The sequence below is a fragment of the Mustela lutreola genome, chromosome 9 (genome assembly GCF_030435805.1).
Source record: "Mustela lutreola isolate mMusLut2 chromosome 9, mMusLut2.pri, whole genome shotgun sequence".
NCBI classification, from domain to species: domain Eukaryota; kingdom Metazoa; phylum Chordata; class Mammalia; order Carnivora; family Mustelidae; genus Mustela; species Mustela lutreola.
Window position 1 is genome coordinate 133,284,903 of NC_081298.1, and position 119,150 is coordinate 133,404,052.

The window sequence follows — 119,150 nt, forward strand, 5'->3', positions numbered from 1 at the left end:
CTTTTTCTGAAAACAACTCTCCCATCCTCACATGACTCCCTACTAGAATATTATGACGTCCACTTTTTTTTACCCAAAGGGCTGGGCTTGGCTACATTCAGCTTAAATCCAAGTCTGAAAGTTTGCTCTCTTTCCAAATGACTGTAGCTGACACAGATACCATTAACTGGGAGTCTATAAGGTCTCAGTGGTGGCAGCCACTTTACAGATATTAAAACAACCTTATCGAATACCATTTACCACTGTGTCTCCAGGACCCAGCATAGTGTTTATCACATAGTAGATGTTACATAAGTATTTGAATAAATGAGTCTCAAAAAAAAAGTCAGAAAATGTCCCCAAGTTCACATAGAAAATCTGCAAAAAAGAATTTGAAAATAAGAATGTCCAAGAACATCGCCCATGCTACCTCCCAGTCATGCACAAAGGTAGGGTCTTCCTTATTATAAAATCTGGAAGAAAACCTCAAACTTTAAGACTGATCATACAAAGCTCAGAGGAGTTAGGACAGAAAAGGGCCTTTGTCTGAAGCCAACAGGGAGAAACCAGTTCTGGGATTCTGGTAGCTTAGAGGGAGATCTTTGAAGAGCATTTTGGAGTAAAGCAAGCCAGTCAATGACATGATAAGCATGTACATAAGCAGTATTGTAGGATAGAAGTCTGTATTACTTGTAAAGTGACATCATAGACCAAATCAGCAAGGAATAGGAACAACATAGGAGGCTTAAAAAAAAAAAAGTATAATCTGGACAATGAAAGAAGAGAAATCCTTTAGGAGGAGAAACCGAATATTGACATCAGAATTCATCTATTCATGCCTATATTCAATATGGAGTAAAATGAACCCAGTTCAGTCACTCCCAACTCATTTTGTTTCCATCTCATAAAATCCGTAGTTAAGAACACCTGTAGATGTCCAGAGTGAACAGTCAAGATAAGCAGATCCCTGGAGGAATATGGGGGTTTTGTTTGTTTTGTTTTGCTTTTGAGGAATGTTTTAATACGGATTACTTTTGCTTCTGAAGATTCAACACACTGCAATATAGCCCTTACAGAGTTGTTGAGAGGGTTAAGCAGCTTGTGAAGAGCCTAATTTGTACATAGTAGGTACTCACGGCATGTTCCTTTCCCTTCTCGCCCAGCAATTTTAAATCCAGTATCTTCCTCCTCCTCTATGAGCAGTTTGGGTGTGTGAATTGATGAGCTCACATACAAACTATTACATGTGGCTTATTCGGTCAGAATCCTTTAGCACCCTGGTCAGGTTTTCTGCTACATTTTGTCCTATTTTCTCCTTTGCCCTAAGATACCTTAGCTCGCCTTCTGCTCCGGATTTGTCATCACATCTCCATCCTTGGCATTTTCTTTGCCTGCAGAGGCATTTGTTCCCTGGAGACTGGTGCCAAGTAAGACTCTACGGTTGAAACTGATTGTTTACTATTCCACAAGCATGCCCAACCTCGTCCTGGGTTCCATGTCCTTTCATCAAACAATTAATTCAGTGCTAGCCAATATAATTTATTCCTGTGTGTAAATATGCCACACTTCCCTATCTTGCTCTAGACTGTCAATTCCTTGCAAATAAAAGTTGGGTTTTACACTACTTTGCACTTCCTGGCAGTCCTTGGCATTTGATGCATGTAATACTTACTCAGTTGACCGTCAATACATAGCTCTGGCATCTATCAATGCGCACCATCCAAATGACTTTGCTTGGAACCAGGAACCAGGTACAGCAAGGCTTGGAACAACATCAAAGGTTAAATGTGTCAGGCACCTTGGAGCCTCTACCATCTTATTGCCATACTTGTATCCCCAGGGATGTCAGGAATTGGTTAAATAAGCAAATCTATAGATTAGGAGGGACATTTTAGCTAAAGATCTGTATCTGAGTCAGAAATGCATATATAGCTGAAGTCATGAGAGTAGAAAATATCTAGACTGTATAGAGAGTAAGAGAAAAGAGGATACCAATATTTAAGAAGCACGCATATTTAAGCCTATGAGTTTAAAAATTATAGCCAAGTGATGCCTGGGTGGCTCAGTCATTAAGCCTCTGCCTTTGGGTCAGGTCATTATCCCAGGGTCCTGGCATCGAATCCCAAATCAGGTTCCTTGCTTCAGGGGAGGCTGCTGGGTCATTTCCCCTGCTTGTGCTGTCTCCCTCTCTGAAAAAATAAAATCTTTTAAAAAATAAATAATAAATAAAAAATAATAAAATAAAATTATAGCCAAGAAGGGGTACATACACCATAAAGAGCCAGTGTTGTTATGGAAAACAAGAGAACAGAAATTTTCAAGAATGAGGGAAGTTTCGTAGAAACTTTTCTGCAGATAAGTAAATTTAAGACTAGAAGTTATTAGCTTTAGTAACATGGAGGCCAAATTGTTGACTTTGACAGGAAAATATAAACAATGAACAAAGATAAACTAATTTCAAGATTTCAATATTTACTCTAAAGCTATAGTAATATATTGCAATGATAGCTTAGTAGAAAGAAGAGAGATTGACAATAGACCTACATGATTGACTTTCAACAAAGGCACCAAGGAAATTCATGAGGGAAAAGATAATATTTTTGTAACAAATTGTGGTGGCACACCTGGTTATCTGTATGGGGGAAAAATGTTCCTCAATCATTACCTCATATCATATGCAAAAGTTAACTTGAGATGAATCACAGACCAAAATAGAAGAGGTAAAAAACAAAACAAAACAAAAAAAACATTAAACTTGTAGAAGAAAACAGGAAAATTATTTGGATCACTAGGTTAGACAAAGATATCTTAAATATGCCACTGGAAACAAAAATTAATAAAATAAACATCAAAATTTAAAACATTACACTCTTTGAAACACACAGTTCAAATGAAAAAATAAGTCAGAGTCAGGCAAAGATTTGTAAAACACATCTAACAAGGAGCTTATAGCTGGAAAAAAATAAAGAACACTTTTAATAACATGAATACAAACAACCCAATTAAATTTGGCCAGAAAAAAACAGAATTTCACAAGAGGATATATGAATGGCCCATTTGCATATAAGATTCTTCACGTTTTCAGGAAAATGCAAATAAAACCATAAGGAGATATCACTGCATGCCTACTAGAATGGCTAAAATGAAAAAGACTGACAATATTATGTTTTGGTGATGATGTAAGGTAATTGGAACCTCCACATATTGCTGGTGGGAACACAAAATGATTCTATGCCTTTGGAAAAGAGTGTGGCAGTATGTGAAAAAATTAAACATATGGTGACTATATGGACCGGCAACCTTGGATAAACATCTCTCCAAGAAAAATGAGAATGAATGTCCACCTGAAGGCCTGTGTCTAAGTATTCATGGTTCTATTTTCATATAACCAAAATGTAAAAACAATCTTATTTTTCATCAACTGATCAAAAAAGAATTACAGTATATTAATACTATGTCATACTATGCTGCAATGAAAAGGAACAGAGTATTAATATACACAACATAAATAAGTCCTAAAAACATGTGCTAGGTAGAAAGTCAACACAAAGACTCCATACTGAATGGTCCCATTTATAGAAATTCTAGAAAAGGCAAAGACATCGTGAAGGGAGATCTGTCAGCTGTTGTCTGGAATCAAGGTCATCTGAGAGGGTTAATCGCAAAGGAACACAAGGAAACTTGAGGGTGAAGGGACTTTTCTGTATCTTGATTATGGTAGAGTTTATACAGCTATACACAATTACTGAAATTCACCTTTTACACTTACAATGAGTGGATTTTATTGTATGTAAACCTTACTTCAATAAAGGAAAAAAAAAGTCAGTGAAGTTAAAAAGGAATTGAGTCCTTAGCTATATTTCTGAGGACATAATCAAGATATTTAGCATGGAGTGTGGGATCAAGTGAGCAGTCCAGAATAAAACCTATTACCCCAGAGTAAAATTTTACCCTCATCTACAGTGTGTAGTACCAGGTTGTGCAACTGTTAACAGAACTTAGAGCTGTACACGCATCAGTGCCGTAAGGTCAAAATGTAGTTCCTTGAAAAAAAATTTAAAAGTTCATTGTAGGGGCATATGGGGCACCTGGCTGGTTCAGAGGAGCATGTGACTCTTGATTTGGGGGTCGTGAGTTCAAGCTCCTGTGGTGCATTAAATAAATAAAACTTTAAAAAATGTACATTTTATGAGCACTTAAAAATTGAGATTACTGAACTATGTGAGTGCTAGCTTAAACTTGAAACTTTTTTTTTCCCCAAAGAAATGCCATTCTTGGGGTGCCTAGGTGGCTCAGTGGGTTAAAGCCTTAGGTCATGATCCCAGTGTCCTGGGATTGAGCCCCACATCGGGCTCTCTGCTCAGCCAGGAGCTTGCTTCCTCCTCTCTCTGCCTGCCTCTCTGCTTACTTGTGATCTCTGTCAAATAAATAAATAAAATCTTAAAAAAAGAAAAAAAATGCCATTCTTGGTAGACATATTGTCAAGTTTTTCTAATGTAAGATCTTCGAAGGAAATGTACTATTTTCATATGTAAATTCGTGTCATATATAATCATTCTAAGCTATTTAAGGACATTTAGGAGATTCTTAAAAGGAAGCTTACACCAAAATCAAATGTGTTTAAGAGACACTCAAATGATTTAGCTCACATTCCATAGTTTAGGTGGCCTTAGGGAATCAAAAATGTCTCAACAGTCAAAATCTACCATGATGTTCATATCCATTACACACCACTAGGCGACTGTGCAAAGATATACATGAGGGGACACCGGAGTCATTAAAGAGTAAAACAGACCGTATTTATTGATATGGAGTAATTTCTAAAATACATTAATATTTTGGTACAGAACACCTCTGGAAGGATCTACAGGAAATTAGACACTGTGCTTGCCTCTAGATGCAAGAATTGTGCTTGGTCATTAGAAATAGAAAGGACATTGACTTTTTCATTCTCTATGTTACTAGTTTACCTTTTTTATTAACTACACGAAAATCCTACCTTAAAAAATAAGTAACTTAAGAATAACCACTGATTTAAACATATCAAATATATGTGAGATAGATGTATCATTTAATTAGGGTAAGTGGGATCCTTGAGAGGACTGATTACATTTATTTAGGGTTCCCGTTGCCTAGAAATTTATATATAATAAGTGTTCTACAAACATGACACTTTTCTAAAAGTTCAACTTGATTCAAAGCGTTTTGTTTTTAGTGAAATGTTGAAAAACCAAAATTATAACTTCAGAAAGATCAAAAAAATTCCAAAATATTTCAAATTTAAATCTAATTATACAATATGGCATAACGCTGGGGGCACCTGGGTGGCTCAGTGGGTTAAAGCCTCTGCCTTCAGCTCAGGTCATGATCCCAGGGTCCTGGGATCAAGCCCCACATCTGGCTCTCTGCTCCGTGGGGAGCTGCTCCCTCCTCCTCTCTCTCTGCCTGCTTGTGATCTCTGTCTGCCAAATAAATAAATAAAATCTTTAAAATATGGCATAATGTAATAAATGCTAGACTAATAAACCAAAGTTTCAGAGCCAGTCTTGGAAAAATCTCTTCACTACTCTGGACTTGTTTTCTGTAAAACAATAAAATAGTAATAGCACTGCATATGTGGGAGAAGAGGGAGTATAAACATTTTAGATACTAAGGGGTTTGGACAGATAAAATTCTCTGTAATTTTTTTTTATTTTTAAAAGTTTTATTGTGATATAGTTCACATACCATAGAATTTATCTATTTAAATTGCACAATTCAACAGTTTTAGTAAATTGCAGTTCTGCAACCATCAACAAAATCAACTTGAGAACATTTTCCTCATCCACCCACTCCCCCCAAAAAACCATCCCATTAGCAGTCATTTTCCCTTCTCCCTCCTCAACCTCCCCTCCTCCAACCCTGAGTCTACTTCCTGCTTCTATATAAATTTACTTATTTGGAACTTTTTACATAAATTGAATCATATATGTAATATTTTCCAACTGGCCTCTCACTTAGCATGCTTTCAAGGTTCATCATATTGTAACAGGTTATCAGGACTTCTTTTTCTTTTTATTGCCAATATTCCATTGTATTGATATATCACATTTTGCTTATTCATTCACCAGTTGATGGACATTTGGATTGTTTCCACTTCGGGGTTATGAATATTTGTGTAAAGTTTTTGGATGGATATATGTCTTCATTTCTCTTGGGTATATTTTTGGGAGTGGATCTGCTGGATCATATGGTAACTATGTTTAACTAGTGGAGGAACCACCTATTTCCAAAATGGGTGCCCCATTTTACATTCCAATCAGTAGGTTATTTCTGGTAGGAATGCAAATTTCTCCAGACCCTCACCAACACTTGTCTTTATGACTCTGTCTGGCTGTCCTATTGGGTGTAAAGTAGTATCTCATTGTGATTTTGATTTGTATTTTTCTGATAAATAATGAATTTTTTTCATGTGTTTATTGGCCCTTTGTACATCTTCTCTGGAGAAATGTTTACTCAGATATTTTACTCACTTTTGTCTTTTATTGTGTTTTAAGAGCTTTTTAGACATGTGTCTCTATTCAAGAGTCCATTATCACATTCATCATTTAAAAATATTTTCTACTCTTTAATGGCTGTCTCTTCATTCTGACAGTATCCTCTGAAACACAAAAGTTGTTAGTTTTGATGAAGTACCATGTATTTAGTTTTGGTGTCTAAGCTTTCGGTGTCTTACCTAAGAAATTATTGCTTAATCCAAAGTTGCAGAGATTTATGCCCATGTTTTCTTCTAAGAATTTATAGTTTGCAACCAGATCTTTGATCCATTTTGAGTTAACTCTGCATATTGTACAAGGTAGTATTCAAAATTCATCCTTTTGCATATAGATATCCAGTAGTGCCAGTAGAATTTGATGGAAGAATACTGTTTCCCCATTGAGGGGAAAATGTATAATGTGTTGGTACTCTGGCTGAAAATCAATTGTACATAAATATTAGAGGATACATCTTTTCCCTCAAGTCTATCCCATTGATCTATATGTGTACCTTGATGCCACTACAACATATTCTTCTTTACTGAAAACTTGTAGTAAGTTTTGAAATCAGAATCAGGAGAGGCAAGTCCTCCCATAATTTTTTTAAATTGTTTTGCCTATTTTCTGTCCCTTAAATTTCCATAATCATTTTAGAATCAGCTTGTCCATTTGTGCAAAGAAATCAGCTAAAATTGATGTAGACAGCCTTGACTCTATAAATTAGTTTGGGAAATATCTTAATATCAAGTTGTTTGATCCAGGAACATGGGATGTCTTTTCATTTATTTAGGTTTTCTTTCTTTCAACAATATTTTGTAGTTTTCAGAGTGTACATTTTGCATTTCTTTCGTTAAACTCGTTCCAAAGTATTTTATCCTTTTTGATGCTATTGTGAACAGAATTTTCTTAATTTCATTTAGTATTATTCATTGTAGATGTAAGAAATATAATTGATGTTTGTATATTGATCTCGTAACCTGCAATCTTGCTGGATCATTTATTAGTTCTCAGTTTCTAGTGGTTTGTTAGAATTTTGTATATAAATACTTTGTCATCTGCAAATAGCAAGTTTTACTTTTTACTTTCCAGTCCGGTTACCCTAGACTTTTTGAATGTCAAATAAACTAATGCGCAATTTAATATTTAGAGTTATTGAAGTCCACATAATACAAAAATCTTTTAAAAAGAAAAAAAGTGCTATGAAAAAAAGGAAAACAGAAAAGCCAATAAATTAGGGGGCAAGAATTCTGGTTCCCACACCATTATTAATTAGTTGTGTGATCCTGAGCAAATTTCTAAGTCTCTTATCATTCTATATTCTATATTGAAAATCTTCCATTTGGCATATCTGTGATTCCTGGGGTTATGTAAGAAATAGCTTTCCTCAAGTTTTTCAGCCATTACAATTATAATTTTTACTGATTATACTGAGAATCTTCCTCCTTTTCCATTTTTGCCCTTCACAAAGAGAGTAAGGTAACCAACACTGTAAGAGCACACTAACTGTTCCTTCATATTGAGAGAAAATAAAACTCTCAGGAAAGGCACAACAGAAGACACTGAGGGAGTGTAGGCAATTACAAAGAATTATCCTCATGGTAACAAGCTTAACTATAAATGAAAACTTTAGAGGTTTGTGGAAGAAATGAACAAAAGTGAGCAAGTGGATGAAACATTTACTCTAGTACTGTACTAACATTTTAAAACTTTAAAGAAAAATTAATAAAGATATAAAAAATGGCAAAAGTATGTTTTACAAATATACATTATCCTAAGTTTTAAACACAAGGATCACCTTTTAAAACCAAAGTTTTAGACAATATTTTTAATTATAAATTTAATTAAAATGGAAAAGGTGTCTCAGGATACACAGAACCACATTACATTTTTATGCCAAATGTAGAGATTCTGCCTCTGCTAGTGCTGACGATCCTAAAATACTAAGTTATACTTAAATATTTTTAATTCTATTTCAAGAATTTTGGAACCTTAGTTTTAATCTTTCCCTTAAAGGAAGAAGACTATCCAGAGAAGTTCCAGAGTCACCTCTGTCCTTATGACACTGTAGAAAATTCAGAGAACCTTTAGTGGCATCTGGGAAACAGTCCTCTTCATTTCCAGCTGCTTTATAAGCCTGGACACACTGTTCAGTTTCTTTAATATATATTTTAGAGTTATTCAACTTGTTGGCACCATCCTTCTTGAATGCGGCTGGGTTATGCTGCTGAGAACTGGGCTTCATTTTCTGAGTTGTGTTTTTAGCTTTCTCAAACACTGGGACACTCTCTTCATCAGAGGAATGTCTGTCAAGGCAAACGCTTTTCTTCATTACACTTTTCTGAGTGGTTTGCACATCACCTTTTCTACTATGATCTAAAGCAGTATTTGATGGTCCAACTCTAACACTGGAGGTCTTTACTACTGGGTTGTTGACAGAGTAAGATTTAGAAGTATTCACTTTATAGTTTTCTTGAAATAGCTGATCTCCTTTTATAACTTTAGATTGTCTAGATTCATTTTGCAAATGAATTCCTAGAAGATCCTTTGAAGGATGTGATGGACAATCAGAACCACTCTTAGCAATAAAAGATTCTTTTGTGGTACTTAGGGACGGAGTTTTCAGGTCAACATTTGGTTGTGCATTATCCTGAGGATAGGATGATTTTATACGTATTCGTTCCTTTAAAGGCAAATCCTGAAGATGTAAATGAGTAATGCCAGAAAGTAGATGCTCTTCAGGATTAACCTTTTGAAGATCCTGATCCAAGACTTTATTAATGTTTGTGGTACCCCATTCTGATTTACATGATAATTCTTCTGGGAAACTTTTAAAATTTTCAGGGATGGCTGTTTCAAGTTCTGATTTTAAACCACAAGGGGAAGTGTTCCTTGGAATAGCTGGTGAATTAGTAAAAGAAGTACCTTCCCAGTCAATAGTGCTTAATTGTAGATCAGCAATCGCTGATATGTTATGGGATGAAGTCCTAGGTTGACTAGCTTCTGGAAGTAGAGACTTACTGACAGTTGTAACTTGCTGCATAGCCAAAGGTCTTGGAGAAGACATTAAATGCTCTTGTGTATTCAAACAGGGAGTATCTTCAGGTAAAATCAAGCTATTCAATGATGCAGAAATAGATTTCTGGGGTAATGCACAATCAGGGATAATTTCCAAATTTAAGTTGGAATTCGGCATAGAAAAGACTTCACATGTGGGGTTTAAAGTCATCTGTGATTGGAAACCCATCACATTATCTGATTCTGGCCAACTGTTTTCTTTAGACTTAATTTTCATGCCTGAAAAGAAAAAACGACATTACTATTAAAATCTACTTTATTTTCCTTAACTTGTGTAAACAAATAAAAAAGAGTCCAGATCAGAAATCTTCTGTATGAGTAATTTTTTTTTTTTTGTCTTTCTTGTCTCAGTGCATTCCTGGCAACTGTTATAATAACAACATAATTCTTAATAAAATATTATAAAATATTTTCTGTTGGAAACAATATTATAATTGAATTTGTTTTCCTCATCAAGTTCTAGGAAATAAAGAAAATGTGTTTATAATTCAAAACATGTCATGCATACTAGTTGCTCAACAAGCAATAGTAAAGTTACTATTAACACTTGGTTAAGTGAGCAGACACAGAGCAGAACGGTTTTCTTGTGGCTTTAAAAAGACAAAGACGCAAGAGGAAATTCCTAACTCTTATTCTTACAGAACTTTCAGCAAAATTTGGGCAAGATAAGATTCCAATAGAATAGGTAACTCTTCTTTGACATTTGGGTGTAGTATAAATAGCTATCAAATGCGACACTTACTTTTTTGTTTCTTCCCTTTCAGTGCTAAGTTTTGTTTTTGATAAACAGCAACAATCTCAGGATAAGCTGCTTCAAACAATGATTCTTCTTCTATTGTTTGTAGAACCAATTCTCCATGTTTATCCTCCACAGCATAATGCTCTAAAAGATCAAAAATACAGCAAAAACAGCATTAATTGCAGATTTGTAAATTTCAATTTTTCTAGGTAAAATTAAGTTTACCAGGTAATCAAAGTCATGTGCAAATTGATAATTCATTACAGATCTTGCTTTACAACATCTCTGTTTTAATACTAGTTGATACTAGTTGCTAATGCTAGATAATACCAGTTGATACTAGTTCACTGTTTTAATACTAGTTGATACTAGTATAGAATTGATTTTCTTCTGCCTGGCAAGACCTGGAAAAAGATTCCTTTCAAAATGAGAATTTTAAATTCTCTTGATCTAAAGATGGTACTTACAGGATAGAACACTTTGCTTAGATAAGGTTGGTTGCTTTTAATTTAGTATAATGAGTGTTAAAATTCCAGATAAAGATTGGGAATAAACAGTTTCTTAGAGCTCCAACATTAACTTTCTTTATTGATGGTTCCTCAAAAGAACAGAATTGAGGATACATCCAGGCTCACTGGATTCAAAAGCAGCTACTAAATGAAAATGAGAATGCTTGCATGTAAATTTATAATGTGATATATAAATAGACTAGATCCTTACGTTTATCCTACACATGGGAAAAATCGCATGAGAAGCTACACTATAATGAAATATTGGTGAATGAGTTTAAAGTACAAAAAATGGAAACAGATTAATTTACAGTCTTTCGTAGTTAAACTGGCTAGGAGTACATTTTCTTCCTTAAGAAAGAGCACCCACAAAGGACAATGCTCTCTTCTTTTCTTTTTCTAATAGATTGTATTTTTTAATTTGACACAGAGAGAGAAAGAAAGCAGAAGTAGGGGGAGTGGCAGAGGGAGAGGGGGAAGGAGGCTCCCCACTGAGGAGGAAGCCTGACACAGGGCTTGGTCCTAGGACCCCAGGGAATCATGACCTGACCCAAAGGCAGATGCTTACCCGACTGAGCCACCCTGGCGCCCCTGACAATGCTCAGTTCTGAACAGAGATGCACTACCAAACTGGGTTAATGCGATTTTCTTTCCTGAAAATATACTACAGTTGGTGGAACTGTTGCTAAACATCCTCAAAATTCTTCAGCTTTTTGTTTTCTTAGTATTGCTTAGAATGGTTTATCTAATTCCATATAATTTCATTCTTCAAAATTACCTATAACTTAAACTTTGACAAATCTACAGCCTCACTCATTCATATATAATCACACAATCTAATTTCAAAGGCAAATAAAAATGAATTTGGAATTACTTTCCATTTTAAATGATCTGTGCTTTCCTTGCCTTCAGTTTGGGAGCTAATTCAGAGTTCACTGCATTTTTGCCTGCAGCAAAATAAGAGTAATTTGACAACTATAAATTCTCATGAAAATGAAACAAAGTAAAGAAAGGAGAACATTTGCAGCAGCATTTTCTTCAGAAATATGGACCAAAAACTACTTCCATATTACATTCTTTAAACATTAATTACAATAGAAATGTCAATGTAAGATATTAAGATAAAATTAAGGTTTTTAATATTTACTATTAGTCAAACCTTATTTAAATATCACAGGTAAACTACAAAATCAATCCTCAGTGCATGTGATATGTCTCTTTCCCTCCTTCACGAAGAGAATAAGGTTACCAACATGTTTCACAATGTATATCATATTTGCTAAACATATATGGTTAAATGTTACAAACTTTGCTTAGAGTAAAAACATACCAGGCCTTTCCCATTCTATTTCAAAGCAATGAATTCCATTTCTTTTCCGCGTTTTAACGATTCTGAAAAACAAATTCTTCCAATGAGGTCTAACTGCAGGAGTTATTTTGAAATTTTCAATTTGTAGACTGAATTATTAAATTTTCATTGACTTTTGTTATATTTTCATAATATTCTAAAGATACTTAAAGAATTATGGTACAGTTATTCTTCTGAATAGTTTATTCAAAAGATAATTTTATTGTTAGGTGCACAGAGTTGATAATGGTAATATCCTATCAGTAGATTTCATTATTAATCAGCGTTCCTTTCCTCCATAATAGTAATTTTTCTTCTAAAGTCTATTTTGTTTCTGTTAATTTTGCTATACCACTTTGGTAAATATTTACATGGTAATCTTTTAAATCTTTTTATTTTCAAATTTTGTGTAGTTTTATTCTGCACATTCCCTATAAATAGCAGAATATTGATATATTGTTTGTTTGTCCTATATAATGCCTTTTAATAGATGAGTTTAATCCACTTATATTTATTTTTGATCACTGACCTTGCTGGATGCTTTTATACAATTTATTTTGTGTTTTCTGTCACCCAATTTTTTCTTTGCTATTTCCTCCTTCCTGTATTTTTTTAGTTTGACAGTCTTACTTTCTACTTTATGTATTGGTTTCAAAGATAGAAATTGTACTTCTGGTGTTTTAGTGGTTACCGTTCATTGTTTACATACATACTCTGGAAGTTTTAGTTTATTATCATCATTGTATATTAATCACCAAGCATTATGGAGCTATTTATGTATGTATTTTTCCAGTTAGTTTATTAAATGAGCTAAATACATTTATTCATTTCTCTTTATTGGTTGACTACTGTTTTTTGTTATCTACATCATCCCTCTGGGTTCATTTTTCTTCTGGCTTAGGTACCCCCTTTAAGAGTGCTTTTAATGAGGATCCATGATTTATTCACCAACCAGTAAATAAGGCTTAAATGATGTTTAGGCTGCCAATTATTTTTACTCAAAGCTTTGAAACGTGACTCTAGCATTCTGTCATGAAAAAGTAGGCTATCAGATTGTCATTCCTTTGTAGTTTATCATTTTTCTTTGATACTTCCTCCCCAACTTTTAGTTTGTAAGTTTTTAAGTCTTTAGAGAAGTTTCAAGAATGGCACAATGAATACTCATATACCTTTTGCTGAGTTTTACAAATTCCCAGTTCCTGTGCCTTTAGATTTTTGTTCCCTTTCTGATTCATTGAAATAGTTCTATGGTTAAGCTTAGCTATATCATTTTATAGTTATTTCTTTTAATAATCTGTTATTATTACTATTTGAAGCAGAAAAGTATGTGAAGACACGAACTTACTGTTATCTTGAATGTAAACCATGAATAAACTTTGAATATTTCATACTAGACCTTTACTCCATTTTTATATAACAAAGAGCTATATATCCCACTACTAAGAGTATTAAGATTATTAAAGGTATTAATTAGATTATTATATAGATCATAAGATACCCAAATGGAAACACAGAGACTTCTTTGTACAATTCTTCATATTACCGAATTGGCTGTAGTTGATTAGAATTCCTTCTACCAAGCTTTCTTTCTATCATGTCATAGTGGGTCAAAAGCACTAACAATTTCTCACATGCATAGTGATTGGGCCATTCCATTTTTTCAAGAGTAAATCTCTGAAAATATAAAACAAATAAAACAAGATTTTGTTATCTCTTAGAGGCAAACAGCCCTCTCAGGTAATATCATTTTTTTTCTTACAGAATTAACATTAGTTAAAATAGTATCAATGAGCGTATTCCCAGAAAGAATAATAAGCCTCCTAAGGAGGCAACGTTGCATAAGGAGTAAGTGTGAGACTTGTCAGTTTGAACCCCAGTATGATTATTTCCAAGATGTTGGGTAAATTACTTAATTTCTTTTGGCCTCAGATTTCCATCGTAACATATATCTCAACGCAGATTATAAAGATTAAGTGAGGTTACATTTAATGTGTTAAAATATGATAGCTAATTTTAATGTTCAATAAATGCTAGTTGCATTAGTATTACTGTTGTTGGTAGGGATAGGCAACAAGTACTTACAATTTATTGAACTATTATTGGCTTCCCTAGCCACTATATTAGGGGTTAATATAAATAATCTCATTTAATCTTTATAGTGACTTCAGAAAGTAGTAGTATTTCTCTTTTGAGGATAACACATATACAAGGTCACATAGTAAGTGATAGATGGTCCAAACTTATTAGTTCACGGATTAAAAATCCCAATGCCGACATAGCATAATGTATAAACTTATCAAATCACCAAGTTGTACACCTGAGACTAATGTAATCTTGTGTGTCAACTATACCAAAAAAAAAAAAAAAATTTTTTTTCCATTGTCCTTGTAAACTTTTATAACAACAAATTTATTTCTCACATTCTCTGGGTATTATGTCCTGCCCCCAATATGTTCCTAAATACAATGAATCTGTACATGGTACATAAGGTGTCTTCTAAAGGGCATAACTATGGTTTGTCTTGTGGTCTGCGAAGTATGGTTCTTATGTGGCAAAGGAATGAAGATTAGAAATAAATGCTGAAAAAAATGCAGTCAAAGAGTCAAAGCTGTTATTCTCCTCTCAGACCAAAGTGATTATCCCTTCTTATCTTCCTAGTACACAACTACATAGCATAAAGTAATATTTATTTTCCCATACCTGAAACAACAATAAATCAGGTCTTCGGTACCTGATTACTTTCACCAATTTATCCTTGTTCAGAAGGAATTCTTGAATAACCTAGCAAGAGAAAATAAAATAGAAATTCAGACTTCAAATTTTTTAAAAGAACTTCTGAAATAAGACATACATTTGAATTATTAACTATTACCTCATGGAATGGGAATCCCTCACAACTGCAAGCTTTTCTGAAAATAAATTATATACATGTTGTAAATACCATCAGGCAATTTTAGATTATAAATTCATTTCATCCAATCTCTGCTGATTTAATGAAAAATACCCTTGGATAATATCCCAGTCATCAAACTTCTCTTTGAATAACTACTAAATCAGTCTTCTGAGACTGCCTAAAGTCTGAACTGAATCAAAAAACAGATTTTGTGAAATGTTACTAATCTAGACATGGGGGAAGGGTATGTGGAAATAATTCAACTAGAGGTGTATAAATAGGTCAGGACAGAAAAAAAGGAGTCAGAAGAACTTACTTCTTAATGCTGTTCTCTATGGCGCTCAGTTGTCTGCCATGCCCTGTGCTGTGCCACTCACAAGGACAGCAGTATTCATGATCATGCGGCTTACAATACTGATTAGTTTTACAGAGTCTGCATCCATTACGTACATGATCCTTAGATGAACCTTTAAGGAAACACAAAGAAGTATGATTTTCACTGCTTTTTGATTTACCTTCTATATAATTTTATTTTTTTGCCCTATCCAGATTTTTAAAAATGAACATGGTGTTGTGAAGTCCTTAGCCTATAGAAAGGTTCCAATACATTTAGGTTAAATAGAAGAATAATGCATACTGTAATAATTCTTAAGACAACGTAGATCCTGAGCTCTTACATGACACTTTTTTGTTGTTTCTATAGTATATTCTTCTATCTGAAACTGTTAATTTGTAACTAGAAATTATAATTTTACGATAATCAACAATGGAAAACTTTGTGGTGTATTTGGTAACTACATGCAAGAAAAGTAGGATGTAATCACTAACATTAAAAAGGATTATTTATGGGATGCCTGGGTGGCTCAGTTGGTTGAGTATCTGCCTTCAGCTCAGGTCATAGCCCCAGGGTCCTGAGATCGAGCTCCACATTGGGTTTTCTGCTCAGCAGGGCGTCCGCTTGTCCCCCTAACTCTCCCTCTGTGCTTATCCTCACCTCTCTCAAATAAATAAATAAATACATACATACATACATACAATCATAAAAGAAAAAGATTCTTTACTTAACAGAATTCATGAAATGGTTTCTTTAATGGGAATATTAAAAGAATGTAACAGTTAATTACCTCTGCTAGTATCTAGCCCTCAGTAAACTTCACAGCTACTTTTAAACTGTGGTTGGAACATGAATGAATTATGACTATGGCAGAGGTGTATGGCCCTAGTTCCCTTTTGAAGGAATGACCACCTTTAACACTGTTTTGAGAATACAGAAGAGCACACATAATTGATAGGAACTAAAACTCATTTATAAAGTGTCAAAAAACTACAGAATTGAATTCTATAAAGTATCCTATAAAAACATTTATATCGTCCATGATTTTACCTGTAATTTAATAATGCTTACGAACTGAGACAAACAGACAAAGAATTTCTTCTCTTTTTAATTTTTATTGTTATTTTTTAAAGGTCTTATTTATTTGAGAGTTAGAGAGAAAGAGCATGAACTGAGGGGAGAGGAGGTAGAGGAGAGAGAGAAGCGGACTCCCCGTGGGTGGGAAGCCTGACCCAGAGCTCAGTTCCAGGACCCTGAGATCATGACCTAAGCCAAAGGCAGATAGATGCTTAACCATCTGAGCCACCCACAAACCCCAAGAATTTCTTTTAAAGGATGAGCTGACAAGATCTCCTACTTTCTCCTGGGAGCGAAATGTGCTTCTGATCTAATACACGCTAATGACATTTTTTTTTTTTTTTTTTTAACCAAGTGAAGAGGAACCAAGTTATTTTCAATAATAATAAACATATATTAGAAATTAGTAGTGTTATTTTTAAAGATTTCATTTATTCACAGAGGAGAGAGATCACGAGCAGTGGGGAGGGTAGAGGGAGAAGCAGACTCCCTGCTGAGTAGAATGCCTGACTTAAGACTCATTCTGGGACTCCAGGATCATGACCTGTGCTGAAGGCAAGGTGCTTAACCAACTGAGCCACCCAGATACCCTAGAAATTAGTTTTAAGTCACTTTTTTATGCAAATAAAAATAAATGGTTTTAGTTTGATTTCCCCCTAAGATTTAGCATTATGACATTTCTTTTTTTGTTTAAATGGATTTCTATATTGAAAACATAATTTTAACATCTACATAATTTGGTAACATAGTTTGAAATTGCACTTGCCCTGTGCTTATTGTTTACATCATATTATTTCATTCAAATAACATCTATTGTGCATATGAGACACAACTCCTGATACTGAGGATTTTCAATCTACTGAGGAAGAGATTATGTAACCAGTATTATAAGAATAGGATGACAATGGGGCGCCTGGGTGGCTCAGTGGGTTAAAGCCTCTGCCTTCGGCTCAGGTCATGATCCTAGGGTCCTGGGATCGAGCCCCGCATCGGGCTCTCTGCTCGGCAGGGAGCCTGCTTCCTCCTTCTCTCTCTCTGCCTGCCTCTCAGCCTACTTGTAATCTCTGCCTGTCAAATAAATAAATAAAATCTTTAAAAAAAAAAAAAAAAAAAAAAAAAAAGAATAGGATGACAATGTGGGTATCACACAGTAATGTTCTAGAGATTTCATTCCCTATGTCTGCTTACCTGGATGGGAACACACAGAACAATGGGCCGGTGTTTTAATAGCTAGTGGTTGTGGATCAGAGGGTGATTCTTCATTCCACTGAGTAAACCTGCAAAAAAAAAAAAAAAAAGTTAAAAGGAAAAATGACACAAAACAAAAACAAGGTCACCAAAATGCCATGCTCTCAAATGCCAGGCTATTCTCTTCCCTTCCTTACCTGCCCATTTGTTTTCTCTTTGATGATAAAGTCACTGGCCCAGCCTGGGAAAACCCTCAATCTATGTACCTCAATTTAAAAATGTGGCCCCAAGGATAATAGAGTTGCAACAGGAGGAAGAGAGAATCAGACGGTTACAGAGGAGAAGAGAAGGAAGTTGGAGGAGTGGAAGGGAAGGGAGGAGGAAAGAGAAGGAGGGAAGGAGAGGGAGGGATAAAGAGAAGAAGAGAAAAAGAATATGTACTCATATCTTCATGTACTCATATGTATATACTCATATCTTCATGTACTCATATGTATGTACTCATATCTTCATGTACTCATGTGTATGTACTCGTATCTTCATGTACTCATGTGTATGTACTCGTATCTTCATGTACTCATATGTATGTACTCGTATCTTCATGTACTCATATGTATGTACTCGTATCTTCATGTACTCATATGTATGTACTCGTATCTTCATGTACTCATATGTATGTACTCGTATCTTCATGTACTCATATGTATGTACTCGTATCTTCATGTACTCATATGTATGTACTCGTATCTTCATGTACTCATATGTATGTACTCGTATCTTCATGTACTCATATGTATGTACTCGTATCTTCATGTACTCATGTCTATATACTCATATCTTCATGTACTCATGTGTATATACTCGTATCTTCATGTACTCGTATGTATATACTCGTATCTTCATGTACTCGTATGTATATACTCGTATCTTCATGTACTCGTATGTATATACTCGTATCTTCATGTACTCGTATGTATATACTCATATATTCATGTACCCATATGTATATATTCATATATTCATTCAGTTTGGGGGTGTTTTCTTTTTAGAGAATCTTAAGTTAGGCAGCAAGATGTAAGGAGAATGACTTGTATTTATGTCTTTTTGATCTCTTTTCTGTGTGAGTACGAAACAAATAGAATGATGTACGTGAACATTTTCCCATATCAGGAATAGAGGTGAAGGGTAAACTATACAACTAAATAGAACATTAAGTTTCTAAGTAAAAACTTAAAAAAATCTAGATCACCTGAAATGATCATTTCCTTAATCTCTTATGCAAACTGTAAAACACTGCCTGTTTAACGAATGATTTTAAGGAAAATGTGTATCTGTTAAGGTTTCTACTAAATAAACGTTAATTTTATTTTTGGCTAAAGTTCAAGGCAACATAAAGCCACCAAGGGAATAATTAAGGGGATAATTAAGTATTCCCCATAAAAACAAATGGCTCTGAATTATGTTTCTCCGCTTACAGAAGTTAAAGGTCTAACAAAAAAGTAAATTACCTCTTGAGTTCATTGTGCAGTGTCTGGTACTAGGAGTTATTATTTGGCTTTTGGAATTTCTGTCCCATTTACTATAAAGATCAAGTATGAGCTTGCTAAAAATGAAGCATTAATAGATGCTGGATAAATAAATAGAACTTTAAATGTGGGAGAAAAAGGGGGAAAGTCAGTCTATATTAAAATTAGAATGATATATAATGATAATAAGAAAGGTAATTTTATTCTTTTCAAATGTTCAAACATTTCATAAAATGTTGCCAAAAGCACATATTTGCTGACACTACGTCGGTAAGGATGATTTGTAGTCAGCCAAGTCGCATACCTTCTTTTCATTCTTCACATTATTCTTCACAATTCCCAAATGATTCCATGACAAAGTATAGCTTTTTTTCCGGCTTTGGCACAGTGCTCACTAATACCAGCAACATATTCATTAAAGTCTTAGATCTATCAGTAGCTTTATATCTGAAAGAGCTCCTTCTTATTCACTCCATACTTTATTATCATTAATATTAATTCATAATTAACATTAACACAAACCATTGCTTTCATTAAGTAAATATATTCACATTCTTTCAAAACTAAATAGCACAGTTGGTAAACTACCATATATTCCATACCTTACCTTTTTTGAATCCTTAAATTGCACAGTCTAAATTAATTAGAATGTATTACTAAATACGTGGCTCCAGAACAAAGGGCATTCAAGTAAAAATTGTGATCAAGTGTTATATGTATTTAAATACTTACAATATGTCAGGCATTTCACTTACAGAGAATAAATATGATATCAAAATATTTTATATCAAAAATAATTTTAAATATAAAGTTTTAAATGTAAAATTATTTTATGGTTATATTTATCTTGGTGGTAAAACAGTCTAAAATAGCCTGTGGTAAAAGCACATGGTTATAAAAAACACATTTGGCGTCTTACTACTTCTGTATGTAGTGACCTAATAGTGAAAAAAAATACAGTATGGTTTAGGATGTATATTCTTATCTTTTCTTTGGAAATCTCATAATTAAAAAAAAAGTTTTTATTTTATTGTTATTATTTTAAAGATTTCATTTGGGGGGGTGGCCTGGGTAGCTTAGTTGGCTAAACCTCCAACTCTTGACTTCGGCTCAGGACATGATCTCAGGGTTGTGAGATTGAGCCCCACGTGGAACACCACGCTCAGTGGGGAGTCTGCTTGAGATTCTCTCCCTCTCTCCCTCTGACCCCTCCCCACTTCCACACACACTCTCTCTAAAATATATAAAAAATAAAAAATCTTTAAAAAAGCCATTTTATAAAGATTTTAAGTAATCTCTACACCCAACATGAGGCTTGAGCCCACAACTCCAAAATCAAAGCATGCTCCACTGACTGAGCCAGTCAGCCATCCTCAAAATCAGTGATTTTAGGGGCGCCTGAATGGCTTAGTCAGTTGAGCAATAGCTTCCAGTTTTGGCTTAGGCCATGATCTCAGGGTAGTGAGATGAAGCCCCATGTCAGCCTCTGTGCTCAGAGTGGAGTCTGCTTGATACTCTGTTTCTCTCTCTCTTTCTGCCCCTCCCACCACTCATGCTGACACATGTCCTCTCTCTCAAATAAATAAATAAATAAACAAATAAATAAATAACATCTTAAAAAAAAATCAGCGACTTTAAATGAAAATATAGAGAAGTTTAAAAATCTAAAACCTAGGATGTGCCTGGGGGCTCAACTGGTTAAGCGCCCGACTCTTGATGTGGGCTCAGGTCATGATCTTGGGGTTGTGAGATCAAGTCCCACGTGGGGCTCTGCGCTGGGCATGGAGCCTGCTTAGGATTCTCTCTCCCTCTTACCCCCACAAAAAATATAAATAAAAATAAAAAATTATATAATACAACTGAGTTGAATATATATGCTTTTTGTAATATAATACGTTTTGTATAATACTTTTTGTAATAGTCACTATTCAGTTCAACAAAAATAAATGTCTAATGTCACGAGAGTCATTTTTAGTTACCTTTGAAGTAGACTTTGCCCTTTCAAAGTCTGTATAAGCTTTAATGCTCGCTCTTTGCCAACTCCAGGGACTCCCTTTCAGAAAGCGGAAAAGAAATGCAAATTTTAGTCACTGGGGAACGGAGAAATAGAGCATGACATGTCCATTCGATGGGAGGTTGTGCAGCTGACAGAATAAGGCAACTATGTAGTCACAGAAAAAAGATGTGTAAGATACCTTGCCACACGTAAAATAATAATTGCAGAATAGCCCACCAAATAGATTTGTAAGTAAAATGACTATGATATTGTTAATCTGTGCAAATCCCAAAGTCACAGGATTATATACTAAATCACTGACAGTGTTTATTTTAAGGGAGGGAGGAACAGAACTTTAAAGCGCTTTCACTTTTTACATTAATTATTTTGATAGTCTTTTAATTTGACCTAACTTCAGGTTATATCTGTAATCAGAAAAAGCATGTCCACTCACTTAGATGAACACTTAATATACAGCCAGACATCAAAAGAGAACAAAGAAGAGTTCCAAGTTAACTCTTGAAATTAATAATTTAATAAAAATGAAAACAAGTGTTAAGTTGCCAACACACACACACAAATGTTAATGTATGTGTATTTGCATGACAATTTCTGGTTTGAGTCTTCTGGTTTATGAATATATCCGTAGAAGCAGGGCTGTTACTTAGCCAATATGTACTGGGACAGACATACCAGTTGCTAAAGTATTTCCAAATTGGTTAGGAAAGTCACTAAACAAGCATCCTAAGGGCTTGCTGGCAAAGGGATCTCCCTCCAGCCTGAATCCCCTTCCCAATCCCCGTACACTCAGGATCAGCTACCAACAGGGTAGCACCTGGCATGACAGCGGACCCGGAAGTCTTGTTTCATGGCTACAGCCCACGTTTTAGGCATACACATTGCTAGACATTTTGTATAACACCCTTCTTCTATTAGCATTTAGCTACATGTTAAGTTTTTAAAGGTAAATCATGTTAGTCCATAAGTGGTAAAAATCTTTAAGTAGAACAAAATAAACAGATACCAGTTTCGTTACAAAGGATAGAAAATGTCAAAACAGCTAAGGTTAATACATAATGTAACACCCCTGTAGCTAAAATTGGTTTCTGTGAGTTTAATTTTGCAAGTTTTTTCTTACATTTAACATTTGGCTGTTTCTAAACTTTAATTATGATATAATTACATGTGGGAAATAAGAATCTTCTATTTCAGAATAAGCATTATAATAAAATAATTACTTTTGCTTTATTTAAAGGTTTCCCTCCTCCTGTGTTTCCTTTTCTTATTAGCTAAATAAAGTCATTTTCTCTCTCTGGTCACTGATGACATAAGTTAGAAATGATGGCTAATAATTTTACTATCCTGCTATTTTTTTCCTCTCTCCTAAACTCCGATGAAAAAACATAGAGATGTCATCCTTGTTAGACTTCTCCTGGGGATAGAATAATAGTATAATGAAGGATTTAATAAGAACATAGAGATGATCAGTAGGGACCTAATGAAGGGACGACATAATAAGAACTACAATTCAAGGCATTCCATACTTTTAAATATATTTAAGAATGGGGTTTGCCTTGTAATTTTTTTTTTAACATACAATATACTATTTGCTTCAGGGGTACAGGTCTGTGATTCATCAGTCTTACACATTTCATAGCACTCACTATAGCACATACCCTTCCCAATGTCCATCACCCAGTCACCCCATCCCTCCCGCCCCTTCTCCTTATAATTCTTAATTTATCACTCACCTATTAGCAGACCTATTTGTTACAGGGTACTTTACTTTGCATCTTAAATAAAATGTTTTCATGAACAAAACTCAATTTAATGCTAAGAGGCAAGGAAGGATGAATGGCTTATCCCAATAATCATGTTGCCTAGCAACAGTAAGAATACTGAGCATGTGCACAGCTGGAAAGCTGCAAGGAAGATTGAAAACCAAAAAACAGACAAAACAGTGATAGAAATTAATACTGGCATGACACAAGAAAAGAATAATTCCTGTATTTTTTTAAATGGTAGTAAAACTTGAATGTCATTCTCTTACTTTAGAGTAATGGTTTACTGACATGTAAGTTGTGGGCCTAGTTATTATTCCATTTTAATTTATACATTCAGTGTCACAATGAGCCAGTTTTTTAAATGTCACTTGAAATGCTGATTATTTTCTTTAGCAAATTGTTTATTATGCCTAAAATTATACTCTAAATTAGGTTCTTAATCAGATAGCTATATTATTTTTATATTTATACAGCATGTAAGGTATCAAAAAAGACACATTATGACTAGTAAGTAAATACAACAATCTAAGCATACCTTTGGAAGATAATCACAGCCCAGTAGTATAGCTAGTCCAACCAGAGCATCTCTATCTAAACCTAGTTTACTCTCAATAGACGACATTGTATAACAATCAACATGTGGATCCTAGAAAAAAGTAAACATTTGTAGATTAAACATTATAAAAAAGAATTTGTCTCTAAATGCTTAATTATTCCTAAAAGCTAAAATAGGGGGAAAAAAATTATCCTGATCACCAGAATCTTCACAGAATATAATACTTCAATATCTGGAAATAAAGTCATAGTTTCAAAAACTGGCTTGAAAAACAATCTATAATAGTCAAAATTTTCCTCTTCATTATTTTTTGATGTCTACAAAAAATTTTCATCCTACAGAATTAGACCCTGTAAAGTGAATATTGTAAAAAGTAAATATTCTCTGTAATTGCAACATCTAAAGTTAACCATTATACTCTTATTAACACTATAGTGCATATTCTTTTTTTTATTAGTTCAGAGGTAGAATTTAGTGATCCATTAGTTACATATAACACCTAGTGCTCATTCCATCAAGTGCCCACCGTAATGCCCATCACCCAACTAACCCTTCCCTCCAACCCACCTCCCCTCCAGCAAATCTGTTTGTTTCCTAGAGTTCAGTGTCTCTTATGGTTTGCCTCCCTCTCATGAATATTCTTCCAAAAAACACTTTGACATATATATGCAAATATTTATTATTATTGGCTGAATTTAGAATTATATAAAAGTACTATTTTGTAACATTTTTTGGTCACTAATACATCTTTAATATCAATAATACATATCTTTTTTTTTAATGATCAAGACCTGAGCTGGGATCAAGAGTCAGCTGCTTAACCAACTCAGTCACTCAGGTGCTCCAATATTATCTTTTTAATGACTGCTTGCTACTAATAAAATGGACTCTGAGGCAATGTGTCTCAGTGGGAACACTATTAGCATTTTCAGAGAGATAAGAGAATCATCTGGCAAGAGGTTTAGCTTTCCTGGCTCCAGTCTACCAAATGTCAATATAATCTTCCTTGCCCAGCTTTGAATAGTTACAACCAAAATTTCTGCTGGCAATACCTCTCTAACTGAGAACCACGGCTGTGTTTAATCATTCCCTAGAAATGGGCATTTGAGAAGTGCCTGAGTGGCTCAGTCAGGTAAGCAACTGACCTCAGCTTAGGCCATGATCTCAGGGTCCTAGGATCAAGCCCAGTATCAGGTTCTGGGCTCAGCTCTTCCCCCTGCTCATGCACGTGCTCTCTCTCTCAAATAAATAAATAAAATCTTAAAAAAAAAAAAAAGGGCACTCAGGCTGTTTGCCTCATTTTCTTTACTTACTAACAATGCTGCAATTAACATCCTTGTACATCTCTTCTTGCATATTTACAGGTGTTTTTGAGGATAAATTACTAAAAATGGAAATTCTGGGTCAAAGCAAGACATTTCATATGCATTTTTATAATACATTATCAAAACTGACTTAGAATTAAATCATGTGAAACAAATCAAGCTCTTAAAAGAGAAATCCACTTTTCAGAGAAAATGGACTATGTGTCATATTTGTAACCACATTTCATTTCATTTTGCAATTGTTATGTGCCAGGCATTATGGTAAGTATTTTACACCATTTAATAATCGCTTTTCAAAAGGTACTCTGTGGGACAAATGCTGAAAATGAGAAAGAAAAGTACCTTGGTATTCATAGTGAAATTCCTATAAACAGTCTGGGCGCCATAGAGGAAAGCATCCCCATCATCAGTGAGGCAGCCGTCTACGTAACCACTGGCATTAAGATAAGCACACATGGCTTCCGCTTCCCCAGCAGCTTGGACCCAGGGAATTCCTAAGCAATCCAGCATATCAAGGCACTGAAAAGAAAAGACAGATGCAAGAAATCTAAGAACACCATTTTACTGCTATTTTTTCCAGTGTTAGTAAATGACTTCTGTGTTATAAATATTAATTGTTAACTATTTAGGTGTTTTACAAATTGTGATATTTAAGAAATGATTGGAAATCTGAATACTGAATACTTTATGGCATTAAAGAGTGATAATAAGAAATGTAGTTTGGTTATGTTTATATTTATTTTTAAAGAGTCCTTATTTTTTGACATAGATATTGAAATACTGAAACTGAGGCAATATTATGTGTGGGATTTGCTTCAGAATGACATGGGAGTAGGGAGTGAGTGGGGACACAGATAAAACAAGATTGGCTAAGAGCTGTTAATTGGTCAAGATTGATGATGGGTTACTTTTATATTGATTTAAAAATTTCCATAACGAAAGCTTTAAAAATGGCAATTGAAAAGCAATCCACATTCAATTAAAAATTAATTTAAAAATTACATTTTGGGGACACCCGGGAGATTCAGTTGGTTAACTATTTGCCTTCAGCTCAGGTCAGGATCTCAGGGCCCTGAAATTGAGCCCCAAGTTGGGTTTCCTGCTTAGCAGAGAGTCTGCTTCTCCCTCCCCCTTTGCTCCCCGCACCTACCCCCACTCATTCTCTCTAAGAAATAAAATCTTTTTAATAAGCTGCATTTTAGAAAAAACATTAAATATTCAATTTTCACTGTTTTGTTCAATGTTATCTCAAGATTTAAAAAAAAATCTTTAAATGGTTATTAATTACATTAAGGTTTACATCTGCAAAACTACAAAAATTCCTCTCACATGATGGTCAACTTAATATGAACTCTTCCAAAGATGCTGTTATCAAATTTTATTTGAGACTTTACAGTTTTCTTCTTTTTCTCTATCATGTACATATAATGAAACTCTCATGTTGTGGGAAAGCACATAGGGACCAGTTGTTGATTTGTTCCCTGAGGTCAAATGGCTATGCAAGGTGGTTCTAGCCATGTGCTGATTAATAAATAATCCTCAGTGAGTTTCCTTTGTGTTACGAGTTGAACCCAGAAGAACAGCTTGTAGTCTAGCCTTACAGCCTAAGGCACTCTTTCTTGTCACTCATGCACTTTACAATGGGAAATACTGGGAATAGCGAGGAAAAGAGGCTTTTAATCTGTTGTAGTTTCTAGAGACTGATGCTGTAAATATCATGTTTTGCTTTAACTGACTGCTTGCATGATTATTACATAAGAAAAACCTCTGCCAGATGTTGCCCAAGGCAGACAGGATTCAAAAAGCAAAGTACTATGGTGGGGGAAAAAAAGAAGGTACTTTCCAGGTCTCTGGCTGGGTGACTTTAGGGAGATAGTTTTGATATTTCTGCCTTCCTCTAGGTAAGAAATATCCTTCCAGGGGCACCTGGGCGGCTCAGCTGGCTAAGCATCTGCCTTCAGCTCAGGATCAAGCCTCACGTCCAGCTCCCTGCTCAGCGAGGAGGCTACTTCTCTCTCCCCATTGCCTCTCCCCTGTTTGAGATCCTTCTCTCTCTCATCGTTAAATAAATAAATAAAATCTTAAAAAAGAAAGAAAGAAAGGAAGGAAGGAAGCAAGAAAGCTAATAAACAAGAGAGTTTGGAACTTATTTCAGATGCCTGCATTATTTGTCATTCCAACTCTTCAAAAACCAGCACAGAATTGGAGATGAGGCTGGTTATAAATTTGCCTACCCTAAGTCTATCATGTGGGGTGGTATTAGAGGAAAACCAATTTTGTTTCATCCTTATACCTAAAAGATGGCAGTGGGTTAGCAAGAAGTACGGCGTAGTAACTAAAAGTACAGATAAATGAAAATGAATTTTTTATTCATTCAGGCAACACTGAACAGTGACACAAAATGCTTAGGAACACCACAATTACTACAACTACTACAATAAAGAAAAAGAAACGGAGCAATTTTCTCAAGAAGACATGAACATCTTGTTACTTTATACTGGCTATTTCATGCCCTCAGTATGTGGACCATAGATATTTCCAGGAACAGATAATGTAAGAAATAATTAGAATCTAGTACAGATACTTTCTTCAACTACTGATAGTCATTATGGTGGAAAGATCACTAATTGGAAACTATTTTTTAAGATCACATTACAAATAGAAAATAAAATTTCAAGAGAAAAATGATTATTATTTTATGTAATATCTTTTAAAAGAAATGAAAATTTTAACCACAATTAAAAAGAAAAATGGAACGCCTGGGTGGTTCAGTTGGTTAAGCATCTGCCTTTGGCTCAGGTCATGATCCCAGGGTCCTGGGTTCAAGCCTTACATCAGGCTCCCTGCTCAGCTGGGAGCTTGCTTCTCTCTCTTCCTTTGCCTGCTACTCCCCCTGCTTGTGCTCTCCCCCTCTCTCTCCCTGTCAAATAAATAAAATCTTTTAAAAAAAGAAAGAAAGAAAAGAAAAATGGAGATATGAGTTAAAAGCAAATATAATAGAAGTATATATCTTTAACATAAAGAACTCGAATAACAACAACAAATTAAAACCTCAAAAGATTTGTCAGGCAAGGACAATGGCCCTTTATCAACTGAGACACTAAAACCTAAAATGTTTAACCTTACCATTAAAAGACCAATACACATTAAGTATGTATTATATGTATTTATATGTATTATATAAACAAATAACTTTGTTTTTGTATATGAAATAATACAAAGATAAGCATCCTAGCACCCAATGTTTTTCAGGCATACTGAAATTGCACATGTCAGATCTGTGCTGGTGAAAGTGATTGGCAAGAACTATAAAATCATTCCCAAACTTTGGTCTATCCATCCCACTTTGGGCAATTTATCTTAACAACCCAAGTCACAAGAAAAAGCTATGTACACAAAAAAATCTTCATCATAATTTCACAAATAATAGAGAATGAAAAGCAAACATATATGCAATCATGGGGGGAGGATTTCATAGTTTTCTGTAGTATTTCATACGTGTTACACCACCATTACAAGTTATAGATTTGGATAGAATGTGGCAAAAGGGAGACATGGGTACTATATGCGAAGTTAAATGTCCAAGATAAAAATCATGTGTGAGGACACCTTGGGTGGCTCAGTCAATTAAACAGACTTTTGTTTTCAGCCCAGGTCATGATCTCAGGGTTGTGGGCTTTGTGCTGGACAGGAAGCCACCTTATGATTCTCTCTCTCGAGGTACCTGGGTGGCTCAGTGGGTTAAAGCCTCTGCCTTCGGCTCAGGTCATGGTCCTGGGATTGAGCCCTGCATCGGGCTCTCTGCTCAGTGGGGAGCCTGCCTCCCTTCCTCTCTCTCTGCCTGCCTCTCTGCCTACTTGTGATCTCTGTCAAATAGATAAATAAAATCTTTAAAAAAAAAATTCTCACTCCCAATGAATGAGTGAAGTATGAGCTCATTAGATCTCTATTCGAGGAAATTCTTTAAGTGCTGAAGATGTCATAACGGGTAACATATATCAACTCCCTACTATGTAGTAGTTGAGTTAGATATTGGAGATTATATATATATATATATATTTTATTTTTTATTTTTTATTTTTTTTTAATTTTCACCACATTCCTGCAAAGTGTTACTATCCTCATTGCACAGGTTAGGAAGTAAAGCAGATATAATTTAAAAACCTTGCTCAACATCTCAGAATTTCCATATGCCAAAGCCAGGCTTGAACTTGGGTGAGTTTCACTACATAATATAAACTCTCTTCTATATCCCCACTGGCCTTCTAGTTATATTAAGTTTAGTGAGTATTAAAGATTATGATATAACAACCTTTATCAGAATAAAATGCATTCTCTAACTCAAATCAGAATTATTAAATCGTATCTAAACACTCACCTCTTTTAAAACTGATTTAAAATGTGATCTCCCTGTTCTCTGAGACCATGTTTTTCCTGAAGGCCCATATCGAATCTGATTCCTCCTGCTTATGACATCAGCTTTCAGCTTTGGGGGCTCCCCTTCCATAACGAACACCAGTTTTACATCCATCAGTGTTAAACAGGAGATACGAAAAAATAAGTTCCTTAAATATAAAAATCAGTAAACCATTAATAATCAGATGCTGATGGCAAAAGTCAACATAGCAATACGACATAATGGCAAGAACATCAGACGATTACCAAAAAGGTTACACGGAAACACATTTTATGTATTCATATTCTGTTTTCAGTGAACTGAGAAACCACGGAATGTTTTTAAGCAGGAGAGATTTATGATGGTTCTAAGTGCTACATGGAAAACAGTTTAGAGGAGGAGGAGGCCAGGAGCTGAGGAAGGAAAACTCATGCAAGACATTTCAGTACAGATGAGAGATGATGGTGCCACACACTGAGGTCCTCCCTCTGGGCGCTGACAGAAGTTTCTTAAAACAAGGAATATTCTGGAAGTAGAACTGACAAGACTCCCTGATATACTGGATGCAAGGTGGGGCCACACAGAGAATGGCTCCCAAATTTCTGGCTTCTAGTCACCAAAGCATCCTAGTGTATATGGGAATTAGGCAGCTAGGTCTGTGAATCTGGAGCTCAAATGTGTGAGCCATCGATTTATTAGAGATGGCAGAGACCGACATGTTAGCAACATATTTTAAAATTCCAAAATGGACAGCAACAACAAAGAAACAAACCAAGACATGACCTGCTTATGCAATTATACATCTATGTCCTAAGAACATTTACTATACCTGAGGTGGGGCTTCATGACGGTTCCAATCATTTTTTTGACTGTCTGTGCTTCACATACCCAGAGACTCAGATCAACTGCAATGGTTTTCCCACAGAGATTATGCAACTGGAGGTGCTGCTTTACAGGCTCCAAAATTGGCCATAAGTCATTCACGCCCATTCTGGTGATCGCCTGCTGTTATCTGAAACACACTTCATAATATGGATTGTTAAAGACACAGGAGCTCAGAACAGAAATTCACAGAATATATTCTATGTTTGTTTAGGATAATTCACAAATAGAGAACTCTCCTTATTTCCTTCAGCTTTTTGGAATGCTTCAAGAACATCTGAAACCTTAACAGTGGTGGTAATTTCCCTACTAGCTACGAAAATACTGATGCAACTAATGGATTAAGTTATTTGCAAATGGTACCATGCTGGATTTGTCCTTAAAAATCCACTCCTCACCAAATACGTGTTTCTTTGGAGTACTGAAAAATAACGTTATTTTTAAATTTAATGGAATCCAAATGTCAATGGTCTTATCCCTCCTCATTCTCTCTTCTTGTCTATGTTCTCTTTAGCAGTGGTTGAGAATAACGTTTCTTACATGGCTATATTAAGATTGCATGAAATTTAGAAGATAAAAGGGGAAAAAAAAAACCCAAATGGTAGTAATTGGCTTTGTTCCAGCTGTTAACAAGCAATAACAAATGCAGAGATGGGTACCAGCGATGATGCTATAAATCATATTTGTCTTCTTGAGAATTCATTCCTTGATTTACATACCTAAAGCAAGAATAGGACTAGTATTCTATCATAATCAGGAAATACAAGAAAACAAATGCAAAGAAGCATGCAAATAAGTAAATTAAGGCAAAAACACTAGGTCAATGGAAAATGGGGGGGCATAAAATGGAGTTGGAGGCATATGAAATTATCTTTTTATAAAGTTGACTTTTCAAATTGCAAAGTCATACATGTTTATCGTAGAAAATTAAAAAAAAAATCTTTGAAAGAACAAAAAAATTTAAAATCACCTATACTGCCACTATTGAAAGAAAACTTTTAAACTCTTCAGTTTTACAAGGCATTTTAAAACCAAAATTGACTTAAACCCTGCTATTCTAACCTGCTTTGGTATTTTCTATCGTCTATTTTTTCCTTATTAAACACCTATATCTGTTTTTCTCTTACTTTGTTATTATTTGATGAGCGTATTATGTAGTATTTGCAATGATGATTCAGTCTCACTCTATAAACATAATTGAGATTATCATCCTCTGAATAATGACCTTAATTCATTCCAGAAACACAGGTAGCATACAAAAAATACTACAAAAGCCTATCACTATGCAAAACACAAACCAATGCAAACCCATTCTAAATAAAAAATACCGTGTTGTCTGTTCCTTTAACAGATTCCACAGCAAAAGCAAATTTTCTCAAATTATACATAGTTGCAAAGAAAACAAATGCTGGGCTGTTGTTATTGTCTCTGCACTTTTCTGAATCTTAATTTTATATTGTGGCCAGGGCCACTTTTAGTAGTATTTTGTGTATTAATTTTTTTAATGAAGAATTGATCCAATATTTGCTGATATGTCACTTTACAAAGAAAAAATACACATCGTTAAATGCAAAGTATAAGGAATTAGGTAGTTTATTTCACATAAGCAGCCCCACTGGTTCAATGTTGCATTGTGGCATTGATTCGAAGATAAGGTTTTATCTCTGTTAATGTGAAAAGTTGTAGTTAATTCTGGACAGAGTGGAGACACATGTATTTTCTAAGTTATTATGAAAGGAAATAAGACTTTCATAGTCTTAAATATCAGAATGTATAAAATTCAGAAGTAGAAAGTTTGGGAGGGACATTTTTGTTTACAGTTTTGCTTTCCTTTTATTTGTGATTCAAGTTGAGTGTACCAGAATGGATGGTTACTGAAGGAAATTCTGCAATTTCTCTCTCTGGAGGAAAGTTATATTTCATTTAAATATGACCCTGACTCTAGCTGTCAAAATTTTAAATGCAGGTTATCTTCTGATTAGCAAAAGCTCTCCCAGGAATTTAAGATATGCTCTTAGAGCTGTGAGATTTATATAAAAGGATATCAACTGTAGCATTGTTTACAATAGTAAAACAATAAGAAGAAACAAATGTCCACCAAGGAGTACCTTAATAAATTATGGCACGTTCAAAAAGAACAGAAAAAAAAAAATGGGATAGATCTACTTGTATAGTCTCCCAAGTTTTAAAATGAAAAGAGGTTTTCATTTTTCAAATGAAAAATAGGTTATGTATCAGGGATGACTATAGTTTAGGAAGGGGAAGAAGAATTACTCTTCAAAGTACACACCTTTGTTTTTTTAATAATCATATGCATACATTATTCTTCAAATTTAAAAAAAGTTCAAAAAAAAGTATCTGTAAAAGGTTGGGGAAATAGGGGCACCTGGGTGGCTCAGTGGATTAAGCCTCAGCCTTCTGCTCAGGTCATGATCTCAGGGGTCCTGGGATTGAGCCCAGCATGGGGCTCTCTGCTCAGCGGGGAGCATGTTTCCCCTTCTCTCTGCCCATCAGTCGGCCTACATGTGATCTCTATCTGTCAAATAAAAAATAAAATCTTAAAAAAAAATCTATAAAGTTTGGGGAAATAAAACTAGAAATCTTTAGGTGGTTTATTTCTTGCCTAAATATTAAGAGATCAAATATGACTATAGTTTATGGGTCAAATTAAAAAGCAAGTTTCTGCAAATTTGTAAGTACCTCGTATCAAATCTGACTTGAGTATGGCTCTTCTAGGGATGAGTGATTCACATTCTCCCGTTTTCTTCAGATTCTCTAGGAGCTAGTCATGTGGACTTAAACAAGGCTCATTTTTCCCTCTGGCCTTTCCTGCTCACAGGTTCCTTCCTTCCAGTCTTATCTCTAATGCTTCATGACATGAGTTGACTACACATATCTAAGTAAGTAATAATGACTGAAGATTCCCATCTAGTGCAGTGTTGTTTATGATGGCACAGATAAACCACATTTATGTAAAGGACTGGAATGCAGATTATATTCCTTCTGAAGGTTGTAGAAAAAAAATGAGAGCCGCTGATGAGGTAGAGTCTTGATTTTACAAACTGAAGTCCTCTAAATATTTCAAGCATATTAGGAACATTTTTTTAAAGAATTTAATGAAATATTATTCACTAGGGCTGCCAAGCATGAGAAAAAATAAGACTACAACTGATTCTATTAAAACATTAAAATTCCACAGATTGGATCCCTTAAGCAAGACCAAGAGGGCTTTCAACTAAGCCCATAAATAATGTTTTATAAAGATTTTATTTATTTATTGGGGCAGGGGGAGAGGGTACAGGAACAGGGGGGAGGGGCAGTGGGAGAAGCAGACTCCCTGCTGAGCAGGGAGCCAGATTAGAGGCTCCATTGCAAGCCCCTGGGATAGGTGACCTGAGCCAAAGGCAGATGTTTAACCCACTAAGGTACCCAGGCAACCTAATAATATTTTTAATATAACATGATTATTACATTTAAAACTTAATTCTTCATGCCATTTTATTTTCTTTTGGCAGCATAAACCTGATTTAAAGAACGAGCATCCACAGTTAGGTTACAGAACCGCCAGCACTGGTAGCTGAACAGTTATCAGTAATGTCTACCTAGGACACCCATTTTGGCTCTTCCTGTATTAAAATGAGAGAGAAGGCTACAAAGTTGTAACCACAGTTACTTAAACACAACTGTTATGAACCATGTAGGCAAACAGAACAACAGAATTATCTGTTGGTTCCCAGAAAGCAAAATTTGAGTTACTATATCTGAACTAAAGTGTTTTCTTCTCCATTTTTCCTAAGTGATGCTGTATTTTCCAGAAAACTGTCTCTTTCATTGCCAATCTTTTTGGTCACCATATTTTAAAATCTATCTCAAAGCTTTTAAAAAGACTTTGATACTTTACCCTACAGTCCCCATGTAGCTATTGAAATGGATTTCAAAGAGGAGGGTCTCTTTGTGCTCCCCAAAGAGTAATGCTTGGCTCAGTTTCTTTCATTAGCATCATGGTAGAATTCCTGATACTGTGAAATATTTTTTTCCTCACTTTTTTCTCTAAATGATAGGAATCAAGGGAACATTTTAATAGGAGCTAGCTTCTATGACATGCCCCCCAAAATCTTTTTTCTCTAACTTTACACTAACGAACTTGTTAGAACTTCTTGAATTACAAGATTTTATAAAGCCTTCACTGTTTTTAACTAAAAAATAACAAATTAGAACTATGCCAAGCAACATATTAAAAGGGTTGGGAGTGGGCATGGGAACTGCAAAGTGAGCAGGAAGATTTGAGGAAGAATATTTTTAGAGGCAAAGGCAGACTACACTGGAAAGGACATTTTTGTTGAGTCTCCTTTGAAGACTCTATAATGAGCTCTTCACCAGTCTCCCTCTTATTACTTATCCCACTTACCTGACATCTCCCCGGGCTGTTAACTAGAATACCAAATTCCCTACTCTACCTTCATGGGGATGCATAATATGCATTTAACTCCTGATTCCACCACCTCGCCTCAAAACTGTTTTACTTCCAGTTGCTTAGGCCATAAACCTAGCAGTGCTCGATTCTTCTTTTTACTCAGCTCTCCAATGCCCTCTCCATCAGGAAATCCTCTACCTTTAAGATATACCCAAAATCCCCATTTCTAGTTGATAGAACTCTGGCGTTGCCTATAGACAAACTTTAACAGTCTTCCAAATCGCCTCCCTGCTTCCACTTTTTACTACCCTCCTCTCCTACACAATCATTCTCCTTCTAGAAGCCTAAAATCCTATTTAAAAACCTAAAACATACTAAGATCATCATCTGCCTGTTTGTCACATGTGCATCTATTCCTTCTGTTTATTATATTAATTTACTTCTTCATTTATGGTGCTATCTTAGAGCCAGTTACAAAACAAAAACAAAAAAAATACATAAAATTACGTAAGGGTTCTACATGTAATACATTATTTTAAAATATTATTTTAGGATTATCTTCATTAGATCTATGATCTAAATCAGTTAAATTTAGATCTATGATCTAAATCAGTTAAATTTAGAATGCATGTTGAAAAATCATTCCTAAGAACAGAATATATTAAAAATACCCAATAGTCCAGAAAGGGCAAAATTATGTAAAATGTATATTTTATGAAAAATAACATCATGTTCTAAGAATGCAGTTATTCCTAAATGTCTATTCCTGGGATCTATTGTTTTCCATTCCTTGCCATTTTCTTTGCTTCAGTGCTTCCTCTGTACATTAAGCTTCAACAGTAACATTGTAAAAGCATATAATGTTCCAAAAAGGGATAGAATGCCACAGCTTTTAAGATATTCAAGTACAACTACACTGGAAGATAGAACAGATGAATGAGGTCATGATCATCAGCTTGAGGTTACTTGAATATAGCTCTGCATTAAACACAACATATATCATTAAACACAACATATATCAAAGTCTCTCACAACTACGCAAAATTTTCTCTTATTTTTCAATAAGATACAATTTGAAAAAATCGTGGTGTGGGATGTGGGGAGTCTCTACTCCCATCTTCATAATGTAGTACTTTTACTGACATCAATCTGATCATGCCATCAGTATATTATTACATATAAAAAGAAGTTGCCTTAACATATTAACAATTCTTAAGAATTAATGTGACACAAGAATATTTATATGAATCAGCAAAGTCATAACAACCCACAGTAAATAACTTTATAACCTATTAGTGACTTCAATTTATTTAGTTTACTGAAAAAGCATTAGACTTGGAATTAGAAACCTAGGATTTTGGTCTTGGATAGAATACTGAAGCTGTATGACCTTGGAAAGACATTTAACCCATCTACAAAATGGGAGGTACTAAACCAGATGAACTATAGGATTCTGATATTCTTTGAACCTCCTGACCAATTTTGGTAGCTTGTACTAAAATAAAACCAGTCTATTCTAGATACTACTGCTTGACAGAAAGAACACAAATTTCTAGTTTAAAAAAGCCCTCAAGAATTCACTACAGGTTAAAATAAAACAAATCCTTTGATGTAACCATATGGTGCCCATAAATCAATTTATGCTCCTAAAACTTCCTTAAAAGCTAATAAGCTTTTATTGGTTAATTATAAAACTGAATGAGGTGAGAAAAGCACAGAGCCTTGCTAATTCCACTAATGAATCAAATTTTAAAGAACATAAAAAGAGGTCAGTGGTTTGATTTATGCAAAAATACACATTTTATTAAACCAACAGTTTTCCAATTTTATTTCAGTTTTAAGCAAAAACATTAGGAAAAAACTAACAACAAAATGAGAAATATTTTAAGTTTCCCAGCTCCCACTTACAAGACTATTTTCACATAAAGATAGGTAAATGGTTTAATTCAGTTCAAGATTGGACTGTATGGGATTTCCACCTAATCTCACTAATTAATGCTGGTTTTTTATTCTCTCTTCAGTTTTATTTTCATATGAATTTAGCATAAACTTTGAAGCATAATATACGCCAGACTTATAGTTAAGTGTTTATTAAATACCTACTATGTACACCAGGAACTCTAGATGCTAGATACAATAATGAGTGATAAAGCCCTGCATTTAAGGATTTTATTAGGGCAAAGTGAGACAAGAGATGAAAAGAGAATTACAACAACGTGACAAGGACAGGCCAAGTTAACGTAAGCTACAGGACTACATAAATAAATACCTTACCTAATATTGAGCATCAAGGAGGGCTTCCTAAAGGAAGTGACATTGACCAGAAACCACCCAAGTGTTCCCCACTGTTTACCAACAAGGACCACTTAAGACTAGATGTTGTGCTGTTTTTGTCTGTTTTGACCAGGTCCTACTTTTCACTGTGCCATGACAAGGGCCACCATGGCAAGGGCCACCATGGGAATAAGATACATTTGATTCTCTTTAGAAGCAAAAGGTCACTTCCACAGAAGGAATTCATTACTGGAGCCCAGACAATTGTCATCTATTTGGGGGTGAAGCAGCGCAGCGGTAAATGCCACGTTCCCCCACCTACAAGGGAAGACTGTGGAATATAAGAAATTGAGTATTGGACTAATGTACTCAGTGAAAGAGCTGTGTAAAGACCTGAGAGGTCGGTTAATGTCTGGGGAAGAACAGCACTGAACGCTACGCCAAGAAACTTAAAACTTCGTCAGTTCCGGTATTTACTGAGGGGGAGGGATTTACAGTAGAGGCCGGCGCGGGGGGAAAGACTAAATAACCACAACGCCTTAAGGGAAGTATGTCCAGAGCACAACACTGAAAAAGGAACATCCCGGCTAGTCTCCGCCTGCCTGGGCCTGGACCGGGGCGTGGCCGTTCGCCCCCAGGGTGCCCGGGAGAACATCCAGGGGCCATCGGCCTCGGCGGAGAGGAGCGAGCGCCGGGCGGCCGGGGGTCAAGCAAGCACGGCCGGACCGCGGCCAGGCGGCGCTCCCACCGTACTCCCAGCCGAGCCGCTGACCGGGGTTCGGAGGAGCGCCCCCAACCCAGCCTTTCAGAGGAGCCAGAGGAAGGACGGGTCGGGGCCGCCTCTCCACAATCCGCCGGACTTACCCGGACACCCCTTTCTCCTCGGTTTTGGAAGACGCCCCTCCGTCTTTTACCAGTTTGGCCTGAATCCTAACTACTGCTGCCTCCAAGTTTACAAATTTTCTCTTCTAAAAAAAAAAAAAAATTAAGCGAAAGAAAAGGAAAAGTGCTCTTTCCTTTTTCCCTAAGCAAAGGCTACCGCTTGGACGGCAGCCCCCGGACCCGGGCAGCCGCCGGAGCACTTCTAATTCCGCGCCCCCTCCCCCGAGGCCCCGCCTCTTCCGGGAAGTAACCGTCCCCCTTCCCGCGACTGCAGTCTCTCACTAGGCTTTCCGGGCTTCCAGACGCCCGGTTCTACGCATGCTTGGAACTGTTACCGGGGTGCTCCGAGTTCTCTTCCCTTTCACTTAGGCAAATCACCCGGCCCCGCGCGTCCCGCCGACGAGAGCCCTGCGAGCCTACCAGCTTCCCCGTCGGCTGAGGGGCACTTCCGGCCCCTCCTCTTAGACTCTAGAGGCGCGAAAACTCCGAACCGCGCACGCGCGCGCTGAGCTCCGGCGGGAGGGGGGGGCGGGGCGCAGGCGCGGAGTGTCCGGCGGTGGGCGCCGGGGCAGCCAGCCTCCTGCCTTCTCCCACCGCGGGCGCGCGGTTCCCCGCGGGCCAACGGCGGCTAGCCGAGGCCGAGACGCCCCAGGGTGCCCTTGCCGCCCCGCTACCCAAGACAGCAGCCCCGATCGGGTTCCTTGGGGAGACTTGGACTTGTTCGAGGTAAGGTGAGGGCGCGCGCTGTCGCTCTCCCTTGCTCCGGATCAATCCCCTCGCTGCCCCCTTAGCCGGAGCCCTCCAGCCCACCTGGTGGCGGCTCGGTCACCGGAGCTGCGGCGGTGTCCCGGGTGTACCCGCGGGCCCGAGCGGGCCAGCCCGCCGGTGGGGATCTTCGGGCTTTCTCTGCGGGCGACACGGGTCTCCTCAACCGCGGGAAACTTGCCCGTGGCAGCTGGGGCCCTCCTCGGGCTCCGCCGGCGGGGCTGGCAGTCCGGCTTGGGCTGTGGGACCCGGCGCCCGGCCCCTACCGGCCCTCGGCTTAGAGGAATAGCTTGAGGGGATGCGGTGGTGGGAGAGTGGGCTCGGACCTCGGGCGCGTAGAGCGAATCGGATACCTCACCAGCAGCAACTTAGTCTGTTTACGAATGTATGCAAATAGCACTTTAATTAGATTTGTTGTTAAACCCCAGCGCCATGACAACGCCGGTTGTATTATGTAGGAAAATTAAGTTGTAATGTTTGTAATGTTTGTGGAGGTTTTGTGATGGCATTTCTGTTCCCTCTTTTCTTGTGGAAATGAACTGAGGAGGAATCCCGATTGGGAATTGCGGGACGCAAGGCTAGGATAGAGAAACGGCTGTGGGACCAATAAGACTTGAGATAATACTGTGGTGATTCCTGGAAAGAGGAACGATTTTGTGTGTAAACCCTGGAGCCAGATTTTACGCGAGCGCTTTTTACTCCGTGTATATTTCATGAGTAGGAGATTAAAAGCGGGTGTTTTAAGACAAGCTATTTCGGAATGTATATTCAAAGCAAAAAAAAAAAAGTCCAAACTCCATAACTTTTAGGTAACTGCTGTATATATAGTCTTCTAAAATATTCAATAACAGAAAAAGATAAAAGAAAGAAATTCAATAGCATATGCATTGGCCTGCAGGTGTTAGGTAGTAAGTAGTTCCTTGGGTGTGTGGGTGGAAGGGAACATATTAGAACTTCTACTTTGATTTCCTTTGTCTCATTCTAGTACTGTGTGAAATACACAGAGTGATCATTTTATGTTGAAATATGTATTCAACCTTTCTTTTTCTGACTGGAGATCAGATTTGGAGATCATTAGAATATTGCTTGTAAAACACGTTTTTCTGTGAGAGAATAACTGTTACGTGACCCAGAGCTTTTTGGTATCACCTCTTTTTCTGTAATTGGAGGAAAATAGCCCTAATGCCTAACAGCAGGATTCTTAAATACGTGTGTGTGGTGGCAGGAGAATATTTATAGCCCTATTTTAATCTATAATAAATATAAAGCATTTAGTATTGAGGTTGGCAACAAAAGTAAGTACAAATTCCCTAAAGGTTTATTTTACTGAGTGTCTAGATGTAGAATTTTATATAAAACCTACCTAAATGTTGACTTACCGTTTTTTAGAACTAAGTTAGACAAATTAATCAAAGCTGTATTTAACTTACTTTCAGAATCAATAAACAAGAAACTCAAAATTTTACCATAATGGTATGCATTATATTTAAGGCATAATTAGTTGCATTTCACAGTTCTGTGTACACACACATTAGTAAGTCCAGGTGACTGAGGGTCAACTATAGTCACTTCTGTTAATGTTAGCATTTTGATTCACTAGTTAATGAGATATGTCTTTTCTCATTTAACATACTTTCCCTGGTGACCAAATTCAAAATAATTTCTGTAGCTTTCTCAGCACCACTCCCAAATCTACCCTTACTGCGGAGTATATTTTACTCCTTCTCAATATCCTAGAAACACTTCCAACTCTGTGTTTCGAGACAAAATAAATGTATTATTTACCCCTTTTCTTTCCAAACCTGCACTGTGTACTTATTATGGCATTTAGCGTTGTGTGAAGATTGTTTCTAAATATGAAACACAAAATGAAGTTTTTGAAAGCCCCAAGTTTTAATTGGCTCAAATACTAACATTAGAAGGACACATCACATTTCAGTCCTTTTTGTAGTTTTATACATTAACGAAAGATAGATAAGAAGATGAATAAATTAATAGCCAATTTCACTGCCTATAAACAAGCTTAGTTAGTTGTTCATGCCTGGAGGAACCTGGGCGTTGAAGAGGTTTGACTTTGGATTTTGAACAAACCTGGGTTTAGATATGAGTTCTGCTAAGTTACAGCTACTTGCATCTGGGCAAAAGGTCTTCTTGAGTCTCAATATCCCCTTTTGTAAAATAAGGACAGTACTTAGAAGGATGTTGAGGATTAAAGGAGATAAAGTGTTTATCTCAAAAGCTAAGCATGTAATAAGTAGATATTTAACAAATGTTAATTCTACTCCCATTTCTCCCATACTTTTAAATCTCTTGGTTTCTTCTGTTCCTCTCATCCCTGATACTGTCACTGCTTTCCTTCAGTGCTCCCTCACCCTCAGTAGCTGGGCTCTTTTGGCCCTATTCACACTCACTGTGTTTTATCTGTCCTCTAGGTTGAGGCCACAGGAATGTTATTAAAACACAAATCCGAGTGTTCAGATTTTATTATCTGGAATGTTGTGCTTAGTGCTTCCCAGTTTTGCTGATCTAGAATGGTTTGATAGATGGACTTTTGAATTTTTTTCACTTAACTCTATTATTTATTGTGTATTGCATCTTAGGATTTTATGGTATATCCCAAGCAATGTGCTTAATTAGTTCACTCCATAAAAATGAGGTCGTTTAATGCAGAACTGAGTGTGTCGGTGGTGGTGGGAGGGGCAGGGTTGGAGATGCCATAAACACACTCCACAGCAGATTCAGATGTGGCAGCAATTTGCCTTTATTTTTGACCATTATTTCTTACTGTTTATACAGTTCTGTTACATCTGCTCTGACTGCTCTTAGTTCCTACTTGGATATTAATGAGAAGTATGAATTATTAGATGGCTCACAATAAAATTTAAAATTTAGGCATTTATAATCCTGTTGAAGTGTATTTGACCTATCAAATTTCCTATTCACTTACTTGCTGTAATGAATTGGTTACCAATTTTCCTTCTTGAACTTATTTTTTATTGATAGTTATATATGTGTTACTATTCTGCTCTGATTTGCTTCCTGTGAGAGAGAGATGTATTCTTTAATTCTGACTTTTTTTATTGTAAATAAACAAATGAAGAGCTTTATGAATGTATTGAAAATCCGAGAGGAGATATTTTTTCCCTTTTGTATTTCAGAATATTAGCGGTATTTTTCTTTGCATCTATTTATGTGTCTCTTTAGCCTTTAGAAACAATTTTACTGTATTAACTTGTGTCTAACTCTCAGGACATTCATATGTGTTTTTAAAAATCCATTATCATTAAATTACAGAGTGATTTGTATTTTAAAAAGTAGGATCCTTCACTATCTGTCAGGTGCATGTTACCATGGCAACCTAATAGCAAACTGCAAATCCCAGGCCAAACACAGCAAATAAAAAACATCGTCATCAGGTAGCACACCATCTTCTGTGTAGTACAGAATCTCACATTCACTGTAAGAAGCTTAACCACATTTATACATGCACCTTCCTCCCCCAGTTTTACTTGAAAAACTACCATGTTTTCATGGTAAGATACTAAAACCAGTCAGCTGATGTCTGAGTGCCTGCTAATTGCAAGATCATTATTGGGCATTAATGAAAACTGTATCTAAAAAGGAACTTAATGCGGGGAAAACCAAATGGTAATTTGTCCTCTCTGTTTTCCTACAATAAATAAATTACTGCTCAGTAATTGAGAAGGAAATAGAGAATGGGTGGGAGAGAAAGAATTTTTGGGAAAATAATGGCTTGGTGGTATTCCAGGAAATTTAAGTTAGCAACAAGCAACAACAAACTAATATACATCGACTTTGTTTTGTTTTTCGTTTTTTTTTAAAGATTTTATTTATTTATTTGACAGACAGAGATCACAAGTAGGCAGAGAGGCGGGGGTGAGGGGTGGGGTGGGGGGGGAAGCAGACTCCCTGCCGAGCAGAAAGCCCCATGTGGGACTTGATCCCAGGACCCCGAGATCTTGACCTGAGCCAAAGGCAGAGGCCTTAGCCCACTGAGCCACTCAGGCGCCCTACATTGACTCTTATTAAATAGTTTGAGAACTAGCTTGGATTTTTAAGTTTTGTTTGACTTGCTTAAGAGATTCAAAATTAACATTCGATTATTAAAAGAACAGATGTTGAATATTATGTAATTATGACTGTCATGCTGATACTGTCTCAGGCATTTGTTTAGGTTAAATGTTCTTCAGATTTGATCTAATAAATACCATAGGGTATTAGGCTGTAGATGCAAAGACTCAGGTCTAGAACTTGACCAGAGCTCCTTCCTTAGCCTCAGTGACACATGGGATGAGTGGCAATTTTGGCGTTCCACGTGGCTTCTGTGTACTTTACCTCTCTGGGCAGGGGTAAAAGGTCTCATGGAATACTACCCAAAGGAAAATGGGAGTAAGTAGCACCCTGTAACTGCCTGATCAGACATCTAGGCTACCCAGGTGGGCCCCACTGACACCATTATCATGGCTCTCTATTTGGGCTACATAGCATTCTCTGACACTAGCCCAGTTGGGCTCCTTATGGCCTTAAAAGGTGGAAGTCCAGGCTACCTGCTTGGCTTTTGCTAGTGTGTGTGTTGTTGGGAAAGTAGAAGGAGCATCACAGTTGTTGGGGTTTTTTTTGTTTTGTTTTGTTTTTTGTTTGTTTGTTTTTGTTCATTTGTTTTGGTTTGCTTTTTGTTTTGTGGTATTTGGTATTACTGTCTAAAAGTTTTCTTTCTTGTTAGGATGCCCTTTTTCTGGTCCTTCGGCTAGAGAGAGCAAGCTTTCATTAGCCCCTTTTTTCCCCCTGCACCTGTTGTGTTTCTCCCAGTTGCTGTCTTCTCCAAGTCTGGTGTATTTGAGGCAAAACAAAAACTCAGGGAACTCATCATGATGTCATTCCTTGTGTCCTAAGGTCCCTGGCCAATCCGTCGCCTTCTCATTCAGAGTTGTCTTATGTTTGTTATATATGTAATTTCCAAAGTTTTTAGTTTTGCCCAGCAAGAGGAATAGGGAGAAGTATATCTATTCCATTTTCCTAGAAGTGGAAGCCTCTGATTGCTTTTTTAACTTGCAGTTCGAGAGAAAGAATAAAAGATTGACCCCTAGACCCACTGTATATCCTTTATATTTGTTGTATAAAAAATATGAATAGGGGCACCTGGATGGCTCAGTGGGTTAAAGCCTCTGCCTTCGGCTCAGGTAATGATCACAGGGTCCTGGGATCAAGCCCCACATGGTGCTCTCTGCTCAGCAGGGAGCCTGCTTCCCTTCCTCTCTGCCTACTTGTGATCTCTCTCTCTCTCTCTCTCTCTCTGTCAAATAAATAAATAAAATCTTAAAAAAATATATATGAATAAACATTAAAATATTCCCATTAAGGAAAATCTAGATCTAATAAAGTAAAGATCTAGTTTTTGAAGAAAATATTTCCAAGTTTAATTAAATAGAATTTGCATGAAGGAGACATGACTATAGTTACAAAACATAAGGTAATCTTTTGTAGTAACTGTGAGGTTTTGCAAAATAAAATTACAGAAAAATTGATTCAGGAGGATATAGTGAACCTGTAAAAACTGGTGTACAAGAAAGTAATTTAAGTGATTTTATGAAGTTAACTTTTAAGCAGTCTCCACTTTGTAATAGCTTTAATTCTACTTCTTTCTGTCTTGGAAAAAACATTTAATTTGTCATGCAGTAGCAGTGATTTCAGAGCCTTAAAAGGATGGGAAAACCACTAAGTTCATTTAATGAGACATGCATTGTGAAAATAACCAACCCTTGGGGTGCCTGGGTCGCTCAGTTGGTTAAGTGGCTGCCTTTGGCTCAGGTCATGATCCCAGGGTCCTGGGATCAAGTCCTGCAGCATTGGGCTCCTTGCTCAGTGGGGAGTCTGTTTCTCCCCTTCCTGCCACTCCCCCTGCTTGTGCTTGCTCTTTCCTTCTCTCTGTGTGTCAAATAAATAAATTTTAAAAAAGATAACCAAGCCTGACAGAGATAGTTCCCCAAATATGCACAGATATTTCTGTAAGATTGTTTATATCCATATAAATTTGGAAAGCAGTGGGTTAAAAAATTAAACACTGTATGGATGTCTCTTCCTCTTTCACCCTCCTTTCCTTGCTCACTTTTCTTCTCCAGAGGCCCCATTTGGGTTCCTGCACATCTCTTGGGACACCACTCCGCCAGTCTCCCACTCTTCGGACACTAAGACTGGCTTTGTTGCCCTGTGTGCATATCATCACATAGGGCTGTCATCTCTAGTGAGGACAAACTGGAGTTCATCAGTCCAAAATCAAGAGAGAGAAAACCTCAGTTGCTCTCTTGCTGCCCAGTACCTGGTACAGACCTTGTTGCTATGGTATAGTACTTGAAGGACTTAAATGGATCAAGACCAGAGCTATTCTTCTTGTTCTTTCCTTGTATCTGAGACATTTTTGATTACCTATATTGTGTATTTTTCTCTTCGTTACTCAGCAAATAGTTATTAAGTACACATCGTAAGTCTAAACTGTATTTTATAGAGAAAATAAAAGCCGCTATCAGTAGGCATAACATTTAAGTCAGGTTTGACTTGAGGTGCAGTTTTCATATGTTCAGAAAATCTTGTGTAATTTTAAATACATTAGTTTTCTAGGCATTAATTTCATAGTACATTGGTTTAAAAAAAAGACAGCATGGACTACTTCTTTAGGGAATGATTAAGGGAAACTACTTATAGTTTTATCTGAAAAATCAAATGATTGCTGTGGGATAATTTCAGAAGGTATTATGACATCTCTGTTAGATCTAGGAAACTAGAAACTATAGTTTCACAAAATCTTTTACCATTTGTCCGTTCAGGAGTCAGAACTTTCAGGGAGGCCCATATCAATAAAATCTTGGCCATGAATAACTCTGAAGTAAAATCAACTAGTGTAGCATATGCACATGATTTAAAAAGATGACAACATACATTTATTACCTTATACTTCTGCAGGTTAGAAGTCTGACATGACTCCTGGGGCTAAAATTGAAGTGGCGGTCAGGCTGTGTTTCTTTCTGAAGACCTGAGGGGAAAATCTATTTTGTTGCCCTATTTTTTGTCTTATGGCCTCCTCCTCCTCTATAGATGATATTTCAACTTTCTTAAAAGTAAAAACTAATGGACATAGTACTTAAAACTTAAGCTTTGTCTCCTTTATTTTGTTAAGTTTAATATGTATGGAACAATCATATGGATTTCTTGATTTACTTCATTGTTACTCTAATACATGTTCAGACCTGATGGCCAAAAGAAAGGAAGAAAATTTCTTCTCTCCTGAAAATGCCAAAAGACCGAGACAAGAAGAGTTGGATGACTTTGACAAAGACGGTGATGAAGATGAATGTACAGTTTCTTTCACTAATGGTACCTCTACTTTGGTAAGTGAAAATTTGGGGCCTGGCGTGGTTCTTGCATCTCGTTTATATGTCATATTCTTGATAATTCAATATTAGGGAAGGCAGTATGATTTTTAAAAAACCAACTAAGGTGAAATAATACGACTTCTCTTGACATTTATGTTAACTATTAGAATCAGTTGGTAAAGAAAACAAAGAGCTTGTTCTTTGGAATGATCAGTAAGTGTGACAACCCTCTAACAAAGCTACCAACGGAAGAAAAGAAGAAAGGCACAAATTACTGGTAACAGGAACAAACCTGTAACATCAACCCTTTAGAAGGTTTCAGAAGGACAATAGGGGATGTGACGTGACATGATGTTCAAAATCAATTGTTACTGAGGAAGTGCAAATTAAGACCACAATGAGATATCACTACACACCCATCAGAATGTGTGAAATTAAACATGACAGCAGTGACAAGTGCAAATGTTGGCAAGGGTGCAGAGAAACCGGATTATTCATGGATTGCTGGTGGGAATGTAAAATGATACAGCTACTCTGAAAAATAGTTTGGCTGTTCTTTATTTTACTTTATTTTATTTTATTTTTTATTTAACATGCAACAACAGCCTACCATAAAATCCAGCATTTATCCCAGAGAAATGAAGATATACCTTCACACAAAAATCTATACATGAATGTTTATAGCAGCTTTATTTATAATAGCCCAAAACTGAAACAACCCAGGTGTCATTCATTGAGCGAACAGTTAAACACTGTGGTACATTCATACCATGAAAAACTACTTAGCAGTGAACCCCCGGTGTAGGCAACAATAGTCATTTCTATACCATTTGTGAAGTGACAGTGTTACAGAAATTGAGAACAGATTAGTGGAGCAGGAGTTAAGATAGAGGTAGATTGGGTGGGATGTGGCTTGGCTATAAAAGGGGCAACGTGAGGAATCCTTGTGGTGTTGGAAATGTTCTATATCTTGACTGGATCAATGTCAGTATCCTGTTGTGATACTGTACTACAGTTTGTAAGATTTACTGTGGGTGGAAACGGAGTAGAGAATTCACAGGATCCCTCTATTCTTGCAACTGCATCAGTTAGATCAGAATAAAAATTTACTTTAAAAAGTCTTCAACCATAATTTCCAATATTCTGCTCATACAAGGATGTGTCTATGCTTTTTAATAAGATGGTGTCCAGAAAAGAGAAACCAGGAGTTTTTAAACACACTGTTAAAAAAGATTTAAAAATGTGACTGTATCAGTAGTTCTCAATCAAGGGGAGATTTTGCAACCCCTCACCTTTCGTGGGGACATTTAACAATGTCCAGATATTTTTTTGGTTGTCACAACTTGGGGTTAGATGTGTGCTACTAGCATCTCGTGGGTACAAGGTAGGGATATTGCTAAAATTCTCAAAATGCACCAGGCAGCTCTCCTCCAACAAAATAATTATCTGACTCAAAACATTAGCATTGTCCTATTGAGAAACTATGTGATAACAATTATTAGATCCTTGAAGGACTCTAGAATGAGTGATTACTCATAGAAGGTTCCCATTCATTAATCACTTACTATAACTTTTTTCTTTAATTACACCGCTGAACTTTCTCCAAATGTTTAGATGGTTATAGTGGGTTTATTAGATTAATTGTTTTCTCTCTCCCTCCCCCCCCCCTTTTTTTGGGTTAATAGACTGCAGCAGAAGTTGGAATAATTGAGAGTATTCAGCTAAGAAACTTTATGTGTCATTCGATGCTTGGACCCTTTAAATTTGGTTCTAATGTCAACTTTGTTGTTGGTAACAATGGAAGTAAGTGCTTTTGTCCTCCTCCTTATTTGACTTTGAGCAGTACTTTACAGTTAGAATGCATTAACTTTTGTAAAAAGGTAACTGAATGCTGATAAATCTAAGTTTTAGATCTATAAACTTACAGTCATGAGTATTTTCAGTATTTGCTGTCAGTTTACACTTTAAGAAAATTAGGAGTTAACTGTCAGTTTATTATTTATGTAGTAAGAATAAACATTTCCTGCTTACTTTTTTTTTAATCCATTTGTTTTGAAATTCATACCCTAGAAGAGTGGACAAGCAACCCTCATTATGATTGAGGCAGCCTTGCATCTTACATCTATTCAATGTTATGACAGAGCCCAAACAGAGTGCCATGAGAATCCAAACATGAAAGAAACTAATTCTCACTGTGGCCAATGAAACTTGGAGAGGAGGTGGTATTTGTGGTGGCACTTGAATGAAAATGACAGATTGTGCAGATCTCACTGGGGAAGAAGAGTCTGAGATGTTTCAGGCAAAGATTGCTCATCAGCACAGGTTTGAAGGAGTAGAAATAGACGTGCATGGACAGTGGTGAACAACCTTATATGGCTTTGTCATATCCTACATGATAGGGAGGGGTAGAAGCTGACACTGGAGAGTCCTGTTGTAGGTGACATTGGTGAGAATCTTCAATGCCATGATAAGGATTTTTGTGTTATGTTCAAAAGTCAGTGGAGAACCAGTTAAAGTTTATGAGTAAGGGATGACATGGTCAAGATTTGTGAAACAAAGTGGCCATGTTGTAGAGAATGGATTAGAAGGGGAGAGACACAGGGGTTAAAAAGACCTGTTAGGCAGCTTTTGTGATGGACCCGCCAGGCCTGAGCTGTTGACAACTTAATTGAGCCATACACGGAGAGGAGGCTTGTCAGAGCCTGCAGCTGGTGGTGTGCTAGAAGGGACCTTAGGCCTGTGCAGCTCTGAATTCTGTTGAGTGTTTAGTAGGTGTTCTTTGTTTCTCCTGTGCTATATTCGGTCAAGAGGAAAATGTTATAAGAAGGAGAGAATGGACAGAGGGATCCAGTGCTACTGGGAGGTCCCACAGGATAAGAAATAAGGAAAGGCTGATAGGTTCTGCAATTAGGTCTTTTCTTTGTTTTTGTTTTTAATTTTGAAGCAGTGATTTTATTAATAAAACTGAGAGAAGAAGAAATAATGCAAATAGTGGAGGCATTGAATTTGGAAATGAACAAGCAGAGATTTAGAGACTCAAAAGGCATTCCAAGAACTAAATCAGGTTAACCAGTGGTATATTTGGGTTAATTTGGGTTATATTGTGGAAAATGATGGCCTCGTAAGAGTTGATTTAATTGGTTGATTGTGGAGTTCAGAAAATGATTACATATCCTGGGTAATTGTTTAGATTTTGAAATTTCAGCTTGTGATATTTTATATCTGTTGGCATAGGAAGAAGTGTACCTTTCAGAGAGCTAGGAGATGAATAATTTTCAAATTATGAATAATAATTGTCAAAATATTACACAGAAACATTCCATCTGTATGACTGATGATTTTTTCATATTTAAGTTCATTCATTTGTTAAATAGCAGAGTGCCTATGATGGGCTGCTCTTGGAGATATTGAAGAAAACAAACAGCATTGAAGAAAACAAACAACATCCCTGTCCCTGTGGGGCTTGTTTGCATTCAAGGGTTGTTAAAAATAGTTTCTGACTTCTCTGAATTTGTGGAAAAAGTAAATTATGCCTAAATTAGAATGTAATAAAAATCAGGTGAATCAAGTATACATGTGTAATTAGAAAGATAGACTCGTTTTTAATAGGCTGATGGACCAAGATGCAACAGTGAGACTTGTAGGTTGAAAAGATAGCAACCATTTTTTCCATTTCCCTGTTAGTGCCAAAAATTTGATTCCTGAATCATACTAATTTTTTTCTAGTAGCGGCAGCTAAATATCTCATGATAGGTATAAATTTTTTAAGTTCGCTGAAAGAAAATGATAATGGAAGTGTAACAGTTCATTTCAGGGTTAGAACTAATTTACATTTTCATTCAGAAATCTTTGTGCATCAAATGGGAGGAGTCAGCCTTTTTATTACTCTCTCTTTAATGAGTGTGATTTTTTTTTCAACACCTGTCTCGTTAGGTGGGAAGAGCGCAGTACTCACAGCTCTCATCGTCGGCCTTGGAGGAAAAGCTGTCGCTACTAATAGAGGCTCTTCTTTGAAAGGTTTTGTGAAAGATGGACAGAAGTAAGTGTTTGCGTTCTACATGGATTTTTCAATTCTTTAGTAAGAAGCAGCTTACTGTAGATTTGTATAAACATGGTAGGAAATGGACTGATTTCCCAGAACTAGAGCAGAACAGTCCTCTTTTTCCATTCCTTTCTCTTGGTCCCTGTTGCCTGCGTGGCCTCTGTTGTCATTACTCTCTCCAGACAGAAAGCTTGTGTAAGGTATTTCCATGTGCCTGCCCTCTTATACTCTTGTTTCTTTTACCTTTTTGGAAGAAAGAACTAACAGTGATAAATCTGCATTATTTCTGTTTAAAGGAATATTTATAAATAATGGACTTTCCTGGCTTTTGACCCAAACTTCACTAAGTCCGTATTAGTATGATACAGGCAAAAGAGTCCATGACCAGCCAAGGGTCCCTGCAAAATTTCTGCCTCCAGTCCCTAAGAATTCCTAAAAAGTATTCTGCTCTCTGTCTTTGATTTTACGTCCTTTACTCAGGTGGTTTGCCAATGCGTTCGATTTGAGGACCACATCCACACATCTATTTGTGGTCCATCTTGACCCTTGGAGAATGGTCATGTAACTACCCTTATTGGCTCTCTGCTTACATTTTATTCTTTCTTTCTTTTTTTTTTTTTTTTTTTTAAGATTTTATTTATTTATTTGAATGAGAGAGCACAAGGGTGGGGGGAGCAGAGGGATAAACCCGACTCCAAGTGAGCACGGAGCGCGGTGTGGGGCTCAATCCCACAGACCTGAAATTATGAGCCGAGCTGAAATCAAGAGACGCTTAACCGACTGAGCCACCCAGGTGACCCATTTCTAATTCTTTTTGATGTAGCTTGCCTTCATGTAACTTTTTCTTAATTCCCTAGTTTGCATTGTCTTAGACTTAGGTCCTTTTGCCCATTAAGACCACTCTTCAGGCTGATCTTTTCTTTTCTTTTTCTTTTTTTTTTTTTTTTTAAAGATTTTATTTATTTATTTGACTGACAGAGATCACAAGCAGGCAGAGAAAGGCGGGGAAGCAGGCTCCTGCTGAGCAGAGAGCCCGATGCGGGACTCGATCCCAGGACCCTGAGATCATGACCTGAGCCGAAGGCAGCGGCTTAACCCACTGAACCACCCAGGTGCCCTGATCTCCTTTTCTTAATACAACTTCAAGTAACTCTGAAGGGATCCTTGCGTCTCCAAAAAACTGGAAGCCCAAAACTCTGTTATACTAGCTCTCAGAGTGAGGCTGCCTGCATCTCTCGTTTCTCTCTTGCATGCCCCATGCCTAGAACCTCTGGAACTTTGAGAATTAAGTGATCTTTTTTCGTATAATAGACTTTCCTTCTGCTCAGTGTCATATCCATGTCACTTCAGTTTTATTACTAAAATATAGAACAGGGATGGGCTGTAAACCAGGACTGCAGTTTTTTCATGTATCTCTCTGAAAACCATGGGAATCTTAACCCTAAGCCAGAGTTCCAAGTGGACACAGGAGAAGGGGTGAAGATACACAGAAAATAATTTCCCATGCTGTATGGCCTTGGAAACAAACTACTTGGTAACAAACAGCATATTTTCTGTCTCTCCTTATCTTATTTGGGTCCCAGCCTAGCAAGGTCTTCTCCTCTCCGTAGTCCCCAACCAAATGATATCTGATGTCAAATATAAGTTATTTCAACATTTTTAATGGTCCCAGCTCTGTTTCAATTCATTATACTTAAATATACATATCTTCGTTGTCCAAACAATCACATGCTCTGCCTAGCCAGATAACACATTGCTCCTTCAAATAGGAACTTCGAGGTAGAAAAAAAAAATTTTTTTTTCTGTACCACTGAATGTTTTATGTCTTGGTTAAATTTTTGTTTGTTTGTTTTTTTGTTTTTAGCCACTTGGGAAATATCTGGACCCAAACAGAAACTTCTTTCTGAGACTTGTCCTCAGAATATCACTTAAAAAAGGAAAAGTCCAGCTTACATGAATCACCAACTTTCAAGGATATAGCTGCCTGTAGATAGGAATATTAATGTATTTTAAACAGTTAATAACAGTTAAAAGCTTTTCCTGAGCTCAATCTCCTTTTTACTGACCTTGTCTGAAAAAGTAGCTTTAAAACAGCTTTTTCAAACCCATTACTATTCTTCTAAGTCATCCCTTCTTCATTTAAAATGTTTCATATCTGTGAATTTCATGGTGCGCCTTGTTGGCTCAGTCAGTTGAGGGTCTGACTCTTGATTTCGTCTCAGGGGTTGTGGGATGATCTCAGGGTTGTGGGATCCATCCAGCCCCATAATGGGCTCCACGCTCATTGGGGATTCTGCTTCTCCCCCCGCCCGCTTCAAACCTCACTTATGAGCGTGCATGCTCTCTCTCCCACAAATAAGTCATTTTAAAATAAATGATTAAAATATTCAGTATCTGTGAATTTCTTCTTATTTTATATTCTCTGGTTCTGTCATCACTTTTTTACAGAATCAGCTCATGGAGCTTTTCAGTTTAGTCTTAGTCGATTCTGTATCTAAAATCGTGGCTGTCCCACTTTGCCTGAAGAAGGTCTGTTGGTTTGGCTCAGGTTCAAGAGAGTCCTTGGGACTCTCCTCCCCACTGCTCCCCACCCACCCCTGCCAAACATTACACTCCCCGTTGGTAGCACCTGGGCTCTCAGTTGGGGGTTTCAGCTCTCTGTAGCAATGCTTGTCCTGTGAGGTTCAGAGAACTGTGCCCTGAGGTACTTTACCTGGGAGTCGGCCCTCTGTCAGCCACCAACCCTTTACAGTGGTGCTGGGGCCTAATGCAGCTCCTCTGGAAACCTCTCTCAGTGATCCAAGGTCTCATGCCCCTTGTTATTCAGGTTCTTCTTGAACATGTTTAGTTCACAGCTTTTTCCCCTGGCCTTCCGAATACTAGCCCTGGTGACTTTGGGATCTTCGCAGCAGTCCCATTTCTGACATCAGTTGTGCCGTTGGGAGTGGGTTATGGAGGGACAAAAACTCATACTCTCCTACTCTGCATTTCTGATTGATTCAGTCAAGGCTGCAGAACTTCCTGCAGATGAGCTAGCTACCCAGGGACAGAGCAGATGCGTCGTAGTTTTACACGGCCTGTTCCTTGTTCCTTCTTCCCGTTGGTCTGCTGGTCCAGATACCTCTGTGCAGATCGATTTTTTTCCCGAGTTGAGAAAGAAGCCACGTTCTTTCTGTGGCACTACTGGTTTGTGTTGTCATTCTGAAAGAACTCCCATGGATAGTCTCTTCACTTAAGGGTCTCCCATATTTACAGACATTGGGCTCCATGGCTCTTAACCGCAATTCAGGATGAGCTACATCAGGATGGTGAGGAGACAGCAGTTAGTGCCCAGTAAAGTTGTCCGTGTCTCTCCTTGTACAGGTGTTTTGAGCAGTTATTATGGAACTTTTCTCCTCAGCCATAGTATTTTTTGAAAAACTTGCCTTTTTTTATCCAAATTCTGTCACAACGGGATACCAGTGCCTCCAAAGTTCTAACAATACTAAAGGTATGTAAATACAAGGAGTAGCTAGGAATGAAAAGAATAAAGTAGATGTTTGCTGTCGATCAAGAGAGGTGTTTAATGATTCAGAGAGGAAATATACATAGTCACTTTATTTTTAATTTTCTATTTAAGTTTAGTTTAATTAACATATAGTTTCTTAGTTTCAAAGGTAGAATTTAGTGCTTCATCAGTTGCGTATAATGCCTAGGGCTCATTGCATTAATTGCCCTCCTTAATGTCCATCAGCCAGTCAACCCCATCCTCTCACCCGCCTCCCCTCCAGCAACCCTCAGTTCGTCTCTGTTGTTAAGAGTCTGTTATGGTGGGATCGGGAGGGAGACAAACCATAAGTGACTCTTAATCTCACAAAACAAACTGAGGGTTGCTGGGGGGAGGGGGGCTGAAAGAAGGGGGGTAGGGTTACGGACATTGGGAAGGGTATGTGCTATGGTGAGTGCTGTGAAGTGTGTAAACCTGGCGATTCACATACCTGTACCCCGGGGGATAAAAATATATTATATAGTTTATAAAAATAAAAAATTTAAAAAAAAAGAAATTCATGGACATTTGTAAAAAAATAATCAGTGGATTATTTTAAAATTTTTAAATAAAAGTCTAATCATTGAAATAAAAAAAAAAAAAGAGTCTGTTATGGTATATCTCCCTCTCTGTTACCATTTTATTTTTCCTTCCCTTCCCCTGTGTTTATCTGTTTTGTTTCTTAAATTCCACATATGAGTGAAATCATATAATATTTGTCTTTTTCTGATTTTTTTCACTTAGCATAACATCCTCTGGTTCTGTCCATGTCATTGCAAATGGCAAGATTTCATTCTTCTTGATGGCTGAGTGATATTCCAATGCATGTATACACCACATCTTTATCTCTTCATCTGTCAGTGGGTGTCTGGGCTCTTTCCCTATTTTGGGTAGTATGGGCATTGCTGCTGTAAACATTGGGGTGCAGGTGCCCCTTCAAATCACTGTGTTTGTAGCCTTTGGATAAATACCTAGAGGTGCAACTGCTGGGTCATAGGGTAGCTCTATTTTCAACTTTTTGAGGAACCTCCATACTGTTTTCCAGAGTGGCTGCACCAGCTTGCATTCCCACCAACAGTGTGAGATGGTCCCCTCTTTCTCTGCATCTTCACCAACATCTGTTTTCCTGAGTTGTTAATTTTAGCCATTCTGACTGGTGTGAGGTGGTATCCCATTGTGGTTTTGATTTGTATTTCCCTGATGTCAAGTGTTACTGAGCATGTTTTCATGTGTCTGTTGGCCATTTGTATGTCTTCATACAAAGAAGAAACCAGAAACCAAACCAGTTTGGTTTCTGGTTTCTTCTTTGTCTTGTGCCCATTTCTTGACTGGATTTTTTGTTTTTTGGGTGTTGAGTTTGATAAGTTCTTTGTACATTTTGGATACCAGCCCTTTATCTGATAAGACATTTGCAAATATGTCCTCCCATTCTGTAGGTTACCTTTTAGTTTTGTTGACTGTTTCCTTTGCTATGCAAAAGCTTTTTATCCTGATGAAGTCCCCATAGTTCATTTTTGCTTTTGTTTCTCTGTACTCACTTTATTTTTTAAATGTTTTCATGAGGTGCATTCACTTAATACTAGGTAATCATATTAGCTAGTGAAATAAAATATTTTTTCTCCTTACGGTAGGCCAGTTGCCCTTCCCCTACTATACTTCAGTTAATGGTTTACAGCCTTGAGTATTTATTAAAACCAACTCAGGAGCTTTTAAAAATCCTATTAATTACAATTTTTCAGGAACGTATCTGTCCTAATTATGTATTTCTGATTTAAACACCCCCCCCCCCCAGCTTAGAGTAGTTGAGAAAAGGTGATTTATTAGAAAGATTCAGAGATATGTGTCTTAGAACCTGCAGGGAAGAAGTACAATTGGGTCTCATGAGTGACTGGAATTGAGAGAGCTCAGAACCAAGTATTACCTGCTCTGGGCCTTTCTGTTTTGTGTCTCTGCCTTTCTGTGTCTTTGTCTGTAGGCCTCTGTCCGCCACTCCCTTCTTTTAGATCCATGCTGCAGCTCCTCTGCTGTCCCACCCTGCCTCACCCCCTCACTTGATGGGCGATGCAGTGTTTTACTCCCTTCCCTATTTCTCCTTATGACAAGTGTGTGGGTTTGTAAATGTGTTTCTCTCATCTCTGGAGTATGTGTTCTCTTCCTTATAACTTATCCAGGTCTTTGTTACTCTGTGTCCTCGTGTGTGCACTCACTGACCTCTTACTGCCCTTGTCTGTGGGGCAGTGCATGGAAGGAAGGGCCCTTACATTCTCTTTGTCTCAGATTCAGTGCCAATGTCTGTGGGTGTGTCTGTCTGTCTTGGTGGTTTCCCAGGTTTCTCCATTGTATGCTTTTGCTGCTGTCCTCTGGTCAGGGGGTAATGTCGCAAACTGGTTTCTCTGGTCCTCAGAGGCCTCAAGGAATCACTAGCTCTTGACTTGGTTGTGCCTTCATTTGGGTTTGTTGATAAAACTTTTCACTATGAAGTAATCTAGATTTATGGAAGTGTTGCAAAGATTGTATAGTTTCCTGTATGACCTTCATCTAATTTTTCTTAATATTGACAGCTTAAGTAACAAAGTTACTTTTACCAAAGCTATGTGGTTCACCTTGGTATTACTGAGGAACCTATAGACCTTATTTGAGTTTTACCAGTTCTTCTTAATTTGAATTCTTAAAGAAGAGAATCTGTTTCAGTTTGTGTCAGATTTCTGTATTTAGTTCAGTCCCTGGGAGACAGGGTGGGGACTCATGTCTGCTGAGCCCTGTCTTTCTGCTTGAGCACTCCCGGAGAAGAGGGTGAGAAGATGAAACCTTTGAGTGTGCCTACTGTAATTTAACCAGCTTATAGTAAAGTTTATTTTGAGTATGTTTTTCTGCAGTTCCTACAAATGGGAGCACTTTGGGAATATGATTACAAATTCATGAAAACAAATACTATTAAAGATTTTATTTAATTACCCGTTGAAGTAGTTTCACATTAAGGGACTTTAGGATTTTGACAGATGTTCGTATGAGCAAGGAAAAAAAGAATTGTCTGCTTTTATGTTTAAGGAAGTTTTAAAATATTTAGTAATGTACCGCATGAACATTGTCTTTCTACTAATCTTACTTTAACAAAAGTGGAAAAATAAAGATTGATATTTTTTTCCATAATGTATTAAAATATGTACTTCTTTAAAACTTCAAAAATAATTTTTCTGTAATCTGATAAAACTTCAATCATTTGTTTCTTGATACCAACATCATTTTTTTTTTTCATTTTTTTTATTGCCAAGTATTTGAAAGAATAAAGTTGCTTTCTTGGATGCTGATGCTCTTAGAAAATATTATTATTTCCCCATAATTGTTACTTAATCATTCTTAAAGGTCTGCTGTCAGTGTAATGCTTTGTTATGTAATTTAGAGTAGTCAGGCAGTATAGTAATACTCATTGCCCATAGGAAAATGTATAACTTATCTACATGACTTGAAACAACCAAACTTAAATGGTTTTAGGGCACCTGGGTGGCTCAGTCGGTTAAGTGTCTGACTTCAGCTGAGGGTCCTGGAGTTGAGCCCCACATGGGGCCCCCTGCTCAGTAGGTAGTCTCTTGTCCCTCCCCTTCTCTCTGCTCCTTCCCCCACTCGTGCTCTCTCTTATTCTCTCAAATAAATAAATAGAATATTTAAAAAAGTGGTTTTTATGTGAATGTGGTATTTCTATTATAGGTAAGGTAGTCAGTGTTTTTGTGTCTTATTCTCAACTTCACTTTTTTGTTAGGTGTGGTATCTTCAACGTTGTTCTGTATAGCCTGTCAGCCATCAATCGCTTGTGTAAAGCTACTTCGCAAATGAATTGGGCAAAATACTTTGGAGGTTTTGAAAATTATAGTAACCTAGTATTGAAATTGCACTGTGTCTTCATGTGACTTAGCTTAACCTTCTTGCTTCAGCTCAGCTGATATCTCAATAACATTACGGAACAGAGGAGATGATGCCTATAGAGCAAATGTGTACGGCAACTCTATAGTCGTGCAGCAGCACATCAGCATGGATGGAAGTCGGTCTTATAAACTAAAAAGTGAAACAGGTTTGTTATGAGTGTCTTTCCATTTCATATAACATGCAAGTAAATATTCAGCTAGAGCAAAGTGATTGCTCAGGTATTCATTGAAAGGGAATTTCCTCCCAAACTCTTGAAACCTCTGTCTCGTCATGTGATCGGTCGGCTGCATGTGTGACATACACGGGATGCTGTACGGACACGCACCCACAGGTGTTTGACCCCAGGACACGTACGGCAGGACCACGGTTATCAGAGCCTGGGGTCCCCTTGAAACGAGCTGCGCTGCTTTGTTCTCACCTGCGGGCCTCCTTCCACCCCCGTAGTTGTTCTCACACATGGAGAGGGGGCTTAGTCAACGGTGGAAAAGGACAGGAAGGAAGAAGCGAAGCCATAGATGAGAAGGAGAAGCAAGTGTTTCGCTGCAGGGGGAAGAGGAGCACTGTCCTCTGCCGTGTGCCTGGCTCGGAACGCAGGCGGCCTGCGGCTCTCTCCCATGTGTGCCTGTTCTTAAGGACATGATAAAGTAGTTAATGTTTGTATTTGCGAATGAGTGCTTATTTTTTTGTCTGTATTTTTACCCTAGAAACAGTCTGGTCATTTTATGTATTTCTCTTAACCAGGTACCGTGGTTTCTACTAGAAAAGAAGAGCTGATTGCGATTCTTGATCATTTTAACATACAGGTAATTGCTAAATTTTCATTTAAGAGTAACTGGTCACTCTCATGTGATTTCATTCGTAGTGTCGAAAGAATTAAAATGGGCTCCTGTGAGTAAACTGACTGTAGGACAAACATGTACAACTATTGTTAGCAACGTTGCTTAAAATTTACTAATTCAGCAGGAATTTTCAGTGCCTACTAGAACACCTGTGATTTGAAAGAGGAGTCAAGAACATCTAGTCTATACTGGTACAGGCTAAAATAGATGTTAAATAAAGGCTATAAAGTTTCTTTGCTTTCTGCGATCCTAGTCAGAATAGCATCATAGTTTTCTAAATGCAGTGCTAAATTTTTGTAGATAAAAAGTTTATTCTAGAAACAGAAAGCCTTCTTTATGTATAGTTTTGGAGTTCCTGATCATACCTAAGGAGATCAGGCTCCAGTCCTTTCTGCTAAGATACTTCGAATAATTAGAAGTAGAGCATGTAGTCTTAGTAGTGCTGGAATTGTCTTTGGAGGTCATCTAATTCACCTTTATTTTCTAGGTGATAATAGAACTAGAAAAAGTAAATTTACCCCTACAGTGGTCTAGGCATGGTTGCTGGTAGAGCCTGGCTGGGGATCTGTGCATCCTGTTCCATTCTAATATGCCACCCTGCCTTAGTTACTCCAGGATGAAGAACACCAAGACGAGTCACCAAGGACAAAGAATAATTACGAATCTAGGCCTTTTTTCCAGTTTCGTTTAGAACAAAGCTATCCAGAAGATCTTTCTCTGATGGTAGAAATATTCTGTATGATGCTGCTCAGTGGGCCAGCCACTAATATATTGCTCTTGAGCACCTGAAATGTAGGACTAAGAAATCAGGTGTTTGATTTGATTTAATTAAGTGTAAAAAAAACTACATGTGGGTAGTAGCTTGTATATCAGGCAACAGAAGGTTAGAAAAATAATTATTAAAATCTAGAGAAAAGCAGATGTGTCAAATAAATTTGAGACTAGAATGCAGGACAATTTTTAAGCAGAATCAAGAAAACCAAAAGTGTATGGAATCGGGTGTTTGGGAGCATCTTGAAGGGCATCCAGTAGAGTTCTCACTGTCCACATTTACCCCCTGTCCCTCCAGCAAGTGCTTAAGTGGATTGTGGTGGAGAAATCACTTGTGCCTGAGACTTCTGAGTCCTTCTGCGCACAGCTCCATCAGGAAGTTTTTATTATGGAAAAGTTGAATAAAGCCTGTTTCTCTAAGCTCCCACTTCCTTGGGGAATATAAAAATATGTTTATTTCTTTTGAAATATTTGAAGATTGTTATCATAACTTCTTTAGTCCTTTTCTGGTATGCTGCATTTAACCAAAGGTTCGGGTTCATTGATCAACATATGGAAGGCCTAGAGCTACACTAACCTGTACAGTAACCACTCGCCACATGTGGGTATTGAGCACTTGAATGTGGGTGGTCCAAACTGACATGCACTACAGTGTGAGATACCCACTAGATTTGGAATACTTAATGCAAAGGAATAATCTCATTTTTATATAGGTATATGTTAAAATGATAATATTTTAGATTAGAATTATTTTATCTGTTCTTTTTTTTTTTTTAAGATTTTAATTTATCTATTTATTAGAGAGAACACAGAGCTAGAGAGAGAGAGAGAGAGAGAGAGAGCATGAGCAGGGAGGAAAGGCAGAGGGAGAGGGAGAAGCAGACTCCGTGCTGAGCAGGGAGCCCTATGCAGGGCTCCATCCTAGGACCCCGAGATCATGACCTAAGCCAAAGACAGATGCTTTAAACTACTGTGCCCCCCAGGTATCCCAGTTTTACCCATTTCTTTTTATATTTTTAATGTAGCTACTAGAAAATTTAAAATTATCTGTGTGATTTGCATTATGTATCTATTGGACAATGATGACCTAGAATAACCCAGAGGGAGGAGGATATTTAATGTCTTTAAGTACCTAATTTTATTTGTCCTCTGTCCCCTTCTTCTTCTTCTTCTTCTTTTTTTTTTTTTTTTTTGAAGATTTTATCTCTTTATTTGACACAGAGAGAGAGATCACAAGTAGGCAGAGAGAATGGGGGAAGCAGGCTCCCTGCTGAGCAGAAAGCTCGATCCCAGGACCCTGAGATCATGACCTGAGCTGAAGGCAGAGGCTCAATCCACTGAGCCACCCAGGTGCCCCTGTGCCTCCCCTTCTTATCCTTTCTCTGAAGTTTACCTGTTTGTGCTTGCTTTTTGCTTGCTCTAGTCTTAACAGGTAAAGCTGCAAGATTCTTACATAATCGCTGGACTATTAGGAACTAGGAACCCTATTTCAGGAACAATCAGAAAGATGTAGACAAAAGAATATAAATTTTAGTGAAGCTACTAATTCAAACTTGGTTAAAATCTCTGTTGGTAAAGCTAGTGCATTAGGTCTTATTTTTAAGAAGTCAGACGGAGTGTGAAATTAAGATACAGAGCAAAAATACGTGGCAGTCTGGTCTACCTATATAATGATAATAATAAAGTAACGTAGAGGTTTCTTTATAACCCTATAAATGTTTTTGTTATCTTAGAAGAGGACACCCAAAATTTTACTTAAAAAGTATTTGTGCTATTGAAGCGAGCACAAAATTTTATTTAAAAGGGACGATTTTTAAACCATTGTTATGCTAACAAAGTACATTTAGCATCTTACAGATGGCAAAATGACGAAGTTTAAAATTTTTTTATTTAGGGGCACCTGGGTGGCTCAGTGGTTAAATACCTGCCTTCAGTTGGGTCGTGATTTCAAGGTACTGGGATCAAACCCCATATTGGGCTCCCTGCTCGGTAGGGAGTCTGCTTTTCCCCCCTCCCTCTGCCTCTCCTGCCCCACCCCCTGCTCATGCTCTCTGTTCCTCAAATATATAAAACCTGAAAAAAATTTTTTTTTTAATTTTTACTCGTCCTACATATTCTGTAACTTGCAAATGGGATTATGTTCTAATACACAAATTACTTTCTTACTAAAACTAAAGATACCAATGAGTAATGATCTCGAATCTTTCTGAAACGAGTTTCATATATATATGTTTTAAACTTTCTCCCCTGTGCTTTGGTTGGTTACTGTACTTTACCATTATAGAACTATACTTTAGCTTGTTAGTTATAGGTAGTGCAGTTCAAGCAATGGCTTATTTAAAATGATTCCTTCCCCAAAAGGTAGAAATGACTTCAGCATTTCTGTTTATTTTACAATCATGAAGAAATAATAACAAGTGGAAAATCTGAAGAACTGCTGTAAGAAAAATAAACACTACTTGTCATCATAATTCTGATGAGAAATTAGTTGGACTTTCTGTATTCAGTTGGAGAAACTGACTTGCCCAGGGCTACATAGGGCCATGAAACACAAAAACCCAAGGCAGCTGAGGGCTTTACTCACTGTTGTCTGATTATTAACCAGTAGCATAGGAGTGACATTCTATAAAACAGGTAAAAGAAATATGCCTGTGCCCTCACTGAGTGGCAGAATAATTTTGTATATGGTATTTATTTTAGTATCATGAAGTAATGAAACCTTTTCTTCACATTAAGAAGTTCTAATATTTTTTCTTTGTATATTTACCTAAATACTCTAACCTTAGCCTTCTTGATGACACCGTTGGTGAATTGTATGCTATATTTCAGTTCATTTATTTTTAAGGTGTTAAAATGAAATAATCAAAAATAACCTCTCTTGTTTGTTTCAGGTGGATAATCCAGTTTCTGTTTTAACACAAGAGATGAGCAAGCAGTTCTTGCAGTCTAAAAATGAGGGAGACAAATACAAAGTAAGGAGCACCAAAGGAGATAGGAATTTATCAAAAAGAATACATTTATAGATAAACCATATCTACCGAACATAACTCTTGCTCACATAATAAATATTGAGTTGGGTTTTTTAAAGCCACCTATTTACAGTAATACTGTAGAACTAATTTAGGGAAGGTCTAAATATGATGGAAGTATAATTTTCTTGGTAAATTCTTGTTTTCACTTTTTGGCTTTAAATTCTGAGAGAATGGATTATTCTTTTTTAAAAGTTATTGTTATTTTTTTTTATTGTGTTATGTTAGTCACTATACAGTACATCGTTAGTTTTTGATGTAGTGTTCCATGATTCATTGTCTGCGTATAACACCCACGGCTCCATGCAATCTGTGCCCTCCTTAATACCCATCACTAGGCTCCCCAACTTTCCTGGAGACCATAATCTCTCATGATTTGTCTCCCACTCCCAATTTCTCCCCCTTCATTTTTCCCTTCCTTCTCCTAATGTCCTCCATGCTATTCCTTATGTTCCACAAATAAGTGAAACCATATGATAACTGATTTTCTCTGACTTATTTCACATGACTTCAGCATTTCTCCAGTCCTATCAGTGTTGATGCAAAAGTTGGGTACTCATCCTTTTTGTTGACTGAGTAATATTCCTTTATGTATATGGACCACATCTTCTTTATCCATTCATCTGTTGAAGGGCATCTTGGCTCTTTCCATATTTTGGCTTTTGTGGACATTGCTGCTATGAACACTGGAGTGTACACGGCCCTTCTTTTCACTACATCTGTATATTTGGGGTAAATATCCAGTAGTGCAATTTCTGGGTTATAGGGTCTATTTTTAATTTTTTTTTTTTTTAAAGATTTTATTTATTTATTTGTCAGAGAGAGAGCGAGCGAGAGCGAGCACAGGCAGACAGAGTGGAAGGCAGAGTCAGAGGGAGAAGCAGGCTCCCTGCGGAGCAAGGAGTCCGATGTGGGACTCGATCCCAGGACGCTGGGATCATGACCTGAGCCGAAGGCAGCTGCTTAACCAACTGAGCCACCCAGGCGTTCCTATTTTTAGTTTTTTAAGGAACTTCCTCACTGTATTCCAAAGTGGCTGCAACAACTTGCATTCCCACCAACAGTGTAAGAGGCTCCCTTTTCTCCACAATTTCTCCAACATTTCTTGCTTCTTGCCTTCTCGGTCTTTGCCAGAGAATGGATTATTTTAAAATTAATCTTTAAGGAAATTCAAGGGAATGATTGGCCATACATAATAACCTTTAAACTATAAATTATTTAGAAAGCTTACAAAATATTTGATGACGACTATTGCTATAACTTTTGAATGGGTTTCATTATTTCCTTTTCTAAAAATTCAAGATGTACCAAGATCAAGAATAGAGATGTTTTCTTTTTATTCATATTTGTTTAAAGAATGAAAGAATCAGTGAAAATGAGTTTTCAGGATGGTATTATTCTTACACCAGAAGTGTTTTCTTAACGTGGGTTTTTAAGAGCTATTGCAAACGAATGTATAGATATCAACAGAGTATATTAAGTAAATTTTAGGTGTGAAAACTTGAGTGTGTTTTTAATATCATTTTACATAATTGTTCAAATATTTTTGGAGACCAACAGATTTTTTTCAGTTCTGTGGAAATTTACAAACTCCTAATTGTGTTTTTCTTATTGATACAGTTTTTTATGAAAGCAACCCAACTTGAACAGATGAAAGAAGATTATTCATATATTATGGAAACAAAAGAAAGAACAAAGGAGCAGATAAATCAAGGAGAAGAGGTTTGTAAATACTTAATGCAGATAGTTTTGAGATCAGTCAAATTTATGTAGTACTTATAAGTGGTACTGTATAATTGTACACCTGTCTGTAGGTGTGTATCTGTATAAAACTAATGACACTTTCATACACTCTATGAAATATAGGACATGTGGTTTTTATATTCAGGGCATGTATCAGCCTTTACTTTTTTGTTTTGGCATAATGGGTATGTACACGTTTTCCTCTGTTAGGCCATAAACTAGAGGACAGAGCAGTATTTTACAGCTTAAGCCTTGATATATGACTAGTTGGTATTACAGTAAAGTATCACTAATTCCCACTATATGTAATTTAAAAAACTATAATATTTCTTTTGAATGCAAAATAAGCACATGCCTCAAGTTGATAAAAAACATAATATGCATTTGTTGTTATCTGTGGTAGATAACTCTTTCCTCACACTGGGGAAATGTTAACATTCACGAAGCACTGATGACTTGGTAGCACCTTTCACATCAGTACTCACCAGCTTGGCAGCTGTGTATACTTGTGTGAATCTGAAATTACTCAAGCCAGTGTGACTTTCTTAAATTTGGTTTTACATCTGCTATATTTTCTTCTTGTACTTTCATCAGATTCCTGAAGATCCAACCTTCTCTATGCTAATCAAGGACCTCAGAATCATAAGGCTTACATTTCAGCTTTTTCTCCTGTACATTGACTCTCACCAATTATTGTGATTCTGTATCTTGTTCTTTAGTTGCCTAATTGGTTTTCTAAAATCAGGGGAGCTTTCAGCTAGTTCGTAGCTTGTTCTTTTGACACAGAATTGTGCTAATGATTGACCCAGCTCAGCTTTATTTGGTGCTGCCGTGACCCTTTTACTTTAGGTTTTCAGGATTGCATATTTAAAGTTAGGTCTGTGGTTGTATGAAAACTCTTAACAACAAGGATGGATATATTTATTTTTATTCCTCACATTATCCCTTCAAACCCAGGATAGTGGTAGTGTGCCAGGAGGCACACTATCAACTATAAGCCACAGAATTAATACAACACAATTTCTTGGTGTATGGTGTTTTTGGGAAGAGGAAATAGTTGCATATTTTAAAAAATGATAGCATATGTTTTACTTATTATTTTAAAAATAATAAATCAGGACTTTGAAAAAATGTATTTGCTTCAGACAGCTGGGGGTTGAACACCCACTTTCTCTATGGTATACTTTGTTATCAACTACTAAAGATGTTTTGATTATGAAGCTTAAGAACTGTTTCCCTGTATCATGTAGCAGAATTCCTTATATATAATAAGCCCACATAAGAGCTTTTTTTCTAATTAATTAATGTCTTATATTCTCAAAATAAGCTCTAGACTTGAATATTTAAATCTGTAGGAAATAGTATGTGAAGGTTATATAGAAACTAGAAGGTGTTCAGTCAACAAAAACCCTGGCATTGTGCGTTGTCTATGGCCATATGACGGCAAATATATATCCGGGTTCTGGGGTCAGAAACCTAACTGTTCAGCAGGAAAATATAGTAAATACCAGTATGGTGGGCCCTACTAAAGGACTTGTGATTAGATTTGTACAAAAGCATTTCAGAGGGTATCAGCAGTGGGGGTAGAGACATGGGAGGGGTGTCGTCGTTAAGGATGGTATCCAGGGTGAGAACTGAAAGGTGAACCATGCCAGGGAAGGGATGAAGAGAGTAAGGAAGGGTGTGGGTCCTGGGGTAAGAGTGTGGCAGCGTCTTGGGCGAGAGAGTATACGGTGCTTTTAGAAAGTTGAAAGAATTCCAGATTGGCCGGAGTGCACAGGGTGAGAATGAAGAGGCCAAACTGTAGAGGACCTTGTAAACCTAAGAGCTGTAGAGCACGTGAAATGGATGATTGACTAAATGAATATTTGTAATCTGTGGAAGAGAGTGAATCACTGTAAGGAAAGAACTAATGTAGAGAGATCGATAAAGAGTTATCATTGTCCATAGATATAATGATGACGTAAGAGTAGTAGCAGGTTAGTGGAGGGGAGTTTTGAAATGATTTGAGCAGATGTGATTGTGGGACAAGGAGGAGTGAAGTTGAGACAGAAGAGATAACAAAGGTGACTGACTGACCTCCAGGTGGATGACCTGAGCTGTAGGCTAAGTTTCTTAAGATAGGAATCTTGGAAAGAGGAGCATTTTTTCTTTTCTTTCTTTTTTTTCTTTTTAGAAAAATGATGAATTTCATTTTGAACACATTAGTTTTGAGGTGCTTACAAAACATCCAATTGGACATATGAGTGAGGAATTCAGAAGTCTGGCTTCAATAAAAATTTGAGACTCATTAGTGTATTGTTGGTGTGCAAGCTGCAGGAATGACTTAGCTTGCTGAGAAGGAGAGGAAAGTGGATCCGGGCCTGAGCCATGAGAAACGCTCATGGAAGCCACAGAGGCCAAGAGAAGAGAATTTGAGAAGACAGTGGTCAGTGGCAAGCACCACAAGGTTTGACAGGTGCTCCCTGTATTTAGTGACCTAATCTGCAGAGAGGCCTGTGACAAGAGAAGTTTCAGTAGTGGTGAAAGCAGAAGCCAGATTTGTGGGGCTGAAAATATGAGAAAATGGAAGAGAGATAACTTTCAGAAAACTTAGGGGAGGAGAGGAAGAGGAGGTGCCCAAGCATGGGTAGTGGCGGTTTTGTTTGTAAATGGGAAAGATAAGTGAGTAAAGACTAAACATGATAACAGAAGGAAGTCAGTGAAGAGGTCCAAGTGGAAACAAAGATGGAAAGATAGGCATGAAAAGTGAACTAATTCAGACCTCCTGAGAAGGCAGAAGCTGGTGGTTGGATCCAAAATATGTAGGTAGGAGATGGGGGCTGGACTTCAGTGTCAGGAAGCCACCTCCTCCTGCTTTAGATTTGTAAATGAGGTTGGTGGAAGTTGGAGAGAGTTTCCTCCGGTGGCTCTAAGTTCTCTGAAGTAGGAGGCAGTGAGAATGAGTGAGGAATTAGGGTGATGGGGGAGTATGAGGCTTGAAGAGAGTGATAATGGATTGAAATAATTCTGGAGAATTGGGAAAGTGACTGATGGGGACATATTAGGTCCACAGTGTGAGGCCCTATTAGAAGATGGTAAGCACGGATGAAGTGGGGAGGCCATCTGCCCAGGTGTACAGAATCTAAATCACCTCAGAAGCTGTTTTAATGTCATTATATTTGACACTTGTTTGATGATTTATACTATTAATTTAATTTTTGGAGAGCATGTGTGTGCATACAAGCAAGCGGGGAAGGGGCAGAGGGATAGAGACAAAGAGAGAGAATCTCAAGCAGTCTCTACCCAGCACAGAGCCCAGGGAGATGGGGCGGCAGCAGCTCAGTCTCATGACCCTGAGATCATGACCTGAGCCAAAATCAAGAGCTGAAAATTTAACCCACTGAGCCACCCAGGTGCCCCTGATGATTTTATTTATTAAGGAGAGCTTAGATTTTAAAAAAATTATAAATTGGGATGTCTGGCTCAATTGATTGGGTGTCCAGCTCAATTTCAGCTCAGTCTTGGTCTCAAAGTTCTGAGTTTGGGCCCTATGTTGGGCTTCACACTGGATGTGCAGCCTACTTAAAAAATAAAGTAAATAAGTAAATAATTATAACTTACTTGGCTTTTAGAAATAAATTTCTTATGTGTCTTCCATTATCTTTGGAGTGAGTACTGGGCATACTTTGCCCAGAAGAACATACCAGTCTCTCTGTCGGATAAAGAGTTGAGAGAAATGGGAAACTGAGTTTTGTGATTTGTCTGTATTCGTCTTAAACCTTTTATTCCTTTGATCTTCATTTGATGAGTATTTGGCCATTTTTATAATGCAGAAATTAAGAAAACAATTACACCTAATAAAAGTATACCAAAGAACCAAAGGCACTTTTATTTTTACCTTGAGGAAGTCATTCCCTTGCATATCGTTTTTAATACTTGTTAAGGGGGTGCATTCAAAAAATATATAATTGCTGAAGAGTCTTCTTGTCTTTTCAATGTTGATAAGAAACAAATCCTTTTTTTTTTTTTTTTTTTTTTTTTTTTTAAAGCGACTTATTGAACTAAAACGCCAGTGTTTGGAGAAAGAAGAACGTTTTCAAAGTATTGCGGGTTTAAGTACAATGAAGACTAATTTAGAATACTTGAAACATGAAATGGCTTGGGCAGTGGTAATTTTTTCTCTATTATTCACTTATGCTTTTAATATGTAGAAAATATTTGGTTACAGTCACTCTTAGATGTGATTTACACTATAATTTCTTTTTAGGTCAATGAAATTGAAAAACAATTGAATGCTATCAGAGATAATATCAAAATTGGGGAAGATCGTGCTGCTAGACTTGACAGGAAGATGGAAGAACAGCAGGTAATTGTTTTTTTAATACAGATTTAGCAGTTTAAATCATATGAGATTACTGATATTAGACCTTTTTTTATATTAGACCATTTTAAAAGACCTACAGAAAGAGCAGTTTCAACCTATATATTTATCTGCTTGAATTTATTACTTAAATGGAACTAACATAAACTTTTGCTCAAGTACTAAAGTGGCAACTCTTTTTTACTTATTTATTTTTTTTACATTTAATTTTTTTATCTGGTGAGAGGGCTGTTAGGCAGCATAAGCAGGGGGAGGGCCAGAGGGAGGAGAGGAACCCAGAATCTCAAGTAAACTCTGAACTGAGCATCAAGCCTAACATAGTCCATCTCACAGCCCCAAGATCATGACCTGAGCCAAATTCAAGAGTCAGATGCCCAACCAACTGAGCCACCCAGGCTCCCCAGCAACTCTTTTTTAAAAGGAGTATTGTGTTTGGACATGATTAGCCAGTTGAGCCCGGTGATAAAACACCCTAAACTCATGCATGTGGACAGTGGTATTTTCTTATCAACCAGCGATGCTACAATATGAAGCTTTTACTCTTGTGTTCATTGGGCGTATCAACATATAAAAAGTCTTGAGGTGCTAGGATAATAGTCAATTAGAAAGCTAAGTATCATGAAGTTAAGCACAGTGCCCAGAGATTGCTACCAGAAATTTGAGGGAACTAAAGTTTAAGGGCCCAGAACCATCAGAGGATTTCATGTAGGTGCAGCATGTGTGGGACAAGTTGTTAGGTCTGTTAAGATTAATTTCAACCTGAGATTTAAGATCCCAGGGGGAAGCTATGCTATTTATGTATGATTCAAGAGTCTTCCACTTGGGATAGAGGTAGAAGTTGGTTGGATGGTAAATAAAAGCAGTGATACTCTGTTAGGGCTGTCCACAGGGACTTTTTATCATATAGCCGATGCACTCACTCTTCATACTTGCCTTTTCATTCTTTGTTTAACAGCTTTATTGAAGTATAATTCATACATCGTATAATTCACCAGGTTAAAATTTGCACTTGAGTGGTCTTTTAGTATTTCACAAGGGTATGTAGCCCGCAGTGCAGAGTTCCTTGCCTTTTGTCATGCTAGAAGTAGAACTTGTAGGCTTTTCATTTTTACAGAAGCTCTACTTAGTTAAGTGTGGCTGACTTAACCTGTTAGTATTTTGTTCTACTGAAGTGTTTTGGGCCCCCAAGCTTAGTTTATAATATAGAATGTAATCTTGCCCACATTGCTTTTTTATAGTAAGCAGATATATTTTCTTCCCTTTAAGTGTTATTCATCCATCAAAAGTAAGAAATAAATATGTAAAAATAACAGAAAAAGGCTGAATTTCTTATTCCCTCTTCAGGTAGCAAATGGAAGTTCAGCCCCACTCACCTTTTCTCACCTCAGATTTTCATTTTTCTGAGAATATTCTGGAATTTTTTTCCCACCAAATTCTCCTTATCCTCATTTCTTAACTGTCATAGAGGAAGATCTTAAGTTATTTTTCTCTTTAGATAATCTCCAACCTAAAAATGGAATCTGGGGCGCCTGGCTGGCTCAGTCAGTAGAGCATATGACTCTTGATTATGGAGTTGTTAAGTTTGAGCCCCACGTTGGGTGTAAAGATTACTTCAAAATAAAATATGTCTTTAAAAAAAGTAAAAAATAAAGTAATTAAATCCAGTCTGAATTAAATGTAATAAATGTTCACGGTTTTTCAAATGAGAAAAGGAGGATCTTGAGGCTGGGTGATACTTCAGTTCTGCAGGCCTTTGGCCCACTTAAGCATTTGGGCACTCTGTAGTAAGTGGTAAGTTTCTGGAGGGTAAGAACGGTCTTGTTTTATATTTGTATCTTCCTACCATGTCTTACATAAAACCTTTCATGTAGTCTTACGCGTGGTAGTTGAGTACAGAATGACTATTAAGTGGAAGGGATATGAAGAAATAGTGTCTGCTACACTATCTGACTCATTAAAAAGTTTGCTAATCCCTGATCCAGACAGTTCTCATATCGTTTCTTCTAATCCATTCCTATTGTCAGTGTCCCGTTTTGGTTTCTGATTCATTTTGCTCTGGAATGTTACCTCTTTACTGACGCTGTTTCTTTTCATTTTCCCTCCACCCTGCATGTGCTTCCAAAGTGACTTGATGTACAGATTTGGTCATGTCTTGTCTCCCTGTGGTCTGGAGGGTTAAGTTGTAAGCTGATTGTTAGGAAATTCTGGGCCCTTGCATGCTTTGGCTCAGTTCCCACCACCACCCTCTCAGATTAAGCTCAAATATTTTCATTGCTGAAAGTTGTATTAGTGCCTTTCTGCATGCTTTCCCATCTGCCTCTAACACCTTTCCCCAGCCTTTCTGCTGGTACATATGGATTAATCTTTGAAGTCTCAGCTCTAATGCTACTTCTGCCTTGAAGGCATTCTTGACTTTTTCTGGCAGACCTCTGGGTTCTTTCCCTGGGCTTCCACAATTATAGACATAGCCAACTTAAGCATTATTATATCCAAACTATGATCAATTTAAGCAGTCTGTTCTTCTGCGAAATTTTGTCTGTCTCTGTTTGGTTTTGTTACCTGCAAACCGTTGTTACTCTTTGTATCCCCAGAAGATAGCACATTTGTTGGATAACTAAATGTAGAATTAAAAATTGTATTTTAGTATTTCATGTAATTAAGTTTACTTACCTGATATCTTGAGATTATTAAGAGTAAAACTAAGTTTAAAAATTTTTTTCTGTTTATTGAAGAAAAGTAAAAAACACTCCAACGATATTATTTTCTTAAAGGTTAGACTTAATGAAGCAGAAAAAAAATACAAAGATATTCAAGATAAACTGGAAAAGATTAGTCAAGAGACAAATGCAAGAGCACCAGAATGTATGGCGTTGAAAACTGATGTTACTGCTAAGAAAAGGGTCTATAATGAAGCTGAGGTGAGAGAAATTTTCCAACCTGGAATGTTAAATGCTGCATATCAAACACAAATACTGTTCATTTACTTTTAAAAGTAGAGTTATTGCAATTAGGTAGAAATCTGTGCTGCTTTCAGACTTTAAAAAATAATGGTTTCATATGGCCATTTATGTACTTTGTTTTAAAAATATATTTTTGTATATATTTAGCCGCCGATACGAAGATTTGGCAAAAGTGGATTTGAATGGGATTAATATATTTTTTTATCTTCCCAAACTGTGTCTAATGTTTTTTCAGGTTTTATATAATCGTTCCCTAAACGAGTATAGAGCATTAATGAAAGATGATGAACAGCTTTGCAAAAGAATCGAAGAACTAAAGAAAAGGTAAGATGGTTACTTTGCCGTGTTCACGATTGCCTCATTTTGTAATACAGCCAAGTTGCAAAGTGGGGTATTATATTTTTCATATTATTTGTAAAGGAATTTTATCACATAGCTTTGTATTTTTTAAATGTTAAGTTTTTCACTTAACATTTTCCATTTTGGATTATTTATTGTTAGTACCGATCAATCTTTGGAACCTGAACGATTGGAAAGGCAAAAAAAAATATCTTGGTTAAAAGAGAGAGTAAAGGCCTTGCAGGATCAAGAAAGCTCAATAAATCAAGAGATAGAACAGTTTCAGCAAGCCATAGAAAAGGACAAAGAAGAACGGATCAGAATTAAGTAAGTTTCAATATCCCTATAATGATTTTTTTTCAATGACTTGAAAATCAGATGGTTTGGTCTTTATAGAAAGAGAGAAAACATGTTTTATTATGGTTGTTGTTTCTTGTATTGAATAAGATATCTTTTAAAAATCACTTTTCCGGGTGCCTGGATGGCTCAGTGGGTTAAAGCCTCTGCCTTCAGCTCAGGTCATGATCCCAGAGTCCTGGGATCGAGCCCTGCTTAGGGCTCTCTGCTCCTCGGGGAGCCTGCTTCCTCTTCTCTCCTGCCTTCTTCTCTTTCTGCCTGCCTCTCTGCCTGCTTGTGATCTCTGTCTGTCAAATAAATAAATAAAATCTTAAAAAAAAAATCACTTTTCTCAGACTTTTATAACACTTGTAGAGCTGGGCCATTTCTGGAATTTCTAATCCTCATTCCCATGGCATCATTTCTTTTCTTGTGCTAAGTTTTAAGGACTTGAGACTATTTTTCTCTAGTAACACCATCATTTTCAAATAAAGAAATCTGACTTCAGTCTTTAGGGTAGCTGAGTCATTCACTGATATGCAGGTGTTGGGGGGAGAGGCTGGATATTTCTGTATAACTATACTCATATCTCTTCTGTTTTTCACTTTTATTTTTTAGGGGAGAAGAATTAGATGTCAAGCATACACTGAGCTATAATCAGAGGCAACTGAAAGAATTAAAAGATAGTAAAACTGATCGACTGAAAAGATTTGGCCCTCATGTTCCAGCCCTTCTTGAAGCAATAGATGATGCCTATAGACGTGGGCTTTTTACGTGTAAACCCGTGGGCCCTTTAGGTATTTGTCACCATTTGGTCAGGGTATAAGAAACATTAAAAATAAGGTTTTATTTTCAGAAAGGGTCTATTGAATCTAGTTTTAAAACTTATCAAAAAGGAACATAAGTGTATGTGGATTTTAATTGTATCCCTGTGGATACAGGGATAAAAATCACTTTAAACTTTATAATTTCTCTTTTGCATTTTTAAAGCATAAGAACTTAGAAAAAGGAAAAAAAAAAGCAAGAAAACTTAGGAAAAGGAAAAAATAACTATTGAGTTGAATAATCTGATCTAACTTTTTTTCCTGAATGAATGAATAAACGAATGAACTAATTTGAAAATAATTGGTTAGTCAGAAAATCCAGTGGCAATAATAGAATCAGAAGGCCTCTCACTACCTGAATTTTATGTATCCTTTATTAAATGACTTATTTTCTTATTTTCTGTTTAGGTTGGAAAACTTTATTCCTAAGTCCTTTTTCAAGTATAAATCCTGGGTTTATTGAATTATCCCTATTATACATGAGATTAAATAATATATGTATCTGTTGAATTCTTCTGAGGAGTTATCTCTAATTGTGTAATATTGTTAAGTGAAAATGATGCTGTCAACATAAAAATGCTTTGTTGTTAAAGTATTGTCTTACTGTGTTAGTACAGCATTTCACGCAGTATTAAGTATTACGGTAAAGTCTGTTCATATAAATGATATGTACCTCTATACCAGTATCTGTTTCAATGGATGAGGCATTTCCTCATCCATTCCTGAAATACCAATTCCTGGTATTTTCCTCATCTAAAAATACCAGTGTTAATCAGTTTTACAGAAAATAATGAAGAATCTGTAAACCTTTTGGTTTACTTTCCAAAGTGCCATTCAGAGGCTCAAGTAGTATACACTTACACCGAAAAACCTCTGTTGGTTTACACTGGAGTTACTGGGGCAGTTCTTTTCACAGGATTTGATGGGTTTTCGCCCCAGTGTATCCAGTGGATATGTGGGGATCTCCCATATAGTTAACATAAGATCTGTAATGTCATTTAAGCTTCTTTATGTGAAAATATTTTGAAGTCACTTATAAACAGTTATAAGAAGATAGTTACATTAATATTTCAAAATAAGTATTTATGGGCCTTTTAATAATTTTCTCTTGCCTTTAGGAGCTTGCATTCATCTTCGTGACCCCGAACTTGCTTTGGCTATCGAATCTTGCTTGAAAGGACTTCTGCAGGCCTACTGTTGCCATAACCATGCTGATGAAAGAGTTCTTCAGGCCCTGATGGAAAGGTTTTATTCACGGGGAACATCACGACCACAGATAATAGTTTCTGAGTTTCGGAATGAGATGTATGATGTAAGACACAGGTGAGGCATTGGTAGCTAAATGCCATTTCTGGTTTGGTTAATGTCCAAAATCAGAAAGAATTAAGACATTTTACCGTCAACTAAATCTGTAGTACTAATTGATGAAATTTCATCAAGCCACTTCTTTAAGTTCAGTCTAGGCAATGGAGACACCTAGATAAATAAGACATGCTCCCTGCCCTTGAACTCCTTAAACGAGGTCTATTAATGGGCGTCAGGAGAGGGGAAGAGATGTGGTGTGGCATAGAAATTATACTGAGGGAAGTGATATAGACCACGCATGGCAAATTAAGGGGTATGTGGGGCTGGGGTACTAAGGAAGAGCTTTGGCACTCAGCATTCACAGTTTATTCTTCGTCAGCTTTGATCAAATTGGATCACAAAATGCAGATGTAGTTCAAATGAGGGAGTTTAATTATGTTATACATTAGTGGGCAGGTTGGCAAAGAAGTTAGAGAAAAGAGGACAATGATCAATCTTCAAACCTGATGAATTTGTCAAGTGACAGAGAAGGGTTAACTGCCTTGTAAGCAAGAGAATTCTGCGTGCAAAACGCAGAGTGACAAGGCATAATAAATTATTCTGCAAAAAATAGCATTTGCATTATAGATAGCAAGGGGCAGGTTAAAAATGCTATTTAGAGGGTGCCTGCATGGCTCAACTGGTTGTGCGTCCGACTCATGATTTTGGCTCAGGTCATGATCTCAAGGTCATGAGATCAAGCCCCGTCTGGGGCTCCACGCTCAGCAGGGGCTCTGCTTGGGACCCTCTCCTCCTCTCTCTGCCCCCACTCTGCTTGCGCACGTGTGCGCACTCTCTCTCTCTTTCAAATAAATAAATAAATCCTTAAGAAAATAATAAAAATGAAAGCACTATTTAGGTCAAAATCAATAGAACTTGTTACTTGAATGTAAGAGAATGTAAGAATTCAGGATGACTGCGAGGTCTCTGGCTAGAGTGACTCCTGAGCAGGTATGCTCGTAACTGTTCTAGGAGAAGTATAAGGAAAAAGTGGGTTTGTCAGAAGTGGATGAGTCCTGTTGTGGAATTGCCAGTTTTGAACATTTCGGCTAGAAATGAGGATTTGGGAGTTCAAGGTAAACTATTTTCCCTGTCTGCCTGAAAATATGACCCCAACGTTTCTGGCTCTGGTTCCTGATTTCTAAAACCTGATAAAAGTGAAATTTCGGTTGTGCTGCCAGACAGCGTTGCTTATGGTAAAGATGTCCCCTGACGGGCTAGCTGCATCTAGAGTGAGAGACCTCTGAACAGCTGGTAGAAGGCCAGTGTGCTGACTCACAGGTTTTCCTGCGGGGACCTTGGAAACTGTCCCCAGGAGATTGCTGGGAGAGATCGGCCCCTTTGAGGAGTATCCTCCTGCACCAGCCGCGTACTTCGGGCACCGGGGACAGGGGTCCTGAGCAGCTGCCAGGACCGCTCCATGACCCGCTGCACAGACTCCCATGAGTAGGCACGCCTGGCGCGGCTCTCCTGGCACGCCGTGTTTCCCGGCCTCCTAGCAGTGTGTCATTCCGTGAAGGGCTGCGGGGTGAGCTCCATTTGTGCAGCATGAGGTCACTGCTTGGAAATAGGGGAATCTGTGTGCTGAGGACGAGGGCCTCAGCCGTTGGGTAGGTTTGGGAGAGTGAGAGAGGAAGCAGAGCCGACATCCGCTCAGCATTCAGACACCCATGGTGGCTGCGGGACTCTTACCTTTTTAGTAAGTTTGAGGAGAGAATGTGTACTGTTGGACTAATGCTCCATTTGGATTTGCTAGAGAGAGTGGTTCTTACAGAAGAAGAGGGAAGCCCTTGAGAAAGTGCTGCTGGGAAAGTTCATTTGTTCAGTGGCCGTGAGGTGTAGCTGGAGAGGGAGGACTGTGAGGCGAGGGAGCAGCTCTAGAGATCTGCCAGTGCGGGCAGAGAGCAGGTTGAACAGGCACGGGAAGCGGGGAGGGCTGCCGTGGGCTCCTGGTGACAGCGGGAAGTCGCAGGTCAATGGTGCAGCTCCAGGACATTCACCCTTCAGAGTAGTTTGCAATTACGCTGAAGTTCAAGTTAATGGCATGGTAGAGGAAGTCGGATGTTGACAGAATATCGACAGGTCGGGTATGTTTAATATTCTCTCAACTTCAGCTGCCTTTACAGACGTTTTGGAGGGGTGATTTTTGGTAAAGAACTTAAGGTTCAAAGGAACAGCACATTCACATAATTCACTTCACATAATCAGTATATATTGTGATTCCAGCACTAAATTTTAAAATTGGGCATGTTATTTTAATGTGGAAAAGAGCAGGAAAACACCCTTGGAACATGGTGTATCAGGCTCACATTACAGAACCTCAGCAGAGGAGCCTGGTGTAGTGTGTAGCTCCCCAGGAGATCTAGGAATAGTTTCCTTTCCTATTAAAATGGGCTTGTTCCCTCTGAAGTACAGGCTGCCGAAGTGCTCGGCCTGCTAGCCGCCCATAACCATGTCTGTCTGCGTCTGTACGTCCTGTCCTGCTTGGCAGAAGAGACGCTCTTTCTCTCAAAAGCTCTTTATTCTACATAGGCTCTGAACTGCCTGCTTTCTTGCCTGGTTTGTTGGACTGCTTTTTTAAATTATTTCACCTCTGTTCTGAACCTTAAACTTTCCTACTCCATTGACTTCTCTCCGTTTTAAGTATCCTAGGCCAGTGGTTTGCCTCCCCCATCTTAAGAACAAACTCCTTTAAATTAGAGAATATTATTATCAATCTCATGGTTATTATGAGGATTCAATGAGCGGATACTATTTATAATATTCTTAGAATGCCTAGCACATAATATAAATGTTCGCTATTTAAATAAAATTCACCTCTTACAGATGTTTTCAAATGTTATCAGTTATTTTCAGTTGTCTTATCTATAGTCACGCATTAAAAAAACATATGTATATAAAATTAAAGGTTGAAAGTACTTACATATTATTAATATATAATTTTTTAGTACTTAACATATTTTTGTCTCCTAGAGCTGCTTATCATCCAGAGTTTCCAACAGTCCTGACAGCTTTAGAAATAGATAATGCAGTGGTTGCAAACAGCCTGATTGACATGAGAAGCATAGAGACAGTGCTTCTGATCAAAGTAAGATAAAATGCTTGCTGAACTTTGTATTACTTTTAAATTTCCAAAACTGAAGTTGGTTCTATAAATTCCTCTTCTCAGTCTAGTCTATAGTATGAAGTTGTTAATATGTTTTACCACTGTACTTTTACCTCATAGGAAGCTATAGAATAATACAGAACTGGTTTTTGCGTTTTCTGCCTGAGGGAGCTTTTATATTTTTGGCTATTCCTCAGTACAACTGTATTCACAAGTACATATTATTTTGGTGAATGATGCTATAATTTTTGTTACTCATTCTTTCTTGATTGACTGCCAAATCCATTTTTTATTTACCCTTATAGATAAGTGGATTATTATCCTAATTTTTAAACAAATATTCTACTTGATATTTTATGAGTTCATTATCTTAAAACTTTATTATAAAATAAATCAGTATTTACTTTTCATCTATTTATGTATTTTTATGAACTTGTTGGATTAGATTGTCATTGGTTGAGAAGGAACAAGGAAATTCGAAATAGATCTAATCAAAACAAACATAATAGAGTTTCTTTTCCTCATTAACAGAAACTGAGAAATAATGGTATCAGTAATTTAAATGTATATACAGTATATGTGTTGCAAGGTCATATTGTAATTACTTGTGGTTCTTGCTCAGTTATATTTTAGAAGGATCCTTGAAAGGAAAGAATGAAGTCCCCTTGTCTGTCCTCAGAGGTTGGCGGGGCCTCCATAAAGCCCAATGCTTATTTTACTTCTTTTAGGGCTTATTTCCAGGCTTTCCTTCACATAATTCAGTATCTTATCTTTTCTTGCCATTTGCTGTTCACTCACATCTTTCTTTTCAGGCTGTGAAAGTCATTTAGAAAAAGTAAGATTTGTATGAACTCTGTTCTAAAGTAAATATTTTCATGTGAAAATGTACTTAAAATTTTAACTCTAATGGATAGCAGCATTAGAACTTAAATCACTTTATCATAATGCCTTGCTTACTTTGTTGCTCTAAAAGTTGTCAGTTTTAATTCTTTGAATTAATGAAGGTTGTTTTTGAAGTTCTTTTTTTAACTTTCTGGAACTATTTTATTTATGTTTAAATGTTTAAGTAAAAATACTTGAATCTTAAAATAATGATAGGGAACATTTTGAAATTGTGTATCAGAAGCGCTATCGCATAACTTAAAAAATGTCTCCTCCCCCATTTTTTTAGAACAATTCTGTAGCTCGTTCAGTAATGCAGTCTCAAAAACCACCCAAGAACTGTAGAGAAGCTTTTACTGCTGATGGTGATCAAGTCTTTGCAGGACGTTACTATTCGTCTGAAAATACAAGACCTAAATTCCTAAGCAAAGATGTGGATTCTGAGATAAGGTTAGTGCCAATGTAGCATTGCCCTGGTATTCTGCTGCTTCCTGGAGGGTTTGGTTTCCTTCGTATTACTCTATCGTAGTTCTTTCAGGGAAGGATTGTGAGTCATCTCTTTGGGTTTAAAAGATCATTTAGCTGGAGGTAGAATTCTGGGTTGATGGTTGTTTCCCATCATCACTTTGACAATAGTATTCTGTGCTAAGAGCACCAATTGTGTTTCCTTGACCAGCTGATCTACAAGGACATAGGAGCTGAACTCAGAATGTACATCAGCTACACCACTATCCCGTCATTTAGTTTTGACTTTGTTCAGTGAGAGTATAAGTGTGCTGGTTTACATTCTGGCTCAAGTTCATATTCTGTCTCTGACTGTATTTTGAGTTGCACTGTTCTAAAAAGATCATTTGGCATAATTAGAACACATATCTAGGAAAAACAGAGCTGCCAGAGGAGACAAAGTGAGAAGTTGAACAAAAAACTACTAAGTATATTTAATGAGATTCACAAGCATTGCAGAAAGGATTTTTGGTACCAAAAAAACTGTGATTTTCTAACTAAACAAATTCAGTTGACAGATTGATGAGTTGGAACTAAATTAGTAACCTGTAAGACCTTTAATAGAACTCAGAACTTAAGTAAAATAAATATCTAAGAAAACTGAGTAAAAGTGAAAGTATTCTAAATGACTTATATATGTAGGAGAAATGAGAGTTTTGTTGAGATATATCTCTTGTTTTCAAATAATATTAGTCATTTTAGTGTGACTTTGAGAACAGCATGAAGAACAATAGCCATAATGGATATCAGAAAGTTTGGTAAAACTTCTTATTTAGCAACAGAAAAAAGTTGAATGACTAGCAAGTTGGTGTTGTGGCACAAAGCACACATTTTACATTGACACTGAGTCTTAGAGGATAGATGTGTGAATGTGCTATATAAAAGTGACCTGTGAAGTGGTAGGTTTTTTCCATTGTGCCATGACATTTAAATCCAGTCTTCCTAATTCTTAACTGGGTAAGACTAACTTATATGGTGTTCAAGCAGACATGAGTTTACACTATGTTGCTCACACGTTCCTTTGAACAAAAACTGCCTTGTGTATTTGTGTCCTGAGTCTTAAAAAAAGAAGTATGGCATTATTGGAAAAGAATGTAAATAAACCCCAACAGTGAGTTAGGGTCTCTGATTGCAACATTTCAGAAATAAACATTTCAAGTTGATACATGGCTTCATTTTTTAGCTAATAGTATTCATATTAATGTGTAGGGGACACATCTTTTGTTTCAAAAGGCTGTTGAACACTGGTTTTTTAAAAAATTGTTTCCCACATTGATCAACTTTATTAATTGTGAATATGCTGTTCTGGGTATTATGTTAATTTAAGTCAGACAGAGAAAGGCAAATACTGTATGATTTCAGTTACATGTGGAATTTAAAAAACGAAACAAATGAACAAATAAAGCAGAAACCGACTCCTAGATAAGGAGAACAATCTGATGGTTGAACAGTCTCTCTCCAGAGGAGGGAGGGATGAGGGGAGGGCTGGGTGAGATGAAGGGGATTAAAAGGTACAGATTTCCAATTGGAAAACAGGTAAATCTTAGAAATACAATGTACAGCTTAGGGAATATAATTAATATATAATACATAATATTAATATAGTTAATATTAATGATTATTAATATTTTAACAACTTTGGTGACTGACGACTGCTTGATTTATTGTGATGGTCGCTTCTTAATATATATAAATTTTGAATCACTGTCTTGTACACCTAAAACTAATGTAATATTATATGTAAACTGCACCTCAATTAAAAAGAGAGAAAGAAAAAGGCTAATAGCTAAAAAAGCCACGTCTGAAAGAATACTTTCTGTGTAGGAAAGTACACAGAATGAACTGTTCTCATCACTTTGTTACAGTTGTTGTTAAAGATTTCATTTATTTGAGAGAGACAGATAGTGAGAGAGAGCTTCGGAGGGGAGGAGAGGAAGAAGCAGCCTCCCCCTGAACGGGAGCCCTAGCCCGGTCTCCATCCCAGGACCCTGGCATCATGATCTGAGCCACCCAAGCAGATTATGAGCGGAATCAGTAAACTGCTTCTCCGGTTCCCTGTTGATGGACATAGGAGTTGCTCACCGTTTCCTCTTCTAACAGTGCTGCAGTGAGAACACACATACGTGCATCTCGGCATAGTTTTGGAAGTGCTCAGATCTTACATTCTTAATAGTGGAATTATCCGAGTGTGGTTTCCCATGATGAAAGTACACAAAATGTGTGAGAAAAATGTCTAAGGTAGCTCTCAGAATAATTCCAATACAGTTACTGCTTACATACAAGATCAGAAAAAAAAAAAAAAAGTTTACCTCTGGATTTTTGAATTGTCAAACTACTGTAACATATTTAATGTAATTTTTCAAAGTGTGTTTTTCAAATTTATTCTTGCATTTGTTCTATAAAACAGATATTGAATGAGTACTTGATGTGCCGGGCCCTGATCTGGGCACAAAGCGCTGCACAAAATAAAATACAAAAAATTCCTCATCCTGGAGCTTATATTGAGAAAGTGGGCAGAGACTGTAGATGAATACTAACTCCGTCAAGGGCCATGGAAACAGACGTAGCAGAGTAAGGGCTGGAGACTGAGGAGTGTACCATGTGGATGGGCAGCTCTGGAGCGTGTGTTCATCCCACGCAAACGGCATACACACACTTAGCTCAGTTGTTGTACCTGTTTCATTGGTAGCATAGGTTCTTGCTCCATGTGAAAGTTATTTAAAAACTAAGGAGGAACACTATATGAAATTGTGTGACAGGGACACCTGGGTGGCTCAGTTGGTTAACCATCTGCCTTCAGCTCAGGTCATGATCTCAGGGTCCTAGGATCGAGCCTCCTGTCCTCAGTGGGGAGCAGAGGGAAAAGCAGGCTTGTGCCTTCTCTCGCTATCTCTGCTGCTCACTCTGTCTTATTCTCAAATAAATAAAATTTAAAAAGAAAAAAAAAAAAGTGTGTGACAGAATTCATCCTAGCCAGCAAAAAGGAAGTTGTACCATTTAGCAGTTTTCAGGAAATAGTAAAACAGAATATTTTTGGTGCTTATTTCACTGGTTTTTATTTTTGGTTTAGGCTCTGGGTTTCAAAGTTTGTTTACTTGGTAAATATTCTATTGTTTTTAGTGAAATTACCATTTGTTAGTATAGGCACAGATGTATACATGGTAATTCAAGTAATACAGATATTTCTTATTACATCTTAAGGAGCCATCTTAAGTTCTTGTATCTGGCCCCCATTTTTACCAGAAATACCACAACTCTTTTCCTCCTCTCCTCATGTTTATCATTCATTCAGCTGACATTTCTTGAGTCTTTTTTTGATTTTGAGATTCTGGCAAGGTAACACAGAGTATTTCATCAAATTTAAGCTGCCGTATTATTAAAACAGAAAAAAAATTCTGCTAATTGAGCCATGAACTGGAAGATGATTTCAGAGATGTTAAAATGTGGGAAAATATGCATCTTACTAAAATGTGGCCAATACTGTCAATAGAGACAAGTTTTTAACTGCAAAGGTGGTTCTCTCCCACCAGGCACACGACTTTGGGAGACAGGTGCTTGGGTCAGTGAGGCAGGAACCGTTGACTTCTGAAGACAGTGACTGCTGTCACAGAGACGCTTTACGGCTTTGGCATCTGCTGGCTTTTTCTCCCATCTCTTTTCATTGTCTCCCTCTCCATCCTCCCACTCCCGCATGTTTGAAGCATTTACCTAGCCACAGCCTGTGTTGAGCTGCCGAGTTTCTCTGTTTCACTTCTCTGTGCTTCAGTGTGTTCTTTCTGTGTCCCTTAGGTGGTCCAGCGGAGGGAACCTTTAAGAACACAGTTTAGTTGTTACTTCTTCCAGGCTCACTCCTAGGTTCCTGTAGTTCTGAGGATATAAAGTGTTATGTTGACATTTTAGCGTTACAGTTTATTTCCTAGGGGTTTTTTTTCCTTTTCTTTGAATCCTTCTGTTTCCACCTCTGCCTGTCACTGCGCGTGATGCCTGCCACACAGAAATCATAAATATTTCTTAATGAAATGAGTCAACTATGACTCTGTTTAGATTCTACTGAAATCTCTATATTTTCATGTTGTTAATAACTTGGTAGGAATATAGAACTGGTTTAACTGAACAGAGTTGCAAATAAGCTCTTCCTTGTAAGATCTAAAGTATTTGTAATTTTTAGAAATAGATTTAAGGTGTTTTTTATCCTCTCCTCTCTGCCCAGTGACTTGGAGAATGAAGTTGAAAATAAAAAGGCCCAGATATTAAATCTTCAGCAACATTTGTCTGCCCTTGAAAAGGATATTAAGCGCAATGAAGAATTTCTTAGAAGGCGCCAAATACATTATAGAGAGTTAAAGGTAAAAAAAAAAAAAAAAGTCCTTTTGTTTTTTTCAACTTACTACTTCGCAGTTGTTTTCAAGTTCCTACCATTCATTTAGTTTTAGAGGAGCAGTTCTCAGACTTTTGGGCCTCAAGCCCCTTTACAGTCTTAAAAGAGCTTTCATGTGTGTGGGTTTTACCTAATTATTAAAAATTAAGGGATGCCTGAATGGCTCAGTTGGTTAAGCAGCTGCCTTCATCTCAGGTCATGATGTCAGGGTCCTGGGATCGAGCCCCTCTCTACTGGGTTCCAGCTCAGTGGGGAGTCTGCTCCCGCTGCTCTTCCCTTTACCCATGCTCCTGCTCTCCCCCTCCCTCTTTCAAATAAATAAAATCTTAAAAAAAAAACAAACTTTAAGAATATTTATTGGTGTACTTAACAAAAACTCATGTATTAACAAAAATAACATTTCTATGGATATTTTTCTAAAACCAAATATTAGTGAGAAAATTGACATTTTTATATTTTCGTAAATGATAAAAAGGGTACATAGTGTCTTAGTGTTTTTATGAAAATAGTGTTGACCTCATGACCCCTTGAAAGAGTCTCAGAAGCACCAGGGTGTGCTTGGGTCATACTTTGTGAAGCACTGCATTGGAAAATCTTGCCGTAACCTCAGTCTGGGTGTTTCAGAAAAAGATTTTCTCGATGATTCCAACACTGTCATCATTTTAAATGCTAAGATGGAATTCTTCTATCTTTTTTTCCATGGGAATGGATTAGTCATAAGGGTGATAGTAGCAGACTTTATACACAACTTCCTTTTGTTCATTTAATACTAATGTGGCTCTTTCATTAGCTACAGAACCCTGTCTGTAACAAAAGCAAATAAGAACTTTGTGGATTAATATATCCTTTCTGGGGTTTTGTTTTGTTTGTTTTTAATTAATTGTTTATGAAGATTTTATTTTGTTAACTAATCTCTACACCTAGCATGGGGCTCAAACTCACAACCCTAAGATCAAGAGTCACATGCTCTACTGACTGAGCCAGCCAGGCACCCCTTTAATTTATTTTACGTTACTAAAGTTGAAATACTTTTCTTTCAGGTAAAAATAACAGAAAGTATTTCTGAAATTCGGGAGCTTGAGAATATAGAAGAACACCAGTCTGTAGATATTGCAACATTGGTAAGATTCTTTTCCTCAGTTTAAATGTAGTGTTAAAGGACAAAACTGTCATTTATGTTAATAGCACCTTCTCTCAGCCTTTTTTTGATCCTTTAATTGGAGCTAGTTTTTATGATTGCTATCTTCATTTACAAATAAGGTAGAAACTACCTGGCTTCCAGCATTTAAGTTCCTTAGTGTTTTGTATATGTAACTTGCATGCATAATAATTTATTTTGTCTTCTACTGCATGTAATAAAACTATCAAAGCTTAAACAGTATGTTTCTGAACAGTGGCCTTTTAAACCAAACTGCCTAGCAGAGTATATTTCACAATGAGTCAGTATTAGTATTAATGGATATCTCTTAGTCAGTTGTAGCTAGGCTCCGCATTGTTGGTTTTTTTGTCTGCTAGAAACTGGTTTTCATTTTAATTTATCACACATTTGTTACTCTTTTTTTTCCCCCCTCCAAGGAACTGTGTATGACATTCAGCTTAGCTTCTCTGAGTTACAGTAAACAGTGAATTAGGTAGATTGGGTCTGGTTAAAATGAATAACTATTTATTAAGTATCCACTCTGCACCAGGCACCATATTAAGTGCTGAGAGATATCACAGAGAACAAGACATAAAGTGTATGGGAGCTTTCTGGGAATGAGAATTTGTCTTCATTTGTTATCAGTAATTTTGTTTTCCACTGTTTATTTTTCTGCTTCAATTCCTTAGATTTCTTAAAGGTATGGGCTATGTCTTGGTCAGTTTTGTTTCCTCAGCATCTAACTTTTGCTGGGGCTAATTCAGTACACTGCACTTTGAAAGACAGTGTAACTAGATAAAATAAAAGTTCTTCTCCTTTGTTGATGACCTCAAGCGGAGTATAGTTTAACTTGTCTCCCAAATGTCCATCTTTTTATTGAGTCATTTTCTTGTACTTCCTGATTAACAACTAAGGGTATGAAAATATACTAGTGTTCTTTGTATTTGTCTTTCATCAGATTGCCTGGAGCCTGTAGTGTCTCCTCTCTCAGAATTTCGTACTGTTTTTCTATTTCATAACTTAAGTATTTTAATTAACTCCATATGCTCTGTAAATGTAACCAGGAAGATGAAGCGCAAGAAAATAAAATCAAAATGAAAATGGTTGAGAAAAATATGGAACAACAACAAAAAAATATGGAACATCTTAAAAGTCTGAAAATAGAAGCAGAAAACAAGTATGATGCAATTAAACAGAAAATTAATCAGCTCTCAGACCTAGCAGAACCACTTAAGGTATATGTTATTGTTATTCTGTTATATGCATATTTTATGGTTCAGTTGTGTATCCGTGCTGTACTTGCTAGATAATTCCCTAATAGAATTCATGGTCAAATGTGAATATAACCACATAAAATGGGATGTAAACCAAATTTTCGTCAGTAGGTCAGTTAGAATTAAACATTTCTGTTAATCTCTTTAGGATCATAAATTACCAAAATTGTTCCCCCGGAAGATTATAATTTGGTTCCCTCTTTGTTTTGTGATTTTCTTCTTCTTTTTTTAGAACCAGAAGCATGGATATCTTATCCATCTGTTCTCTTTCTGTGCTCACCTATTCCATTGTCCCTCCTTGCGTTCCTTCAGTCTTTCAGGGATTAGTTATATAAAAATAGTTATTGATTAGATATAAAAGTCAACTTGAAATAAAATACCACTGAATTCTTATTTATTGATATGTCTCTGTTAATGTTCCAGCCTCAATTAAGCTGGTCTTTTCTTTTCTTTAAGCACATGCTTTTTGAAACCAAATTTAGGAAAATAAAATTATTTAACAAATATGTACATTTCCCTGTTTTTTATTAGCTTAATTATCAATAGCTTATTGTCATTATCATTTTTATGAATAGCTCAATTATTCTCAGAACTTTAAATTTTTTTACAAGACTCTGAGAAGCATGAATAGTGTATTTTAAGAGTCTGAGAGGGGTATGTTGGTGATAGAATTTCAACATAAACCCCTTTTTTGGGCAGGAAAACTCCCTTTGAATCAAAATGGTTTTAGATATTTTAATAGCTTTAAAGAATTATGCATATAACTTTTACTATACTTGTGTCCACTGAAAATATTAGAAAGCCTGACTTACAGCGTTGGGAGAATATTAGAGGAAGGTGCCAGATGTGCTGCTTAGAAAAACGGTTTGCTGTGGTCTCTCTGGAACTGTTGTCCAGGGCCTGGGGTCCTGCCTCATGTATAACCCAGGGCAACTTAAGTCCTTTTTATTTGTGATAAGAATAAAAAATGGGAAAACAGACTGATAAGTTAGCTGGTTAAGAAGATTAAGAAAATTAATGGATAAAGTTTTTTGTTTGGGGTTTTTTTTTTTTAAGATTTCATTTATGTATTTGACAGAGAGAGAGCACAGAAGCAGGGGAAGCATCAGGTAGAGCTAGAGGGAGAAACAGACTCTGCTGAGCAGAGAGCCCAACATGGCACTCGATCCCAGAACCCCTATGATCATGACCTGAGCTAAAGGCAGATGCTTAACCAGCTGAGCCCCCAGGCACCCCCGAAAATATAACGTTTCAATATTAGAATTGTGAGAAAGGAGAATGTATTGAAGGTAATATTGAGAAAAATAATTATGAAATCATTTGCTACAGGAAATAAGAAAAAGGCAAGAAGTCTAAAATAAAAAAAGACAAAACTAGTTTTTAAAAGAAAACAAAGTAAGACAGAGTAAGATAAATATTAAAAATCATCAGGAATAAGCAAGGTAGAATTCAGCACTCAGGAATTAAAGCTGTGAAGTCACAGCAAAGGTAGGATAAAAAAATATTTTAAATGGGTAAGGGACAGAACAGGGTGTCTTAAAATCAAAATGATGAGATATGTTAAAACAACATAGGAAAGGAAAGATCAGCACCTAAATTACTCATCCCAGACAATTTAAAATTCAAAACAAGAAATGATGAAGAGCTCTGTTTTGTTCTTTTAGGGACCTCTAGGCTAACGCAGCTCCTGGAATTGGGAGTTTGAAAAAGTTTAAGAGCAGAAAATATGGGCATAGGGCAGTGAGGGTTCTTGATCTTAGCTCTTTGCCTTGGCTGCAAATAACTGAAAGCCAGGAGGGGAGTCCTTCAGTGAACTTGCCTGCAGTCAGCCAGCAGCCCAGAGGCTTTTCCTCCCCAGTGTCGTGTCTCACTAGTCCATCAATAACAGCAGGACCAACAGGTTAACAAAATAATTTAATTCCTGAGACACTGCCGTCATGATACATTAGCAGCTTTTAGATGTGATCTGTTTGCTTTTAGGACAACTGTTGATGTTGTGTCGGGGATGGTGAGGGTTAAAGGGCTCTGCTTAGCTATATAGTCATTGAAATTTTGGTGTGGGGGATATTTTCCTCACATTGAACAGTTTATTTAGATTTATACTACAAACTTAATGCTGTAGTTTTAGTTGCAAGTTGAATTTGTTGGACGGGGAACATGACCCACATTGAGCCTACTAGAAGAGATGGGCTACATTATTAGAATAGGAAGCCCTCTCAGTTTCTGATAGCTTGTTTGGGTGATGGGTGATCATGTGCTTTTAAAAATTCCGAGGTAATGTTTTTTAATTTTTTAAAACCTCATAATTGATAGAGGTTTATATGAAACAAGTGCCAGTAATAGCAATCATCTAATGTCACAGAGTAACACTGGTTTTCTTAGGCATCTAAGATAGTAACATTTTTTAATGATTATGTTCCTTCTACCATCCCAGCCTACTTTTTAAAGGCTGTAACTTCTTTTTTTTTTTTTTTTTAAAGATTTTATTTATTTATTTGACAGAGAGAAATCACAAGTAGATGGAGAGGCAGGCAGAGAGAGAGAGAGAGAGGGAAGCAGGCTCCCTGCCCAGCAGAGAGCCCGATGCGGGACTCGATCCCAAGGACCCTGAGATCATGACCTGAGCCGAAGGCAGCGGCTTAACCCACTGAGCCACCCAGGCGCCCTAAAGGCTGTAACTTCTTAAAGGTTAGAAATGCTACTGGTTTAGGGCTACTACATCAGACTTTAATTTTAGACCTAATCCCTTGTAATCCTTACCTAACCCAGGATAGGTGTCGTTAACTGGCTGTTCATATCAGTAGCCCTTCATTCCATCGATAAGATGGAATGAAATAAAATACCCTCTTGCTTCACTTTTGGTTTTAAATTTGACATACATTTATGAAGTGCACAAGGACAGATCAAACAGTCATGGTAAATGTGGAGGAAGGGGTAGCGACCAGATCAGGTTCTTTTCATCCTATTTCACAAGTGAAGTCTGTACATTTCCACGGCTGCTGGGAGGGAAGATTTACCGGCACAAATGTGGCCTGAAACACTTTACTCTTTGGCTCCCTGAAACAAACGGCATTATTTAGTGTGAAAGTTCCTACCACAAATGATTCAAACATCCTGTTTCATAAATTACTCACGAACTGTAATGTCTCCTACTACATCAGTTGCACCCACTTTTAAAAATTCTGTTGGAAGTAAAGGAACAGCTTTTCTCCATCGATGTAACAATGTTTTTAGTTTTCATAGAACCCTTTTATAATCAGGTATCTACCATGGGGAATAGTTTTTTGGGTTTTGTTTTTTTATTAACATATACTGTATCATTTGTTTCAGGGCTACAAATCTGTGATTCACCAGTCTTACACAACTCACAGCACTCACCAGAGCACAGCCCCTCCCCAGTGTCCATCACCCAGCCTCCCCATCCTTCCTAACCCCCTCCCCTCCAGCAACCCTCAGTTTGTGTCGAGATTAAGAGTCTCTTGTGGCTTGTCTCCCTCTCTGCATTCATCTTATTTCATTTTTCCCACCCTTCCCCCATGATCCTCTGCCTTGTTTCTCAGATTCCTCATATCAGTGAGATCATATGATAACTGTCTTTCTCTGATTGGGGGATAGTTATTTTTAGCAGTATGAACAAGGTGTAATAAATTATAGTCTTAAAATAGAAGATAGCCTATATCCAGTGTTATATGAGGTAAATATTTTCAGATACCTCACAAGTTCTTTTCCTTTTGGGTTACTTCCAAATATTGTCTTTCTTGAGTCTGTTTTGACTGTTTTGGTTGGTGTTTATTTCTTTCTCTGTTTCTGACTGTAGCTCCTAAGGCTGACCATGATCATCACAGTGTGTATGGCTAGTGCTGGGTCCAAAAACCAAACCAACACACAGAATAAAATTTAATTTGGTGGTCCTTAAATCAGGAGATTTTTTTTTTAAATTATTTTTTAAATAATTATTTATTTGACAGAGAGGGGGAGAAAGAGAGGGAAAGGCTGATGTGGGTCTTGAGTCCAGGCCCCTGGGATCATGACCTGCACCAAAGGCATACACTTAACCAACTGAGCCACCCAGGCACCCCAAATCAGGATACTTTTGAATAAAAACAGTTTTATTGAGATGCAATTGATGTGTAGTGAATACACATGAAAGTATACAGTTTGATAGGTATTGACATGTATAAACTGTGGCCACAGAGAATGGAATGTTTTCTTCACACTCAAAAGTTTCCCCATGTCCCCTGTAATCTCTCTGTCCTCACTCCATGTTCCTAATTACCAATCCCCTTGCTGTTAACTGTAGTCTACACACTTTCTAGAATTATGTATAATGGAATCACACATTATGTACACTTACCGTTTTTTGGTTTGACCTTCTTCAGGATATAACACATTGTCTAGCACATATGTCCACACGATATTTTGAAAGTGAATAGAATAAAAGTTACTCTTCTTGATTTTGATATTCATCTATATTTTTACTTGAATCAGTCATTCATTCCTTTCTGTTGCTGAATAGTGTTCCATTATATTTGCTATGTCATTGTTTGTTTATTTTTTTTACCTATTGAGGGACATACAGGTTTCCAGTTTGGGGGCTATTATAAATTGAATATTTATATTGGGGGCTTTATAAATAAAGCTGCCTTGACCGTTAGTGTACAAGTCTTTGTATATCACAGTAAATGAACAAACTGTCTTCCAGTCTAAACCTTCTTTTGGTAGTTCTTAAATCCATCAAAATTTTAGTGAAGACTTTTTTTAAGTTTTTATTTGAATTCCAATTAACATACAGTGCAAGATTAATTTTAGATGTACAGCATAGTGATTCAACACTTCATACAACATCCTGTGCACATCACAAGTGCACCTCTTAATCCCCATCACCTATTTCACCCATCCCCCCACCCCCTCCATTCTGGTGATTGTCAGTTCTCGGTAGTTGAGAGTCTGTTTCTTGGTTTGCCTCTCCCTCTTTTTCCCCTTTGTTTTGTTTCTTAAATTCCACATATGAGTGAAATTATATAGTATTTGTCTTTCTCTGCCTTATTTCACTTAGGATAATACTCTCTAGTTCCATCCATGTTGTTGCAAACATCAGGATTTCTTTTCTTTTCTGTGGCTAACATTCCATTGTGTGTGTGTGTGTGTGTGTGTGTATACTACATCCTCTTAAAGATTTTTGATCTGTGTTTATTCATTAGTCTTTGATTCTCTTGTGATGTGTTTGATTTTTTTTTTAATTATGGCTGTATTGGCCTTATAAAATAAGTTTGGAAGTGTTTCCCCTTCCCTTTTCTGAAAGTTTTTGCAGATTTGGAATTACTTCTTTTTTACGTATAGAATATTACCATTTTCTTTAGTTGATACTGAACTATTTAAGTTTTCTTCTTAGGGATTGTGTTGTTTCATTGAAATTTATCATAGGTATTGAACATGTAGTTCATAATTTTTCTTTATTGTCCTTTATTAAACTGAACAACAGAGAGAAAATAGACTGACCCAAGCAAAAGAAAAAGAAAAGAAAGAATAATAAAAGAAAAAAAGTCTGAAAAAAATGAATAACACTTTAAGGACTTGTGAGACTATATAACCAAAGATCCGACATTTGTATCACTGGAGTCCTCAAAAGAGAGGAGAAAGAGGACAGGGCTAAAAGCGTACTCCAAGAAATAATAGCTGCATCCTTTCCAAATTTGGCAAAAGAGTCTGAATTTACAGATTAAGAAAGTGAGTGAACACCAAACAGGATAAACCCAAGATAATCCACAATAAGACACATCATAGTCAAACTTCTGAAAGCTAAAGTCTTAAAAACACTAAGTGAGAAACTTTACCTCTATGGGAAACAAACACAATATTTGTATGGTAGCCAGTTTCTCATCAGAAACTATGGAGACCACATGGAAGTCGCACATTTTTCCAGTGCTGAAAGAGAAGACCAGCCATAATCTAATTGCTACATAAATATCTTTCAGCAGTAAAGGAAAAATTGAAATATTTTCAGATGAAAGAAAACTTGGAGAACTTGTTGCCAACAGACTTGTTCTAACAGAATGGCTAAAAGTTCTCTAAGTAAAAAAAAAATAGAAGGAATTTTAGAACATCAGGAAGGAAGAAAAGCAAGTTAAACATATATGTAAATGCAGCAGACTTTACTTCTCAAGTTTTTAAAATTATGTTTAAAACCAAATAAAATTTTAATAATGTCTGAGTCTGAGATGGTTCTAAAATACTTAGAGGAAATATTTTAAGACAATTATGCTAAAAAATAAGGAAGCATAAAGGGCTAGAACAGGAGGTAAGACTTGTGTATTTATAATCAAGCTGGTAAAAATTATGACCAGTAGACTATGTTGTTAAATATATAAAATATATATATAATACCTGGAGCAACCACAAAATAGCTGTTCAGAGAGATACACTCAAAAGTACTATATATGGACAAATCAAAGTGGAATTCTAAAAAAATGTTTAACCCACATGAAGGAAAAAGAAGATAAAAAGACAAAACAAATGACAGACTTAAGCCCTAATTATATAAATAATTATATTAAATGTAAGTAGTCTAAATAAATAATTGAAAGATATAGGAACAGGGCTCAGTTGGTTAAACATCTGACTCTTGGTTTTGGCTCAGGTCATGAGGTCAAGCCCTGCATCAGTCTCCCATGCTCAGTGCAGAGACTCTCTGTCTCTTCATCTCCCTCTGCCCTTCCACCCCACCAGCAGGTTTTACTCTTTCTCTCTTTCTAGCTCTTGAATAAATAAATAAATAGAATCTTAAAAAAAAGACAGGTATAAGCAGATTAGGTTAAAAACATGACTAGCATATATGTTATCTACAAGGTCAATTCAAATGTAACCTATGGACAGGGTGAAATAAACAAATGGAAGTTTATATATCTTGCAAACGATAATCAAATGAAAGCAGGGGTGACTGTACTAAAATCTGTAAGGTACCCTTCAAAATAAAATTACCAGAGGCAGAGAAGGACATTATATAATGACAAAAGGGTTACTCCACCAAGAATAGATAGCAATTGTAAATGTGTGCACCAAAACAGCACAGCTGCACCAAACATATAACCTGCAAAATATGACAAAACTCCCTCACTAATTGATAGGACAGAAAATCAGTAAGGATTTAGAAAATTGAACAGCACCATCAACGTGTAGGATCTAGTACTTAGAGAATTACTTAGAGATTACCAGCACCGGCAGAACACGCCTCATTTTCCAGTGGCTATGGCATGTACACCAAGATAGATGATCTCCTGGACCATTAAAAAAAAAAATTAAAAGAACTGAAATTAAACAGTGTGTTTCCTAATTATAATGCATTCATACTAGAAATCTTTAATTGAAAGATCATCAATTAAAAATCTTTAAATAGATAATTTTAAAATACGTGAAACTTATCATCCTTCTAAATAACCCGGGGTCCAAAGAGGAAGTATTGAGAGAAATTTTAAAATATTGAGCCAAATGAAAATGAAGGTGATTTGGGAAATTTACAGCACTGAACAATTTATTAGAAAAACAATATATAGGGACACCTGCGTGGCTCAGTCGGTTAAGCGTCTACCTTTGGCTCAGGTCATGATCTCAGGGTCCTGGGCTTGGGCCCCATATCAAGCTCTCTGTTTGGCAGGGAGCCTGCTTCACCCTTTCTGTCTGCCTCTCTGCCTGCTTGTGATCTCTCTCTCTCTCTCTGTCAAGTAGATAAATAAAATCTTAAAATCTATATCTATATAAAATACATATCCTTATTATATATTATTCACAGTGACCACATGGGGTTTACTTATTCTGGAGATGTAAGACTATTTCCACCATATTAATAGGCTGAAGAAGAGAAATCATATATCAGTGAGGAAAAAATATTTGATAACATTCACTCATTCATGATTTTTTTAAAAAGTCCTTGGAAAAACAGAAATAAAGATTTTCTTCCGTCACATTAAAGGCCAGAAACAACCTAGTTAGCATGAAGAAGGTAAAGATGTTTGTCTTGCTGTATTTACTCACTGTAGTTAGTATTGGAAGTTCTAGCAAGTACAATATGACAAGAAAAGGAAATAATACACAGATTGTAAAGGAGGAAATAAAACTCTATTTGACATGCCATTATTGTCTACTTGGAAAAAAAAAAAAAAAAACTCAAGGAGTCTACAAGAAAACTCCTAGAACTAAAAATTAGTTCAGCAAAGTCACAGGATACGAGATAAACATAACAAAAGCCAATTGCACTTTGCTACACTGGCATATAAACATGTGGCTGCTGAAATTAAAACTAAACACCTTTCACAGTTCCTGAGTAGAAGTGTTTCTATGTACATCTAACAAAATATATTTGGGAGCTGTATTTTGTGCACAGAATACACACTTAATCAACCACTACTTCTGTTTCTATGGATTTGCCTATTTAGAAATTTCATGTCAGTGAAATCATACAATATGTGGTCTTTTGTGACGGAACTCTTTCACTTGGTATAATGTTTTCAACCTTCGTCCCCACTGTAGCATGTATCAGCAGTAACTTTGTATGCCCTAGTAATATGCCATTTTATTATTGTGTATCACATTTTATTATCCATTCATCATTTGATGGTACTTCAGGTCCTCCTGCTGTGAGCATTCATGTACATGTTTTTCTTTCTTTTGGATAAAGACCTAGAAGTAGAATTGTTGGGCCACACACTTACGCTGTTTTGAGAAACTTTGAAATTATTTTCAAAAGTGCACCACTTTATGTTCCCACCAGTGATGTTTGAGTGTCACAGTTCCTTCACATCCTTGTTATTGTATGCTTTCTATTTTAACCATATTATTAGGTGTGAATTTGTTTTTTTAAGATTTTATTTGAGAGAGAGATAGCAAGAGAGAACACAAGCAGGGGTGGGGAGAGAAAGAAGCAGACTCCTGGGTGAGCAGGGAGCCTGATATGGGGCTCCACCTCAGGATCCTGGGGTTGTAACCGGAACCAAAGGCAGATGATTAATGAGCCACCCAGGTGCCCCAAAGAATGAAATGTTCTTTGTGGTTTTGATTTGCATTTTCCTTATGTCTAATACTGTTGAACAAATTATGTCCATATCGTTCATGTGTGTATCTTCTTTGGGAAAATGTCTGATCAAAGCTTTGCCCTTTTTTCACTTGTGTTACATGTTTTTCTTTTTGAGTTTTAAGAGTTCTTTATGTATTCTGGGTATATGTTTGATATTTTTGATGCTATAGGGAATTTTACAGATTTTAAGTAATTTTTAAATTATTCCTAACATGTAGAAATATTACTGATTTTTGTTTTGGTTTTGTATCCAGTGAGTTTTCTAAACTTACTAATTTAAAAGCTTTTCCTTTGAAATTTCTTCATACAATCTCTCTCTCTCTTTTTTTTTTTTTTTTTTTTAAAGATTTTATATATTTTTATATTGGGGGGGTTAGGACAGAAAGAGTGGGAAAGAGAATCCCAGTCAGGCTCCACAGTCAGCACGGAGCCCAACGCAGGGCTCAGTTCCACAACCCTGAGATCATGATCTGAGCTGAAACCAAGAGCGGGACACTCAGCTGACTGAGCCCCTCAGGCGCTCCAGTCATCTCTTTTTTGAAATGTGGTTTTACTCTTCCTTTCTGATATCTTTGCTTTTTATTTCCTTTTTACATTTTTTTTTTCCTTTTTGCATTTTCATTGAATTAGCGTGGGCCTGCAATACAGTGTTGAGTAGAATGGGCCTAGATCCTTGCCTTGTACTTGGTCTTAAAAAGAAAGCATTTTATCTTTAAAAAAAAGGTTAGCTGCTATTTGTGTTTTAATGGTTCTTATTCCTGTTTCCTCTTTTTTCCTTTTGGGGTTAGCCTGGTAATTTTTAGTGTTCCCTTTTTTAATCTCTTCTGCTCGTTTTTAAGCCATAACTCTCTTCTTTTTCCAGTGGCTGTTGTGCATTCTAATATGCATCTTTACCTTATCATAGTCCACTATTATTTATTTTTAATGGCATCTTAAAAATGCTAAAATTGTGAGTTATGTTTCCAGACTGATAAATAGGTCCGTGACAAGTATCTTTGCATCCTTTTCTCTTCCGCGGTGACTCCCCTTTTTAAAAAGCCAGATCCGCTCTGTAAATATCCAGCACTTGGATTGTCTTAAGTCTTTTCAGGCTTAAAACTTTTGACTTTCCACAAAACTGTCTTATTTCCCAAAATATAGTTGAAAGCACCATAATATGTGGAGACTTCATGTTAGGATTTGAATATAATAACGTGACTTCTTAATTTGTGGAAACCCTTCACTTCCATTCATACGCCTGGATCTGAGCACTGCCACTTGCCTCTGGAAGCAACATTAACAGCCCTGTCCACTGTGTTATCAGCTAGTTTTGTACCTATGCTGGTAATTGTTTTTTAAAACAATCTTTTCTTTAAAGATTATTTTGGCTTTCTTTAAACAGGATGAATTAAACCTTGCTGATTCTGAAGTGGATAACCAAAAACGAGGGAAGCGGCATTATGAGGAAAAACAGAAGGAACACTTGGATACTTTAAATAAAAAGAAACGAGAACTTGATATGAAAGAAAAAGAACTAGAGGTTATCCAGCATTTTTCTTTTATGTTTTGTTTACCACCTCTGTCAGGGCTGTTCAAGTGTTTTCCTTAACGTCGTCTTTCCAAATATAGACACGTGGTCTGATGAGTTATCTGTTCTGTATAGCGACGGCTTTTGAATCAGCGAGGCGACCCACCACGGAGAAGGCTCTGGGTCAGGCAGCAAGTTTAATCTCATGCCTCCGAGTGATTTGGAAAGTGACACTTGCTCTCAGCTACTTAACTCCTTACATGCCCAGCTTGGCAAGTGGACAGCAATTTTATGTCAGAAAAAGGCACTCCTTCCTCTGAGCAGCATGGGTGTGAACCGGGCTGAAATTCAGCTCTTGCTTCCTACACACCTTTTTTTTTTTTTTTTAAAGATTTTATTTATTTATTCGATAGAGATCACAAATAGGCAGAGAGGCAGGCAGAGAGAGAGGGGAGGAAGCAGGCTCCCCACCAAGGAGAGAGCCCAATGCGGGGCTCGATCCCAGGACCCTGGAATCATGACCTGAGCCGAAGGCAGAGGCTTTAACCCTCTGAGCCACCCAGGAGCACCCCTACACACCTTTTTTAACAGCTGTCAGCAGCAGCCCTGTTTTTAGATGAGAAGTTGAAGGCAACCTTGGTGTAACTGGAAGAGATTCCAACTTTTCTTAGGAAAAGCCGCCTGGGTGGCTCAGTGGGTTAGGCCGCTGCCTTCGGCTCGGGACGTGATCTCAGGATCCTGGGATCGAGTCCCGCATTGGGCTCTCTGCTCGGCGGGGAGCCTGCTTCCTCCTCTCTCTCTCTCTCTGCCTGCCTCTCTGCCTACTTGTGATGTCTCTCTGTCAAATAAATAAATAAATAAATAAAATCTTTAAACTCTGATCTCTTGTCTCACTTGTATATGACTCACTATGTGGAATGTTGTGAATGTAAAATAAGTACTATATATAAAGGTGCTTTGAGTTTTTTAATATTTTATGAATATGAGGGTCTTTTTGTTTATGTTTTCAGTACTATTTGGTGTTCAGAGGCCATTCTAAAACACAGAAAGCTGTCTGCCACACTTTTTGTAACTGCCACTTGAAATTGGTTTCACTAGGAAGATACGGAGATCTTACAAATTACTAAAGTTGTGCATAGTAATGCAATTTTCTCTTGAAGCTGTATAGTCTAAACTCTTCTCAATGTAAGGCTTAAATAACATTGATAGTAAAAGTAATCAAAATACATGTAAAAGTATGATCCTAAGTTCAGAATTTTACTTTGCTTTTGTTGGCACAAGTAGTACAATTTATTACTATGTCAAAGAAAAGTTTTAAAGATATTAAACTTAAGATATAACCTTAGGAGAAAATGTCACAAGCAAGACAAATCTGCCCAGAACGGATAGAAGTCAAAAAATCTGCATCAATTCTGGACAAAGAAATTAATAGATTAAGACAAAAGATACAAGCCGAACATGCTAGTCATGGAGATCGAGAGGAAATAATGAGGTAAGTGGTTGGTCACTTTTCTGCTTTATTATTCATATATATTAAGTCATAAAAAATAAATGTTTATATGTAAATCTTAAGTTTGGTTTGAGTATTGCTATGGTATGGTATGGTACCATAGCAATAGTTATAACCAAGCTCGTTTTTCATGTGTGTCATTCATAATAAACTAATGGGGCACCTGGGTGGCCCAGCTTGACCTCATGGGTAATGGGATTGAGACCCAGAGAGCCCAACATGGGTCTCTGCGCTCAGTGGGGAGTCCACTTAGGACTCGCTCTCCCTCTTCCTCCACCCTCCCCCCAACACACACATTCGCTCTCTAAAATAAATACATCTTTTTTTTTAACAAATAAATCTTTAAGAAAAATAATTAACATTTTTTCTTCTGAACTGTAGGAAAACTCATTAGGGAATGATATTTTAACATAAATGCCATTTTTATACCTGTAAGATTCATATAGGAAAAATGTTCAGCTTCACAAGCAATTAAAAGAAATGCAAACCAGAACCATTAGAAGCCATTTTCATATATGTCAAGATGAAAAATAACGTGTCAGTCTCATGTCAGTGAGATTTCAGAGAAATGGCTATTTTTAGGTTAGTGGTAAGAATGGAAGCTCTGGGGGTGCCTGGGTGGCTCCGTGGGTTAAAGTCTCTGTCTTCCGGGTCAGGTCATGATCTGAGAGTCCTGGGATGAAGCCCCATGTCGGACTCTGCTCAGCAGGGAGCCTGCTTCTCTTCCTCTCTCTCTGCCTGCCTCTCTGCCTACTTGTGATCTCTGTCAAAAAATAAATAAAATCTTAAAAAAAAAAAAAATGGAAGCTATGTTAGTGTAGTGAAAGCACAGTTTCTCAAGCAAGACTACCTTGTTTTGAATTGCAGTTTTACTTCCAGTTATGGGACTTTTGCAAATTACCTAATCTCTCTGAACCTCAATTTGCTTGTCCGTAAGATAGGGAAACTATAGCTGTAGGGTGCTTATAGGGATTAAATGAGTTGGTCCCTAATAAACAATATTGGGATACATAAAATGTTAGCTGTGATTATTATTGAGGTTTTTCTGAAAAGCATTAAGGCAGCTTATGTCAAACACCTTCAAAAATTTCTATTTGGCCAAATAATTTTGTTATTATAATCCAAAACGAGAAAAGCTATTTGTGCCTGGGTATGTTTATTGTAGCAGTATTTATTTAAAGCTGGAAAATTAGGAATTGTGTGCAACTATAGGATGCTGGTTGAATTATAGTAGAAAATTACATCTGTTTAACTTTATGGAGAGCTTTTTATAATAAAGTTCAAGAACAGGAATGCTCTCAATTCTGTTTACAGAAACAGTGGAAAACAATTGGAGGAAACACAATCATAGTTAAGAGTAGTTTTTCTTTACAATAGATCAATACCTCATGTGTTTTGTTTTGCTCTTAAAGTATAATCTCCAGAAACCATAGGAGACACTTAATCATAGGAAACAAGCTGAGGGTTGCTGGGGAGAGGCGGGATGCAAGGGTGGGGTCACTGGGGGAGGGGCATTGAGGGCATGTGGTGTAGTGAGCGCTGGGTGTTATATAAGACTGATGCATCACTGAACCCTGCCTCTGCAACTAACAATACACTATATGTTAATTGGATTTAAATTAAAAAAAAATTTTTTTTAAGTAAACATACATACACACAAATAAAGTATAATCTCCAAGTTTGTTTTTTTCCAGAGAAGTTTTTCTTCAGTCTTTAGGAACTTGGCTTCTTCCACCACATTTACTGGAGGTCGAGGGGCAGAGTCCGTGGGCCCACATCGGGGATGGGGGTGTTGGGTCCTATGGTCCCTCCCGAGAGGGTTGCCCGGCTGCCCTGCTGTGAAGAGCATGGCTCGCTCAGCCCTGTAGACTCGCACCCAGCCGCAGAAGACACTCATTTGGGCAGTGTCCCTGACGCAGCAAATGAATGTCCCGAGTGAATAAGCAACTTAATAGCCTTATCCCGGGTTGTGCCACAGGCGAGGCTGGGGCAGTGGCCTTTTGTGGCACGTCCAGTATTATTCCTTCTTTTCTTGGTCATCTTGGAAGTGAGGACCCGTGAAGGCTGTCTACTTCCCTCTCCAGTCTCACCTCTCCAACTTTTCTCTCTCTTTTTACCTAATTAAATTTATTAAATACATTTTCATCGTTTATGTAGATGCAAGGTAATGTGAGCATATTTGTTATTCTTCATTGTTGCCAGATACAAGAGGTAGTGCAGTAAATAAACTTGGACAGATTGTTTTCTTTGATTTAATGATACATTGTAGAGATCTTTTTATATCAGTACACAGGTATTTTCTCATTGCTTTTTATAATTACATGGTATTGAATCATCTCCTACTGATGGATAGTCGAATTCTAATCTAATCCCTGGCTGTTATAAATGATGGTCACAGTAAATAATTTTGTATATGTGTCTGATTGTGTAGTCAGGTATTTTTATAGGATTGACTCCATTTTGGAAGACTCCCTTCCAGGGACTGTGCTTGTTGGCACTCCTGAGGGCAGTGTGTCCGAGGGCTTGTTTCCCCTCAGCCTAAACTGTGTGATAACCTTAGGTTTTTTTTTCTTTTTTCTTTTTGGCCAATGGGTAGATTTCCTTTAAAAAAAGTAGAAGAAGAAGAGAAGAATATATTGCTCAATGTAATTTTAATTTTTGCTTTCACTTATACTGAGTCTGAACATCTTTTCCTGCCTTAAGGACCATTTATTTATATCTTTTTCTGTGAACTTTTTATGTATTTCATTTTTCTTTGAGTATTTTTGATGTGAAGAGTGTATTTTTTCTTTTTCCAAAGGGCTGCATAGCTATTTGAAATTTTGGTTGTCTTATAATTAATTGCATCCTTAAGAACGGCCGTGTGAAGTAATGTGTTTTGTTTTGGCATGTTGAGAACTGTGTGTCTGTAGCTTTTGAATTTGAAGGGATAGTTCAGCCTGATAGAACATTCTTTTTCTCCTGACCATCTGTCTATGATGAGAGCTGTAACTTGTCCAGAATGTGTCAGATTCTGTCATCCTTTCCTGGGTGTACACTGTGTTTTTTTAATCCGTAGATTTACCTTATTTCTTAAAATTTCTTGTTTGTATTTTACTGGTACGTGTTTGCTGTGCTATCGTTCAGTTGGTTTTGCATAGCCTTTGTGGCAAACATGTTGTATGTCCTTTGTCTTCTAGTTATTGTCTCATCATGTTCTCCTTTTTGCGTTTCTCATTTCTGATCTCTGTGTCTGTGAGTGTTTTCTTTGTTGTCACTTTTCCGCTGTGCATCATCTCCTCACTCTGTCTTCATATCCTTGTTCTTTTTTGTCCAACCCCTTCTTCTTCTCCCCTCGCTTGGGTTCTACAGGTTCTCACCTGCTGCCTCCTCTTACTTGGTGATCACCTGCTGTTGTTTACCTGTTCTCTGAGTACTTTGATTTCTCTATTCTTTCAGGTTTTTGATGTCTATTTTGAGGTGTCTCTTCCTGTTAGAACTTACATCATGTTCTGTTCTAATTTGTGGTTTTCATTTACAGTTTTCATCAGCTTTGTAACAGCCTTGTTTTATTGAGTTTTCTGTGTCTGTAGGGGCCATGGTGCTGCTCTATCCCAAGCCTATTTCCATTAATATCTGTGTGTGGAGACTCTATCTGTGCCTTTTGTGTTACTCATTTTTTACATGGACTTTCCTGGACTGGGCATCTGAATGAGCTTGTGGTGGGAAGCTGTGGAGCCTTGGCCAAGGTTGCCTTTCAGACTCGGTCAACAACCTTCTCTCCTCTCCTCTTCCAGTGAGCTGTTGCCCTCTGCAATAGCACTTCTGAGGGACCCTGCCTTCTCTGCCTCTTTGACCTTGTCTTGTTCAGGCAGGTGTTGGCAGATCTTAATGCACAGCTCTGTTCCTCTGTTCTTGCACTGGCATCTGTCACTCAGGGAAACATTTCTTGCCTTCTGGTATGATCCCTTCACTTTAAGGTGTATACTGGCTGGCATTTTCTACGATCTGCCACTCTGCCCTGTGCTACTCCCCCCACGCCGGTACTTTCCTCACTTCCTCTGCCTTCTCCAGGACCTGGACTTTTCTCCTGCCCAGCCCTCTTCAGCTTCGGGGCAGCACATGCTCATTCTGGGAGTACAGTTTGCCTGGAGACAGGACACCTGTGGTTGCTGGGCCCCTTAGCACGCCGTGCACTCTCCCTTCTTCCCCATTAAATACATGAGATTTTACTTTTCTTTATGTTTCTTTGAATGACACTTACTGACTTATATTTTTCTCATAAAACAGGCAGTATCAAGAAGCAAAAGAAACCTACCTAGATCTGGATAATAAAGTAAAGACTCTAAAAAGGTTTATTAAATTGCTGGAAGAAATAATGACTCATAGATACAAAACATATCAACAATTTAGAAGGTAAGTGCATTTAAAAATATTACCATATATTTTACATGTTGATATTTTCTTTGTTTTCACTTACCCCTTATAAATAATAAAATTAAATTGAAAGAACTTTACATGATTCAGTTAAAGAAGAAATTGCCAGGTCTTCCTTTATTGGCCAGTACTTAGGGTCCTGTCATTTAATCAGCAAATTCTGGACTAGAAGGGACTTTTTTTATTTTTTAAATATTTTATTTATTTATTTGACAGAGAGAGATCACAAATAGGCAGAGAGGCAGGCAAAGGGGGAGAGAAGGGGAAGCAGGCTCCCTGCTGAGCAGAGAGCCCAATGCAGGGCTGGATCGCAGGATTCTGAGATCATCACCTGAGCCGAAGGCAGAGGCTTAACCCTCTGAGCCACCCAGGCACCCCACGGAAGGGACTTTTAAAGGGAGCTTATCCAGATTTTCTACTCCATTAGATACCCTTTACTAAGTAACTCAGAGACAGCTGTTCCATCTCTGCTCACATTGGTCCTTTGAATGGGAGCTCGCTGGCTTTGCAACAGCCTGTTGTACTCTGGGACACTGCATGTTGTTAAGGGATACAAGTTTTTGGGTTTTTTTGTTTGTTTGTTTTTTGTTTTTTAAAGGGATATAAGTTTTTGATGAGACTGTTGAGGAGGTACTCAGTTTAGGATCTAATGGAATGGTGTGGCTCTATGGATGTAGACTCTGATTTGTTAACTGCTGTGTCTCCAGTACCTGCTCCTTAGCCTGAAGTACAGTACAAAGTTGATAGATATTGGTGGAAAGAATGAACAAAAGATCAGAGAAACTGGATATTGTGTGTACCCAGAAATCTTCATATTCTCAGGGATAGATTGACCCTAATGAAAATCACAAACAACAGAAATAAACCAGAGGTCAGTTTAATAGGTAGGGATGGTCCTTGACCTACTTAGAGTCAAGGCAGTCCTAATCTCTACACTTAACCTTTGTTTTCCCCAGTGACATTCCCCCAGTGACCTGCTTTTTACCTGTCTTTATACCCAAAACTACAATCCTGAGACTATAGAATTTTAAAAAAATGTATCTAATATGTATGAGGAAATTCAGTTAATTCAATAAAGAGAAGTAGACTTTGCATGTGTCGTCATATTCCCTTGGTTGGTTTTTAACTAAACCCTTGGTTGGTTTTTGAAATGTGTGCTTCAGTTTTGTAAGCATGTTTTTAGGACTTCACTTATATAGGATTTATTTTATCCTTTTGAGGCTGCTTGTTAAGTCTCATTAGGTGGGACCTGAGCAGCTGGTTCAGGACCAACTCTTTCCTACCCGTGAAGCAATGCCCTTCAGAGTACTCCACGGACCCTTGTGAGTTAGAAGGCTTCTGCCTTCGGGAACTGGGACTATTCCTGGCTCCAGGTGACCTCTGGGGATTGCTTCTGCTGCACTGGGATGTTTGCTGCCCCAGCTTCCCACATGCAGAGACAGTTCTCAGCTGGAGACTGTCTGTGCGCTGGGGTTCTCCCTGTGCTGCACTCTAGGCTTTGAGATCTAGAGCATCTTGGCCTCCCCAGACACCCGGCTCTGTCTTCTCTAACAGGGAGACCTCCAGGCTCCGCCTGGGTTTCCACTCCCCTTTACTCCTTCTGTAAACAGTGATGTGGGACATCTATAAGTCTCAGTTTGTTTGTTTCCTGTATTTTAGAGATCATTTTGACTGCGATTGCCTGTACTGTCTGATGTTCAGTCTGAAAACTTATTTAATTTATTCTCTCCAGTGTTTTTGGACATGTCAGGCTAGGACTATATCCGATGCCTATTTCTCCATCTTTTTCAGAAGCAGTGGGGTTTGCTCTTAAATTGTTATCCAGAAAATTTTTATTTAAAATATTTTCTGTGAAAGTACTCATCTTATAGTTTATTATCTTGATATGTTTCTTCACCAGTGACATGTTTTATCTTTTTTACCCAGTCTTAAGAGTAGAATAAGAATGATCAAATTTTTAAAAATTGTTTATCTCTTTACACAGAAGAACCTTGCCATTTTATGAATTTCTCTTAGACATCTCATGTATGGAAGCAATTAAAGAATACTTATCAGTAGTGAAAGAAAGAAACTTTTACAGAAAATTCTGAAAACCAGCTAGCTGTGGTTGCTGTGTCACAAAAGAAAACTCAAGCTATCGATATTTTCTGGGGGTGGAAATGCAACGTAGTTTAGCAAGGAAATTAGGAGGGATAATAATAAAATGATAGTTACTCTGAAGAAATGAACCTTGGGCTCATTAAGGAGCAGAGATGTTAAGAAAGATACCAAATCTCCTTCTATCTAGATCTTATTTTCTATACCATTCCCCCCTTGGAGAAATGGCTGCTTCCAGAGCTGGGCAGAGAAAGTACAGATGAGCCTCTTGCTATTCCAGAAAGTCAGTGCTCCGAAGGAACAGAATCATGATGCAAGGACCTAAGAGGCAGCCTCAGGAGGCTCCCACTGGCCAGACCTGGGCCCGTTTGAGGCAGGAATGGTTGGTAACCCCGTGAATAAAATAAGAATCTTTGACTCCATCCTGATACATAGAAAAGTGAATAAATAAATAATTGAGGAAGAAGGGAAAGGTGCTTGTTACAGTGGAATGCCATGTGATAAACGGAGTCTGCATTGTTCTAGGCTGTGGGTAAGGCATCATAGGTACGGAACGATAAAGAACTTGCCCTCACCCTTAGTATCTCCATAAATCGAGAGGAGACATGCAGATGATTAGGCCATTTATTTATTATCTTAACACTACTAGAGTTTACTCTCAAGGACAAGATTTATGTCTTCTGTATTAGGGGGGCGCTGCCTCATATAAATTGTTTGAATTAATTGATATATTCACATGGATTGGCTGTAATGTAATAGAATTTATTAAATATGTTTGTTTATTATAAAAGGAAATGACGTGGTAAAAATGTAGGGACACAAAATATAAAGATGAGGGGGAAAAAATCTTAAAATCCTACCTATTACCTGGGCAACGAGAGTTAACATTTTGGCATATTTCTCTCTGGTCTTACACGCTGGTTTAAAGATCATGCTGAATATACAGTTTTTATATATTTATAGTCTTTTTAATGTGCCCCATTTCTTTACTCCAAGGTGTTTGACTTTACGTTGCAAATTGTACTTTGACAACCTACTGTCTCAGCGGGCTTATTGTGGAAAGATGAATTTTGACCATAAGAATGAAACTCTGAGCATATCAGTAAGTGTCTTAACTCTTTGTATGCTAATTATTAAGGGAATTAACTGCTGCATTTCTTTTGATAATACATTGATAAGCTTTAACCTGTTGTGTTTGGAAAACAAAAGAACTTACTTTTAAGTTAAGGCTAATGTTTGCCAGAGTGTTGAAAATTGAATCCATCTCACTAGCTAATGCTGCCATGGTACCCTCCCTACCTCAGACAACCACCAAGAAAATGACTAGGAATTTTATTTGCAGTGGCAAATGTTAATTAACCCTCTTTCTACTCCACAGGTTTCTTTTTAAAATTCATGTAGCACTTTAAATTAATGTGGGCTGTTATAGAAAGTCCATGGACTCTGGAAGTCACTATAGGAAACCAAGAAAGGATTTCTCAGAAGAACATTCTACTCCTTGTCATTGTCTTTGCACTTATTTCTGAAGGTGTCTGTAGATCCAGCCTCTTTTGGAAAAACAAAGCCACATATGCAACTTTGCAGAGACTGTGTGTGTGGATTCTTTCATGGGCGCATGCGTTGGAAGAGGGAGTGTGGGAGACAGCATTAAAAATTATGTATACAGGTGGTCAGAAGCAACCACTGCTCTAAGTAATTGGGGCAAAATTTTGAAGTAATTGCTTACTGCTCTCAGTTGCCGTAAATTTTATACTTCATTTTGATAGTTAGAATAAATGATAACTTACAGTACATCTAGGTAAGACTCATATAATTTTTTAAGAAATAATAATTAAAGAATGATAATGTATTTAAAAATGGTCCAAACGCTTAAAAAGGAACTTCACAAAGTATCCAAGTGGTGAATAAGTGCCTGAAAAAGCATTCATTATCATTCATCCGAAAAATATGAATTTGGGCCAATTGGGGGGCTCAGTTAAACATCTGACTCTTGATTTTGGCTCAGGTTGTGATCTCAGGGTGGTGAGATCCAGCCCCACATCAAGCTCCACGCTCGGCAGGGAGTCTGCTTAGGATTCTGTCTCTCCCTTTCCCTCAGCCTCTCCCCTCTCTCCCTCTGTAAAAAAAAGAAAGAAAAAAGAAAAGTATGAACTTACACCATAATAAATGTCTATCATACTGCTACCAGTGTGACCAAAAAGAGCCACGCTGCAAACATCTTGTGCTGGTGAGCACTTGGAACACCCGTACCTTGGAACTTGGAACTTGGACTTGGACCTTGGAACACTCGTACCTTGTCAGCAGGCGTAGAATTTGATAGAACTAATTTGGAGACCTGTCAGGCAGTGTTTATGAAAGCAATTCCACTCTTCAGAACTCTTCAAAAACTGATAAAAATTCACCTGATTACATGGTGATGAGTAAAGTTAGAATAGTTGGGGCGCCTGGGTGGCTCAGTCATTGAGTGTCTGCCTTTGGCTCAGGTCATGATCCCAGAGTCCTGGGATCGAGCCCTGCGTCGGGCTCCCCGCTCGGCCAGAAGCCTGCTTCTCCCTCTCCCACTCCCCCTGCTTGTGTTTCCTGTCTCACTGTGTCCCTCTCTCTGTCAAATAAATAAATGAAACATTTTTAAAATAACACATTATATGTTAACAAAATTAAAAATAAAAATAAATTTTAAAATAAGTAAAATAAAAAACAAAGTCAGAATACTTGTTACCTTTTGGATTTGTAGTGACTGGGAGAGAACACAGGGAATCTGCTGGAATGCTAGAAGTGTTCTGTGTCTTGATCTGAGTAATTACCCAGGTAACTGAGCTGAAGACTTAAACTTTATCTTCCTTACTTTACTTTAAAGGAGAAAATATTAGGAGTGTTTGGATAATTTATTCCCAGATCTAACTGTACGGGACAACTGAAGCGAGCCCCTCGGACATTATCACCCCGTTATTCAAAAAGAACATTACTGTTCCTAGGATCCTTTCGTTCTCTAGTCTTCATTTTACAAATAAGGAAACTGAGACCAACGTCCCATGATAAGTTAATAATAGATCGGAGTACAATTTAGTTCTCCACAATTAGTCTAGGGTTTCATTTATTAGATTGATACAAAATGCAGTTTTGGAGCAAAGGACCGCATCCTGTTAATTTAGTTCTTGCTTTTATGTGGGTAGTTTGTTTGTTTGTTTGGTTGGTTGGTTGGTTGGTTGGCTTGATTTGGCTTTTTATTACGGAGTTCCTTTTTCATTTGGATTTTCCCAGATTCAGGTTTACGGATGATAAATTAAAATTTCTGTGTATGTTTAAATTCAGATTTTTTTATAACCTTTTTATAAATGAATGCTAATTGAGAGTCACATAATTTTCAAATAGTGGATGAGATAAATATGCGAAGCTATGTGTTTGCTAAAACTCATATGGTGAAACTTCATGATGGACAAGCTGATGGTGCCTTATGGGTATATACGTATGTCTGGATTTCTGTCCAAATAAAATAGAATTCCTTCTAATGTTATTTTATACTGTCTCCCCAGGATATTGTGTGAAAGTTTGTTATTAATTTTATTAATTACTTTATCATTATTCCTCTGAGCCCTTACTTAGAGGAATTTTTTAAAGAGATTTTACATGTTTCAGTTAGTTGCTGCTGATATTCCTTGGCCAGTGTGAGCCTCTTTAAGTTGGTCCTGTTGTCTTCTTGACATTCAGTAATTACCTTTAAAGCAGCTTAGCCACTAGATGTCACTGTAATTCAAATAACAAAAGATTTAGTCCGTAGCAAACGCTTAAAGAAAGAAAGCGATCTCATGCACAGTAGCACTGAAAATAATAAAATACTTAGGAATAAATTTAACCAAGGAGCTGAAAGATCTGTACACTGAAAACATAAGACATTGATGAAGGAAACTGAAGAAGACACAAATAAATGGGAAGATAGCCCACATTCATTAATCAGAATTAATTAATATTGCTAAATACATGTCATTTCCAAATCACTAAATGATTTTGGGTTTTTTTGTTTTGTTTTGTTTTTGTTTTGACTGTAAACCCATTCTTTTCTAATGCTAGTCAACCTTTCTGTAAAGAATTTAGTCTGACTTTTGCTCCACTTTGTTTTTTAACTCATTTAAGGTTCAGCCTGGAGAGGGAAACAAAGCTGCTTTCAACGACATGAGAGCCTTGTCCGGAGGAGAACGTTCTTTTTCCACAGTTTGCTTCATTCTTTCTCTGTGGTCCATTGCTGAGTCTCCTTTCAGATGCCTGGATGAGTTTGATGTCTACATGGTAGTGTTACATTTTGAATTCTCCAAGTTTTGTTGTTGTTGGAAATATGTATTTTGAAAGGAAGCAGTTCTCTCTTTAGTATTACCCACAAGAGAAGGGATCCTGCCCTGACACTTTAGTCCATGAGAGGTGGTAGGGAATAACTTAAGAATTTTCGTCTATCCTCAAAAGCCCACCCTGGGCTTCCGGCTCTTCCCTAGCCCGTCTCCACCTTCCATTTCACAGGGGTAAGCATTTCCTAGCACTTGCTTGCGCCGGAAGAGCAGCAGATACCACACAAGTGGCAGAAACATTTGAACTGGACATTACAGACCTAGGTTTGAGACCTAACTTCTGCAGAGGACTTTGGGCCTCAGTTTCTTCATGCATAAAATAACATCATTAATCCTTCCCATCTCACAGCGTTACGGTGAGACGCTCCAGTCTGACGTGTAAATGCACTTCCGATGGCAGAGGGAGCGTGAGGCCTCACCAGCCAGCTCTTAACCATGCTGTGTACTTCTTCGTGACGTATTCTTTCCTAAACCCACCGTAATCTGGGTCTAGACTATGATACTCCAGCAAAACTTACTTAGCGAGGATCATCAGTGAAATTTTAATATTATTTTAATTCTTTGAAGGATTTGATACCAGAGACACATCCTCCATTTCCTATAAAGTGTCTTCTTGCCAGTTTCTGCTCTCCTCTTTTCTGGTCTTTTGTGTTCCAAGCTGCCTCCCCTAATGCCGTTCCCCTTAAATGTGTGAGGTCCTCTCGGTTTTTTATACTGTTGTTCATTTTCCTGGATACCATACCCTACCTACGCCTACACACTAAACACACACACACACACACACACACACACACACACACAGTCTCCAACACTACCACCTACATCTGGATACCAGCAAATCTGAGTGTCTCCTCCTGACCCCTCTCTTGCGCTCCAGACCTATATGCCCAGCCACTGCTAGACGTCGTCAGGCACAACCGTGCCTCAGACTCTGCAAGTCTTCCACTCAGAGCCTCTTCCTTTTCCTGACGCCCCTACTTTGATTGCTGGCAAATTGCTGTTTCCTACGTGGTTACCTCTCACTGCCAGAACTTTGATGTATCTGTGATCCTTCCTTCCTTTTTACTTGCCCATCATGTCTGACTCCACGTCTCTGCTCCTTCCTGTTAGCTTGGCTCTGTCTCCTCACCCTGTCTGTCATTACCGCCTCCTATCCAGACTCCCAGAGTTCAACCTTCCTTCTTCTGTGGTCCCTCCCTCACTGTTTTGCCAGGTTTTATTTCTAAAATGAATCTGATCATGGTCACTTGCTTGTTTCGAACTCTGTGGTGGTGAATTATCTTATCTGGGATGAATGTTTACTTCTTTGGGTAACTGAGATGCTACATGCCCCTACTTCTGTGGCCATCCTAAGCTACTTGTGATTTTCCAAACACTGTGTCCCTGCCTTTTGTGCCCTTCGTGTTTGTCAGAATCCCACTCCTCTTTCCAGACTTGGTTCGGATGTGACCTTTATACAGCCTCTGTGACCACCAGGCAGGATTTAAGAACCTCTCAGAGCTCCCTTGGCACCACCCCACACCAATTCATACTATTATTTTTATATTTTATAATATAAAATGTATTATTATGTAATTTTATATTATATACATTTTGCTATTATGTATCTTACACATTTTCATCTTGATGTTACCAACTATGTCTTGATGATATTTCTACCTGCCTGATGCCTACCTGGTCCATAATAAATACTCATAAAGTGCTCATTCGTGGACTTCATACCTGTGACTTGTAAAATCCACCCTTCAGTGTCATTTGTCCCCTGCGATAACATTGCTGCAGTTGGTTAGAAATTCTCTGAGAACTGGTTTCAGAACTAATCCACAAACCACAGAAGAGGACTTGTTCTTACCAGGTGCTCATTTTGTTTGAAATGCCATTTTGCAGTCTTACCACCCATCTGATTTGTCAGATTTAATTCCGATAACTTCTTTCTCTTTCAGAAACTTAGAGGTTCTTAATCAGAATGGCATTTTGCCTCACTGGAATTAACTGAGAAAAATGTGCCCAAGTTCTGAAAACCAATCAGAAACAAATGCGTATATTTTGGTGGTTTGGCAGCTTTGTTATTAAATGATAGGCCTCCCCAGGGCAATGTTGTGAAAAGACAGCATCTGCTTGTGCCAGCTCTTGTTATTTTTGTTAACTTTAAGTGAGATCGCTTTACAGATATGCCGGAGGGAAGAAATTATGTAATCCAAGCCACCGAGCAGTGTAACCAGGATGCTGGTCTGCCTCCAAAACCGTGTGTCCTGAAGCCCATGCCATCCTCCACACACAGTTTCAGACAGACCTTTAAAAATATATGCCTGTAAACACATTTGGTTATGTTTTCAACTTTTCGTTTTCAAGATACTTTGATTTTTTTTCTTTCACAGTTATTTATACTCAGAAAATGTAAGCCCACAGTTTTAGTTTTCAAAACCTGTTACAATGAAGCATTGTTTTTATATACACTGATATGCTATTTAACTTACTTTAAAGATTGAGTCGAGGAACTGGTTTATAAATTTAAATTGGTTCAGGGCGCCTGGGTGGCTCAGTCCGTTAAGCGTCTGCCTTCGGCTCAGGTCATGATCCCAGGGGCCTGGGATCAAGCTCTGAGTCCGGCTCCCTGCACAGCTGGGCGCCTGCTTACCTCGCTCTCCCTCTGCCTGCTGCTCCCGCTGCTTGTGCTCGTGTGCTCTCTCGCTCTCTCGCTCTCTCGCTCTCTCTGTTGCTCTCTCTCTCTCTCTGTGTCAAATAAATAAATGAAATCTTTAAATAAATAAATAAACAGGTTCACATTGTATGCATTGTAGAAAGTGATGGGGTAGGGACAGAGGTTTTAAAACATCCTAATCATTGAGGGGAATTTTGAGAGAATTTAGTAACTTTATAGCTGTCACTTGATATTGTTCTCCTGAGGGATTAATTACTATTACTATACAAATTAGATCCATTCTCTAACATTTCGTTTTGTCTTTGGAAAATTTGCAGGTTATTTTAATTGCTAAGTGTATTTGAGGGAGGGAGCTGTATTTACAAATAAACTTGACTGTAGAAATTACCTGGAAGATACGTACATTCAGTTATTTTCCCCTAATAGTTCTGGATACTGTCTTTCCCTGTACGGATAGTTTGGCATCACATGTAAGGTAGTAGCCGATCCTGGACAAAAGTGTGGGGTTTTTGTCGAGCGGCCAGCAGAACGCTGCTTTTGCAGGAACATGACTGATGCAGCAGCGATCCTAACTTTGTTCTTCAGGACATGGTCAACCGGAGGATTGCGATGGACATGATACTCAAGATGGCAGATTCCCAGCGTTTCAGACAGTTCATCTTGCTCACCCCTCAGAGCATGAGGTAACTTCAGAAAATTCTTCTGTGAATATATAAATCAAGTATATAAAAGGAAGAAATAAATTTCTTGTAATCTTTAAAGGCAAATACATAAAACAATAGAACGAAGAATCAGTTCCAATGTCTGGAGATTTAAGATAGTTTTTCCTTTTTAAATATTTCAAATTTTGTTGGTGTTCTCTCCCTTCCATAACAGAAGCAAGTTGATGTGTATATGATTATTGAATTGTTACTATTTCTAATTTGACTCAGTTCCTTTGTGGTTATGACCAACTAATAAAGTAATTTCGGTAATTCTCTTTAGACTAAAGACACAATTCATAATTTCCCTAGTCTTGGCTCTTCTCCTGATGACTTACTGCTACTAGTCTTTCTAACTACAGAACTCTGTTCTGTAGCCAGTCAGCAGGGGTTGTGGACGTACAAGGTGTCAGGCATTGTGTCCCTGCCTCTAATGTGGTCACTTGACCCCATGGGGATTGAAATTTATGAAGTTAATGATCGAGAATAGTCAGGTAACTGCTTCCTAGCTAGACAAGAATAAGAATTAGAAATAGCTGGGATATAAATCTCTTTTTTCTTGTTCTTCTAAACTGAAAGCCCACAGCACTTAGCAGGAAGTTAATTTTTCAAAATGAAAACAAATTATTTCTTTATTGCAAATTATATTTCTCCTAGAACTCCAGATAGTCAGCAGTAGAATTTTTTTAATGTGAAAAAATTTTCTAGTAATCTGCGTAATTAATTTTGCTTCCTGTAGTTCACTTCCATCAAGTAAACTGATTAGAATCCTTCGGATGTCTGACCCTGAAAGAGGACAAACTACATTGCCCTTCCGACCTGTAGGTCAAGACGAAGAAGAAGACCGAAGCTGATCTGTCGCCTCCTGTGCCCTGCACCACGTCCTCTTGTTGAAGGATTTGTAAAGGGAAACAGATGCAGGAGTATTTGATGAAATAAAATGAAACTGGAGATAATCTGAAATAAAAGAAACTCCTTTATATATCTGGCCCCAATAAAATATGTAAATAGTTCTAGAAAGGCTACTATAACAAGCAATTTAAAATTTCTGTTACTTTACTTTGAGGAAATTAATTTCATAGTACTGGTTTTAAATCTTTTTTAAGTTTGCTTTTTTTTAAACATCTACTTTTATAGATTGCTTTTCAGAAGTAAAATTTTGTACATATGTACATGTACATATCTGTTTAGTTTGGGTTCATTTCTATGGTATTTTGTAAGAATTACAATAAAAGTTTGAGTACCTGATTATATTTAGTTTTGTTTTCCAGAATATCACATTCTCATTGCAGGTGTTGGGGTACACAGGTGGTCGTGGACAGGGACCAGTTTGCAGTGGATTTATTGTCTGTTTTGCTTATTAATTATGAGGGACCTGCACAGGACTATAAAATATAGCTCAGAATTCCTGCACAGGGCATTTCGTATCATTAGAGATACAACTATGGATTTGGGCTCTGCTTTTAATGATCATATTTCATTCAGATTTCGGATGCTGTCTCTTTGGCACTCAGAAGGAGCACCAGAGCACCAGCGCTCTGACCCAGAGCCTTTCTCAGTCCTTTAACTCGCGTCCACCCAAGTAAGCATCTCTAACCCGTGTCACAGTGGGATTGTGACACAGCACCATACCCTGACCTGCTTGCCCGGTTTCAAACCCCTCTGTCCATGGGCCAGCACTCTTGGCTCAGCTCGGGCTCAGCTGAGAGGACCCAGGCTGTGGAGAAAGACTGGGAAAACTGGAGCTCCCCCTGGAGCGGGAACGCAGCCCAGAGCCAGAGGCCAATGTGCGGATGGTGAGCTGACATCCGTATCATTAAAGACACATCCTGATTGTAGAGTTGAGTGTGCTTCTTAGCATGATAAAATATAGCATATTGTAGGAAATGGTATTTATTGACCTTTTTTTTTTTTTTAAAGAAGGCTTGAATAAGACTCCCACCCGCCTATGTTCTCTTTGATACTAGGGTAAGTGCTAAATTTTTAAAAGACAGACTTGGCTATCCAAGAAGCGTTCCCTGTATTGCTAGCAATAAATATTTATGTAATTGAAAAGGAAGCATTTTAAGGGAAAAAAAGCAGTATTGTAAAAGCAGCAGCACTTCTATTGTTACTAAGAAAAACCGGATTTTGTTTTTTATTTTAGTAGGCAGGGGGAATCTGATTAACCTTAAAGTGAGATCAGTTGGCATATGAGAAGCCCTAAAATCTGTGCTTTTCCTAATTAAAAATTTACAGAAAGAGGTATGCTGAAAGTTAATAAACATCTCCCATACCAATATGAGGTCTGACCTTGTAAAGGTATAACTAGTTTGTATCAAAACTATTTTTTAGCATACATGTGCTTTTTCAAATAAAGAATGAAATAGGATATACCAAATGCATGTTAACTAAGTAATTTTAGTGTCTGAATCTTTGTGATAGTTTTTGAACATTACAATTCTGAATACAGAATGGAAAATAACAATCCTCAGGTATCCGAACACCTTTTGTGAAGAGTCGAAGGTGATTCATTGCTTTAGCCTCACAAAGTTTTGGTTTCAACTATCATAAGTGAAAATATCTTCAACTGATGTTCTAATTAATAATAACACTAATTAGAGTAAAAAAAGAAAAAGTTTTTTTTTTTTTTTTTTTTTTTTTTTTAAATATGTGCAACTTCTAGAAATAGTACTTGAAATGTGTGTGTATTGAGTGACTTCACGACATCATGCAGAGGGTTCCCCGGCCCCTGGTTTAGTCAGGACTGAGCTGAGTCAGGAGATCCCAGGAAACCAGGGCCACCTGTTCCCTTGGCCTCTTCAGTCCTACCTTCCCAAATCCGTGGGGTGGACATGATTAAGAGCGGTCTCCAAATGACAAATGTGATGAGTTGTAGTAAACCAAGGTAGAAATAGAGCTACTCAAACCGATAATTAACACTAAAGATTCAGGCACTGCCTTCTTTTTTCTTAAGTATTTTCACTTCTCTCCATCCCATCCTCAAGTGCTGCTTCCCGCCCGCCCCCGCCCCCACCTTCCCCTCTTCACCTCACACGTCTTCAAGATGTCCAGAGACCAAAATGCTTCAATTCTGGGTGAGTAACTGTTGTCTGGGACTCGGGCTGGATCAGAAGTGTCACTAGCCGTGCTGGAGACCAAGTGATCCAGATTTCCCGTGAAATTAGTCCGGGTTATCATGACCCGAGTCTGTGACGAGCTGGTTAGATTTAGGACTGTTTCATATACATCAACAAAGATGCCTATACTTTGACCAACTCAGATTTTCCAGAGAATTGGTTTGAAATTTCGAGTTCTAAAAGTTTAAACAGTAACTGATACCTCATGACTTGAACTAAGTGACTGTGTACAGAAAGATACATCAAAATATTTAATAAGAACAGTTTTCTTTAGAGGGTGGTAAAGTTATGTGGATGTAAATGAGCTATTTCTTTGAGTCAGCAAATGTTTTCTTCATTATTTATAATGTTGACACCTAACCTATTGCATTTTGGCTAAGGCATCAGGATAGATTCCACAGAAACTAACAGGGCCTGAGAATATTCATTGATCAGCGCGCTTAAGAAAGCTGTTGCGGCCTGACTTTCTCAAGTATAGGGATGTAGATAATTACTTCATTCAGAAATGACGAAGTTCCTGCCACGTGCGTGCTTGCAACAATTTAAAGCACGGGGAATACTACTGTGAGTAATACCGGATCTGCCCTCGGGGAGCTCAATGTCTAGTCCAGGGAAACATCTACTGTCTATAATTCTCGAGAACAGTAATTGCTGTGTGTGATAAAGCAGGGTGAGGAGTTGAGTGGAGGGGGTGGTGTCTCAGTAGTGTCGAGGGAAGACTTTGCAGAAGTGAATATCTAAGCAGAGCTGAAATGAGCGAGAGAACGAGCTGTGGGAAGACCTGGGCAAGGGTTCCAAGCAGGCGACACGAGGGCGGAGGCCGTAAGTGAGAGTGGACTTCATGCGCAGGGGTCGTGAGGCCCATGTTGGCAGAGCTCAGCGAGCAGAGGGGATGAGCAGTCAGGCAAAAGGAAGCCGAATCATTCGACATCTAGTAAGTTTTCAGACTTGGTCTAGTCAGCATACTCGAATAATCTCTGGCTGCTGTGAGACTAGGTTAGGATTGGAGTCTGGCCAACCAGAGCAAGCTTTGGCAATGGTCCAGGTGAGAGGTCATGGTGACTTGGGCCGAAGTAAAGGAGGTAGAAGCGTTCGAGTGGAAAATGAGGCAGTGGGATTTGCTGGCAATACTACGGAGCGGGGAGGGGCGAGAAATCAAGCGCAGTTGTTCCGGGGCCCAACAAGTTTAAGAATGAGTGTGCCGTTCACAGGGAAGATGCGGAGGTGGGGGCAAGGGCACTGGTGCTTGGTGCGTTAACGTCACACTGGTGAGTGTAAGAATGGAAAACAATAACGTGACTTGAAGAGTCTGGAAGTTACATTTCGCCAGCAAGATGCTGGGGAAAACCCGAATTGTGTGCCCAAAATATTGGAGAAGCTTAATTGCTCACAAGAAAGGGGCTCAGGGGGGCAAAAAAAATGGGGCGCCTGGGTGACTCAGTGGGTTAAGCCTCTAGCCTTGGCTCAGGTCATGATCCCAGGGTCCTGGGATCAAGCTCCACATCGGGCTCTCTGCTCCGCGGGGAGCCTGCTTCCTCTTCCAGCTCTGCCTGCCTCTCTGCCTACTTGTGATGTCTGTCTGTCAAATAAATAAATAAAACATTTTTTAAAAAAAGGACCTCAGGGAGCCCATGTTATTTTACTTAGAGCTCTTTAGCTATCAGTTTCTTGCTATTCCCCTACCCATCCTTTGCCTTGAGGCTCTCTGAAGACATCTGTTTAAGCATGTGTTTTACCTGTTGACATGCGTTCCAGCCAAGTGGAGGAAATAAGCATCTGGCCTCTTTTTAAGAAAGAAGTCTGCACTGTTCATCCAGAGACTCCTGAATGAGTGAGTTACAGGAAGTCCAAAGTCTTCCAACAATAGAATTCCCTTATAAAAAGCAAGAGTGGAATCTAACTCCCTTGAATATGGATGGGTCTGTGACTGTCTTGTCATCAGTAAAATGCTGTGGAAGTGATACTTCCCGACTTCTGAGGTCAGGTCAGAAAGATCTATGAGACCTCCAACCTCTTCGCCGGAGTACTTGTGCCGGAGTCTGACACTGTGAACGTCGTGAGCGCCGGGGCGCCTGGGTGGCTCAGCCGGCTGGGTGTCTGCCTTCCGCTCGGGTTGTAATGCCAGTGTCCTGGGATCCGCGAGCCCCGTGTAGGGCTTTCTGTTCAGTGGGGAGCCTGGTTCTCCCTCTCCCTCTGCCTGCTGCTCCCCCTGCTAGTGCACACACACTCTTCCTCTCTTGGTCAAATAAATCTTAAAAAAAAAAAAAAAAAAAAAAAAATCGTGTGTGCTAAGGCCACCATCCTGTGAAGAAGCACAAACTAGGCCAGGGGGAGGAGACCTGAGACCACAGGAAGAAAGAGGCCGGCCAGACCCTGGCTGCTCCAGATCTGGAGCCACAATCACCCACACCAACCTCTCAGAAACCAGGGAAGTAACAAAATGATTGTTTCTGTTTGTAGCCATGACGTTTTGGCGAGCAGTTACTGTGGAGCACTAGCAACTGAACCGCGCCCATTACTCCTCCACCCACCCCTAGAAACGATTCTGATGTGACGGTTCCTGTCCTTTTATGAAACTTTAGTGTTCTTCCTGTGAGAACGAATTTTTCATTTGTATATATTATACTGTGCCTAAGATTTTGTTTCTATTTTCCCCATTCAGCATTTAAGAGAGCTTTGTCTGGGGCACTGGGTGGCTCAGTCGGTTAACTGTCTGCCTTCGGCTCAGGTCACGATCTCCACGTCCTGGGGTCAAGTCCTGCATAGGGCTCCCGGCTCGGCAGGGAGTTTGCTTCTCCCTCTCCCTCCGGCCCTCCCCTCTCAAGCTCTTTCTCTATCTCTATCTCACTCCCTCTCTCAAATAAATAAATGAAATCTTTAAAAAAATAAAGAGTTACGTCCATGTTGCTGTGTGTGCGTCAGTCTCTTGCCTCCAGCCAGCGTGTAGTACTCATAAGGTTCACTGACCACGCTGTACTTACCTAGTCCTCTAGTAGTGAACCACCAGATTGCCTGCAGTTCCCACAAAGAGGTGTCACAGACATCTTGGAACACATCCTCTCATGACCCTCTGGGAGAGCCTTTTGGGGCAGTACACCCAGAAGTGGGAGTGCCGCCTCTCAGGGCACATGCCCCCTTATTCTAGCCAAGTGCCTGGACAGCTCGTCAGCCTCCTGGTACCCCGTCTATACTACCAGTGCTGTGCTCACCTGCTGGCCCAGTCTCCACATTTTATTTATGAAAAGAACTAGTGGTGGGGAGCACTGGGAGGCTCGGTTGAGTATCCATCCAACTCTTGGTTTCAGCTTAGGTTGGGATCTCCCGGGTTGTGGGAAATAGCCCTTCTCAGGCTCCATGCTCAATGGGGAGTCTGCTTGAAGATTCTCCATCCCTCTGTCCCTTACCCCACTCGTGTGCATTCTCTCTCTCTCTGAAATAAAATCTATCTTTAGGAAAAAAAAAAAAAAAGAAGAAGAACTAGTCAGTCTCTTGGACCCATAATTGCCCTCAATACTTACTTCCTTCATTCAGGTCTTACTTCAAATCTCATGTAACCTCTATCACAAATCGCCATTGCTACATCCCATCACCCCCCATCCTTGTGAGCTTGTGGTTCTTCACTGTTCTCACAGGTGGTCGTGTGTGTGTGTGTGTGTGTGTGTGTGTGGTGTTTAGTTATTGTCTGTCTTCCCCATAAGGATGGTGTTGGGTGCCCAGTAGGTGACCAGTGAAGATCTGCTACGAACATAGTGTCAGAGTCTGACTTAACTAAGTGCCACTCCAAGGAGCCTCCCTAGCTGCTCCCCCCCGCCACCTCACTTAGGGGCAGGGGACATCCAGAGGCCCTGAAGCTCTCCCTTTTCTCCCTGCCCCCACGTTGGACTCACCAAGCACGGGGGAAGGACATTCTAGTACCCTTGGGACAGTTCCATCAGTGATTCAGGTACCGTCGGTGTCCTGAGTGTGTGTGGGGAGACGTGCTTGCTCACAGCCTCTTGTTGAGTGGATGCATGGAATCATTAGGCCCTGGGCTCTGGTCTTAGTTAATGATCCTAAGACAGATGAAGAGTATTTAGGGAAAAAAAAAAAAAAGCACTCAATAAAAAGTGAGTAACATAGCACTGCCCTGTCTGATACTATAACTATTGGTTACATGTGATGAGTTAAATTTAAATTATTATTTATTATTTTTTAGGGGCTGGGGAGGAGCAGAGGAAGAGGGAGAGAGAGAGGATCTTAAGCAGACTCCCTGCTAAGTGCAGAGCCTAATGCAGGCTCATTATGACCCTGAGATCATGACCTGAGCCGTAATCTAGAGTCGGACCTTTAACCGACTAAGCCACCCAGGAACCCTAAATTTTAATTTGTTAAAATGAAAAATTCAGTTCCTCAGTCACACTAGCCATATTGAAGTGTTCAATAGCTACACATAGCTAGTGCAGACATACACCTTTCCATCATCATAGAAAGATCTGTTGCACAGCACTGTAGAAAAAACCTGATCTTCTCTAGACGTGTTCTGTAAATACCAACCTGTCCTTAGACTTCTTGAGGGACTCTTTTCTGCCTG

The 119,150-nt window shown here is 37.7% G+C and overlaps 2 protein-coding genes and 1 long non-coding RNA gene across 5 annotated transcripts; 1 reads left to right on the forward strand and 2 right to left on the reverse strand.

The window, feature by feature from the left end:
- Window positions 1-4,756: 4,756 nt before the first annotated feature.
- GEN1 (GEN1 Holliday junction 5' flap endonuclease) lies at window positions 4,757-38,133 on the reverse strand. 2 transcript variants are annotated; one of them, XM_059132597.1, is made up of 14 exons: window positions 37,975-38,133; window positions 30,070-37,778; window positions 29,223-29,409; window positions 25,187-25,363; window positions 23,499-23,609; window positions 21,163-21,236; window positions 17,658-17,746; window positions 15,375-15,525; window positions 15,038-15,074; window positions 14,866-14,946; window positions 13,709-13,839; window positions 12,148-12,209; window positions 10,312-10,452; window positions 4,757-9,788 (listed from the first exon to the last, which is right to left on the reverse strand). In XM_059132597.1, exons 2-14 carry the CDS (start codon window positions 30,228-30,230, stop codon window positions 8,467-8,469), a joined length of 2,724 nt encoding a protein of 907 aa, XP_058988580.1. In that variant the 5' UTR covers window positions 30,231-37,778; window positions 37,975-38,133; the 3' UTR covers window positions 4,757-8,466. The 2 variants fall into 2 exon arrangements, with proteins under 2 accessions (XP_058988580.1, XP_058988579.1); XM_059132596.1 differs by lacking the exon at window positions 37,975-38,133 and having other exon boundaries at window positions 30,070-30,262; window positions 37,675-37,927.
- Window positions 38,134-38,210: 77 nt separating this feature from the next.
- Window positions 38,211-112,709, forward strand: SMC6 (structural maintenance of chromosomes 6). Of its 2 annotated transcripts, XM_059132594.1 has the most exons (27): window positions 38,211-38,418; window positions 45,718-45,860; window positions 47,531-47,648; window positions 49,779-49,884; window positions 57,343-57,479; window positions 58,076-58,137; window positions 61,836-61,916; window positions 63,594-63,695; window positions 67,748-67,867; window positions 67,966-68,064; window positions 70,851-70,997; window positions 71,275-71,363; window positions 71,541-71,705; window positions 72,333-72,511; window positions 73,657-73,861; window positions 76,856-76,970; window positions 78,160-78,320; window positions 82,585-82,720; window positions 83,793-83,873; window positions 84,955-85,125; window positions 95,613-95,750; window positions 97,085-97,230; window positions 101,518-101,643; window positions 104,758-104,863; window positions 107,893-108,045; window positions 111,346-111,443; window positions 112,201-112,709. In XM_059132594.1, exons 2-27 carry the CDS (start codon window positions 45,723-45,725, stop codon window positions 112,313-112,315), a joined length of 3,294 nt encoding a protein of 1,097 aa, XP_058988577.1. In that variant the 5' UTR covers window positions 38,211-38,418; window positions 45,718-45,722; the 3' UTR covers window positions 112,316-112,709. The 2 variants fall into 2 exon arrangements, with proteins under 2 accessions (XP_058988577.1, XP_058988578.1); XM_059132595.1 differs by lacking the exons at window positions 38,211-38,418; window positions 45,718-45,860; window positions 57,343-57,479 and having other exon boundaries at window positions 47,631-47,648.
- LOC131807348 (uncharacterized) lies at window positions 106,641-111,347 on the reverse strand. Its single transcript, XR_009344412.1, has 3 exons — window positions 111,164-111,347; window positions 110,737-110,821; window positions 106,641-107,505 (listed from the first exon to the last, which is right to left on the reverse strand). It is a non-coding gene; the product is annotated as an uncharacterized LOC131807348 (long non-coding RNA).
- Window positions 112,710-119,150: the final 6,441 nt, after the last annotated feature.

Excerpts from the sequence above, each read along its gene's own strand:
- SMC6 (XM_059132594.1), top strand. The coding sequence starts at position 45,723 with ATGGCCAAAAGAAAGGAAGAAAATTTCTTCTCTCCTGAAAATGCCAAA. Across the intron at positions 78,321-82,584 it reads GATGTGGATTCTGAGATAAG|TGACTTGGAGAATGAAGTTG; the intron begins GTTAGTGCCAAT and ends CTCTCTGCCCAG. Across the intron at positions 104,864-107,892 it reads ATGAAACTCTGAGCATATCA|GTTCAGCCTGGAGAGGGAAA; the intron begins GTAAGTGTCTTA and ends AACTCATTTAAG.
- GEN1 (XM_059132597.1), bottom strand. The coding sequence starts at position 30,230 with ATGGGCGTGAATGACTTATGGCCAATTTTGGAGCCTGTAAAGCAGCAC. Across the intron at positions 25,364-29,222 it reads TTAAATCAGTTTTAAAAGAG|TGCCTTGATATGCTGGATTG; the intron begins GTGAGTGTTTAG and ends TTTTCTTTTCAG. Across the intron at positions 21,237-23,498 it reads GCTGTGATTATCTTCCAAAG|GGAGTCCCTGGAGTTGGCAA; the intron begins GTATGCTTAGAT and ends GCTTTCTGAAAG.